Source organism: Scyliorhinus canicula, chromosome 18 (genome assembly GCF_902713615.1).
Source record: "Scyliorhinus canicula chromosome 18, sScyCan1.1, whole genome shotgun sequence".
Lineage (NCBI taxonomy): Eukaryota > Metazoa > Chordata > Chondrichthyes > Carcharhiniformes > Scyliorhinidae > Scyliorhinus > Scyliorhinus canicula.
In genome coordinates, this window is record NC_052163.1 from 99,339,321 (window position 1) to 99,483,499 (window position 144,179).

A 144,179-nucleotide genomic window follows, 5' to 3' on the forward strand; every position below is an offset into this window, starting at 1 on the left:
CCGCGCAACCTCAAACAAACTATGGTTTGCAGCAAATCATCCAGCCTTTAGCTCCATTAGTTTGTCTAATACTACTTCTCTAATGATGTTTTATTTCAAAATTCCATTGCAACTTATCTTCTAACCTTTCATCACCCTAAAGATCACTATTCCCATGGGGGAAAACCCCAACTTTAGTACTACTGTGGTCATGCCAACTTGTTTGTACAGTATTATTCAGATACATCTATGAGCTCTTCCCTCTGCTCATATCTTCTCTGTGCTAAAAGCAAACCTGGTCCTTGCATTTTCCACTCTGATTAATGCTTTTCCATGACCTGGGATTTATTGCTGTGCACTTTTCCTCACCTGCTCATGCAGAACTTTCAAATTCTAACTGTTTTACACGACAACCAGTAGCACAAACCACAAACAATGGCAGTAACCTAAAGAGGACCCAATTTTTACAATAATATTTATTTAATTTTTATTTATTAATTTTTTCCAACTCAGGGTCAATTTAGCGTGGCCAATCCACCTGCCCTGCACATCTTTGGGTCGTGGGGGTGAGACTCAAGCAGACACAGGGAGAATGTGCAAACTCTACATGGACAGTGACCCAGAGCCGGGATCGAACCTGGGACCTTGGTGCCGCGAGGCAGCAGTGAACCTTTACAATAATATTGGGAAACTGTTAGTGAGGGATTGCATGTTTCATGATGAGGGCTTGGATTCTCCGGTCCCCCAGCCGGGTGTTTCTCAGCGGTGCACCATTCACTGTTGGCAGGACTGTCAGGGCAGCACAGTGGTTAGCACTACTGCCTCACCCTCCAGGGTCCCAGGTTCAATTCCAGCCTCTGGTGACTTTGTGGCGTTTGTACATTCTCCCCGTATCTGCGTGGGTTTCCTCCCACAGTCCAAAGATGTGCAGGTTACATGGATTGGCCATGCTAAATTGCCCGTTAGTGTCCAAAATGATTAGGCGGGGTTAAGGGGATAGGATGGGTGCTTGGGCCTGGGTAGGATACGCCTTCGGAGGGTCGGTGCAGACTCAATGGGTCGAATCGCCTCCTTCTGCACTGTAGGGATATTATGATTCTATCTTCCCGCCGCTTGTCAATGGGATTCCCCATTAAGGCCATCTCACACTGTCAGGAACCCCACAAGCAGGGATGCGCTGCCAGCAGGAAAAGAGAATTCCCGAAGGGCAGAGAATTCTGGCCTAAATGTCATACAATCAACCCTCTAGGTCAGGAGTTCTCAACCATTTTTAACCCATGGACCCCTATTCCTCTTAATTTTTTTGTGGACCGCCATAGCCATTCCACAGAAAAAAAAGCTTCTGATATGCGTGGTAAACTAATCCTAAAGTCTATCTACCTTACCGTGAGGGTTGGAAACGGATTAGCGGTATTTTCGTATATGAAAAGTAATGAAAAAACTTTTTACTGACTAAATTGAATTAAATTACTCTAAAAATAACCAATTCATATCAAATATACACAGTTTCTAGTGATTACTGTGTTAAATCATTCATTAAACTTGTCAAGGAGAAACGTGGCATAAGCGTCAGGTCAACCATGGGTATTTAATAAGCTGCTTCTGTCATTAAAGGTCCCCCGGGCTGTTCCTAGGGGACAATAGCCCGGGCAATCTTCAACAACAACTGTCATTAAAGCACAATAAACCCATTTGTCATCAACCGGTATGGATTTTTTTTTCTCAGAATACAGTACCACAAAAATAAACACAGCAAATGCACCTTTTTGGTTCTGAGCCCCTTCAGCCCTCAAGGTAAATTAGATAGATTATAATCTCTCTTTGACCTTTGTCAGTGCGAGAGAGAGAGAGAGAGAGAGAAAGGTGAATATTCATCATGAAAACAAACATTTTTTTCTTCTACTTGATTCTCAGTAATAACAATTGTTCTGAAGTAGAATTGCTCTCTGGACCACTAAAATATCACCGTGGGCCCCCAATTCGGTATTTTTTGTGTGTGGACCCCCAGTAATGTTACATGGACCCCGGTTGAGAACCACTGCTCTAGGTAGACGTCGTAGCAATGCTCTATGGTCCCTGCTTTTAATAATCCCCAGTAAAGGTAAATAATCCATTTTAAGTTAATAATTTCTCATAAAATTCTATCTTGGATAAATTATTTTCAATCATTAGTCAATTAGATTGCATCGTTCTTAGTACTCTATTTTTAAACTTAGATTTATTAATATTTTAGAATAGTTTCCAGAGATTCACTGTTTCCTTTGTGTTGAATTTGTGCTCTGTGAAATATCCTGGTCCAGTAAAACCATTCACTGAAACCCAGGCTTAGCAGCCAATGGAAACACGCACATGCCTTTCCGAAGACAGTCCGCGGATAGTAATCACATGCGAAACCTTGGCTTCTTTTCCATTCTCCAAACCACAAGCACTGAGGCCTAATGTGGCACCTCTACTGCTGCCTTGACTGACAGCAAAGACCATTGATTGAACCCGGGGCCTCCCTGGATGGTCAGGCCCTGCTTTTCACTAGATAAAATGCAGGAGCCAACTTATCTTTGTGTCTGTCCCTCTGTTTATGATAACAAACAGCCAAAAGCCAAAAGCAACGTTTATCACTGCCTCTTCAATGCTCCTGAGGCAGTTTGTGCAGTAATTTAGGGAGTGGGCAGGTCAGCTGGAGGTACAGTCCAGGTAAATCAAGTACTGTTGGCTGTTCAGCAGTACTACAACACAATAATTTACTTGCATTGTCTTTTGAAGTCCTTTGAGAATTCTCTGAGTGCTTACCGGGTGCTGACAAAATGTAATTTAGACTAATTAGAACTTTGTAAAAATGTCCCAGCACAGTAGAAGTGTCCACAACACTAAATTTATTCCTGGTAAATAGGTGTTGCTGACCTGCCCAGTATTTATTGCCCATCCCAATTGCCCTTGGGGAGATGATGATGGACAACCTTCTTTTGGAGGTGTCCAGATAGCAAATACCTTTTGGGAGCGAATTGTTTACCTCTGTTTTGTTTGCATGAAGTTTGAGAGGCAGTTTAAAGATCAGTTTGTTCTTACATTTCCCCCAGCAATGGTTTGAATTTCCCCCCCCCCCCCCCCCCCCAGTTCTCTGACCTATTCCTCACCACCTCCCCCATCCCCTGTTCTGGAATACTGGCACAGGATCAGGAGGAATGGGTCAAACCTGAGTTACAGTTCATAGAAACATGGAAAATAGAAGCAGGAAGAGGCCATTTGGCCCTTTGAACCTGCTCCGCCGTTCATCACGATCACGGCTGATCATCCAACTCAATAGCCTAATCCCGTTTTCCCCCCATATCCTTTGACCCCCTTCGCCCTAAGTCCTATATCCAACTGCTTCTTGAAAATGTGCAACGTTTTGGCGTCAACTACTTTCTGTGGTAACGAATTCCGCAGGCCGACCATTTCTCCTCCTCTCTGTCCTAAATAGGGCGACATGATAGTGCAGTGGTTAACACTGGTGCCTCATGGCGCCGAGGACCCGGGTTCTAACCTAGCCCCAGGCCACTGTCCGTGTGGAGTTTGCACATTCTCTCCATGTTTGCGTGGGTCTCACCTCCACATACCAAAGATGTGCAGGGTAGATGGATTGGCCATGCTAAATTGCCATTTAATTGGAAAAAAAATCTCTGTACTAAATTGTCTACCCTGTGACCTCGGACTGTGACCCCTGGTTATGGACACACTCACCATCGGGAACATCCTTCCTGCATCTACCCTATCCAGTTCTGTTAGAATTTTATAGGTTTCTATGAGATCCCCCCTTCATTCTCCTGAGCTCCAGCGAATACAATCCTAACTGATTCAATCTCTCCTCATATGTCAGTCCTGCCATCCCAGGAATCAGTCTGGTTCAATCCAATCGTGACTAACAGACAAGTAACCAGATTTACCCTGAGGTCAGCCCATATGGTGCTATTCAGTGAGGTTTAAATAACTTTTTTTAATGCTCATTTTATTTCAAATAAATATTTACATCTTAAGTGATGTGGCTCCATTTTCATCTGCCAGGAACGCAATAAAAGGCATTTTTTGCAAACTCTCCTTTCCTCGGAATGTTGTCTTGATCGGAGGTACCATTCCTTGGTGATCACCTTCACTGGCGTACACTCTGACTCTCTCTAGGTCAGTCATTTTCTAAGTTGGAGTCACGACCCGTGGGTGGGTCTCGGGTAGGAATCAAGATAGTCCTGGAGCCATCCACCGCGGTTTTCCCGATCGTGGGAATTAATGCACAACGGCCGCAGCAGCTGTGGCTTTTAAAAATGGCGGCTGCGACCTGCTTTAAAAATTATGGGTTTTGGAATGCTTGCGCATGCGTGCCCGCTCAACAGTGCGCACGCCCGGACTCCAGCAAGAAACACCGTCTCCTCCTGACGTCAGCGCCCTGCCCAGAAGATTTTATAAAATTCAATGCAGCCTGAGGCAACAGCAGAGAACAGGTCATGCACCTCGAACACTGACGTCACATGCTCTGGGCGCGATTGCAATTCCTCCATTTTGTCAGCAGCAAGCATGCAATCGGACTGTAAAATTGAAAATGGATCATTTTGTAATAAGGAAGAGTGGGCCAGAGACACAAACAGGCCAGAATCTCACAACTAAACCTGCTGGAGAGAGTGGCTCAGGAGAATACACAGCAGGACAAAGCAGTGGTGGTGTGAGCTCCAGGACCTCTGACGAACAGCCCACTTAATGTACATCCACCATCCAACCCTTAATGATCTGATTGAGCTGCTCGCAGAAAAATACTTCTCACTGTACCTCGGTACATGTGACAATAAACAAAATCCACTCCAACCCATACAGAAATGTGACATTGAATGAAAATGCAAGTGAGATCATGAGGACCGAGCAGGTTCATCTGTTGCATTAAAGGTGAACGAAAATGGTGGGTCGTGATGTTCAGCCGGTGTGGGTCCCGATGGATGGCCAGTTGGTAAAATGAGTCCCCGGAAAAAAAGCTTGAAAAACACTGCTCAAGCTGATACTTCCCTGCATTGACTCTTGCTCAGATACATTTCCCAGGTGCTGACGCTTGCTGCGATACAGTTCCACTTAGATTATCTGTACTATTTAATGTTGAGGTGGTATTGACTTGAATCCCTCTCAGAAATAGAATAAAAGCAGAAAGTGCTGGAAATGCTCAGAAGATCTGGCAGCATCAGTGGTGAGGAAAACATTTAGCAGACTGGATTCACGGTAGCGGAGACTGCTATCAATGGGATTTCACTTCTATCCTCCCCCCCCCCCCCCCCCCCCCCCACCGCCTGGTCATTGGGAAACCAGCGAGGTTACACCGTTGGCGGGACTGGAAGATAGTGCCGGTGAGAGAGGCCAGAAAAGTCAATCCAGTGTTTCAGGTCAATAGCTTTCCCCCAGAACTGGAGATTTCCAGCATCTGCTGTATTGTGCTTTTGTGTGAGTAATGAAGCCAGTTTGCACTGGAATTAACAGCACACAAGTCTGGGTGCAGGAGAGCTGGTGGAAGCAGTCATATTAAATGATCCAAACTTGTTAGGCAGTTACTGGAAGGGCAACATTGTCAGCGCGGGAGCAGAGAATCCCACTGCCAGCGAATGGCACGCCGCTTCCCGCTGGTGAGAAACATGCGTCTGGGAGGCCAGAGAAGCCTGACCGACATCTTATGATCACTGTTGCATCAAGTGGACAGTCAACCAATAGGCAGCAGCAGGACTTTGCAAACCTACCCTGCCAAATATCTAGGTTCAGGGATACAACTGGCTGCTCATATGTACACATGGTAAGGGCGGCATGCCGCACAGTGGTTAGCATTGCTGCCTACGACGCTGAGGACAGGGGTTCGAATCCCGGCCCTGGGTCACTGTCCGTATGGAGTTTGCACATTCTCCCCCATGTCTGCGTGGGTCTCACCCCCACAACCCAAAGATGTGCAGGTTAGGTGGATTGGCCATGCTAAATTGCCCCTTAATTGGGAAAAAAAAAAAATTGGCTACTCTAAATTTAAAAAAATGTACCCATGGTCTATTCTAATGGAGTATCAGTGGGAGAATGTGTAACGGACCCCAGATTTTTGTGGGAGGCATTGGTCCTGGCAACGTTTCCAGCAGTTGAACTTTGATATGTTCTTTTGGGCGTTTGGAGGTGTTTCAGTCATTTTCTTGGCTCCCTTGCTGCCTTTTTAATCTGTTGGGCAGAATCTTGGAACTGTTGAGCAAGATGAGGATGGGCAGCGACTAAAATATGCTATTAATATTTCATCTTTCATGTCAGTTTCCCTTCCTAGCAACAAGATAGGAAGAAATCAAAACAAAAACATGCTGGAAATACTCGGCAATCTCAACAGCATCCCTGGTAAGAAACGTCGAGCGAACAAGTCAGGTTGATGACCTTCCATCGGCATACTTCCTCAGCCTGAAATGTTAATGCTGTGTTTCTCTCTCCTCAGACGCTGCCAGCCCTGTCGAGGTTTCCGGCATTTTCTGTTATTATTTCAGCAATCCGCAGTGTTTTGCTTCTAGTCAGGAATGATCCTTAGGCTGGATAGGAAAGATAAGATTTGGGCCTAAGTACTTGGACCTGGATTTAAAGCCTGCCTCTGCCAGAGAAAGGCATAGTCCTCTTAGAGTTTTTGATTTAAAAAAAGCAGAGAAGAAAGTAATTCCATTGGATTGCTGAGTTAATGTCCAGAGGGCATTGATTTAAAATCGTCGTCAAAAGAATGAGGGGGCGAGATAGAGTAATTATTTACACATTGAGTGGACAACAGAAAAAAAAACCAGAATCTGGCACAGTTTAAAAAGAAATTTGGAGTACTGTTTGAAATCGGCAAAGTTGAAAACATGTAAGTACAGGGCAAGGGGAATGGGATGGTGCATGAGGGTAGCTCCTTCTTAAATTCGACATGGGGGGGCGGGGTCAGATGATCTCCTTCTGTGTTGTAATAGAGGGAAGATGGGGGATTTGTCTGAAAGACAAAGAGAAGTTTATGTCTGGAGGAAGCGTCAATGAGGAAGTACTGCAAATACTGGATTAAAGTGAAATGTTATTGAGTAGGGAATTGGAGCACGTTAAGGGTCACGAACCCTTGTGTGATGGGCCCCAGCTCAGGGGTGGTGCAAACCTGTAAGGGCAGATTGTTGAAAACTATCCGCTTTCCCCTCACCCCATTGTTGAAGGAAGTTCCTTCATGAATGTACAGTTTGTGAGACACAATACTGCAGAGTGTCTTGAAGGAATGTTTGGATAAATGCAGATTAGATAGTGACAGTGTGAGACCAGTTGTGTTAGTATCAATAAATCATAGGATCACTGACAGTATTGGGTTAGTATCTTTGTACGAGTTGTAGTGAAACGTTAGTAATATTGTCAGGCTCTTGACGTTTCACCTATTTAACATTCGTGTTGCTGCTAATGAAGAGTCTGTTGCTGCAGATTTCCCTGGAAAAGGTTTAAATGCAGGGGCTTTCATTATTTCTTAAGCCCATTAGTTGATTGTAGCGAATAATTACTGCAGTTTCGGAATAAAAGCGGAAAGTGCTGGAAATATCCAGCAGCTCCTGTGGAGAGAGAAACAGAGTTTTTTTTTGTTTTTTTTATAAATTTAGAGTGCCCAATTATTTTTTCCAATTAAGGGGCAATTTAGCGTGGCCAATCCACCTACTCTGCACATTTTTGGGTTGTGGGGGCGAAACCCACGCAGACACGGGGAGAATGTGCAAACTCCACACAGACAGTGACCCAGAGCCGGGATCGAACCTGGGACCTCAGCGCCGTGAGGTGGTTGTGCTAACCACTAGGCCACCGTACTGCCCAAGAGAAACAGAGTTAACGTTTCGAGTCAAACAAAACGCTCCTTTCAGAAGAGTTTTCTGGAGTAGAATGACATCCGACTTGAAACGTTCACGCTGTTTCTCTCTCCACAGATGCTGCCAGACATGCTGAGTATTTCCAGCATTTTCTGTTTTCATTTCGCATCGCCACCGTCCACCCTGTTTCGCTTTGAATTTACCACAGTTTTGGTTTGTTCAATGTAAAAATGAACAATGTGCCCGGATTGCTGGAATGTTGTGCCCAGAAATCAGTAACTGAGGCTGGGATTCTCCATTCCGAACCACCCCGCGACCACTACCAGGGAGAACGGAGAATTCGATGCTCAATCAAAACTCCGCTCACTGCAACGATAGCGGAGAACACCGCTGGCGTGATCGGACAGAGAATCCCGCCCTTGGTGTCCTTTTTCTGCATGTGGGGTAGCTGAGAATGACCTGCTTTCTGTCATGAGGCACGTGACAATGGAATTCTATTTAATCACATCTTCAAGTCCAGTTTACGGTTGAGAAATTCTGATCTGTCACTGATTCATAACAAAATGAATGAAGTGTATCAAGGCCGGGATCCGTGCCGCTGGCCAGGGGAGCTTCAGCGAGGGTTGGGGATACTGGTGGGGGGGGGGCGCCAGTGGGTGGGCTGTGGGATCGTGGATGGTGGGTCGGGTCCGTGCACCATGTTGTACAGCGCGACCGGTTGCAGGTTGTCAGCTGTGTGCATGCTCGGCGCGGTCCTGGCCATTCTCCGGCCTAAACAGGGGGCTGTTTAGCACAAGGCTAAATCGCTGGCTTTGAAAGCAGACCAAGCAGCACGGTTCGATTCCCGTAACAGCCTCCCCGAACAGGCGCCGGAATGTGGCGACTAGGGGCTTTTCACAGTAACTTCATTTGAAGCCTACTCGTGACAATAAGCGATTTTCATTTCTTTTAAGGGGCTGATTTAGCTCACAAGGCTAAATCGCTGGCTTTTAAAGCAGACCAAGCAGGCCAGCAGCACGGTTCGATTCCCATACCAGCCTCCCTGGACAGGCGCCGGAATGTGGCGACTAGGGGCTTTTCACAGTAACTTCATTGAAGCCTACTCGTGACAATAAGCGATTTTCATTTCATTTCATTTTTCGTTTCCCGCACGGTGTGGGGGGGGGGGGGGGGGCGGGGGGGGGGGGGGGGGGGGGGGGGTTTCACCCGTGTCGCTGCCAGCCCCTCACCAGTCCTGGAATTGGTGAAGGTTTCACACAGATTTTTTGGTTGTAAAAGACTACATGCTCCACTGGCACTGGCACTTAGCCGCTGAAATGGAGAATCCAGCCCCATTACTGCTCAATTATAAAGACCGCCAACTTCCACCTCGGTAATTTACCTCCAACCCTCCCTTGGTCCTTCTGTTTCTGAACCCTCTTTCATTCCTTTGTCACTTCGAGACTTTATCATTCCGATGCTCTCCTGACTGGTGTCCTGGGTTTTATCCTCAAAGAAACTTTGTTGCTTTAATCACGGATTTTGAAGTAGAATCAGACAATTTAATCACTTTGGGATAGTTTGAGAAATAATCAATGACTAGGATATAATTGCGACCATGAAGTGAAAAAGATCTGTGCCAACCTTCGACCATGGAGTCTTCTCACGATCATGAGGTCTAAGTGTTTCTTTACTCTGAGTCGATTGATTACTGTGGCAGGCTTCACAATCTAGAATTAGATTGGTTATATCATTATATATACGTGGCCGATATACTGACTGTCCCGCTCTACGTTTGCATTTCTCTATACCTAGGTGACCTTCATGTATTTTTTGTAGTATCATAGTGTCGTAGGAATAACAATATGATCGAGACAAAGTAGAAAACCATCTACAACAGTGAAGTCAGATTGAATGTTTCTGAATTTTGAACAGTGTCCTTTCGGCCAACCATTTTTTATATGGCTGATGACTTGTTGCAACATTTCGTCTTTTGTTGTCTCCTCTCTGATGTGTTTGAGTTTTCATCAGAGACAGGAAGAGTTTCTGCTAGAAGCTGAACTTGAGCTTCAATTTGTTGAACAATCTCTGGTTATTGTTGTTCTGTGTTGATAGAACGAGATAATGCAGCTGCAATTATCAGGGGCGGGATTCTCCCTTTTGGGGACTAAGTCCACAGGCCCGTTGGAAAATGGGCGAGAATCACTCCGGGCTTTTTCCTTGAAAGTCCAAGGTGATTCTCCATTTTCCAGGGGACTAGCAGGGCCCCGGCGTGCATCCCGTAGCTCAGGCTGCCGACGGGGCCCTGCTGTCCAGACCACGCATCCACGCATGCACATGGTGGCCACAAGTGGGTCTCCGACATGGCGGACCCACACTGCGGGCCGGCGCGGAGTAAGGTTGGTTCTCCCCCCCCGATCGCGATGGCCCGCCGATCGGTGGGCCTGGCCACTGCTGAGGCCCCCCCCCCGAGTCAGATTCCCCCTGTACCCCACCAGGACCGCCACCACGGCCGCGGGTCCGAGCTCCCGCCGGGTGGTACCAGATGTAAACCACGTCAGCGGGAGTTCTGCCGGTCAACCGTGGAGAATCGCCGTGGGGTCCTCTTTCAACGCCCCTCGACCGGCGCCACGTCGACCGCGCACATGGGCCTGGCGGGTGCGCACAGAATCGCCGAAGTGCCATCGCGCCAGATTTCTGGTGTGAACGGCTATTCTCTGCCCCCGCGCTGTCTGTGATTACGGCGCGGAGGGTCAGAGAATCCTGCCCAAGATCTTTACCTGGAGTTTAGATAAGTTGAAAATCATACCGTCTTAACTTCATGAGGATACGTTGAAGTCTTGGAGTCATTTATTAAAATCTTTGTGAATGATGTGTACTAATGGTCGGTGATCTGTTTCGACCGTGAACATTGGTAGTCCATAGACATAGTCATGGAATTTTTGTATTCCAGCCAGCGAGCCAAGACACTCTTTTACGATCTGTGCGTACCTTTGATCGGTGGTAGTTTTCGATCTTGAAGCATAGGTGTCTAACCGGAGTCATCATTTATTTGAGGTATGACTGCCCAAATTCCATTCTGACTGGCATCTGTGGGAATCTTCATTTCTCATGCAGGGTCAAAGAATAAAAGGACAGGTGTAATAGTCAAATCTGACTTGAGGTTTAGCCATCCTGTGTTGTGTTCTTCAGTCCATGAAAATGATGTGGTTTTCTTGATAAGGTTACGCAAGCTGGTGTTCTTGAAGCTAGGTTGGGTATTAAATTTCCAAGGAAATTCACAATGCTTAGGAATCTCAACACTGATTTCTTGTCCTCTGGGACTGTCCTCTTCTGAATCACATCCATCTTATCATCTTGTCAGCACACCATGTTCTGTGATTTGATGACCCATAAATATTAAAGTTGAGATACCAAAGTTGCATTCAGATCGATTTAGCTTCAACCCAAATTTGTGTATTCTCTGGAAGACTTGCAGTAGTCTCGCATTCTGTTCTTCACGTGAAGAGGACCATATGATGATGTCATCAACATACACTCTGACTCCATCTGTGACTTCTCCGTGGCACGATGAAAGATCTCAGATGCTGAAGTATTGCCAAATGGCATTCTGTCAAAACATTAACGACTAGATGGTGTGTTGAACGTACACAATTTCTTACTTGTGACATCCAGCTGCATTTGCCAAAAAACCTCTTGCAGCGTCCAGTTTAGAGAAAATCTTGGCATTTGCCATCTCATTCATAATCTCTTCACGTTTCGGTATTGGATAGTGTTCACGTTTGATGTTCATGTTCAAATCCTTCGGATCAATACAAATTCTTAATTATCCATTTGGTTTCTTGATGCACACCATCAAGCTGACCCAATCTGTCGGTTCTGTTATCTTGGAGATGATTCCAAGGTGTTGCGTGCGTTCCAGATTTTGCTTCAGACGATCACATGACGGAGCAGGAACCCTTCTCGGAGGGTGTACCACTGCTTTAGCATTTGCTTTTAGTTGAATCTTGTACGAAAAAGGAAGAGTACCCATACCTTCAAATACCTGGGGAAATTGAGTGAGGAATCTTTCAATAACTTCCTGCACGCGTGGAAGAGGTTTGCTGGTGTAGCAGATTCTTCTCACAAGGTGTAAATCCTGACAGGCTTGTGCACCTAGTAGCGAAGATCTATTGGATTCAATAATCTTGAACAGTAAGGATATCACAGTGTCGTGATTTGTCACTGAGAGATCGCATGACCCCTAGGAGGTAATCATGTTCCCATTGTAGTCACACAATTGGCAATCAGTTTTCTGAATCATGAGTGTTTATCAAATTTGCGGAAGCTCCAGTGTCCAGCTTGAAGACAATCTCGGAACCATTAACTTGTAACGGTGTGTTCCATTCAGATTCCGTGTTAATCAGTTGTACTATTTGTGGATTATAAGTGTCCTTAACATTTGTGTGGAACCTCTCAATACTTCCCACAAGGAAGCAATCTTCTAAGTTATAAGCATCTATATCATTATCAGTGTTGTTAATTTTGGAGGTATCAGCACTTGTGTTAACACTTCGTATACTCATGTGTGTCTTCAATAAGTTTGAAGATTTAAAGTGGGTTCCTTTTAGTGCAGTTCTGCACTGAACAGCAAAGTGATTAAGTTTGCAACATTTTCAGAGAGTTTCAGAGAATTTACAGTGCAGAAGGAGGCCATTCGGCCCATCGAGTCTGCACCGGCTCCTGGAAAGAGCACCCTACCCAAGGTTAACACCTCCACCCTATCCCCATAACCCAGTAACCCCATCCAACAATAAGGGCAATTTTGGACACTAAGGGCAATTTATCATGTCCAATCCACCTAACCTGCACATCTTTGGACTGTGGGAGGAAACCGGAGCACCCGGAAGAAACCCACGCAAGTCATGCAAATTTTGAGAAAGTCCTTCCAAGTGCTGGGCATTTTTTGTGTGGGTGGGCGTGTCCACAGCATCCACACATCATGATGTTGCTTTCGTCACGTGCAAATTATTTTCGCGCAGAATTGTCTTCATCCAAATCACGTCATTTGTTGAAGTGCGCATGTGCGGGTTGGGTATGCGTATGCGCAATATGGTTGCCGTCTGAAATGCGCATTTTTCTGAACTGCGCCACAGTTCCAACGCAGTCAGCCTCGAGGTGCGTTTTCCCGCCCTTTTCTTTTATCAGAATTTCAGAGTACTGATGTTTAGATAATTCCGTCGCTCGACACATTTTAGTAGCATCTTCTAATTTCAAATCTTTTTACCTTAATAAACGTTCTCTAAGTTTCTCATCTGTGATGCCAAAAATGATTTGATCTCTGATCATAGAGTCTGACAATATAGAGAAGATACAGGTTTGTGATTTGAGCCTTAAGTCTGTTACGAAGCAATCAACAGATTCCCCATCTTTTTGCACCTTCTTCTTAAAGATAAATCTTTCGTATGTCTCATTAATTAGAGTTCTACAATGCAGATCAAATTTTTCAATTACAATATTATATTTCTTTTTATCTTCTTCTGTGGAGAATTGAAAAGAGTTATACAGTTCAATACCCTGTGGTCCAGCCATTATTAAAAATAATGCGAGTTTTCTGGCATTGCACTTTCTCCATTAGCGCAGGACTTGTCTGTGTATTGAAGTTGCAGGTCTGGAAGCAGTGTTGCCGTTGAAGTCTGAGTCACATGCTAGTTTTCTTTTCTTTAGAGTCTGACTATTTTCTATCTGAATAACTCCAGCAATATCCTGGTACCATGTTATATTCCTGGTCTTGCTCTCCAAGGTAGCCAAGTATGTCGTGTTTTTTTTAAATGTCTTTTTATTCTTCTCCTTTTTCACATTTTCTCCCAAATTTACACTCAACAATAAACAATAATCAGCAACAAATGTAATGTCAATCAGCAATTTCAATAACAACAATCCCATCTTCCCACCAAACCCCAAACATTAGCCTGCATGTTGACATAAACAAATGACAAAAAGGAATCAGGAATCACTCATTGTCGCCATTAACACATACAGTCCCCATCCCCCCAACCTTCCCCAACCCCCCTAATGTTCGATGTGATCCAATTCTCAAAAGTGCATAATGAATAACGCCCATGAATTGTAGAACCCCTCCATCCTTTCCCTCAGTTCAAATTTAAAAAAAATATAAATTTAGGGTACCCAATATTTTTTTCCAATTAAGGGGCAATTTAGCATTGCCAATCCACCTAGCCTGCACATCTTTGGGTTGTGGGGGTGAAACCCACGCAGACACGGGGAGAATGGGCAAACTCCACACGGACAATGACCCAGGGCCAGGATTCAACCCAGGTCCTCAGCGCTGCAGTTCTACCCATCCCTCAGTTCAAATTTGACCTTTTCACACGTTAAGAATTCCCGCAGGTCCCCCTGCCACGCTAGGGCACAGGGTGGAGAGGTTGATCTCCACCCTAACAGGATCCTCCTTCGGGTGATCAACGAGGCAAAGGCTACAACATCTGCCTCCGCGCTCGTTTCCAACCCCGGCTGGTCCGACACCCCGAATATGGCCTCCTGAGGGCCTGGGTCCAGTTTCACATGCACCACTTTAGAGATTATCCTAAACACCTCCTTCCAGTAATCCTCCAGCTTTAGACAGGACCAAAACATATGAACATGGTTTGCGGAGCCTCCCCCGCAACATTCACACACATCTTCTACCTCCTCAAAGAGCCGGCTCATCCTCGCCCTTGTAAGGTGCCCTCTATACACCACCTTCAGCTGTATCAGGCCCAACCTCGCACACGAGGTGGAGGCATTCACCCTCCGGAGCACCTCACACCAGAAACCCTCCTCCATTCCCTCTCCCAACTCTTCCTCCCACTTTGCCTTGATCCCTTCTAGTGGCGCTTTCTCCTCCTCCAAAATAGTCCCGTAAACCGCCAATACTACCCTCTTCTCCAGTCCCCCTGTTGTCAGTATCTCCTGCAGCAATGTGGAAGCCGGCTCCACTGGGAAGCCAGATATGTAGTGTTGACAAAGAATATAAGACTAAGAAGTTTAAATCAAAACTAATTTATTTTACACTACTTAACTTGATTAGGTTGGCAAACTTTACTGAGTAACAGATAATAAAATAATAGTACTGAATCTGCGATACAGTAATCAATAATCTCTCTCATTTATATAAACTACACTGTAACTCAACCTCACACTATCCTTATACATTGAAATCCCCATTAGCTTCTCCCAACATGCCTAGAGATGCAGCCTTTTATATGATCACTCAGTAATGCCATCTAATGTTGATATACATGTAATCTCTCGTGTTAACCCTTTACTATACTTATACTATACACATCATTACAAATGTTTTTTTGCTCAGGCAAAACAGGATTGTCATACCACAATCTCGAAGATCCATGATTCTACAGAAGATTCATGAGGGGCGCTTAGGCATACAAAAATGCAGACAAAGAGCTGGAGACAGGGTATATTGGCCAGACATCAATGATTGAAAACTGTGAACTTGTCAGCAATTTCAGTACAAACAACGAAAAGAACCAACGCAAATGGTCGAAATAATAACGATTCCATGGCAGAAAGTGAGAATGGATCTCTTCTATCTGGCAGAAAAAGAATACCTTTCAGGATAGACTATTTCTCTAACTTTCCGGGAGTCTTACAACTCGCCAATTCATCAACTTGGTGCGCCATCAAATATACCAAGGACATATTTGCTTTTCATGGAATACCATAAGTAGTCATGAGCGACAATGGTCCATGTTTTAGCAGTCATGAATGGACAGAGTTCGCACAGAGCTATGATTTTCGACATATTATTTCTAGAACTCTTTATCCACAATCCAATGGGAGGGCTGAAAAATGTGTTCACATTGTGAAGCAGCTACTCAAAAAAGCAATGGACAGTCGGGAAGATCTATTTCTTGCGTTACTTAGCTATAGTTATAGAGCAGCACCATTGATTAATGGGATATCACCTTCACAATAGTTAATGAATCGACACCTTAGAACTACCTTACCATCTATCTCACTGGAATCAACCAACGGTAAACTTGTGAAGAAGCTCACATTTCAGAAAAGGAGGCAGAACTGGTATTATGATAAATCTCCAAGATGTCTGCCGCCGTTAGCACAAAATGACACATTCAGGGTACAAGATCCTGATGGACATGGATGGTTGACATGTGCAAAGGTAACAAAGAGATGGAATCATGGGCTTGGCAATAGTGCAGATATATGACTGGAGGTTAACCTCTTAAATACAACACCAAGATTGTGAGGAAATTCCAGCACTTCGGGCGCAGGCAACTGAAAATATGGCTGTTAATGGCGAGGTGATTAAAAATAGGGATCCACAAGAGACCAAAATTGGAGAATGTCAGAGAGATCTCAGAGGGTTGTAGAGCTGGAGAAGCTTGCAGAGATAGTGTGAGGTGAGAGATTTGAATAGAAGGATAAATATCTTAAAATTGAGGTTTTGCTAAGTCTGGGTGTCAATGTAGGCCAGTGAGCATGCTGTTGATGGTAAGTGGATATGGTGCAAGTTAAGATACAGGGTGCAGAGTTTTGGATCCGCTATTGGAAGGTGGAAGGTGTTATGTGAGAGGCTGGCCAGGAGAGTGTTGGAATGGTTAAACCTCGAGGTAACAAAGACATGGAATCATGGCCTTGGCAATAGTGTAGATATATGATTGGAGGTTCATCTCTTAAATGCAACACCAAAGTTCCAAGTGGTCTAAATGAGTCTCAGATAGCTGCCAGGGAGAGAGATGGAGTCGGTGTGTCGGAAACAGAGTTGAAGGTGGGAACTGAAGTCAATGGCTTCCATCTTCCCAATGTTTAATTTTTGCTCATCCACTACTGGACGTTGGAAAAATTACAATCCCCGCAAATTCTTTGTGCCTCCAAACTTGCATTTTGCATATTTCCCCTCATATCCTCACCTCATGCTTCAACTATGTAGACTTTAAGTTCTGGAATTCCTTCCCTAAATCCCTCTGTCTCTGCACCATCCTCTTGTCCTTTGAGATTTCTCTTTAAAACCCATCTGTTGGATTTAGCTATTTATTATACTCCTAAACGCTGGCTTGTAAAGCAGAATAAGACCAGCAGCACGGTTCAATTCCCGTACCGGCCTCCCCGAACAGGCGCCAGAATGTGGCGACTAGGGGCTTTTCTCAGTAACTTAATTGAAGCCTACTTGTGACAATAAGCGAGGTTTTTTTCTTGGCTTGTCGTTCATTGCTCCCTGATAATACTTCCACATGACTAAAGCAGTGAAATGTCAGTGAATGCTATTTAAATAAGTGTCCAGAAGTCATTTGATAAAGTCATTCATGGTTAAAGTTAAAACTTGTGGAATTTAAAATTACCATTTGGTAGTACAGAACTTGAACGTTGTTGAAAAAAGACAAGTTGTCTCAACTTTTCATCTTTGGTGGTCTTGCAAATTGTCCTATTGAGTACAAAATGAAAAGCTTCAACAACATGTCCTTTTTCAGCAGTACTGAATGCAAGACCAGGTTAGGGAATTGACTGAACAGGAGAAGGTGGAGAGGAAGGATGATGAGCAGGTTCTCTAAATGGCAGAATGTGATGGTGATATCCTTCAAGGATCTGTGCTGGGTCTTCAACTCTTCACTGTATTCATGAACAACATAAACACCAGGAAGGCCTCTGATCCAAATCTGCCAATGACTCAAAGTTATGTAATCGGTACAGATAGAGGCATAACATTTCAAGAGGGTTGACAGATTAAGTGATTGAGGGAATTTGTGGCAAATGGATTTCAATGTAGAAAAGTGTGAGGACATCCACTTTGGACCTAAATAGAGTAGAACAGGACACTTTCTATATAGGGGAAAACTGGAAACAGTGGAAGTCTAACGAGACTTGGGGTACAGGTACAAAGATTATTAAAATATCAATAATAGGCACAGAAAACAGTCAAAAAAGCCAATGGAATGTTGGCCTTTATACCTTGAGGACCAGAAGTCATATGTCAGCTATGCTAACCCCAGGTTAGACCACACCTGAAGCACTGTGAGCAATTCTTGGCAGCACACCTTAGGATGGATATATTGACTTTGGAGGGCGTGCAGTGTAGATTTACCAGAAAGATAAATGGACTTCATGGGATATGCTTTGAGGCGAGTTTGAACAAATTCTGGCTGTGTTCTCTGGAGTTTGGAATGTTAATGAGTGATGCTGAGGAGCCCAAAACCCGAGGGCATAGGCAAATAAATCCGAGAGGCATTTAGAGTGTGGAAGAGGGAACTTAAAAAGGGAATTAGGAGAGCAAAATGGGGTGAAAGGACACCGGTAGGTAAAATAAAGGAAAATCCTAAATGGTTTTACAAGTTCATTAAGAGTAAAATGATAACTGGGGAAAGAGTAGGGCCCATTAAGGACCACAGTGGTAATTTGTGTGGGGGGGTTGGAGGATGTCAGTACGGTTCTAAATGAATACTTTGTGTCAATGTTCACTTGTGAGAGGGATAGTGTATGTATAGAAATCAGGAAGAAGTACTGTAATAAAACTAAAGAGATTAACATTGACAGAGAGGATGATCTGAATGGCAGGCTTAAATGTAAACAAAAGTCCTGTGCCAGATGAAATATATCCCAGGCTGTTGAGTGAGGGAAGGGAGGAAATAGCAGGGGCATTGGCAAGAATTTGCGATTCCTCTCTGGCCACAGGCGAGGTGCCTGAGGACTGGAGGATAGCCAATGTGGTACCATTATTCAAGAAGGGAGGAGGGGAGAAACCAGGAAACTGAGGCTAGTCAGTCACACCTCAGTGGTGGGGAAATTATTAGAATCTATTCTGAGGGACAGAATTAATCTGCATTGGGAGAGGCGGGGATTAATCAAGAACAGTCCGCAAGGTTTAGTTACGGGAGGTCATGGCTGACCAACAGGATTACATTTTTCAAAGAAGTGAACGGGTGTGCAGATAAGGGAAATGCATTTGACATAGCCTGCTTGGACTTCAGTAAGGCTTTTGATAAGGTCCCACATGGGAGACTGACGGCGAAGGTAAGAGCCCGTGGGATCCAAGGAAATTTGGCAAATTGGATGCAAAATTGGCTGAGTGGCGGGAAGCAGAGGGTGATGGTCGAGGAGTGTTTTACTGACTGGAAGCCTGTGTCCAGTGGGGTCCCACAGGGATCAGTGTTGGGGCTCTTGTTGTTTGTGGTTTATACAAATGATTTAGACATGAATGTAGGAGGGTCAGGAAGTTTGCAGATGATATGAAAACTGGAGGGGTGGTAAATCATGAGGAGGATAACCTTCAATTACAGGAGGATATAGATGGGCTGGTCAGATCGGCTGATCAGTGGCAAATGGAATTCAATGCAGAGAAGTATAAGGTGATGCACTTGGGCAGCACAAAGACAGCAAGGGAATACATGATAAACGGCAAGACCATGGGAAGCACCGAGGATCAGAGGGATCTTGCTGTGCACGTACACTGGTACCATAAGGTAGCAGAGCAGATGGATAAAGTAGTTAAGAATGCACCTGATATACTTGCCTTTATTAGCTGAGGCATGGAGTTTAAGAGCAGGGAGGTTATACTGGAACTGTATAAAATGGTGGTTAGGCCACAGCTAGAGTATTTTGTGCAGTTCTGAAATCCACATTATAGGATTGGTGTGATCGCACTGGAGAGGGTGCGGAGGAGATTTTCCAGCATGTTTCCTGGGCTGAAGAGTTTTAGTTATGAAGAGAGATTGGATAGACTTGGAATATTTTCTTTGGAGCAGAGGAGACTGAGGGGGTCATGGTTGAGATGTATAAAATTATGAGGGGCATAAATTGAGTAGACAGGAAGAAACTTTTCCCCTTGGTGAAGGGAACAATGACTAGGGGGCATAGAATTAAGGTAAGGGGCAGGAAGTTTAGACGGGATGTGAGGAAAAACCTTTCTACCCAGAGGGTGATGAGACAGAGACCCTCATAACATTTAAGAAGTACTGAGATGTGCACTTGCAATCCCAAGGCATACAAGACTATGGGCCAAGTGCTGGGAAATGGAATTAGAGTAGTTAGGTGATTGTTTTGGACTGGTGCAGACTCGATGGGCCGAAGAGCCTTTTCTGTGCTGTATGACTGTATGACTCTATGATCTCATCCCCATAATGCCTCTTACTGTTACCTGATTAAAACAATTGGAGAGGGTTCTCTGCACATGGAGAAGTGCAACAAAGTGACCTTTTCCATTTTGGAAACTGGGCGCAGTACACAACCCCTCTGAGGCAGGCAATCCAAAGCTCTCACCCGGCTGTTCCCTGAATTGGTCCTTGACTCCTCTTCCAGCAGCAATTGATCCATCTGAAACTGGTTGCCATTTAAATTCTCCACTGGAGGCTCTACATAAAGACCAGAACAAGAAACCTTTCCTGCTTTCAACAGGTGCGAGGAACTACTAGATAAAAGACAGGTGAGCAGGACACAGAACTCCTGGGATATTCCAGGATTGTCCCACACTGCTGAACTGCTGCCTGGTGATAAGGGAGGGGCCAGAAAATAGGCCAGAAAAAGCGCCTATTCCCGGAGTTAGAATTTGCTAACCCAACATAAATGAGGGGTAAATACAGCGGATGTCCACCCCTCCTCAGTCCGCAGAGCCCCACACCCCCTTCCCTACCCCTGGTCATTCTATGGGGGCCAGAATCCTTGTGTTCAGAAATCAGATATCCCCACACTTTATCAAGGGATCAGGTTGCAATAATGTGGCGCCTTAGCCCATCAGAGAAAGTGTGATGGCGGAAGGTAAAGGAGAGTTTGCTTATTCTGTGTGTAATGGCCAATCATTTATACTGGGCCGTCACTAATATGATCTGATTCAGAGAGGGAGGGGGGTTTTCTTCATGTTTATTGGTTTAAACAAAGATTAACTGTTTCCGTGGCACCTGGCAGAATTTCAATGACACTCAGCTCCACCCCCAGGGGTTTTAAAAGGATGAATTCCTGGGACTGGAGTCTGGGGTGAACTCATGTCAGTGAGTTAATGAATGTGTATGTTAGTGAGCGAGTAACAGAGAGTCAAAACTGAATGTTAGCCAGTTTTTTAAACCAATTTTAGTGAATTAATTAGTTAGGGTGGCACTGTGCAGTTTTATCAACTTCACATTCTGGTTCCTGTTGCTGAAGCTTCTGTTGCACCTGATACCCACGGAACAGGTTTGAATACTGGCGCTTTCATTGTTTCTAACTTTTTTAATCAGTAAATTAATTGGGGGTGATAATTATTACTGCATGGGGACCTTTAAGCTATAAAGGCAAGTGCCCATGAACTGTCAGTGTTCAGACCAAGCTGTTAAAAGAAGTTACCTTATAGTTTTGTGAATGAAAAGTTATTTTAGGATTTGACTTGACTTGAGAAGGTTAATCAAGAGTAAATATTCCGCGTGGCAGAGGGTATGACATACTAAATGAGTTATTAATCAAAACAAGCAATTGAGTTGAAGGAGCTGAAGTCCTGGTAATCCAGAATCAAATGGCATAGCAGTTCAGTTGGACTGCCATGAATTTTAGACATTAAGGGATTTTCAATCTACTCCACAGAGCAGTTTGTAATTTAGTATGGTAAGAGCGGAGAGTCTCATGGTGAGGGAGGTGAGCACTGTGGTCAGAAGGGAAGAGGGAAAGGGGGGGGGGGGGAAGAAAAGGGGCAATAAATATAAATGTTGCCACAATCCCGGGGTGACCATAGGCTACTCCCCACTTAGAGAGCTGACTTGTGGTAGATTTAACCTGAGGGTCACCATATCTCAGGCAAGGGGAGAAGGCTTCATGAATAACCTCAGTCAGTATGGGCATTGAACCCACACTGTTGGCATCTCCGCATCACCAGCTATCCAGCCAACTGACCTCATTGGAGAGACAATAATAAGGGAAGGGAAAGGAGAAGGTGGTTAAGATGGGTGGTAAATAAGAGAAACTGAAGGTTAACTTAATTTTGCGATTAAACAAAAGTTTAAACATTTGCAAATAAAAACTCCGCAAAAAGGAAGTAAAGATTGTAACATGGAAGGGACCTGGTTTGACAACTCCTGTCATTGCATTAATGGGCCATTCTTATTCCTTTTGTGTTCCTTCAGCTTTAATTCCCTTCTGACTAAACTTTACAATTGGAAACCCTTTTTTTTGTGCTTTGTGCAGTGGAAGCATCTGTGGCAGCCTGACTAACATGTCAATCAATATTTAATTTGTTTTTTTAACCAATGTCAAAATTGAAGCATATTCCATTTCAGTGCAGAATGAACTGAGCAGCTGCTCACCGAATGGAGATTGTTCTTGTCTAGCTCTGTCTCTTCTATTGGTGAACAGTACAAAATGCTTCTGGCAAGCAAAGATAAACTGTCGGCTGTGAATCACAACACCCGGCTAGCTGAGAGCTCTGTGAATCTGTGCCTACGTCTAACGTTAGGCCAATGAGGAAGTTTCATTACGTTACAAAGCCGGCATTACACTGAGCTTGATGTACACACAACAGGACGTTTTAAAAAATAAATTTAGAGTACCCAATTAAATTTTTCCAATTAAGGGGCAACTGAGTGTGGCTAATCCACCTAGCCTGCATATCTTTGGGTTGTGGGCACAAACCCCACACAACCACGGAGAGAATGTGCAAACTCCACACGGACAGTGACCCAGAGCCGGGATTGAACCTGGGACCTCGGAGGTGGAGGCACCAGGGCTAACCCACCGGGCCACCGTCTGCTCGGGCACACAACAGGATGTTGAGGTTAGGTGATGCAACAAAGGTCCTAGGATCTCACACTGGGGAGCAGCCTGACTCCACTTTGGCTCAATATTGATGAGACACACATTCTCATTGGTATTGAGCCTAAATGGAGGCACATTATTCCCCAGGATTTCACACTGACTTATTACAATCCCAGCGGTATCAAGCACTCAAATACTGTTCAAAACAATGATGCTGAAGATTACTGCCAGCAATGTCTTCCTTGTTATATGAAGTTCCAAGTAACCATGTTGCATTTAATTACAAGTATTTTGTCACAAGATTAAATTCTGGATCTTAGCTGAAAGAGAAGAACCATTCTAAATGCATTTAAGAATGATTTAAACATATCCCCTTTCAGTGTAAAATAATTTTATCAGCTGCTCACTTGGCACCAAACGTAGAATATTTCTGTCCAGCTTTGCCTATATTGCATTATTGGCCTGAGAATGCAAAATATATCTGGGCTCAGTATCAATGGGAGTGTAAGTCTGGGTCTGTGCAAAATACTAGGCTCCATATCTCATCACTTGGGCTCAACGTCCTGTTCTGCATGTATCAAGGTCAGTTTAACGTTGGCTTCATAATGTAATGAAACTCCCCCGTTGGCCTGACATAGACACAGATTCAGAGCTCTCAACTCGCTGTCTGTGATTCGCAGCCCACAGTATAACTCTGCCTTTGGCATTCTTAACCAATGGTGCTGTACTGACAGAGCTGGACAAGAACATTCTTCAGATGCCAAATGAGATAAGTTATCTTACACTGAAAGGGAATGGGCTTCTTGGGCCATTTTCCGAGAAAGTCCGGGGTGATTCTCCATCTTCAAAGGGGCTACTGATCGCGGGCCTGGTCACAGTGGAGCCCCCCCCCCCCCCCTCCGGAGTTGGATCCCCTGCCCTCCCCCCCCCCCCCTCCCCCCACCCCCCCCACCAGACGTCCCCCGCAGCCAGAATGCCGAGGTTCCGCTGGGTGGGATCACATATGAACCACTCCGCCGGCACACGGCCTGCCGAGTGCGGAGAATCGGCGTGGGGGCCGCTTTCAAAGGCCCCCAACCGGCGCTGCGTCGATCGCGCGCGACTGGCGGCGATTCTCCGGTCGCCGGAGATCACGTGCCAGCGTGGGAGCCTATTTTGGGTAATTCTCCGCCCCCCCGCTGAGCGTGATTTTGGCGAGGATGGTCGGAGAATATGTTTCAATCACACTTAAAGGCATTCGGAATGACTTTACTCTCTCTGCCACTGAAATCGCTTGCAGGTTGTGATCTCGTGACCAAAATACTTGCAACCAAATTGTTCTTCGGAGCCTCATTTGACAACCAACTTCAGGCCATTTGGAATTTCAATTGGGATAATTTAACATCAGGGGATCATAAACTGAAGATAAAGCTTGAGTAGTTCAGTGATGGTATCTCAGCCCTGTCTCTCACTCACACCCTGCCATTATTTATAATAAACCTGATCTCAAATTAAATCAACATTCCTTACAATCAGAACAGTTAAAAAAAAAGCACAGAAATTACCCTGGACTGTGAGGCTATTGTGGAATCTGTAGCACCAAATAATGCTCTCAGCCGATTCACTGGAGGGTGTAATGAGGAGAATCTTTTTAGTCAGCAGCAAATTATAGGGCAGTATATGTTAACAGGGCAACAATTTGCTGCAAAGTGAACTTTACCTCATTTGTTTTTGTTACCACAGCTTCAGTGCAGCTTTTGAAAAGAAACATTAAATCAAGTTATCCTAGCTGCTAACAAGAGAACATTGTTTTGGATTTTGGTTAGGGGTCTCTCCGGGAAGCTTGGCAACTTAATCAGGGATATTCAAATGAGCAAGTTATGGGAGAGCTGAGCACAGGATGCAATATGTTCAAGGAGTTTGGAAAGGAAAGTTTGGAGTTGGGGCAGTAGTTTACAAGGACTGTGGGGCACACAGAAGGATCACTGCCAGTACAGTACATGGGCACGACATTGCCAATAAGGTAGGAAGGGGGCCATCTCCCAGGGCCTGTGCTCTTGATTCATTATTCTGCTAAAATCAACACGTTTCCTACTCTTCCATCCTAATTCATTGTTTTGCTAGATCTCAACGCTATCAAACTCCTACTTTCATCTTGCCTTTCCGAGAAGAAAAAATGCATTTATATAAAATCCTTACTGTAATAAAGTATCCCGAAGCACTTTATTGGAGCATCACCAAATAAAATTGAACGAAGTTTGTTCAAACTCACAGTTTTTAAGGAGGTCCCCCAAGGAAAGAGAGGTGGTGGAGAGACAAGAGAGGATTTGGGGGAACTTCAGTGTGTATGGCTTAGGCAGCTGAAGGAGTGGCTTTCAATGGTGGAATGAGGAAAATTGGGATGTGTGAGTGGACAGAAGTTGGTGGAGTGCAGAGACCTCAGAGAGTTGTGAGACTGGAGGAGGCTAGTCCATTGGGGGGAAACGTGCCTGTCGGTTCCAGCAATCAATAATCAATCTGAGGTGCACCTAATGGAGGACAAGGGACCTGCTGTGGCCTCCTGTTCCTCTATTTTGTTCCTAAAAATGTACATTTTATTTTTAGGTTTTCCAATTTAGGGGCAATTTAGCGTGGCCAATCTACCTACTCTGCGCATCTTTGGATTGTGGGGGAGAGACCCATGCAGATACGGGGAGAATGTGCAAACTCCACGCAGACAGTGACCCGAGGCTGGAATTGAACCCGAGTCCTCGGCGCCGTGAGACAGCAGTGATAACCACTGCGCCACCGTGCCGCCTCCCAAAAAATCTGTAAAAATAAATCACATAACAGTAGACATTTGACATACATAAAGTGCCAGTTTCCTTCCTTCACCACATTTGCCATTACAGGTTATATTTACAGTTATGGGGCGGCACGGTGGCGCAGTGGTTAGCACTGCTGCCTCTCGACGCCGAGGGCCCACGTTCGATCCTGGCCCCGGGTCACTGTCCGTGTGGAGTTTGCACCTCCTCCCCATGTCTGCATGGGTCTCACTCCTACAACCCAGAAATGTGCAGGGAAGATGATTTGGCCACAGTAAATTGGCCCTTAATTGGAAATTTTAAAAAAAATATTTACAGTGTATATTTATTTAACGTGAAACGTTCTCTGGTGCATGCATAATAATAATCTTTATTAGTGTCACAAGTAGGCTTATATTAACACTGTAATGAAGTTACTGTGAAAAGCCCCTCGTCACCACACTCCAGCACCTGTTCAGGTACACAGAGGGAGCATTCAGAATGTCCAATTCACCTAATAAACATGTCCTTTGGGACTTGCGGGAAGAAACTGGAGCACCCGAAGGAAACCCATGCAGACACGGGGAGAACGTGCAGACTCCGCATGGACAGTGACCCAAACTGCGAATTGAACCCATCCCAACCCCTCAGTAATTAATACCAGAGGGACAGTGGACTTTCCCCATTGAGCTTTTGCCATGGCTACCCCCAGCTTTAGTGCATTCCTCAGTTTGGAATCCTGAACCTTGGAATGTACCAGTCTGCAGCTCTCCCCATTCCACTGTCAATACTTAAAGGTTGACGGTCCACTGAGGCCTTCAATGGGGCATCTCCTCTAATCATCAGGGTATGTTTATCTCTTTAACACTGCTGTTACAGTGCCATGCATACATAATGAGTCTTGACCTTGGCAAATAGATCAAGGTGGGCCAGATACACCCTGGCTGCACTCCACCATGAAGAGGAGAATTTCCCACCCTGAAGGATCTTTGCTTTTATCCCACTTTCTCATCTTGTATTTAATGGCATATCAGTTTAATTACAACAGACATTCAGGGAAATGATGTAATAGTCAAGGAGGAGTCCAGAAAGAAGAATCAAAAATGATTTATTGTCAACTCTTGTTTTAGGAAAAGTATATACAAGCAACAGTCCAAGTCCCAGTTGGGACTATTCTGGAACCCCGGCTCCTACCTGGGCCGGGTTTTAAGCTGTGGAATTAACAAGGCCGCAGCTGGGCCTCTACCCCTCAGCGGGGGAACTCATACTCCAAGAGGTTGCGGTGTTAATTGGGTAGCCTCCATTGGTCTTGTGGAGGTTATAACGTCCCTCCCCCCGCGAAAGTCCATAAGTCCCTTTGAAGTAGGGAGGGTCGGAGGTTATCTTCTCTTTGCCTGTGGCTTCCCTTCCTGTGGCTGCAGGGCTGGTTTGCGGGGGTGTATCGTGTCGGGCAATGACACTTCCCCGATGACCGTCTGGGGCATACCACTGGCGACTGATTCCCGGCAAGGTTGCCATCGGAAACCTCGGATACCTGGGTCTCCACCTCAAAATCCAAGTCCTCAACCTCTCGCATCTTGTTGTCTGGGCCCCTGAAGGGCGACAGCCCCCAGTTCCCCATATGCCAGGCTGACATGGCTGGGAGACGGTTCTTCAGATGGGGCATGTCCGAACACTGGCCCCCCCGCTCCTGAGGTAATCAAAATGCTTCCGCACTGTCCGTCCGGGAGACTTTATTTGATGCGAGACTGGTCCGGTCTGTTGTACAACAGTCCCTGGAATCCAATGGGCTTCGCCCCTGATGTTTCGAACGTACACCCCCGGTCAGAAACCCCTGCTCAGTGTCCGCTTGCCTTGCCTTGACCATGGCTCTGCCGCACCTGACTGCGTTGAATTCTCCCACCGATATCGGGGAACGTGAGACTGAGGCGGGTCCTGAGCCTCCAGCCCATCAATAGTTCAGTTGGTTGGGCAGCACGGTGGCCTAGTGGTTAGCACAACCGCCTCACGGCGCTGAGGTCCCAGGTTCGATCCCGGCTCTGGGTCACTGTCTGTGTGGAGTTTGCACATTCTCCCTGTGTCTGCGTGGGTTTCGCCCCCACAACCCAAAAATGTGCAGAGTAGGTGGATTGGCCATGCTAAATTGCCCCTTAATTGGAAAAAATAATTGGGTAATCTAAATTTATAAAAAAAAAAATAGTTCAGTTGGTGCTACGCTGGTCGTGGCGTGTGGCATGGTCCTGTAACTGAATAAAAACCGTGCTAATCTCATTTCCACGGATCCCGGGTCCATATTTACCCCCCCATAAAAAGTGGTCCCGTAGCATTTCAAGAATGGCACAGTCGCACTATTCTGGAAGTTTGCGCAATCGTACCAGAAATTTGGTAATGGACTCCCCTGAGATTCTCTCGGCCATGTTAAACTGGTACCTTTGCAATGATTGATGGCTTGGGTCACAAGCGCCAATAGTTCTTTGAACGTCTTGGAGTCTGGGGCAGTGGGATATATTAGACTCTTTATGATGCTGAAGTAGGGGGGCCCTCACAGGCAGTCAGAAGAATTATCGTCTGGCAATCATCCCCAAGGATTGCATTGGCCTTTATAAAAATAAAGCGTTCTGAGACCAGTCCTTTACCCATTGAATGCATCGAGTCTTCCAAAATGGTGCAAACCATACTCCTTTGCAAAGAGAGGTGGCTGTACTCCAAATGGCTAGTAGTGCCGACTGCAGTTCCACTTTACCCTCGTCGCCAATATAGTAGTCAAGGAGGAATCCGGAAAGGAGAGTCAAAAATGATTTCTTTTCAACCCTTGGGTTAGAAAAGTATATAGAAGCAACAATCCAAGCCCCAGTCGGCACTATTCAGGAACCCCGCTCCTACTTGGGTCAGGGTTTATGGAATTACCGAGCACGCTGTTTAGCCTCCATCCCCTCAGCGGGGAACTCATACTGCACGAGGCTCACAGACACCATGAGTACAGTTGAATGTTCTGAATTGAATGACACTGAATAGAAGCTCATTATTCTTCTGATGTACATCATTCCTGAGGATGGAGAATATGCACTGTCAGTCCTTGAAAAGATATTTAGTTCCTCAACATTGGAAAATTCAGGCCGTGTGTGGGGTCCGTTGTTCCTGATCTTCAACAGGATATACTTCATGTGCAGTCTGTGTACCCTCTGCAGAAACTGCTCTGCTCAGTGGGTGTCAGCACCCAGGGAACTGTACTCCTAGCGAATGTCAAATCCCAGGAGCTGTGTCCCAATGAGAGTCAGCTCCTTCACCAGGTCAAGAGAGAAAAATACAACAAAAAGTTAAACCTTTGCAATAAGCGGCAAAAAAGATTGTGGAACTTGACAGTCGCTTTTGAAAGTTTAGCTGCCCCTTTCCGACATGTCCTTGAACCCCTCTAATTATATCGAATTGTGATTTAAACTTAATAATATCGACCTTAATGATCATCACCGTATTTCACAACCTACTTAACTTTAGGGTGTAAGAATTCTCCCTGAGACTTCCGGTGGCGGTATCTAGTGGGAAGACCTGACTGAAGGTATAAGATGCCCTCATAAGGGAAATGCCCAGAAGGACCAGGGCAACGAAAGTTGAACAAAGAATAGTCGACAGAATCGGAGGTTTCTTGAGGCTCTTCGATGGAGAAAAGGGCAGAGGCTGCTCCGACCCCGTCCATTCCACTGACAGCTAAGCCGATTACCGGCACCGGTGCCAACTTAATTGGTGTCTATTTTTCTGGTCTGCTGTGATTCCCGCCCTGTGACCTGGGTCCCCTTTGGCAGCCATTTTCTGGGGTGACCGGGCTTGTATGTGCTGCTGCCCGGGTGTCCCAGGTGGCGTGGTGCCAATGTGATGCTCCAGGGAGGGGGGTGTCCAAGGTGCAGCGGTGTTCCGACACCTCCTCCGCGGGAGTCACCGGGAGGGGCCTCGTCACCTCCTCCCTCGGTGTGCCCGATGGCCCCCGAGCTATTCCACGAGCGGGGCTAACCCCGGAGGCTCTCCTGACACTTGGCGTTGCCAGTCCTGGAGGCCCGCTGTCACATCGGCCGGAGTCTGCGTACTGGTGGCCATGGACAGCGCCGGCCCTAGGGTTGCTGGCGCCCCGGGCAAGCTGAACTTCGGCGCCCTTGGGGGGGGGGGGGGCCTGGGGGGGGGGGGGGGCCTGGGGGGGGGGGCCGAGGGGGGGGGGCGAGGGGGGGGGCCGAGGGGGGGGGCCGAGGGGGGGTGCGGGGGGGGGGGCGGACCCGAGGTGGGGGGCGGGGGGGGGCGGACCCGAGAGGGGGGGGCGGACCGAGGGGAGGGCGGCCACCGCGAGGGAGGGCGGCCACCGCGCATGCGCTGGTTGGCACCGGCCCAACTGCGCATGCGCGGGACCCGAGTCTCTGGCGCCCCCTAGCACATGGCGCCCCGGGCGACTGCCCGAGTTGCCGGTGCCTTGAGCCGGCCCTGGCCATGGAGCACAGGCAGTGGACCACCTCCATCTGGGACTGTGCCACATCAGCCAGCAAATGCGCCATCTCCCTCTGGGACTGGGCCACCTCCCTCTGTTTCTTTGCCACATCGGCCAGAGCCTGGGCAATGCCGCCAACACTCTCAGCCACGACCCCCTGTGACTGTGCCACACTCAGGTGCACCGCGGCAATGTCCAGGTGGTCCATGGCACATGGCTGCCTGTGAGAGGGCAGCCCTCTCCTGGGCCTTAGTCATTGCCTGTACAGAGTGCCCCAGACTTTGTTTATGCTGATCAATGGCTGAAACCCTTGCCACCAAGGTCTCCACTTCAGACTCCACGCATGTGGTGTTGGCCTGAGTGGCACGCATGGCAGGCACCCCCTCCTGCTCCTGCATGCGCTTGGACTCCTCAACCTGCTCCTGAAGGTGCTGGATACTCACCGGCAACCCCTCATGCAGTCCCTGGCTCTGCGACTTCATCTCCACAATCGATGGGACTGTCCGTTCCAGAACCCCGAAAACCATCTGGATGGCAGTTTGTCCCTGGCTTCAACCCGCCCTCCGACCGTCTGCCCCCTCGGGTGTTCCTACCTCCACCTGATGTACCGGATCAGCTGTGTGGTGAGCACCAGATAGTGCCCCAGGAGCCTTTTCACTAACATGCCCAACCAAGGTGAGTGTCTCTGGGATGGTGGAGATTGTTGGAGACAGCTGTGACAGGAAATCTGTGTCGTCCACGAACTTGAGCTCCAAGGTGTCCTGGGAACCAGGTTGGCCCCCATCCGTGCCATCTGGTGTCGTCCTCGTCACTGATCGGCACCTGGGGTTTTGGCTGTGGCTGTGGCTGGGGCCAGTAGCGGAGGTCACCAGAAGGACCCGCCCCATCACCAGCACCTACTGCAAGACACAAGACATCACGCATGATTAGACCTCGGTCCGGGGGGGTAGTGCGGGTGGTGGAGGTGTGTTGGGGAGGGGGGCAGTAGGGGTGGTGATAGTGGTAGAGCGGGTGTGTGGGGGTGTTGTGGGTGTGCGGGCGGGTGTGTGGTTGATGTGGGCGTGGGGGTGGTGGTGGGGGTGAGGGTGGGTGTGTCGTGGTGGTGGGTGTGAGGGTGGGTGTGTGGTGGGGGTGGTGGTCGGTGTGGGGGTGGTGGTGGGTGTGAGGGTGGGTATGTGGTGGGGTGGTGGTGGGCGTGAGGGTTGTGTGGGGGTGGTGGTTGGTGTGGGGGTGTGAGAATACTGTGAGGGTGGTGTTGGGGGAGCTGTGTCACGGGGAACCGCAACTCAGCGGGGTCTCACTTCCTTGCCTGATGCCGACCTCCACCCCGGCAACTGCCCGTTCTTCGGGCCCGTCGACCATGTCCGGCATTCTCTGCTCTGTTGCCGTGAGGGGCCGCAGGTTCGCCGGTCCCCTTCCAGTTGTCTCCCGCCGGTTATGGGCGGCTTCCTCCTGGGTCGGAGTTGGGCCGGGTGGAATACAAAACGCACAGTGTTAGACAGTCCGACGCATGCAGCCCAGAGGGTGGTTGGCTGGTGGCTTCAGTGGCCAGGCCATCCAGCCATGGCGGCCGGTATGGGTGCCGACGTGTTGTAGAGTGGGGGTTCGGGTGCCCTCCTTGTTGGGGGTGGGGGTGTGGTTATAGGTGTGTGGGATGGGAGGTTGATGCAAGGGGCGCATTGCAGCCTACTCACCCTGGCAAACCTGAGGAGGTTTTGCAGTTTCGTCCTGCACTGCATGGTCCGGATGGTGTAGCTCATGGCGCTGACCACCTCTGTCACCTGCATCCATAGAATCATAGAATTTACAGTGCAGAAGGAGGCTATTCGGCCCATCGAGTCCACACCGGCCCTTACAAAGAGCACGCTACTCAAGCCCACGTATCTACCCTATCACCCGAACCCAGTAACTACCACTTAACCTTTTTGGACACTAAGGGCAATTTAGCAGACCCGGCAGACCAAACCCTGCGAACAGCGGCGGCTGGCAGCCTCCTTCCCAGACCAGAGTACAGGGTGGGCCACCTCTCCTCCATGGTGTTCAGCAGGGTCTATGTGTCGCTCTCATCGCTGCCACTTGTTGGCTGGGATGGTGTCTCTGGGGAGTGAAGCGTGTATATGCGGCTGCATCTTGTCAACCTGTTGAGTGTCAATTGGAAACGGGCGAATCCAGCATCGTTTCCCATTGGAATCAATTGTGTTCCACGTGGCGTTGTTGAATCAGTCCAAGTGCAGCGCCAGTTCGGCTATTGTAGAAGTCCACTAATCCTGCCTCCGTGTCAAATTCTCAGGATCGGAGAATCCGGCTGATGATTTTTGCAGAAGACTGTTCCTTCTTTTCCCCGGTACCACCACCTTCCCTGTTGAAGACGGTTTTATCTTTGGCTGGGTCTGGTGAGGGGAGTTTTTCAGGTATTTATGGTCAGATTATATCAGCAGAGTCAGCTCAGTTGGACGAGGTGAAGATAAAATGGGAGGGTGAGTTGGGTCTTATTCTGGATGAGGAGGTGTGGAAGGAGGCTCTTCATAGGGTCCACTCTACATCCTCCTGTGCTCAGCTTTATTTGATCCAGTTCAAGGTGCTACACAGGGCTCATCTGACCAAGGTAAGGATGCGTGTTCTCGGGGGCCGGCGAATCATACTCGTATGTTCTGGTCGTGTCCAAAGTTGTTAAGCTTTCTTTAACACCATGTCAGATATTCTTTTTTTTTTTAAATTTAGATTAGCCAATTAGTTTTTCCAATTAAGGGGCAATTTAGCATGGCCAATCCACCTACTCTGCACATTTATGGGTTGTGGGGGTGAAACCCACGCAGACACGGGGAGAATGTGCAAACTCCACACGGACAGTGACCCAGAGCCGGCATCGAACCTGGGACCTCAGCGCCGTGAGGCGGTTGTGCTAACCACTAGGCCGCCGTGCTGCCTTGTCAGATATTCTTAATGTCGAGGGCAGCACGGTGGCCTAGTGGTTAGCACAACCGCCTCACGGCGCTGAGGTCCCAGGTTCGATCCCGGCTCTGGGTCACTGTCTGTGTGGAGTTTGCACATTCTCCCCGTGTCTGCGTGGGTTTCGCCCCCACAACCCAAAAATGTGCAGAGTAGGTGGATTGGCCAGGCTAAATTGCCCCTTAATTGGAAAAAATAATTGGCTAATCTAAATTAAAAAAAAAAAAAGATATTCTTAATGTCGAACTGGAACCTTATCCACTGGTGGCCATTTTCAGGGCCTTGGACTCGCCGGTGCTGCAGGCAGGGGTGACGGCGGATGTCCTCACCTTTGACTCGTTGATAGCCCGGAGGCGAGTTCTGATCGGGTGGAGGTCTCCCACTCCGCCCAGTGCCTCGGCCTGGCTGGGTGACTTCATGGAATTAGATGTGTTCCTGATGGTTCCGTAAGGCAGCAGTGCTAACCACTGCGCCACTGTGCCGCCCTGTTAATCCCCTGTCCAATCTTGCCTTACAAAGATGGTTTATTTTACAGAGTAACTATTGGCACTATCATGGAACTGAACTGCAAAGATTTGGACAAACTGCCAATCACAGAGCCGAAGACAGAATTCAGGAACACACTTCGCTTTAAGCTGTTCTTTGCCGTATTGTTCTTGTGTCTCATCATAGCTGCCATTATCCTGGGCGTTTATTTTGGTGAGTATAACAAAATGATTGTGAATTCAGTTCATTGTTTTCTCATCCCTCCCTCTCCATTTAGTTTTATGTTCCTGATCCATCCAATGTTTCTTCTTTAGTTTTCTGCCTTCTTCTGAAGAAGGCTTTATAAAAGCTCAGGAGGGCCAGGAAGGTAAATTAAAGAGTATTTAATAAACCAACACAAAGTAAAGGTTGCAACGTGGCTTACAGTCCAAAGGTGCCAAATGGGACTACCGATCACGCCGATCCCAGTCCGGGCTGACTTTTATAAGGTGGATTTACAATCCCCAGCTGGGCAGGTCTCTGCCCACTAGTGGGGAGCTTGTGTTCCACAGGTCCCAAGGGGAGATAAATTGAGGTGTCCCTGTGGGGTCTTGTGAGAGGTAGTGTAGGCAATCAGGTAGTTAATTCACCCAAGGGCCTGTTCGTCTTTGTGTCCAGCTGGGGAATATCAGAGGGTCATCCATCATTAGGAACATCAGGACCTACCGTGTCCTCACCCAACATCTGCAATGAATGCATGGTCCAGCAGGAGACAATGGATAACAAAGGAGGAACCCCTCTTGGCCTCCCCTGAACCCGGTACACTGAGGTCTGTTTTAGTGCTGTTGTTCTGACTGAAATCAGCACAAACTGGGAATTGAATGTAGAACCTTGTACTGCAAACTACCAAAGTGGGCAGCATAATTAGTCATTGTGCCGTCTAGGAAGGCCATTCATGGTCAGTTTTGTTCTGCTTCCAATGCAAACTCTCACTGTGTTCATCTTCTGTTCCTAAAAACAGGGATGCGTGGAGCTCAAAAAGAATTGTCTCAACAACACCTGGCCATGAAAGCTGGTACGTATAATTTATTTTACGTTGTATTGCATCAATTGTTTTGCAATTATTCTTCCAGGTTACTCCTGTAATAACCCACACGAGGCCCACGGGATACACCAATTGATCTCGTAGGGCTCATGGAATATGAGCTTCCCTGCTAGTAGCCGAAGGCCTACCCAGCTGGGGCTCATAATTATCGTGTATAAAGGCCGACCCAGACAGGGACCGGCATGTTGGTTGTCCCAAATGGGACCAATACTGTGTGTGTATTTACCGTCTTAGGGTCGATTCTTTAGGCCGTGAGTAAGCCAGCATTCAGCAGACCACTTGGCCTCCTGAGTCTTTAGAACTCCTACAAGCATTTGCTCAGCACCTTCACGCTGAAGAACTGCTTTTACACTGAATTGGCCAGTCTTTGTAGATGGGACTTTCGAATTTCAGATGCTGATATTGGCGAGTTAGCTGAATGTGCTGGTGGCACATCTGTTGAAATCCCATTTTAATACCATGTTATTGCGATCCCAGACCAAACCCCAACAGTGGCTAGGATACTGGACAGAAACCCCAATATTTTAGTTTATTTTGTAATACTGTGCAGAAAGAATACTTCGCTCCAGGAGTGATTGCATGAAGAAATAGGGATTTGGTATTTTTAAACACAAAACTTTATTATGAATACAATATTTTTTCAAAACTTTTTTTTCCAATTAAGGGGCAATTTAGCGTGGTCAATCCACCTACCCTGCACATTTTTGGGTTGTGAGGGTGAGGACATAGGGAGAATGTGGAAACTCCACATGGACAGTGACCTGGGGCCAGGGTCAAATGCGGTTTCTCGGTGCTGTGAGGCATCAGTGCTAACCACTACAACACCCATGAATACAATATAAAATTCTAATTTCACAACCAACAAGAATAGCTTACATTTACCCCTTAAACAATCCTACTCAATTTCCCATTAAACAACTAGAAAATAAACATAACCTCTTAAAAGTCAGCATGGCATAGAGTAATACTCGCTTTACAGAACAGACTTTTGGCTCCTGTTAGAACACTTTCAGATTGGCTGAATGTTTTCATGTCATGTGAGAGTGCCTTTAAGAAATGTGTGTTTAAGAAATGTACCTTTAAGAAATGGGTGTTTTTCAGTGATGTCAGAGTGTGGGTGGAGCTGGGTTGTCTGTCAGCTTTTTACTTTTGTTTTAGGCTGTTTGCTGCAGGGTGTGTTTTAGTTTCGTTTTCAGTGGTTGGAGCTGAAGCCAGACCAAGCGGGTGTACTGCTGTTCTCTCTGCCATCAAAAGACTATCTCTTGATCATTTGGTGAATTCAGAATTATAAATGTTTTCAGTGGTGAATTTAACCTGATGTGCTTCTGTTAAAGGTTTTGTTTTTAAGTCGTGTGGATGTTAAAAGGAAAGCTTAAAGGACTATTTAGTGTTGTAGTCTTTGGGGGTTGTATTTTCATTAATGGTTGCTAAGATGTTCACTGTATGTTTTAAAAAGGTTAACTTGAGTTCATAGAATAAACATTGTTTTGCTTTAAAAAATACTTTTTCATTTCTGCTGTACCACTCCTGTAGAGTGGGCCGTGTGCTCCCCATACCACAATCTATTAAAAGTTGTGGGTCAGGTGAATTCCATGATACACTTTGGGGTTCTCTAAACCCTGGCCCATAACATTCAAAAAGCTGGTTCACCTGGCGTGATCAGCTTCTTCCTGGTCCTCAGATAAGACTGATCTGCTTTTAAATATTATTAATCTTTTAATAATAATAATCTTTATTGTCACAAGTAGGCTTACATTAACACTGCAATGAAGTTACTGTGAAAAGCCCCTAGTCGCCACATTCCGGCACCTGTTCGGGTACAAGGAGGGAGAATTCAGAATGTCCAAATTACTAATTCAATCCTGTTGGGAGAGAAAACTGCCTTTGCTTGTGGTCAAAACAAGGGTTACCAGGTCACTCTTCAACTCTTCTCCAAAAGCTTTCTCAGAGAATGTCTCTCTCTAAAACCCTCAGCTCCACCCGGTACTGACATCATCTCCCCACACCGGAAAAACAAAATAACTTTCAAGGCTGAAAGTACATTAACTCCCCAGGGACTTTCCCCCAGTCAAACCACACTGCATTAGCCCAGACTGAAAAATACATTCCTCTGGTCAATTTTACTTTCTGGCTCCTGAAAGCTCCCAGGCTCTGCAGAACAGGATTTTTTTTTTTAAATGACGACTGCTGCTAAACACACGCTAACCCCAGGCGTTTAACCCTTAAATTACCCAATATTTAGAATCCATTATTCGTAAAATCTTCCGGTTGTCGCAATGACTACAGTTGTAAATTGCACGCTGTGAGTGTAGATTAGGGAGCACTCAGCTGGCACTCCATTAAACCTGCTGAGTTTCTTTCCAATTATAACAATGATATATTTTATTATGTCCAGTTTTCTCCACTTAAAACGTCCACATTTAAAATAATAACCACTTGCATTAAGTTGATTTAAAGGTTGCCGGTTACAGCATGTAAGGATTTCTGGTTGCCTCAGGCAGCAACAGCTGAGCTCCCTCACTGGGAGGCAGTTCACAGTCTTCAATCTTCAACACATGGGTAGATCTCCTCCATTGGGTATTCCCATGCCAGAGCCAGGTATTGCAGGGCGCTGCATGCCACGACAATAAGGGAAACACTCCCTGGAGGATATTGCAATGCTCCTCCTGATCATTCCAGCCACCACTGGGATTCTCCTTTCGCGGGACTAAGCCCCCCACGCTGGCAGGAAAACCGGCGCGACCCACTCTGCGTCAACAGCCCCCAAAAGTGTGGAATTCTCTGCACTTCCATGGGCTAGATGGACGCCGGCATGGAAGGGAGGAGTGCCCCCATGGCACAGGCCCGCCCGCAGATCGGTTGGTCCCGATTGCAGGCCAGGTCACCATGCCCCCCCCCCCCCTTCCGAGGACTGCATCAGCCGACATCCCTGCCAGGCCCCGCCGTGGGAGACCATGTCTAATACATGCCCAGTGGGACTGGCCAGAAACTGACGGCCGCTCGGCCCATCGGGGCCCAGAGAATTGCCGTGAGGGCCACTGCCAACGGGCCCCAACTGGCGTGGCGTGAACCCCACCCCCGCCCGAAACCCGGCGCCGGAGAATACGGCAGCTGGCGTCGGGGCAGGATTCTCGGCACCCCCCCCCCCCCAGGGATTCTCCGACCCGGCGGGGGTTCGGAGAATCCCGCTGCTGCTGAAACGCATCTTGAACAGCCCGATGGTCGTCTCCACCACAACACTTGGCGAGGCAGAACTCCTGATGTATCCCTCCTTGGCCTCAGTTCTTGGGCGACGGAATGAAGTCATCAGCTACCTCTTCAAGGGATAACCCTCGTCACCCAGGAACCATCCATCCAATCAACAAGCAGCCTTGGTATCTATGAGTGCTGCATGTTAGAAGCATTGTGTGAGCTCCCAGGGTAACGGGCACATACTTGGAGCATCTGTGTCCTGCGGTTACAGATGATTTGAACATTCATTGAGTGGAACCCCTTTCTATTAAAAAACCCTCCCAGTTCACCTGCTGGCACTTTGATGGCCACATGCATGCAATCTATTACACCCTGGATGCGGGCAAGCCAGTTGTCATTGCAAAGCCTTGTGCTCTCTCTCCGCCTGGCTGCCCTCGTCTGTCCGGTAGTGGTTGAACGGGCGGACCTTTATAAAGATAGTAACAGTCGGCAGCTGGTCGCAATTGTGTGCAGCTTATTAAGGCACACCGCACAGATTCCCCACTGAGTCCTGAAAGGAATTGGAAGCATAGGTGTTGAGGGCTAATAGGGTGTCCTTCCACACAGTTGGAGGTGATTTCTTGACGTATCATGCCACTGTGTCCCTGGAGAGGTGGAGCCTCCTGCGGTTCTGGACCTTGGACATTTGGAGGTAGTTGGAGTGTTGCCTGTACACTCTAGCCGCTGGGTAATGGCATCTTTGGTGAACCCTCCCATCTTGGCTTTCCTGCTGGCCCTACACCGACTGAACTGCTGCCTTTTCTCTTGAAGATCTCTCCCTGGGATGCTGCCCACGCTCATCTGGCCTACTCTCCCTCCTGCTCCTCTCTTCCTCTTCAGAGGAGGTCCCACCAGCAGCATACACGATTCCCATTAGTTCAGATGCAGCGGACAGGTGCCTTGTGTTACAAACCCAGCTGATGTTCAATACGAGGAGCATCCCAAATCCCAGAAGGGAAATTTGGAATGGCGGTTCTTAACTATTTATTCTTTGCGATTTTGAAAACATTTGAGAAAAGAGATGAAACCCTCTGAGGAAAGGGGTCAGTCTTGTTCAAATAACAAAATGTTTATTAAACTTTAAAACAAACAACAAGAAAGGCAACAGTAAATAACAACATTTACAATTAGCTGTAATAATGGTAGGGCGGCATTTGGTGCAGTGGTTAGCACTGGGACTACGGTGCTGAGGACCCAGGTTCGAATCCCTACCCTGGGTCACTGTCCGTGTGGAGTTTGCACAATCTCCCCATGTCTGTGTGGGTTTCACCCCCACAGTCCAAAGATGTGCAGGTTAGGTGGATTGGCCATGCTAAATTGCCCCTTAATTGGGAAAAAAATAATTGGGTACTCTAAATTTATTTAAAAATAATATAACAATGGTTATCCAGATAATATGCTTAAATTAACCCCAATCCAAATCTACCTACTTTCCTAAACTCCAAGAATACACCTTCCCCAAAACAGCTTGCATAGATTTTAACACAATGAGCCAAATTCAGCAAATAATTACCAGGCAGGACCTGTCGCTTTCTTTTAGAAGCATAGAACAGTACAGCGCAGAACAGGCCCTTCGGCCCTCGATGTTGTGCCGAGCCATGATCACCCTACTCAAACCCACATATCCACCCTATACCTGTAACCCAACAACCCCCCCTTAACCTTACTTTTTAGGACACTACGGGCAATTTAGAATGGCCAATCCACCTAACCCGCACATCTTTGGACTGTGGGAGGAAACCGGGGCACCCGGAGGAAACCCACGCACACACGTGGAGGACGTGCAGACTCCGCACAGACAGTGACCCAGCCGGGAATCGAACCTGGGACCCTGGAGCTGTGAAGCATTTATGCTAACCACCATGCTACCGTGCTACCCTTTTGGGAGCTTTTTTTGCTAGGCTTTTGGGAGCCTTTCTTCTAATAAGAAGAATAAGAACCTTTTATTGGCACAAGTATGAAGTTCTTGTGAAAACCCCTAGACGCCACATTCCAGCGCCTGTTCGGGTAAGCTGGTACAGGAATTGAACCCGCGCTGCTAGCCTGGTTCTGCATCACAAACTAGCTATCTAGCCCATTGAGCTAAACCCACCCTCTAAAATAGAACATCCGGGGTCTGACACAGACAGACTTACTCTGCTTTTCTACTGCACAACATCTTGATTCTGGGTGTGGCTATGATCTAGGTCCTAGACTGCTAATCTCCATGTTGCTTAACAAAGTATCTGCTACTAGGCTAATCTGCAACTTGCACGTCCTCAGTGCAGCTAAATCCCTATCAGATTCTTTCTGGTTTAGCTCACCAAGCTAAATCGCTGGCTTTTAAAGCAGACCAAGCAGGCCAGCAGCACGGTTCGATTCCCGTACCAGCCTCCCCGGACAGGCGCCGGAATGTGGCGACTAGGGGCTTTTCACAGTAACTTCATTGAAGCCTACTCGTGACAATAAGCAATTTTCATTTCATTATTCAATTCTTTACTTTTCATTTAGAGCCTGTTCCTGTGCTGTATTGTTATTTGTTGTTTAGGGTTTTGGCCAAGGGTGGTATCATGACCGGTACATGCTTGGAGGGCCGAAGGGCCAGTTCCTGTACTGTATTGTTCTTTGTTCTATTTCAATCCAGCTTCCTAACAGTTACAAATGAGGGATCACTGTGCTTCAATCCTCAGAAAAATCTTCCAGGGTTGATATGGTCCTAATGTACAGGCTTGAAAATCTAAACAAATGCTAAGGAACCCAAGGACAACTCTATACACACAGTAACAAACCTGCAATGACAGAAAGTGCTGGTGCACCAGGGTCCCTTTATCCTGCGCTTGTATGAGGAAATGATTAAAAGCATGATTAATGCCCACCAGTTTTGCCTATGTGATGAGCTGAAAATCGCACAGGCAGTGTAACATCACACCTTATTGCCTTGTTAATGGTCTTAATTGGCCCTTTAATCGTTGGTGGGCCCGCATCCGATTTGTGCACACGCCTGCTGACCTTGAAATAGCGCATGTGCGCAATGGCGTCAGAGAGCACGCACAATACACCTCTCATGCACATCTTTGGGTTGTGGGGGTGAGGCCCACACAGACAATGGGAGAATGTGCAAACTCAACATGGGCAGTGACCCGGGGCTGGGATCAAACCCGGATCCTCAGCGCCGTGAGGCAGCAGTGCTAACCACAATGCCACCGTGCCGCCCATGTGCCAACGTAATTTGACAAAATTTTACGTTCAGTGGGGTTGACCCCAATGAAGTTTGGGACTCCTCTACTTTGATTGCCCAGATGTGGAGATGCCGGCGTTGGACTGGGATGAGCACAGTAAGAAGTCTTACAACACCAGGTTAAAGTCCAACAGGTTTGTTTCAAACACGAGCTTTCGGAGCACGGCTCCTTCTTCAGGTGAATGGAAAGGCTTGTTCCAGAAATGTTTAACCTGGAGTTACCTCTCTCTCTGCATCTTTGATGATTTGATTGCCTGCAGGTGCTCGCATTCCGGGGCATCTCTGACTGTGTCTATATAAACATTTCTGGAACAAGCCTTTCCATTCACCTGAAGAAGGAGCCGTGCTCCGAAAGCTCGTGTTTGAAACAAACCTGTTGGACTTTAACCTGGTGTTGTAAGACTTCTTACTGTGCTCACCCCAGTCCAACGCCGGCATCTCCACATCATATATAGACACAGTCAGAGATGCCCCGGAATGCGAGCACCTGCAGGCAATCAAATCATCAAAGATGCAGAGAGAGAGGTAACTCCAGGTTAAAGAGGTGTGAATTGTCCCAAGCCAGTTCAGTCGGTAGGCCTCTGCAAGTCCAGGCTTGTTGGTGGGGGCCGAATGTAATGCGACATGAATCCCAGATCCCGGTTGAGTCCGCATTCATGCGTGCGGAACTTAGCTATAAGTTTTTGCTCAGCAATTTTGCGTTGTCGCGTCTCCTGAAGGCCTCCTTGTAGAATGCTGACCCGGAGATCAGAGGCTGAATGTCCTTGACTGCTGAAGTGTTCCCCAACTGGAAGGGAACAGTCCTGCCTGTTGATAGTCGCACGATGCCCGTTTATTCGTTGTCGCAGTGTCTGCATGGTCTCGCCAATGTACCACGCTTCGGGACATCCTTTCCTGCAGCGTATGAGGTAGACTACATTGGTCGAGTCGCACGAGTATGCGCCGCGTACCTGGTGGGTGGTGTTTCCACGTGTAATGGTGGTGTCCATGTCGATGATCTGGCATGTCTTGCAGAGATTACCCTGGCAGGGTTTTGTGGTGTTGTGGTTGCTGTTCTGAAGGCTGGGTAATTTGCTGCAAACAATGGTTTGTTTGAGGTTGCGCGGTTGTTTGAAGGCCAGTAGTGGGGGTGTGGGGATGACCTTGGCAAGATGTCCATCCTCGCTGATGATGTGTTGGAGGCTGCGAAGAAGATGGTGTTGTAAGACTTCTTACTTTTTTTTTTTTTTTTTTTTTTTTTTTTTTTTTTTAAATTTTTTTATTGGAATTTTTTGCAGAAAATATAACAAAAAGTATAGCAAAAAGCAGTAATATGCAACTAACAGCCCCATAACACCCACAATTCCCCCCATACCGTAACATCACATGTATCACATTCCCCCACCCCCCCCCCCAAACAAGAGAACTTAACCATAAATTAAAATTAGATGAAATCAAATTTAAATAAAATAAGCTAACATAATCAACGCCCCCCCCCCCCCCCACCCACCCACCCCCCCCCCCCCCGGGTTGCTGCTGCTACTGTCCCAGTACCCTATCGTTGAGCCAGAAAGTCGAGGAAAGGTTGCCACCGTTTAAAGAACCCTTGCACCGATCCTCTCAGGGCGAATTTAACCTTCTCAAGCTTAATAAAGCCCGCCATGTCATTGATCCAGGTCTCCACGCTTGGGGGCCTCGCGTCCTTCCACTGTAGCAAAATCCTTCGCCGGGCTACTAGGGACGCAAAGGCCAGCACACCGGCCTCTTTCGCCTCCTGCACTCCCGGCTCTACCCCAACCCCAAAGATCGCGAGTCCCCATCCTGGCTTGACCCTGGATCCCACCACCCTTGACACCGTCCTCGCCACCCCCTTCCAGAACTCCTCCAATGCCGGGCATGCCCAGAACATATGGGCATGGTTCGCTGGACTCCCCGAGCACCTGGCACACCTATCTTCACCCCCAAAGAACCTATTCATCCTCGTCCCAGTCATGTGGGCCCTATGCAGCACCTTGAATTGGATGAGGCTAAGCTGCGCACACGAGGAGGAAGAATTTACCCTCTCCAGGGCATCAGCCCATGTACCGTCTTCGATCTGTTCCCCCAGTTCCCCCTCCCACTTCGTTTTCAGCTCCTCTACTGACGCCTCTTCCTTCTCCTGCATAAGCTTGTAGATATCGGATATCTTCCCCTCCCCGACCCAGACCCCCGAGAGCACCCTGTCACTCACCCCCTTCGCGGGGAGCGCAGGGAATCCCTCCACCTGCCGTCTAGCAAATGCCTTTACCTGCAGATATCTAAACATGTTTCCCGGCGGGAGCCCAAATTTCTCTTCCAACTCCCCCAGGCTCGCAAACCTTCCGTCGATAAACAGGTCCTTCAGCTGTCTAATGCCCGCTCTATACCATCCCCGAAATCCCCCATCCATGTTCCCCGGGACGAACCTATGGTTCCCCCTTAACGGAGCCTCCATCGAGCCCCCCACTTCTCCCCTATGTCGCCTCCACTGCCCCCAAATCTTGAGGGTAGCCGCCACCACCGGACTCGTGGTATACCTCGTGGGTAAGACTTCTTACTTGATTGCCCAGGTAATTGTGACAGTATCAGAAACTTCAGCCCAAGCCAGAACGTTATCCAGGTGTTTCTGTATATGGGCACTGGTGAAACTGGCCGCTTCAGTATCTGTTGCGAATGGTACTGCACATCCTACAATCATGACAAACATCCCCACTTCTGACCTCATGATGGAGGAGGGTCATTAATTAGGTAGCTGAAGATGGTTGGGTCTATGACCTCTACAATTTTACAGTGATGCCCTAGAGCTGAGATGATTGGCCTCCAACAACCACAGCTATCTTCCTTTTTACGAGGTCCCCGACCCAGAGTTCATTCTGTGCCCCTGCCACCCTGAGTACTTCTTCCAAGTGATGTTCGTCATGGAGGAGTACTGATTCATCAGCTAAGGTGAGGAGGTAGGTGCTAATCAGCAGCAAGTTTCCATGTTTGGCCTGATGCCATGAGACTTAATTGGGTCAGCAGTCAATGTTGAGGATGCCCAAGGGCAATTACCTCCTGACTGTATACCACTCTGGCATCACCTGTGATGGTCTGCCCTTCCAGTGAGACAAGACATACCCAGGGATGGTGATGGTGGTGTCTGCCACATTGTCTATATGGTACAATTTGATGTGTATGACTATGTCAGCCTATTGTTTGACTAGTCTGCGGGATAGATTTGGTACATGCCCCCGGATGTTAGTAAGCAGGACCTTGCAGGGTTGATAGCGGGGCTGGGGGGGGGGGGGGGGGGGGGGTACCACTACGCCCATCATCTCCTCCATGTGACTGTTGCTTTTTATTTCCTATTCTGTTTTTCCTTCCAGTTTCTGCTGCCTCAAAAAGATCTTCGAAGGCCTGTTCCTATATGCATCTCAGCCCTGTAACGTTTAAGGGGACTAATGCTTTGTTCTTTGTAACACAGCAGGTTGCTCAGCTGGGAATTACGTCTGCAGCAATGGCCAATGCCTTACAAAATCCAACCCGGAGTGTGACAGCACAAATGACTGCTTGGACCAGTCGGATGAGACGGACTGCAGTAAGTTTTAATTGAAGGTCAGGTTTCCATGGAGACCATACGCGACAGGTGTTTATAGCCTAAAAATGTGAATGTAATAAAGGGCATTCTGTTGCTTGGAAATTAGAGGATTATTTATTAGTTCTCACCTGTACAATCCGCCAACAAGATGCAGTAGGGCAGGCTAGATCAGTCCTAGGCTTGAATGGAGGCTAAGACACTTTCCTTCAATCCTTTAACATGACATTTTGTCTGAGGAATTTTGTTTTGACTCCCGACTGCACATTGGCACTATCTTTCTTTTTCAAAAACGGCATGCTTTGGTTGCATGTTGTGTAGTATGTTAAGAATGAGTAGATACGCATTCCTTAGGGCCCTTTGTCCGACTGTTATCTAATTAAGTGAAGTGTAAGGCGGCCAGATTCAGGTTCTAGCATGAAAATCCCCTACTGCTGTTACCTTAACCACAATTCCATTTAGCCAGCAGCTCCCTCCACTCATTTTAAAAAATAAATTTAGAGTATCCAATTATTTTTTTCCAATTAAGGGGCAATTTAATGTGGCCAATCCACCTAACCTGCACATCTTTGGGTTGCAGGGGTGAAACTTACGCAAACACGGGGTGAATGTGCAAACTCCACACGGACAGGAACCCAGGGCCGGGATTCGAACCCGGGTCCTCAGCGCCACAGTCCTAGTGCTAACCACTGTGCCATACGCCGCCCTAGCTCCCTCCTCTCATGACCAGTATCAAATATGTCCTGGTCCTGTGCAGCATAACTTGGATGTGGAACAAAGTTCTCTCTCCACTATCCTGTCGAACATTCCCAGGACAGGTATATCACAGAGTTAGGTGGACATTGAAGACCATGGGCTGGATTCTCCGTTTTAGCGGCTAAGTGCCGGCTCAAACGGAGAATTTGCGGGCATTTTACGACCGATTCTGGGACCAGTGAGGGACTAGCAGCGGCGCCGGATGAAACTCCCGGCTCCTGTGCCGAAAACGGCTGGAGAATGGCCGGGTCCGTGGCCGCGCATGCGCACAGCGATGACCTGCAGTGGTCGCGCTGTACAACATAGCGCCGGCTGTGCGTGGACTCGACCCACCATCTGTGGCCCCGCAGGCTACCCCCTGGCCACCCCCCACCAGTCCCCCCAGTTCTCGTGAAGGCCCCCCCCCCCGGCCAGCGGCACGGATCCCATCCGGGCCTGGCGGCGCTGAACACAATCCGCAGCCGCCACGCCGGGTTCCTGATCACTGAGACCACACATGTCCTATGCGGTTGGGAACGGGCCATCGGGGGCAGAACATCGCGGGAGGGCTTGCCGATGACACGCCAACACCGTTGCCACAGCGCGTGACGCGATGACGCCATTTCGGAGGGGGCGGGGCATGGCTGGCCGGCATCAAACCGGGGACAGCCCCGATTTGGCCGTGAGAGTGGATTCTCCGACCGTCGTCAATTATTATATCGGCATCAAGCAACAGAGAATCCAGCCCCATGTATGCGTATATCTGTCATGATTCTGTCAGGAAAGATCTGGAAGGGGTGGACCAAAACAAATTGGCTCCTGATGCATTCCCTGCCCAAGAACATACCGGCAATGCTAGGAATCCATGTGATGTCCCTGGGACATCCTTACTCGCTGAGTCTGTCACTATCTGTATTTAAAAGAGCTCTCAGGATGTAGCCTTCTTCTAATTAAACTGTAGACAGTGGGGCAGCACGGTGACACAGTGGTTCGCACTGCTGCCTCACGGCGCCGAGGTCCCAGGTTCGATCCCGGCTCTGGGTCACTATCCGTGTGGAGTTTGCACATTCTCCCCATGTTTGCATGGGCTTCGCCCCCACAACCCAAAGATGTGCAGGGTAGGTTGATTGGCCATGCTAAATTACCCCTTAATTGGAAAAAATTAATGGGGTACTCTAAATTTATTTTTTTTAAACTGTGGACAGTTAGATGTTTGGTTTTGAACATCTTTTGTGTGCTTCTTTTCTAGGCTGTGGTACCCCCTTGATATCTAACAGAATTGTGGGAGGCACGGCAGCGACCATTGGGGAGTATCCATGGCAAGCCAGTCTAAGTATAACTGGCATTGGTCATGATTGTGGGGCTACAGTTGTGGCGAGCACATGGCTGATTTCAGCAGCTCATTGTTTTCTGAGGTAAGTCATTCTTTGGGCTAATCAGCTTTTGTTGATTTAAAACACCAATATATAGCTCAGACCATTTTAACTGACATTTCACACATTATTTTTGATGCATCAACCAATGGTTCAGCTGGTAAAGTTGGCAGGCAACAACCATGTTACAAGATAATTCTGAGATCCAGCCCTTCTGTGTACAATTCTGAGCCACAGAGTAGAGAGTCCCAGAGGTCCCTAATACTCTCAGCCAGCCTTAGGAGTAGAACATTACCCAAGGTTCTTGTTCCAGATCACAATTCACTGACTCTTGCTGGAGGTGTTGAGGTCAGGATTGAACTTGGCCCACTCGATTTGAATATTTACCTGACTCACATCATCTAGGCTCACAATAAAAATAGCCACATGATGAGGTACCAGAGTTTAGAAGGATGAGGGGGATCTTAATGAAACTTACAGGATACTGCGAGGCCTGGATAGAGTGGATGTGGAGACGATGTTTCCACTTGTTGGAAAAACTAGAACCAGAGGTCACCATCTCAAACGAAAGGGATGATCCTTTAAAACAGAGATGAGGAGGAATTTCTTCAGCCAGAGGGTGGTGAATCTGTGGAACTCTTTGCCGCAGAAGGCTGTGGAGGCCAAATCACTGAGTGTCTTTAAGACAGAGATAGATAGGTTCTTGATTAATAAGGGGATCAGGGGTTATGGGGACAAGGCAGGAGAATGGGGATGAGAAAATATCAGCCATGATTGAATGGCAGAGCAGACTCGATGGGCCGAGTGGCCTAATTCTACTCCTCTGTCTTATGGTCTTATGGCAGGTGTGTCTGCAGAACCCTTATCTCAGAGAACGGGAACAGATAGGCAACTGCACCCCAATGGAATTTGATGCCTGTGAAACATTACCCTGGTGGACACTACTACCCGGAATCTAAATCCGAACATTTATATGTTGACTGTTCTCGACCCCAACAGCGTCGCCAATACTGTTGCTAATATTAATGATGTTGGTGAACCACAAGCCTTCCCTTATATCGATCAAATGATCACACAACCAGTTAGTTAGTTCAAAAGATGGTTTATTTACGTACACAAGAGTTACCTCGACATGCAAACACAATATCTACTACGAGTTAAACTACACCTATCATCTACAATAACCTATACTTAACTTCAGGGCGACCGGCACTGTGCAAATGGATAAAGCCTTTATCTGGATTTCACTTGGATGGTTCGAAGAAAGCGGCTCTGTCTCTGCTGGGCTCATCCATCAGATAGCGATCGTTGGTCTTGAACTTGGCTGGCTGTTCCTGCTATGATTGGGTTGGCACAGGCCAGATCCAAAAGAGACAGAATACATGGCGGCGTCCTCTTTTATCCCTCTGGGATTTTGCGCTCTTTGGGGCGGTCCTTAACCTTGGACCCAATAGTTCGACAGGGCTGTGATCACTGTCTTCGATTGTGGCCAATAAAGGGGCGGGTGCCTTGGTAGCTGGATGGGTCCTTAGCGGTCATTGACCTTGGCAGTTGGGCTTTCTGAGTAAAGGGAGTGGCGCCGATCAGTCTGTGGCTGTACCGGTTGCTTGAAAGGAGTTCTATTGTCCTGGGAAAATGGGCCATTGAAATACAAACAAGCGGGGGTTTCGATCAGGCCTGGCTACCTGTGTTTCAGATACACATCAGCTCTGTATCTATCTGAGTCCTGGGTTGGCCATAATTCCCATGGTCCTTTGCAGGTGGCCATCTTAGATGGCTATATATACAAGCATATAAATTAGGAGCAGGATTAGGCCATTCAGGCCTTGAGCTTGCTCCACCATTCAATAAGATCATGGCTGATCTGATCAGGGCCTGAACTCGACTCTCCTTCCCATCCCCGATACACTTTGACTGCCTTGCCAATCAAGAATCTACCTAATTTAGCCTTAAAAATATTTAATGGCCCAGCCTCCACCCCTCTCTGGGGAAGAGAGTTCCACAGACCCACAACCCTCTGAGAGAAAACATTTCCCATTATCTCCATATTAAATGCGTGACCCCTTATTTTTAAACTGTGTCGCCTAGTTCTAGGGCGCGATCTATCGGCTGTTCACGCCGACAGGATATTCCGTCGAGCCACCGGGAAATCCCATTGACAATGGCGGGGTCAGTAAATCCCGCCACCGGAAAGCACGCAGATTGGTCAGTAAATCCCGCCTCTAGTCCCTCCCACAAGGTGGAACATCCTTTCAGCATCCACCCTGTTAAGTCTCCTCAGGATCTTACAGATTTCAATAAGATCACCTCTTATCTTCCAGTCTGTACCTTAGTGGGAATTATTAGGAAATTGTACCCCAGTGGAAATTTACTCCCTAGGAAACTGCACCCCAGTGGTGATCAACATTAATACAAGAGATGAGACAAGAGATGAAATCGCCGGGCCTCAACAGAAATGTTTGTTTCCACATTGGCCACAGGTGAGGTTCCAAAGGATTGGAGGGCAGCCAATGTTGGCTCGTTATTTAAGAAGGGTAGCAAGGATAACTTGGGAAATTATGGGCCACTGAGCTTGACGTCAGTGATAGTGAAATTATTGGGAAAGATTCTCAGAGATAGGGGGCGGGATTCTCTGTTTCTGAGACAAAGTGTTGACGCCAACGGAGAATCCGTGGACTTTTATGACAGCAAAACCGGCACCGCACCTGGACCGATTCTGCTACCGTTGAGGGGCTAGCAGCAGTGCCGCATGGAGAACACTCGATTCCACTTAAAAATGGTGCGGGATACGCCAGGTCTGTGATCAACTCTCGGGAGGCTGACAAGCTGCAGCCGCACACACACGTTACACTCCCCCCACACACGTATTGCAGCCAAAAGGATGGCACTGGTTGTGCTGGAGCGTGCCCATACAGCTGATGGGTCGTCTGGGGTGCCCTGGAACACCTATATGACCGGTGGCACCAGGTTCACAGTGGGCTGTTAGCGGTGTGCACAGCTGCATGGCTGCCTTGCCGGCTGCGGCAATGGTGCTCCGCGTCCGTCCACCCTGACTCTACAGCCCACCTCCTGGATAACCGCCACTACTCCCTCCAGCCCTGGCAGAAGCCTCCACAGCCAACAGTACAACTGTCAGCACACTATGGCCATGTTGGGCACTTTCCGTACCCCCTCTCTATCCCTCAGCAACTGCCACGCTGGTTTCACGATTTTTTAAAGCACACGTGAACCGTGCCTTCGGGAACTCGGCCCATCGGAGGTGGAGGATCGCGGACGCCCTGGAGAGTACCGGGTCAGGCCCACTAATGATATGCAATTGGTGCTGTTGGTCGTTCTGGGTGAGTGTGCTTAACACTCAATTTGGCTTTGTTTCTTTACTTAGCTCTGGAGTCGCCAGGTATCGTTAAGATACCGCCACAAATTCAAGGTGAAGTTCAAAGCAATAAAATCATACACCAATTAGTAAGTTCAAACAACTGAGTTTATTATAATACAATTATAATAACCACCCATGCACACGCTAAAAGGATTAAGCTATTCCTACCGCTAAATAAACTAATACCTATCTCGAAGGAACTGCCGGGTCAGGGAACAAGGCCTCTTGCTCTGCTCTGGTCTGCAGACTTCAGGTTGGTATAAGTTAAAAGGGGTCAGGAGTGTCTATCTCTGGTAGCGATCGTTGTGAGACACTTACTTGCTGGCGGCTGCTGTCCGAACCTCTCTCTCTCTCCTTCAGGGCCTTCTTGGCAAAAGCTGGTCGAGGTGCTGGTCCACGGAGGAGTGCTGGTCAAAGAGAGAGGAGGGCTGGAGAAGAAGACTGAACCATGTGTGGGACCTGTCTTTTATAGGTCCCAGGGATCCGCGCCCCTTTGGGCGGACTCCCTTACCTGCTTGGAATCGATTGGGTCTCTTCCCAATCGATATGTTTGAATCCTCCCAATACTGAGGCTGTTCCTTAGCTACTGGGCGGGCTCTCAGGCTCTTTGTTTTCGAACCCTGTTGGTGCCTGAGTGTCTGGTATCCTTTACAATGTTGCAGTTGCTTCCCCATTTGTGTCCACTGTATGTGAAATCATTCCATTAACATGCCAATTATCCCGGTGATTGCCTCATTAGTATGCGGAATGTTTGTTTCGGTGCTGTCTGCTTTCTTAGCAGACAGAATCCATACCTGCTAGGTGCAGCCTGCTGGCACTGCAAACATTGTCCATTTAATCCTATATGCTTTGCGTTCCTCCATTTTGTATTCAGGGAAATGGCCAACTTCGGTGGCTACAACACATGAACAGATGGGGTATAGAAGGATACACGCAGTTAGACACATGGTCAGCACAGTCTTGGAGGGTCGAAGAGTCTGTTCCTGTGCTGTACTATTCTTTGTTCTTGTTTTGTCTAACCATGTGCAATTGAGAGTCACTGACCTCAGGTGAAAAAAGGAGAAAATTGAAAACCTTTAAGAACTACAGAATGGAGGCCCAAGAATAATCTTTCTGCTTTGGTTCTTTGCAGCTTTCGAGACCCAGTGAACTGGGAGGCAGTCCTCGGAACCATCTATAGAGATGATCAAAGTTCTACAGCAGTGAAACAGAAAATAAAGAGGATCATTATTCATCCTTCATTTGAACCGTCTACACTTGACTACGATGTGGCCCTGCTGGAGTTAGCCAGTCCCGTAACATTCTCCAGGACTATCCAGCCCGTGTGTCTGCCATCGCCTACCCATGTCTTCCACACAGGAAAAAACTGCACCATTACAGGCTGGGGAGCCCTGAGTGAAGGAAACGGTGTGGGGCTAATTTATTTTTAAAGCAGCTAATTTCTGTGTTTTTAAAAAAAGGAACTCAAAAAACTGCGAGGGATCCTCACCTCGTACATCCCCGTCAGGAATTGTTTCCTGAGCGAGAGATAGGAACTGCAATATTTTTTGGTTGGTCTGCAAGGTAGATTAGTGATCAAATTGTTCCACACATGGAACTACCTTTCCTCCTTTTTTTCGCCAACAACTTGGCATATGGTGGAACTATGGCAATAAGTCCACTATGTGCAGTGAGTGGGTTCTCTCCCTCTGTAGTGCTACCCTCTGGAATTTTTGCATTTGCTGCCCTTCCTCTGTTTAATATTGATACACATACTGTAGACACTTTGCAACCATGGGAACTCCCCATGTAACATTGTGCCATTTAAATCATGGCGCTCAGCAACATGTTAAATTGATGACGTGCTACTCATTGACAGAAACAGTACCACATGATGAGGTGCTGCACTGTAATGACAGTATCCGATCCCGGGTGCTGATATGTTGGGCTCTATGTTGCCCAGGGCTCTAGCCCAGATTCGGAAGTTGTGCGTTAGACTGAGGAGTGGCACTGACTCCCTTTCAGCACAATCTGCCCATTCTCCTTTGTATTGCTTGCCTGCTCTCATTCCTTCCTCTCACAACTGAAATAATCTTCTCAGTGACTGAACAGGGTAGATCTTCATGGAATTCTGCTGGCCACTGCATTGACTGACCTCACCCATTTGGCAGCCCGACACAACTTGCTTGAAAAAGATCAAGTTCATGTTTTATCTTCGTGAAAGGTAAAATAGTAGTTTTCGGAACAGGAGTAGGCCATTTCACCCCGTGAACCTGTACTGCCCTCCAATGAGATTGTGGCTGACCTGCGTCATTAACTCCATACACCTGCCATTGCCACCTATCCGTTAATCCCTTCGTTCAACAGAAATCACTGTCAGATTTGGAATTAGCCATTGCCGTTTGTTGAAGGGAATTCCAAATTTCTACCAACCTTTTTTTTTCCAAATATTTTTATTTGATTTTTAACATTTTAAAATTTTAAATCTACCACACAACAAAGTAAAACAAAAAAAAAATCCCAAACACCCCCTTCCATCCTTCAACACCCTAGTAACTCAGAACAAAGGTCTCCCCCTACCCCACCCCCTCAGCTTTAACTCCCTCCAACAATGCCATATTCTCCTCCAAAATCCTCCCATAGATCGCTGAGGTGACTTCCCCCCGCCAGCACCCGTTCCAACAACGAGGAGGGCGTTCTAGAAATAAGTCCTTCATTTCCATCAACCCCCGCTCCGCCCATCCCCGAAACCTAGCATCCACCCTCGCCTGCTGAAACCCATGATTCCCTCGGATCGGCATCAGCTTCGACTCCGCCCCTAAACTAAAATAATAATAATAATAATCTCTTATCATCACAAGTAGGCTTCAATGAAGTTACTGTGAAAAGTCCCTTGCTGCCGAAATTGCTTCCATATATTCACCGTGACCACCGCCACCAGACTCACTGAATACTTCCCTGGGGAAAACGGGAGTGGCACTGTGGCCAGCACCTGCATCCCCGACCCAATACAGGAGCCTGCTTCCATCTTCACCCACAAAGCCTCTGGCTCCCTACTCCTACCCGACACCTTCTCAGCGTATGCCACCCTATAATAGTACATCAGATTTGGAAGGGCCAGGCCTTCTGACTGCTATCTTCGCTGACGCACTGTCATCCTTGCGACCTTACCTGCCCAGACAATCAACATAATCAACCGTTCGGTGCAGGGCAGCACGGTGGCCTAGTGGTTAGCACAGCTGCCTCACGGCGCTGAGGTCCCAGGTTCGATCCCGGCTCTGGGTCACTGTCCGTGTGGAGTTTGCACATTTTCCCTGTGTCTGCGTGGGTTTTACCCCCACAACCCAAAAATGTGCAGAGTAGGTGGATTGGCCATGCTAAATTGTCCCCTTAATTGGAAAAAATAATTTGATAATCTAAATTTATTTAAAAAAACATAATCAACCGTTCCAACCCATAAAAAACGTTTAGGGTGTAAAAGACCGGTAGGCACAGAAATAAAAATAAAAACCGTATTCACCTTTATCACCTGCACCCAGCCTGCCAATGATAGGGCAAGGCTGTCCCATCTCAACAAATCTCCCTTGACCCTACCCCCAGGCTTGTGAAATTCAATTTACAGAACCGAGCACAGTCTTGAGCCAGCTGCACCCCACATACCTAAAGTGGGTAGTCGCCACCCAAAATGGCAATCCCCCCAAACCAGTTCCTGCCACCAGAGAAGACATCAAAAAAGACTCATTCTTTTCCAGATTCATCTTATAACCTGAAAAAGCCCCCAATCTCTTGAGCAGCCTCATTATATCCCCCACTGTGGAACCCGGGTGGGAGATGTAAAACAACAAATCATTGGCATACAAAGGCACACTATTCTCCACACGCCCATTCATTATACCCTTCCCCTTATCCGAACACCTCAGTGTAATGGCCAAGAGCTCTATCGCCAGCACAAACAGGAAGAGGGACATGAGACACACCTGCCTCGTTCCCCTATTTAACCAAAAGTACCTCGAATTCACCTTTGGTTACCTATATAACAATTTGACCCATGACAGAAACTTAGGCCCAATCCCAAACGTCTCCACCGCTGCAAATAAATTACTCCACTCTACATGGTCAAATGGCTTCTCCGTGTCCAACGCCACCACCACCTCTGGTTCCTTCCCTTAAGTTGGAGAGAGCATCACAATTAACAACCGCTGCACATTCAAAGACACCTGCCTATCCTTTACAAACCCTGTCTGACCGTCCCAATCACCCGCGGAATGTACTCTCCCACCCTAAGCATCAATACCTTGGCAAGAATCTTGGCATCCACATTTAGCAGAGATGGCCAATGTGACCCACACTCCACTGAATCCTTATCTTTGTTTAATAATAGCGAAATGGATGTCTGTCCCATCGTCTCCGTGAGCGCCCCCTTAGCCACAACATCTTCAAACATCTCCACCAACAGCGTCGCCGCCTATCCAAAAACATTTTATAAAACTCCACTGGGAACCCTCCGACTCCGATGCCTTGCCCCTTTGCAATTTTCCTATCGCCGCCCGAACCTCCTGAATCCCAGAACCAACCTCTATGTACAGAAATATTTCCCAATTTCCCTCCTGAAAGGCCTGCCTCTAGCATTTAGACCATGTTCCCTTGTCCAAGACACGAAGCAACAGAAATAGGGTGGATGAAGAAACTATCAACTCCCTTTCATACCTTGAAATCTTCGATCAAATCACCAGGGATTGCAACACTGTTTGTCTAATGGAAACCAAATTGACCCAAAAGGCTAATTCTGTTTCTCTCTCCACAGATATCCGACCCGTTAAGTATTTCCAGCATTTTCTGCTTCTATATCAGATCTCCAGCATCTGCAATATATTTATTTAGTTTAATTGTAGTTTAGCCTTTGGCATCCAGTTATCATTCTCGTAAATCTGCATTCCTTCCAAGGCCAGTATATCCTTTCTAAGTTGTGGTGTTCTGAACTGATCACAGTATTCCAGATGTCATTTACCTGGCATGGTGTAGAGCCGTAGCATGACTTCTATCCCCTTTATTCTAACCTTCCAAACACAATGGCCAACATTCCAGTAACCTTTTTAATTGCTTCTTATACCTGTCCATGACATTTTACGTACATAGACCATTCATTCGCTTCAGACTGGCACTGCTTTCAATGTTTCACCATTTAGAAAATATTCTGTTCTATCCTTTTTTTTAGGTCAAAAGTGGATAATCTCACACTTGTTTACAATATAATCCATTTGTCACAGTTTTGTGCATTAACTTAATTTATGAATATCCTTTTAAATGTTCTGCTTCCACCCTGGGCGGTATGGTGGCGCACTGCTGCCTCAGGGCGCTGAGGTCCCGGGTTCGATCCCGGCCCCGGGACACTGTCCGTGTGGAATTTGCACATTCTCCCCATGTCTGCGTGGGTCTCACCCTCACAATCCAAAAAGATGAGCAAGGTAGGTGGAATGGGCATGCTAAATTACCCCTTAATTGAATGGGCACTCTAATTTTTTTTAAAAAATGCTTCCACCTACACTGCTCACAAGGCTGCCTATCTTTGTTTCATTGGCAAACCTGGATTTCTGGCTTTCTATGCCACTTAAGTTAGTAAATATGGTGAATAGCTGACGATCTGACAAAGTTCCCCATGGGAAGTCACTTGTCACATCCTGCCAATTAGATACCTGCCCCCTTATCCCTACTCTCTGCCTCTTGCCAGACAGCCAACCTCCTAACTAAGTCAATAATTTGCTCTCAATTCAACTTTAGCTTACAGTTTCTTATGAGGGATTCATCAAATATCATAAGTTAATCCATATAACTCGCATTAATAGACATTCCCCTGTCCACTACTTCGGTCATCTCTTCAAAAACATTCCATGAGGTTCAAGCACCTTTTAAAAATCCATGCCGATAATTTTCACGGTGTTGAGTCATTCCATCCTTATTTATGGTAATAAGGATATTACTAATTATTACTAATTTAGGGTATTATTATTCATTATTAATAATAATTTTCCAATAACCAAAGCAGTTTATAATGTCTGTTTTCTCTCTCTCACCTTTCATCTCAATCATGAGAACGTTAGAAGATTATAATTAGGTACTGGTAATGTTCCTTTAAAACCCTGGGATGAAAACCATCTGGACCTGGAGATTTATCTCTCTTTAATGCAATTATTTTCTTCATTGCTGTTAATTTATTTATGTTAATTTTAGTGAGTTCCTGTCCCTAATTCAGTATTAGTCCCTTGGCGTGTCTGACATGCTGTACCTTGCTCTACTTTACAAATTGATGCACGGCAGCACGGTAGTGCAGTGGTTAGCACTGCAGTCTCACGGCGCCAAGGTCCCAGCTTCGATCCCAGCTCTGGGTCACTGTCCGTGTGGAGTTTGCACACTCTCCCCGTGTTTGCGTGGGTTTCATACCCACAACACAAAGATGTGCAGGGTAAGTGGATTAGCCACGCTAAATTGCCCCTTAATTGGAAAAAATGAATTGGGTACTCTAAATTTATAAAAAGAAAAATTGTTGTAAAGTAATTATTTAATATTTAGGTTATTCCCTTATTTTCCAATGTGGTATGAGTTTTAAGAGGACCACATTGCTTTTAACTGCCCACTTTTTCCTAATCTAATTGTAAAAGTTAATTTGTGGACACAGGCAGGTCACCATGACATACTCCTACCCAGAATGCACTGAAGAAATGAAGTGTGGCCAATCCATGGTGTCGAACGGTACAGTTTGGAATCTGTGGAAAGCAGTGAACAGTTTAGAGCACATGATGCAGAACAGTTTGTAAATGAACCGTACTGACCTTGTAAATTCTAATAATAAGAATCTTTATTGTCACAATTCGGCTTACATTAACACTGTAATGTTACTGTGAAAATCCCCGAGTCGCCACATTCCGGCACCTGTTCGGGTACACTGAGGGAGAATTCAGAATGCCCAATTCACCTAACAGCACGTCTTTCAGGACTTGTCGGAGGAAACCGGAGCACCTGGAGGAAACCCACACAAATACTCCGCACAGCCAGTGATCCAAGCAGGAATCAAACCTGGGACCTGCCGCTGTGAAACAACAATGCTAACCACTGTGCTACCATGCTGCCCACTGGGGCAGACGTCAAATTTTGTACTGTACACCAGCGGTATGATGGTTTCTGCTTCAGTTAAATTGGTGATGTCTCATAGTTACACGCTTTTCTTTATTTTTCTATTTCTGTCACAGCCTCTTTACCCATCATTCTACAGAGAGCCACCGTTCAGATATTCAATCAAAGTGAATGTGTCAAGCTCTACAGTGGACCTATGACTTCACAAATGATGTGTGCTGGATTCATAGCTGGCAAAGTGGATTCCTGTCAGGTTAGTAATGTGGCCCAGTTCAAGAAAATGTCTCCTCAGTTCTCCAATGTACTTCAATGTGTTTGCCACTGGGGTTATTTATTCTCTGAATATTTGGATTTGTTAATCCATACTAGAGCCCCTGGATGACCAGGATCAAACATTGCCTTCCACCTTTGGGAGCAGGAACTGCTGAGTTCTGATGAGATGAACACTTCTCTCTGCTTGCAATAGTCTTGAATGTGATGAGCTTGAGTGTTCATATTGTCACTTGCAATACCTGTGTATCTAGCCAACTAAATCTGATTTATATAGACTACAACCAATTCAATTACTTATACTTCGATAACATTACCGTCAATTATTTTGGCAAGTATTGAAATATGCCCCCCCACTATCTGCTTCCTTCTATCATCCTGTATCTGTTCTCCCTCCCACTATCGCACCCCTACCCCATCTGCCACCTCTTAATCATGCCCCCTCTCAACACCTGTCCTCTCGCATCACCTGTCCCCTCTCATCAACCGTGCTTTCCCCCTATCCATTTAGTCCCAGTGTCCGCTGTGGTTTAGTGGGTAGCACCTCAGAGTCAAGAGGTAGTGCACAAAAACAAACAAAGCCAACACTCCAGTGCTGTGCTGAGGCAGTGCGACCCTGTCAGAGGTGCCATCTTCCGGGTATGGCGTTAAGGCCCTGCCTGCCCTCTCAGATGGATACAAAAGATCCCGTGGCACTAATTTGAAGAAGAGTTTTCCATGGCGCCTTGGGTAATATTTCTCCCTCAAATCAACATCACAACCCCCCCGCCCCAATTATCTGGTCATTATCACATTGCTGTTGTGGGAGCTTGCTGTGCCCATCAACGGTGACTACCCTTGAATAGTACTTAATTGGCTGTAAAGTGCTTTGGAACGTTCTGGGATTGGAAAGGTGCATTGGAAAAGCAAGTATTTCTTTTCCTGTTCCGGCTCCTCACCCCATCCTTTCCCTCCCACTGACCAGAACCTGAACTTACAGGGTAGCTTAAATGGAGACTGATAGTGTGAAATGACTCAGCTGCCTGAGGTACATCACCCACTTCACTCCCCCCACTCCCCATCCCCCAAACGACCGTGATGTTCAAATTTCACATGATTGCCCGAATTCAGAATTATTCTCATCAGAGAAAAAGGTCAATTTGACTGATCTTGATTTGCCAGAAAGACTCTATAGGTTTCCATTGCCACATCTGATTGTCTCTTGTGAGAAGTATTTCCCAACCATTTTCTGACTTGAGCTCTCTTTGTTTGAAGAATAGGGTGTGATAGCTCAGCCCAAGCCATTTATCACACCAGAGGGAAGGGGAAGGAAGATGCGTTCATAATGTGGCCAACAGGTTGACGATCAACCTGCAAACTCATTGCAGCCTGCCAATGACAGGCAGTAAGCCTGGGAGAGACTCCTGGTCAGCTAAGCTCGGTGCGGAGTGGCGCCCCTCTAGATATAAGCCTCTGGTGACAGGCTAGAAACCTGTTGCAGGTAAAAACTCACTATGGAGGCAGATGAAAGTCTGCGGAAAGAGAAGCAACGGCAAACAAAAGGGAAGGGAGAGGGAAAACGGGAGAGGATGGATAGGATAGAAAGGGGAAGGGGAAATGCTAGAGGAGGAATGAGATGAGGATGCAAGGGGGAGGGTTTGAGAAGGAGAGGGAAGGGAGGGATGAGGGAAATGAAAGGGGAAAGCAGAGAAGAGCCCAATGGGCTTGCAGACGTCACATTTGAGGAGACGGGCTGCCTCCTCTCCAAGCAGCAGTGGTGATCATGGGGAGGACATAACCCAGTCCAGTGACCCTGGTGGGATGGAACTGGCTCCACTGGATCGATCCCATATCAAACAGCACAGGCTGCTCGGCGAGCTCAAAGCGCTCTTTAACTTCAGAAAACACTTCAGCAGCAGGTTTGAGTGAGCCAGGGATGTTTATGCATTGATTTTGTGGAGCTAAAGACAGGGAAGAGTAACTCAGTCACTAGGGCAAGTGAGGGGAAAACCGGGATTTCATTACTGAGCTCAGAAGGCTTGCTGCAACGTCAAACCTTGCTCTGCTTCTGCTCCAGTTTGGGAAGCCCTGAATGTTTTAGGATGGGTATTAATTCCTGGTCTGTGCCCTTTTCTCCCAGGGCGATTCCGGTGGGCCGATGGTTTGTGAGGAGTCGCCAGGCAAATGGTTCCTGGCCGGTATCGTGAGCTGGGGAGAAGGCTGTGCCCAACCAAACAAACCTGGTATCTACACAAGAGTAACCGCAATCCGGGACTGGGTCCAGCTTATAATGTCACAGACCGACACAAGTATTCTTCCCACAGAGACCAGTGCGGAACAGACACCTTCAGTAAATAAAAGCACTGATGTCCCTAAATCACAATTAGGTGGGTGTTCACACTGATCATTGGCTGTGAGAGTGAGTGGGGGGGGGGGGGGGGGGGGGATCAGATTAATCACTATGCCTGACTTGAAGGCTCATGTACACTGTGTATGTGTGCTTTACAGATTGTCTGTTTTGTGTATGAAAGGACCAGGTTATTGATCCAGCTAGTGCCACTAATGCTTGACATTCCTTGCATCCCAATTTCCTGATTTCCTCTTTCAACGCTTCTCTGTCAATGGAGGGAAATCATTACCCCCATCACTATCAGAGAGTGGGCTATTGGTGGCTGAGGTATGGGCGGCATGGTAGCGCAGTGGTTAGCACTGTTGCTTCAAAGCACCAGGGTCCCAGGTCCGATTCCGGCTTGGGTCACTGTCTATGCGGAGTCTGCACATTCTCCCTATGTCTGCATGGGTTTCCTCCGGGAGCTCTGGTTTCCTCCCACACGTCCTGAAAGACGTGCTTGTTAGGTGAATTCTGAATTCTCCCTCAATGTACTCAAACAGGCCCGGAGTGTGGCGACTAGGGGATTTTCACAGTAACTTCATTGCAGTGTTAATGTAAGCCTACTTGTGACTATTAATAAAGAATATTATTATTATTGTATCGGGTGCATCGTGGGAGAGGCCCAAAACAGGTTTCACATCAGGCGCCGAGTTGATTGTGAGTTACCAGACTCGCTACACCTGGCACAATCTAAATCGCTGGACGTGATCCAGAAAACCAATAGGCTCATCTAAATATGCAAGGCCATATGAGGCCGCATTCTCCCAGCTCCCGGGTGTCGCCAGCCGCACCGCTGATGCCTCACTCGGGCGTGCTTTAGTATTGGTCTCCACTGGCCACTGGTCAGGGGGTTCAGAGGCCTTTGGAGCCCCCCCCAGGGGGTGGATGACAGGGCAAGGTAATGCCTCCTGCCACCCTTTGTGATAAGTTTGCATTGCCAATGTGCTTGGGTGCCAAGGGCAGGGCCTGAGGGAGGCCATGCCAATGGAAGGGGGGTGAACGAGTATGAAGGGTGGGAGGTTAAGGGGGGTCATGAAGAGTGGAGGGAGAGCCTGAAAGTGGGGGTGACTGAAAGGAGGTCTCAAAGTGAGAGGGGCCCTCAGCAACCCCATAACGGGGTATGCTCAGTCGCCGCGGGTGGGGGGGGCCTATGCCCACAAGGAAATATGGGTTGGGGCAGGGTCACCCTCATGCTTGGGTGGTAGGTGGAGGCTCACGCTAACTTTTAGTGAAAGAGGGGGGAAGTTGCCCCTCCGGGGTTGAGAGTTGAAGGTGTTGCCCATGCCTGCGAGGTGGAAGTTGCATTGTCCGTGGGTGGGAGTGAGCGGGACCCGCAACCTCACTTTCAGACCGGCGCACCCTTTCAAATGGGCGCACCGATCTTTAGTTGACTTTAGTTCCCCACTACAGGAAAAGATTCTAAATGTGGGGTTTACTGGTGAGAAACTCTCCAAGCTCCAAAAAAATGTCTTAAGTGTGGCTGAATACAGATCTGGGCCTCACCAAAAAGCGGACGGGAATCAACCTGCCAAAACTGCTCAAAAAGAGACAGTAATTTTTGGGGTAAATTTCGCCCTAAGTCACACGACCCCTTGTTCCCCATTGATCCACCAGTGGAAACAATCTTTCACTATTTTACCACCATGTCGCCAGGTTTCACTCATTCCTATACTAACTGTTTTTGCTCTGCACTGCTCACACTCACCATATTGCTGCTGATTCTCTCGATCAGCTGGGCCTCCTGTGCACCATCCTCCATCTTATTCCTTAATTGCTCTACCCACTCCTCCACCCCAAACAAAGAATAAAGAGAGTCTGCTGTAATTCTTCCCTCAATTTCCCATAACTCCTCCAAGTTTAAGTGGTGGTGGTGGGCTGGACTGGGGGTTTCTTGGACACAATGGTGCACATCAAAGGAAGTGATTAGGGGATGCGTAAAATCTCAAATTCATGTTCCTCTTCCATCTTTTAGAAGTTCACTGTACAGCCTCTACTTTCAAGTGTTCTAGCAACAGTTGTATTGATAAACACAACGCAGAATGCGACGGCATCATAGACTGTGTCACAAGGTCTGATGAGGAAAACTGCAGTGAGTACAATTATTTCATCTCTCTAAGGGGGCTAGAAAATGTAATTTAGGGACAGAAATCCGTTCCCTGATAACAGAGGCCCATCATTAAACACCCTCCACTCCTGGATCTTTGAAGGATTTTCTCCATTGTTAATCTAACAAAGCTCGAGAGTAACATCAAACTCTTCTGAAACCTCATAGGAACATCCAGGAACAGGTGTAGGCCCGTCAGTGCCTCGAGCCTGATCCGTCTCATTGTTCAACCTTCCCAACTTGGTTTGTAGCTCTCCTGGCCTAACGAAAATCTGTCAGCAGCAATTGATCCCAGTCTCAGCGGCTTTTTGGGAGGGTTAAAGCCAGGTTTCCACCACTCTTTGTGAAAGAAAGATTATCAAGATGCATCCTTCTCCCTACCGCCCAGCGATAGTGACATTATTGGAAACTCAATCAGTTCTTCAACAATAAACGAGGACATCTGATAAAGTAAGTTGTTAGCACTTCAATAGAGGACAGATGAATGTTCTTCAAAAACTCACCACCATGATGCGTGCTTATGATCTAATACAGTGTTATTCAAACTTTTTTTCCGGGGACCCATTTTTACCAACCGGCCAACCTTCGGGACCCAACCCAGCCGACCTTCGCGACGCATGTTGGCCGACCGTTGCGACCCACGCCGGCCGACCTTCACGACCCACGCCAGCCGACCTGCGCGACCCACGCTGCCGGTCCCACGCTCCTCCAATGGAACCTGTTGGATGAGGGTGAAGCCTTCTGGTGTCGGAAAGATGGGAGTCTCCATCTGTCCAAAGTTCTGAATTTTTTTCCTGTAAAATTTTATCAAATAAACCCCCTCCCTGAACCTGTAAAAAAAATGAAGAAAATAGATGAAAAAAAATGAATAAAACCCCCCCGAACTTGTGTAAAAAAATGAATAAAATAAATGAAAAAAATAAAAATTAAATGAATAAAATAAATGAATAAATAAATAAAAACCACTACAGAACTTGTAAAACAAAAAGCTGCAACCGTTTAAAAAAATAGCGGCAGCACTGCGCATGTGTGCCCGATTATGAGCGTGCATGTACGCCAATCATCGTGCGCGCATGCGCAATGCGGCCAAATTTTTTTTTTTAACATGTTCGCGGCCGCTTGCAGCCGGCATTATGAAAAGCCGGCTGTGCGCGGGGATTTGTGCGACCGGGAGTGCCACGGACAAAGGCTCCGCAACCCTCTCGACACCCGTCCCCGACTTTGAAGAACACTGATCTAATATGATTGCATTCCCTCTATCACAATTCCTGGGTTTCTATCTCTGTCTTAACACACACTCAGTTACTTGGCCTTCACAGCCTTCTGTAGCAATAAGTTCCACAGATTCACCACCCTCTGGCTGAAGAAATTCCTCCGCATCTCAATGGTGATACCACTATCACCATTCCTGGGTATGTCCTGAATCACCGGCAGGACAGACCCAGCAGAGGTGGTGGCACAATGGTATACAGTCAGGAGGGAGTTGCTCTGGAAGTTCTTAATATCGACCCTGGGCCCCATGAAATCTCATAGCTTCAGGTTAAACATGGGCAAAAAAACCTCCTACTGATTATTACGTGCTGGCCACCATAAGCTGATAAATCAGTATTCCTCCATGTTGAACACCACTTGGATGAAGCACTGAGGGTGGCAAGAGTACAGAATATGCTCTGGGTGGGGGAACTTCAATGTGCATCACTAAGAGTGGCTCAGTAGTATCACCACAGACCGAGCTGGCTGGGTCCTAAAGGACATAGCTCATAGACTGGGACTGCAGCAGGTGGTGAGGGAACCAACAAGAGGGAAAAACATACTTGACCACATCCTCAACAATCTGCCTGCTGCAGATGCATCTGTCCATGATAGCATCAGTAGAGGTGACCACCACACCTTCCTTGTGGAGACAAAGTCCTGTCTTCACATTGAGGATACCCTCCAATGTGTTGTGTGGCACCGTGCTAAATGGGATTCGGACAGCTCTAGCAACTCAAGACTTGGCATCCATGAGGTGCTGTGGGCCATCAGCAGCAGCAGAATTGTATTCAACCACACTCTGTAACCTCATGACCCGGAATATCCCCTACTCTACCATTACTACCAAGCCAGGTGATCAACCCTGGTTCAATGAAGATTGCAGGAGAGCATGCCAGGAACAACACCAGGCATACCGAAAAATGAGGTGTCAACCTGTGAAACTGCAACACAGGACTACCTGTGTGCCAAACAGAATAAGCAGCAAGTAATAGACAGAGCTAAGTGATTCCACAATGAACGCATTAGATCTAATCTCTGTAGTCCAGCCATGAATGGTGGGTTGGCGGACAATTCAACAACTCACTGGAGGAGGAGGCTCCACAAAATTCTCATCCTCATTGATGGAGGAGCCCAGTGTATTTGTGAAAAGACAAGGCTGAGGCATTCGCAACAGTCTTCAGCCAGAAGGGCCGAGTGGATAATCCATCTTGACCTCCTCCGGAGGTCCCCAGCATCACAGATGTCAGTCTTCAGCCAATACGGTTCACTCCACGTGGTATCGAGAAATGGCTGAGAGCACTGGTTACTGCAAAGGCTATGGGCCCTGACAATATCCCGGCAATAGTACTGAAAACTTGTGCTCCAGAACTTGCGACACCCTAGCCAAGCTGTTCCAGTACAACTACAACACTGGCATCTACCCAGCAATGTGGAAAATTGCGGCCTGTACACAAGAAACAGAATAAATCTAACCCAGCCAATTATCGCCCATGCTGCCCTATCAGTCTACTCTCCATCATCAGCAAAGTGATGGAAGGAGTCATCAACAGTCCTATCAAGTGGCACTTACTCAGCAATAACCTGATCACGGATTAGAGTTAAGGGTAATGTGCGGGTTCAGTCGGCAGTTAAGAAGGCAAATGCAATGTTAACATTCATGTCAAGAGTGCTAGAATATAAGCCCAAGGATGTACTTCTGAGGCTGCATAAGGCCCAGGTCAGACCCCATTTGGAGTATTGTGAGCAGTTTTGGGCCCCATATCTAAGGAAGGATGTGCTGGCCTTGGAAAGGGTCCAGAGGAGGTTCACAAGAATGATCCCTGGAATGAAGAATTTGTCGTATGAGGAACGTTTGAGGACTCTGGGTCTGTACCGGTTGGAGTTTAGAAGGATGAGAGGGGATTTTATTGAAACTTACAAGATACTGCGAGACCTGGATAAAGTGGATGTGGAGAGGATGTTTCCACTTGTAGGAAAAACTAGAACCAGAGGACACCATCTCAGACTAAAGGGACAATCCTTTAAAACAGAGATGAGGAGGAATTTCTTCAGCCAGAGGGTGGTGAATCTGTGGAACTCTTTGGCGCAAAAGGATGTGGAGGTCAATTTACTGGTTCCTGATTAATAAGGGGATCAGGGGTAATGGGGAGAAGGCAGGTGAATGGGGATGAGAAAATATCAGCCATGATTGAATGGCGGAGCAGACTCGATGGGCCAAGTGGCCTAATTCTGCTCCTATGTCTTATGGTCTAATGGATGCTCAGTTTGGGTTCTGCCAGTGTCACTCAGCTCCTAACCTCATTACAGCCTTGGTTCAAACATGGACAAAATAGCTGAGCTCCAGAGGTGAGATTAATGCCAGAGGTGAGATGAGGGTGACTGCCCTTGACATCAAGACAGCATTTGACCGAGTATGGCATCAAGGAAATGAGGAAAACTCTCCGCTGTTAATACCCGGCACAAAGGAAGATGGTTGTGGTGGTTGGAGGTCAATCATCTCAGCTCCAGGACACCATTGCAGGAGTTCCTCAGGGTAGTGTCCTCGGCCCAACCAAGTTCAGCTGCTTCATCAATGACCTTCCTTCTATCATGAGGTCAGAAGTGGGATATTCGCAGATGACTGCACAATGTTCAGCACCATTTGTGACTCCTCAGATAATGAAGCTGTTCATTTCCAAATGCAACAAGACCTGGACAACATCCAGGCTTGGGCTGACAATTGGCAAGTTACATTTTGCCAGGTAATGACTCTCTCCTACAAGAAAGGATCTAACCATCATCTCTTGACATTCAATGACATTGCCATTGCTGAATCCCCCCCCCGATCAACATCCTGGGGGTTACCATTGACCAGAAACTGAACTAGACTAGCTAAATTAATAATGTGGCTACCAAAGCAGGTGAGTAACTCATCTCCTGACCCCGAAAGCCTGTCCATCATCTACAAAGCACAAGTCAGGAGTGTAATGGAATACTCTCCACTTGCCTGGGTGAGTGCAGCTCCAACAACACTCAAGAACCTCATCCAAGACAAAACAGCCCGCTTGATTGCTCTCCTTCCACATTCAAACCTTCCACCACTGACAAACAGCGGCAGCTGTGTGTACCATCTACAAGATTCACTGCAGTAACTCACCAAGGTTCCTTAGATCAGTGTTCTTCAAACCTTTTTTCCGGGGACTCATTTTTACCAACTGGCCAACCTTCGAGACCCAACCCGGCCGACCTTCGGGACCCAACCCGGCCGACCTTCGCGACCCACACTGGCTGACCTTCGTGACCCACGCCGGCCGACATGAGCGACCCACCATTTTCTCTTCCCTTGTTTGCTGCTGATAAAAATGGAGGAAATGGTTTTGGGTCCCTTTGGCCCTCGTACACACTCCTCCAATGGAACCTGTTGGATGAAGGTGAAGCCTTCCGGTGTTGGAAAGTATGGAGTCTCCATCTGTCCAAAGTTCTGCATTTCTTCCGTAAAATTTTATTAAATAAAACCCCCCCCCCGTGAACTTGCAAAAAAAATTAAATGAATAAAATAAATGAATAAATAATGGTTCCAGAGGAACAGTACACAGATGAGCATGGAAATACCATTGTGAAAAAGGTAATGCAAGAATGAGTATGACTAATCATGATTTGCATTCCTTTTATTCTCATATAGATGGAGACAGGAACATTACACACATAAACTACTTACTTCATTGCACCTTTTAAAATTACTCCAGGTAATCAAGGAACAATGAAGTGAAATGATAAATTGTGCATGCACAAGTAGGGGATTAAGCTGAGACCGTTTAAAAAAATAACGGCCGCACTGCGCATGCGCATAGTTTTGCGCCTGCGTGCCGATGATGGTGCGCGCATATGCAATGGGGATGAATTTTTTCTATATCCACGGCCATTTTAAAGGCCGCTTGCAGCCGGCGTTACTAAAAGCCGGCTGCTGCGTGGGGATGTGTGCGATCGGGAGCGCCGCAGACAAAGGTTCCGCGACCCTCCCGACACCCGCCCCGACCCACCGAGTTTGAAGAACACTGTCTTAGATAGCACCTTCCAAACCCACGACCACTACTATCTAGAAGGACAAGAGCAGCAGACATAAGGGAACCCCACCACCTGCAGGTTCCCCTCCAAGTCACTCACCGTCCTGACTTGGAAATATATCGCCGTTCCTTTACTGTCACTTGGGCAAAATGTTGGAACTCCTTCCCTAACAGCATTGTGGGTGCACCTACAGCTCAGGGACTGCAGTGGTCAAAGAAGGCAACTGACCACCACCGTATGAAGAGCAATTAGGGATGGGCAATAAATGATGGCCTAGCCAGCAAAGCCCACATCCCGCAAATGAACTTATAAAAAATATTGGGCTCCATCTCACCGGTGTTCAATGTTGCTGTCAAGTTTTCCAGTGCTGAGTGTTGAGGAAGTGGGTTGGCTACAGAAGGACTTGGACAGGCTAGGAAAATGGACAAAATAGTGGCAATTGGAATACAATGTGGAAAAGTGTGAGGTTATGCACTTTGGTAGAAAGAATAGATGCGTAGACTATTTTCTAAATGGGGAAAGGCTTCAGAAATCTGAAGCACAAAGGGACTTGGGAGTCCTAGTTCAGGATTCTCTCAAGGTTAACATGCAGGTTCAGTTGGCAGTTAGGAAGGCAAATTTATTTTGAGAGGGCTAGAATACAAGAGCAAGGATGTATTGCTGAGGCTGTATAAGGCCCAGGTCAGACCCCATGTGGAATATTGTGAGCAGTTTTGGGCCCCATATCGAAGGAAGGATGTGCAGGCCTTGGAGGGGGTCCAGAAGAGGTTCACAAGAATGATCCCAGGAATTAAGGACTTGTCATATGAGGAGTGGTTGAGAACTTGGAGTCTGTACTCGATGGAGTTTAGAAGGATGAGTGGGATCTCATTGAAATTTATAGAATACTGAGAGGCCTAGTGAGAATGAACATGGAGAGGATGTTTCCACTGAAGGAGAGACTAGAGCCCAAGGGCACAGCCTCAGACTGAAGGGACGAACCTTAAAAATTGAGAGGAGGAGGAATTTCTTCAGCCTGAGGGTGGTGAATCTGTGGAACACATTGTTGCAGAAGACTGTGGAGGCCAAGTGATTTAGTGACTTTAAGACAGAGATAGATAGGTTCTTGATTAATAAAGGGATCAGGGGTTACGGGGAGAAGCAGGAGAATGGGGATGAGAAACATATCAGGCATGATCGAATGGTGCAGCAGACGCAATGGGCTGAGTGGCCTAATTCTGCCCTTACATCTTGTGGTCATAGGGTCTTATGCACGGAACACAGTAACTGAGTCCAGTTTTCTTTGTAGACTGTGGAACTGCACCTCTGATGGTTGGTACGAGGATTGTGGGTGGAGTGAGCAGTGCTCCTGGAGAATTTCCTTGGCAACTCAGTCTGCAGATTTTGTACAGTGGACATATGTGTGGTGGCACATTAATAGCGCCAAACTGGGTGGTCACTGCAGCTCATTGCTTCTTCAAGTAAGTGAACAGCTCACAGGCAGCAAAATGGATCCGCTTACCGTATGAACTAATTCAGAATAGGTGACATCACTCTTTAAAAACAACAGGACGTATATAAACTAATTCATAACCATCAACAAAGTGGGCACAGACCACAGCAGATAACACACTGACCCACAGCAGTGAACACACTGACCCACAGCCGTGAACACAGTGACCCACAGTAGTGAACACACTGACCCACAGCAGTGAACACACTGACCCACAGCAGTGAACACACTGACCCACAGCCGTGAACACAGTGACCCACAGTAGTGAACACACTGACCCACAGCAGTGAACACACTGACCCACAGCAGTGAACACAGTGTCCCACAGTAGTGAACACAGTGTCCCACAGTAGTGAACACACTGACCCACAGCAGTTGTTTTTGAAAACTCACCACTATTCTTAGAATTCCCGCTATACCAAAAAGGGCCAATATTCTAAATGGTGAACAGGGATTCTCACTGCCTGACTCCAATGCAGGCTTCGGTGGGTGCTATTCAGGTCAAACTATATTTTCAAGTTATCCCCCAGTATAACCCATACCTTCACCGAAGATTTTATCTACTTACCACTTAGTAGCATCGATGTCCTGGGTCCTGCATTGCTAAGTAAGTAAAGTAGACTTTAGGAAAAAAACACTTTTCCAGGTTAAGTTAAGTTATTTTATTATTATATTTTTTCTTTTAAAAGCTGCAAACATTTCTTTACAGAAAGGTAAAAAGATCTTGCTTCTGGATCCTGCTGGTTGGTTGTAGGGACCTTCAGGCCCACCTTGACACTCAATCTTCTTTAAATTCTGGTTATTTTGGGATGTATTCGCTGGTTAGCTCTGTTGCTGTGTCTTGTTGATCCATGTACTGAGCTATAAGAGCTAACTCTGCTAGCTATCTCTAAGCTGACTCTGACTCCTGTTTAAATTCTAGTCTTCCTTAGATGTATAACTGTTTAAACTCGGCTGCTTGCCTTGTCTTTCCCATGACCGAGCTCTGTCTCTCTCTCTCTCTCTCTCTGAGTTCTCCTCCCCTTCTCTCCTGTTGCTGTTGCCTTTCTTCTGGTTTATATTCTCTTTCAAAGAGTTATTAAGTTTTAACGACTTTATTGTAAATGAGCTTGTTTCACTTTGATTGTTAAAAAGTATCTTTGATGTAAACATTTGGGCAGAACGTCACCTCTCAGATCTGATTAAAAAATGCTTTGGTTTCAATAGGTGTTACTTTTATTTCTGTGATTTTGAATCGTTTAATTTTCCAATTGTCCCCAGCTCATAACTTTGCCTTTGATTTTGACTTTAAATTATGTCTCTCGTAGACAGGTTGTCTCCAATTTTCTTTTAATTGACTTGATGTTCGTAGAATTTTACACTTAGAATTGACACCAAATTCGACAGAGCATCATCCATCCTTTCCAGCTGTTTACTCAGAGAGTTTATTTCAATTAAGGTGTGAAACTTTGCTTTTAGCTGTATGCTAAATTTAACTTGGTTATGACTTGAAAGACCTGCCGGTTTAAACATTTGTCACTTAATTCAATTGAAACTCTCATCCATGCTTTTCCAGATGCTTCCTGAGATAGTTACTTTCAATGAAGGTGTGAGCCATTGCTTTAGCTTACCACAAGGATCCTGTGTGTTTGATAAGCCTGCTTGTGAGAAAGAATCTGCATTTTATAATCCTGCTCTTTGCAGCCGCTATTAACCTTTTGTGGGATCGTTCCCTGTATCCTCGCAGACCAGATATTGCCAGATTTCCATGATTCAAATGACACATTTTTCTGTATTTTCAAGAACACAGTGAACACACTGACCCACAGTAGTGAACACACTAACCCATAGCCGTGAACACACTGACCCACAGCTGTGAACACACTGACCCACAGCAGTGAACACACTGACCCACAGTAGTGAACACACTGACCTACAGTAGTGAACACACTGACCCACAGCAGTGAACATACTGACCCACAGTAGTGAACACACTGACCCACAGCCGTGAACACACTGACCCACAGCAGTGAACACACTGACCCACAGTAGTGAACACACTGACCCACAGTAGTGAACACATTGACCCACAGCCGTGAACACATTGACCCACAGCAGTGAACATACTGTCCCACAGCAGTGAACACACTGACCCACAGCAGTGAACACACTGACCCACAGCAGTGAACACACTGACCCACAGTAGTGAACATATTGACCCACAGCAGTGAACATACTGTCCCACAGCAGTGAACACACTGACCCACAGTAGTGAACACATTGACCCACAGCAGTGAACATACTGACCCACAGTAGTGAACATACTGACCTACAGCAGTGAACACAGTGACCCACAGCAGTGAACACAGTGACCTACAGCAGTGAACACAGTGACCTACAGTAGTGAACACACTGACCCACAGTAGTGAACATACTGACCCACAGTAGTGAACACAGTGACCCACAGCAGTGAACACAGTGACCCACAGTATGGAACACACTGACCCACAGCAGTGAACACATTGACCCACAGCAGTGAACATACTGACCCACAGCAGTGAACATACTGACCCACAGCAGTGAACATACTGACCCACAGTAGTGAACATACTGTCCTACAGCAGTGAACACAGTGACCCACAGCAGTGAACACAGTGACCTACAGCAGTGAACACAGTGACCTACAGTAGTGAACACACTGACCCACAGTAGTGAACATACTGACCCACAGTAGTGAACACAGTGACCCACAGCAGTGAACACAGTGACCCACAGCAGTGAACACAGTGACCCACAGTATGGAACACACTGACCCACAGCAGTGAACACATTGACCCACAGCAGTGAACATACTGACCCACAGCAGTGAACATACTGACCCACAGCAGTGAACACAGTGTCCCACAGCAGGGAACACATTGTCCCACAGCAGTGAACACACTGACCCACAGCAGTGAACACACTGACCCACAGCAGTGAACACACTGACCCACAGCAGTGAACACATTGACCCACAGCAGTGAACATACTGACCCACAGTAGTGAACACAGTGACCCACAGCAGTGAACACAGTGACCCACAGCAGTGAACACAGTGACCCACAGCAGTGAACATACTGACCCACAGCAGTGAACACATTGACCCACAGCAGTGAACATACTGACCCACAGTAGTGAACACAGTGACCCACAGCAGTGAACACAGTGACCCACAGCAGTGAACATACTGACCCACAGCAGTGAACATACTGACCCACAGCAGTGAACACAGTGACCCACAGCAGGGAACACAGTGACCCACAGCAGTGAACACAGTGACCCACAGCAGTGAACATACTGACCCACAGCAGTGAACATACTGTCCCACAGCAGTGAACACACTGACCCACAGCAGTGAACACACTGACCCACAGCAGTGAACACACTGACCCACAGTAGTGAACATATTGACCCACAGCAGTGAACATACTGTCCCACAGCAGTGAACACACTGACCCACAGTAGTGAACACATTGACCCACAGCAGTGAACATACTGACCCACAGTAGTGAACATACTGACCTACAGCAGTGAACACAGTGACCCACAGCAGTGAACACAGTGACCTACAGCAGTGAACACAGTGACCTACAGTAGTGAACACACTGACCCACAGTAGTGAACATACTGACCCACAGTAGTGAACACAGTGACCCACAGCAGTGAACACAGTGACCCACAGTATGGAACACACTGACCCACAGCAGTGAACACATTGACCCACAGCAGTGAACATACTGACCCACAGCAGTGAACATACTGACCCACAGCAGTGAACATACTGACCCACAGTAGTGAACATACTGTCCTACAGCAGTGAACACAGTGACCCACAGCAGTGAACACAGTGACCTACAGCAGTGAACACAGTGACCTACAGTAGTGAACACACTGACCCACAGTAGTGAACATACTGACCCACAGTAGTGAACACAGTGACCCACAGCAGTGAACACAGTGACCCACAGCAGTGAACACAGTGACCCACAGTATGGAACACACTGACCCACAGCAGTGAACACATTGACCCACAGCAGTGAACATACTGACCCACAGCAGTGAACATACTGACCCACAGCAGTGAACACAGTGTCCCACAGCAGGGAACACATTGTCCCACAGCAGTGAACACACTGACCCACAGCAGTGAACACACTGACCCACAGCAGTGAACACACTGACCCACAGCAGTGAACACATTGACCCACAGCAGTGAACATACTGACCCACAGTAGTGAACACAGTGACCCACAGCAGTGAACACAGTGACCCACAGCAGTGAACACAGTGACCCACAGCAGTGAACATACTGACCCACAGCAGTGAACACATTGACCCACAGCAGTGAACATACTGACCCACAGTAGTGAACACAGTGACCCACAGCAGTGAACACAGTGACCCACAGCAGTGAACATACTGACCCACAGCAGTGAACATACTGACCCACAGCAGTGAACACAGTGACCCACAGCAGGGAACACAGTGACCCACAGCAGTGAACACAGTGACCCACAGTATGGAAAACACTGACCCAAGGTGGTGAGCCATTGATTGCAGTATGTATCACCCAAATTACACACATTCGGAGCAGTGTTCACAGCCATTCCTTTTGGCGTACACAATGTCAGAGCAGTATGCACAGCCACTCTTAACCATCTGCCCATAGTCAGAGCAGTATACACAGTTACCACTCATTGCATGTACACACAATGGAAGGAGCAATATACACACAGCCTCTCCTTACAGTTGGCACTCATCGCATGCACATAAACGTCTATGGTTACTGTATATGGTTACAAAACGTCATTGCATTGGTGTTTAAGTAGTTTGTTTAAACTGTTAGAAAAAGTCATGCTTTATAGTTTCAATATTGGAGGGAGAAACTCCAATCAGCAGGACTGTCCACATGGTCACATGACTCTTCGGTGCTCTGCACATTTTTCCAGTGAGGGAGGTGGAAGTGTCTACTCTCGCCCTCTGCTGGTTGAGCCAATCTGAATTAGAACTGCAATTACACTCAGTGATCCCGCACCAGGGTGTGGAAATCAGCCACCACTCTAATCGAGTGACTCCTGCTGTAAGCATCATGTATGTGGGCAGTAATTGTCGGTGCAGGTGAGGCTGCCTTTATATCCTGGTGGGATATCACCATCTGGGCTCACTCAAAAGAAGGATCACCCGAGTCCAGTACTGCACTGCCCCGGCAGCTGGTCTGAGTGGAACATTATTAGCGCTGAAATAACCCACACCTTCTGGTCAACAATATGAAATAGTAATGTTTATTAACAGATAGTCTAGGTAGGGCACTGAGGAGGGGAGAGGTTTGGGAGAGAGTGAAAATTACGCAAGTATAATGGAAGTGGAATCTAGAGAGGCACGGTGGCACAGCGGTTAGCACTACTGCCTCACAGTGCCAGGGACCTCTATACGGTGCTCTTTCGGAGGGTCAGTGCCAACCCAATGGGCTGAATGGCCTCCTTCTAACCTACACTGTAGGGAATCTATGACTCTATTTAAAATAAGGACATTTGCCGAGCAGTGAATGCTCACAAAGCCACAAGATGTTTGATTGAATTTTTCTTCCAAAGTCAGAAGGATTCGAGTCGTTGGCTGGGTTACCTGGGAACCCTCCAGCGTTCGGGATTCCGTGGCACCAAAGTAACCTTCAAACGCATCATCATCCACCCCTCCTTCAATACCTTCAATCTGGACTCTGATATTGCCTTAATGGAACTGTCCAAGCCTGTCACATTCTCCAAAGTCATCCAACCTGCCTGTGTACCCTCGTCTTCTCACAGATTCTCAGAGGGAATGAAATGTTATATAACAGGCTGGGGCATCACATCGGAAGCGGGTAAGTAGCAATATTACAATATATTCTGTCTATCTGAGCATTATAATGTGTGTGTGTGTGTGTGTGATTATACCTTTAGTTGGTCTCCAAAGGGAGACTGAGAGATTAAAACACAAAACCAGTGCAACTCAAAGCTGAGAGAAACGGGGCGAAATTCTCCGACCCCCCGCCCGGGGCCGCCGAAAATCCCGCCCCCGCCGTGGCAGAAATTCTCCGCCACCCGGGAATTGACGGGGGCAGGAAACACCACCCGCCGATCGGCAAGCCCCCTGCGGCGATTCTCCGGCCTGCGATGGGCCGAAGTCCCGCCGTTGGGAGGCCTCTCCCGCCGCCAAGGTTTGAACCACCTCTGGTGGCGGCGGGATCGGCAGCGCGAGCGGGCCCCCGGGGTCCTGGGGGGGCGCGGGGTGATCGGACCCCGGGGGGGTGCCCCCACGGTGGCCAGGCCCGTGATCGGGGCCCACCGATCGGCGGGTGGGCCAGTGCTGTGGGGGCACTCTTTTTCTTCCGCCGCCGCCACGGCCTCCACCATGGCGGAGGTGAAATAGAATCCCCCAGCGCGCATGCGCCGGTGGTGACGTCAGCGGCAGCTGACGCACCAGTGCATGCGCGAACGGGCGTAGGCCTTTCGGCCAGCCCCGGCACTGGGCGGTGGGCGTCAAAGGCCGCTGGAGCCGATTTGGGCGGCAGTCGGCGTGGTGCCAACCGCTCCGGCATGGGCCTAGCCCCTCAATGTGAGGCCCGGAGTGGTTGGCGCCACTCCGCTACGCCGGGACCCCCGCCCCGCCGGTTAGGGGAGAATCCCACCACAGGTGAGAGAGAAAATCAGAGTAAGAAGTCTTACAACACCAGGTTAAAGTCCAACATGTTTGTTTCAAACACTAGCTTTCGGAGCACAGCTCCTTCCACAGGTGATTCACAACGGCTGCAGGTAGGTTTTGAGGAATGTCTTAAATGAGGGAGGGAGATGGAAAGATATGGAAGAGGGCACGGGGGTTGCTTTGCAGAATTTAGGGTTGAGGCAACTGCAAGGCTCGGCCACCAATAGTGGATCAATTAAAACTGGGGATTCACAAGAAGCCAGAATTTGTGGCAATATCTCAGAGGGCTACCGGGCTTCTGGAGATTGCAGGGATAGTTAGGGATGAGACCATGGAGAGATGTGAATACAAGAATGAGAATTTTAAAATCAAGATATTAATTGTAGCCAATGTAAGCCAGTGAGCAACGGAACTGATGTGGTAGTGGGACTTGATGCGAGTAAGGAGACTGGCAGCAGTGGTTTGGATGACCTTAGGTTTATGGAGGTTAGAACATGGGAATCCAGCCAGGTTGGAATAATTGGAAATCAATCCCCTGGAAATGGTGAAAATAGCCAGACAGGAGGGTTTGTATCTCAGGAGCTCTGTGGACAGGAGCTGTATTGGCTGTACCAAGACAGGACCTGCTGTACACATTGAATGGAACATTCATGAACGGATATGACCATTACATGCTGAGAAGTGTTGCAATAAATCTTCCACTTGTCCTTCCTACTCTAGAATATAAACGTGGTGAGGTTCTGAAGAAGGAGCCTTTATTTATTTTATAGAATTAACCATTAACTATCTCTGCACCATGCAGGTTATCTGTCTTATCTGCTGAAGAAAGCTCAAGTAAATCTGATCAGTGACTATTTGTGTCAGAAACTGTATGGCAGCCAGATCACTCCCAGAATGTTTTGTGCTGGGAGACTGAATGGAGGAGTGGACACATGCCAGGTAAGCGTTCAAAGATCAGCCAGCAGAGCTTGGGAAGCATGTAGCAGCATAAGTTAATGACGGAGTTTTCAGAGAGTTGGACAAAATAGCACTCTAGAGACAGTTTCACTTGCTTCCCAATCCTGTTAGTGATGAATTTTGTTCACCTTGCAGTTTCTTGAACAGTGCATATTTGAGGATTTTTTCAATACTGAGGTTTGCCCTGTGCCTGTGAAATGTGGCCCCTGACACTTCAGTCCCGCTATGCTTTTATTTTATTCAGTCAAGGGATGTTGGCTTCGCTAGCTGGGCCAGCATTCATTGCCCATCCCTAAATGCCCTTGAGAAGGTGTGGGTGAGTTGCCTTCTTAAACTGCTGCGGTCCATGTGGTGTAGATGCACCCACAGTGCTGTTGGGTGGGGGGGGTTCCTGGATTTTGACCCAGCAGCAGTGAAGGAACGGCCATATATTTCCAAGTCAGGATTGTAAGTGGTTCGGAGGAGAACCTCCAGGTGGTGGTGTCCCCATGTATCTGCCGCCGTTGTAGTGGTCGTGGGTTTGGAGGGTGTTGCCTAAGGAGCCTTGATGAGTTCCTGCAGTAGATGGTACACACTGCTGTTACTATGTGTCGATGGAAAGTGGAGAGTATTCCATCACACTCTTGATGTGCTTTGTAGATGGTGGACAGGCATTTGGAGTCAGCAGGAGAATTACCCCTCATCAGGATTCCTAGCTTCTGACCTGCTCTTGTAGCCACAGTATTTATATGGCAAGTCCAGTTGAATTTCTGGTCAATGGTAACCCCTAGGGTGTTGATTGTGGGGGATTTAGTGATGGTAATGCCATTGAATGTTAGAATCTCTCTTGTTGGAGATGGTCATTGTCTGGCACTAGTGTGGTACTAGTGTAGTTAGCCACTTATCAGCCCAAATCTTGATATTGTCCAGGTCATGTTGCATTTGCACATGGACTGCTTCAGTATCTGAAGAGTCTTGAATGGTGCTTTACATTGTGGAATTAGCTTTAAGTGTCAGCATACAGAGGTGGCATTTCCCTCGCTGCGTGAAGAATGTAAGGAGATAACTGTGCAACAAGGGTTTTGTTTTGGTGGAAACCTATACCAATGGAGCATAACATTTCCGGGAGATCGATAACTCAAACCAGCCATGTTCCCGCTGGCAGATTAGATCCATAGCTCACTGGGCTAAATTGCCAGCTTTTAAAGCAGACCAAGCAGGCCAGCAGCACGGTTCGATTCCCGTACCAGCCTCCCCGAACAGGCGCTGGAATGTGGCGACTAGGGGCTTTTCACAGTAACTTCATTGAAGCCTACTTGTGACAATAAGCGATTTTCATTTTATTTTCATTTTCATATTGAGGATTAAGTATCCCAGAGGACCAAATTAAAAATGAGAATGTTAGGAGCAAGAATAGAAAAAAAATTAACTTATATTTACATACATTTATGTAAACCTCTCAAAGCACTTCACCAAAGCAAATGAATATCATTTTGAAACATAATTACTGTATTATGTAACAATAATAATCTTTATTAGTGTCACGAGTAGGCTTACATTAACACTGCAATGAAGTTACTCTGAAATTCCCCAGTTCTCCACACTCCTGTTCGGGTACAGTGAGGGAGAATTCAGATTGTCCCATTCACCTAACAAGCACGTCTGTTCGGGACTTGTGGGAGGAAACCGGAGCACCCGGACGAAACCCACGCAGACGCGGGGAGAACGTGCAGACACCGCACAGACAGTGACCCAAGCCGGGAATTGAACTCAGGTCCCTGGCACTGTGAAACAACAGTGCTAACCACTGTGGTACGGTGCTGCCTCTGTAGGCAAATGTGGCAACAATTTTTGCCTAGCAAGCTCCAGCATTTGGCAAATGGAAGAATAACCAGATACTTTGTGTCTGATTTTATTGGTTAAGTGATAATGAACACCAGAAGAACTTTCCTGTACGCCTTTCAGTAACACCATGGGATTTTTTTTTTAACTGTAAATCTGAACAAGCAGTCAGGACCTCCAGTTATCTTCTCTGAAGTCTACGTGTTTTCGCCCAAAAGGTCGTTATGGAGTTATGGAATCAGTTACTGGAGAACAACGTTGAAAAGCAAAACTGTAGCAATGGGAGAGACAGAGAGAGACAGAGAGAGTGAGAGAGAGCATTAAATGCAATCATGGCTGATCTCCTCTCGGCTTCATCTCCACCTTCCTGCCCACTCTACATAACCCTTCATCCTGCGACTAATTAAAAACCTATCTATCTCCTCCTTAAATTTGTTTAGTGTTCTGATGTCCACTGCAATGTGGGGTACAGAATTCCACAGATTCATGACCCTTTGACTGAAGTAATTTGCTTAAATCTGCCACCCCTGTGGGAAGGGAATGATGGATATGATATTGCGATATACAAGTAGGCAGTGAAAAGATGGAAAGGTTAAGAAGAGGAACACGGGGTGGGATTCTCCAATAACATAGAACATACAGTGCAGAAGGAGGCCAGTTGGCCCATCGAGCCTGCACCGACCCACTTAAGCCCTCACTTCCACCCTATCCCTAACTCAATAACCTCTCCTCACCTTTTTGGTTACTAAGGGCAATTTATCTTGGCCAATCCACCTAACCTGCACGTCTTTGGATTGTGGGAGGAAACCGGAGCACCCGGAGGAAACCCACGCAGACACGGGTAGAACGTGCAGACTCCGCACAGAAAGTGACCCAGCGGAGAATCCAACCTGGGACCCTGGCGCTGTGAAGCCACAGTGCTATCCACTTGTGCTACCGTGCTGCCCTTAATGGGACTATGTTCCCACACCTGCCAAGAAACACGCGCGAATCACTCTGGACTTACCTGGAGAAAGTCCAGAGTGAGTCTCCAAACTGGAGGGGGCTAGCAGGGCCCCGGAGTAGTCCTTGCAGCACTGGCTTCTGATACGGGGCCCTGCACCTCCAGTCGGGGGTCCGCACATGCGCACGGCGGCGCCCTGTGTCGGCCGCCCCACGTGACATGGCCGACCCACACCACGGACCAGCACCAAGAAAATAGGCCCCCCCAGATCGCGCTCGCCCGTGGATCGGTGGCCCCCAATCGATAGCCTGGCCGTCCTGGAGGCCTCCCCCTGTGAATGACCCCCCCGCCCCCCGCCAACCAGGGTGGCCGCGGGGAACTCGGCCGGCTGCACTTGGAGAATCGCCGGGGGGCACCTCTTTCAATCGCCCCGACCAGCGTCGCGTCGACTGTGCGTGCCCGATTGGCGGCGATTCTCTGGGGACCAGAGAATCGTGGGAGCGGCGTCGGACCCGATTTCGGGTTTCACGCCCATTCTCCGCCGCTGCACTGACCGTGATTTCGGCGTCGAGGCTCGAAAAATCCCGCCCATGGTGAGTGGCCATAAGCATGGAGTCAAGGGATTTGGTGACAATGTGGATAATGGGATTGAGTGATATGGTGAGCGATGAATTAATTGAGACGATCAAAAGATGGGTAGGTGAGGTTAATGGGTAGGACGGGAACCTGTGTCAATGCAGTTGACAAGGTGGATAGGTGGGGTTCACTGGATGTTGTGAGAATGTGGGATAATGGACATGGTGATAAGGTGGGCTCGAGGGATATGGTAAGTAAACAGCATTAACGAATATGATGACAAGGTGGGTGGGTGTGGCTGAACTATGAAAAGGAATTCTTTTTATTGGGTCCGATTAGCCTTTCTGTGTAAAAATGTTACATTGCAGGCAGGGGATGTGGTAGTGTAAGTCGATTTAAAGATGTGCTTGTTAGGTGAATTGGACATTCTGAATTCTCCCCCTGCACCTGAACCAGCGCTGTAGTGTGGCAACTCATGGATTTTCACAGTAACTTCATTGCAGTGTTAATGTAAGCCTACTGGTGACACTAATAAAGATTATTATTATTATTATTGGTGTCCTTAGACTAGCACAAAGTGCTAATCGTACTAGGTCATGGAGAGTTAATGGAACTACCCTGTCAATTATCAGATTCCAGACCTTATTTGAGTCCTTGTCAGTCAAACTAGAACTTTGATATTTAATGGGCGCGATTCTCCGAGCCCCGTGCCGGGCCGGAGAATCGCCGCAACCACGCCACGCCGCCCCGATGCTGATGCGCGGTTCTCCAGGGTGCGGAGAATCAACGCCATTTGCGCCGGCGCGTTTGGCACAGTGCAGGTCGCGGACCGCTTTCAATGGCTGGGCCGTCGATTCTCTGACCTGGATGGGCCGAGCGGCTGCGCCGAAATGGCAGAGTCCCGCCAGCGCCGTTCATCCCTGGTTGCTGCCGGCAGGAAATCTGCGCGAAGGGTCGGGGGGCGGCCTGTGGGGGGGAGGGGGGGGCTCCGTCCCTAGGGGGGGCCTCCGATGGGGTCTGGCCCACGATCAGGGCCCACCGATCGCCGGGCCGGCCTCTTCCCCCCCCCCTACTTTTTTGCGTGGCCGGCCCCTGAACCCCCATGCCATGTTGCGTAGGGGCCGGCGCGCTGAAGAAGGTCCCCGTGCATGCGCGGGTTGGCGTGAACCGCTCCAGCGCCGTGCTGGCCCTCTGTGGGGGCCAGAGTCGGTTGTCCCCGCACCCGTTTCGTGCCGTCGTGAAACGCGACGACGTTCACGACGGCGCGAACACTTAGTCTCCGTTTTGGAGAATCGGCCCTGTATCTGCACCCATCAGGATCAGGTGACCAGGATAAGCATCCTGAGTGGGTATTTTCACCGAATGTCACATGATTAGTGTATTCTGCAGCAACATAACACCAGATTTTAACATTCAGAGCCTGAAGAAGATGTCATATTCAGTGAGTGATCACAAACTGTGTGCATGTTATTGCGGAGTATTCCACATATCTCCAAATCACTGTCTAATGCCTCTCAGTGACTTGGTCACCCTCACAAATGTTCAAGATGTCCTCTCTGGTATCAAAGGTATTAAAATGAGCTAACAGCACAGGAGTAGTGATCAACAGATCTGTCTGAGACAAGAACTTAATCCTATCCACTGTGTGTGGAGTAATGGTGGGTTTGTTTTCACAGGGTGATTCTGGCGGCCCACTGGTTTGCAGGGAGTCCTCTGGAAAGTGGTTCCTTGTTGGAATTACGAGCTGGGGAGTCGGCTGTGCAAGAGCTAACGCACCTGGTGTCTACAGCAGAGTTACAGCACTTCGCAGTTTCATTGCACAATATGTTTACTGAAGGCGAAAAAGATCTGAAATTATTTTGGATTTAATCAAACATTGTTCCACACACAATGGGACTCAACTCTGTGTGTGCGTCTTTCACTGGGGCTATGGGACCCCATCAATTCTCTTCATTTCAGACACCCTGTGACCTGTTCTCAGCCTTCAGTACAATTTCTACAACTATTTCATTTGTGCAGGAGTAACGATTTTAATGAAATGAGATGTACTTGAATCTGATTCGTTGAAATATTTTTGAACTGATCCTGATTTTATGCTTTTTGGTTCTAACAGATCATTTGAAATGTTGGATATCATTCTTTTTGTCACGGCACGTAATTGTCAATGTCTGACCTACCTATCTGCAGCAGTTTGCAGAAGATATATGATAGGGGAATTTATATTTAATCTATTCTCTGACTTAAAGGAGTTTAAAGATCACCTTAACATTGCTTTTCCAAATCTCTGAATCCAGTTATGTCAGGCTGAGAGAATCATAGAATCCCTACACTGCAGAAGGAGGCCATTTGGCCCGTCGGGTCTGCACCGACCTTCTGCAAGAGCGCCCTAACCTAGGCCCACTCCCCCACCCTATCCCCTAACTCCACCTAACCTTTGGACACTCAGGGCACATTTAGCATGGCCAGTCCACCTAACCTGCATATCTTTGGCTGTGGGAGGAAACCGGAGCTCCCGGAGGAAACCCACGCACACAGGGTGGGAAAGTGCAAACTCCACACAGACACTAGAAAGTAACAATTACTCTTGGTGATGCTATTGGTTGAACTTTTAATGTGTTCAAGCAAGTTCTCAAACCTACAACAATGCAGAGGAGTTTGCACCTGTTCAGCATGTCACTCACAGTATTTTCAGGCTTATAAGATCTTCAGAATCACCAAATAGAATGATGGTTATAGAACATAGAACATATGATCCCTGCTGATGTTAATACTGGGCAAGTCAGGTCCCAAAGTGAAACCTGGCTTGATAGATCTATCTTTGTTTTTTTTTAAAGAAAAATGTTGAGGTCAGTTACAGAACATATTCGTAAGAGTCTTTAACACAAAGAATAAAATGTTTATTAAACAAGGGGAACTATATCACACTAGACAAAGGGGTTGGAAAGATTTTGATACAAACACCAGAAAATGATTCAAACTCACATTACTCCTTTTATCCCAGAAATAACTTTACAGACAAAAAACCTCAGCCAGTGAAGATCTACCTCTAACTTAACACCAAGGCTTCTTGCTTGGGCTGGCTCAGTTGCAAACAGCGGATTTCTGAGCATTCACTAGATGCTTTCCCCCCAACTGGTATCCCCCGCTGAGACACCCAAAAACCACAATCCAAAAATTATAATACTTCAACTTCAGGGCAAACACATGAGTTCCATAAACTCAGCTCCTTAATCTTGCAGGATTTCTTACCAGAGAACTTAGAATGTCTGTCTCAACACTCTAGCTTACAGACACTGACTAACTGTCCTCCTGTCTTTCCCTGTGTCCCCGGACTCCTGTCGCTGGGCAACAGCAGTTTTTTCTACTTAATTTTTTCACTCTAAATTCACAGAACTACTAACCCCTTTGTAACTCATCTCTTCACTTCAAAGGTGCCTCCAGACTTCCCGGCACACAGCTCAGAAACAACTCTAAATATCATAGAATCATAGAATCTACAGTGTAGAAGGAGGCCATTCGGCCCATTGAGTCTGCACCAGCCATAGGAAAGAGCACCCTGCACCTCCACCCTATCCCCAAAACCCACCTAACCTTTTCTTTGGACACTAAGGGCAATTTAGCATGGCCAATCCACCTAATTTGCACATCTTGGACTATGGGAGGAAACCAGAGCACCCGGAGGTAACTCACACAGACACGAGGAGAACGTGCAGACTCCACACAGACAGTGACCCAAGCCGTGAATTGAACCTGGGACCATGGAGCTGTGAAGCAAAAGTGCTAACCACAAGGCCACCGTGCCGCCCGTTGTGCTACCGTGCCATGTTTCATGTTTTATCTTCCTGAACATACAAATACAAATTAAACTTAAAGTTATGCATTGTTCCCAACATAATACATTATGGGTAGCATGGGAGCACAGTTGTTAGCACTGTTGCTTCACAACGCCAGGGACCCAGGTTCGATTCCCGGCTTGGGTCACTGTCTGTGCGGAGTCTGCACGTTCTCCCTGTGTCTGCGTGGGTTTCCTCCAGGTGCACCGATTTCCTCCCATAAGTTCCAAAAGACGTGCCGTTAGGTGAATTGGGCATTCTGAATTCTCCCGCCGTGTACCCGAACAGGTGCCGGAATGTGGTGATGAGGGGCTTTTCACAGTAACTTCATTGTAACGTTAATGTAAGCCTACTTGTGACAATAAAGATTATTATTATACTGAGGGTTTCGGCAAGTATAGAGTGGTGCATTATCTTGTAAATTTAGGATACACATTGGGAAATGATAATGGTAATTTGCCGATAAATAAGATGAATCGCTTTGAAGTAATGATTTATCTGAATTGAAACAAGTATCTTTTTCTATTCTGTAAATTTCCGTATGATCAACAGAAACTAAGTGTTTGTATTTTCCAGAATGTTTTGCAATGTATTTGTATTACAACTCCAGTATTGCTCATTGTGTGCATGACAAATATTGTCGAGTGTGTCTGGAAACCACTACTTCGAAGGATTAACAGCAGTGTTGCTTTTTACACCACGAGATTAAAAGCTGGAGTTTGAAACAGGACAAGAATTCTGACAAATTCTACGATTTGGCCAGACAAAGAATCAGTTTACAGTTTAGTCGGGTGTACTCCGACTTTCTGAAGGAGGACCCTACCTAGGCCCACTTGCCAAAAACACCACCTAATCTTTGGACACCAAAGGGCAATCTAGCATGGCCAATCCATGTAATCTACACATCTTTGAACCGCTGCTGTTCATGTGGCGTACGTACACCACAGCGCTTTGAGGAAGGGAAGTCCAGGATATTGATCCTGCAACAGTGATGGAACGGTGATATAGTTCCTAATCAGGATGATGTGTGGCTCAGAGCCGGGTAACAGGTGGTGTTCCTGTGCATATACTGCTCTTGTCCTAGATGGTCAGGGTCATGGGTTTAGAAGGTGTTTTCAAGGAACTTTGGTGAGTTACTGCAGTGCATCCTATATATGGTAAACACTACTACTACTGTGCACCAATGATGGGGAAAGTAATTGTTTAAGTTAGTGAACAGAAATGTGATCAAGTGGGACCTTTGTCCTGGGTTTTTTTAAACAAAAACTTAAACACCAGGCCAAAAACTACAAATTTGTTTATCGAAAGATCATGGAATGATGAAGTAAAGCAAGATGGTTAAATAGCAGAAGAGCAATCACTGAGGAAAGTAGCCAACTTTTGGAGGCAACCTTATACCAATAGTAGGAATATTACAAGTAAAATGAAGGGAAAAAACACCAGGGTGAGGTTGATTTGTTAGCAATTGGAGATTTGACTGCAGCTTGGGTTAGAATGAGACAGAATTATAAATCAAGCTATGGGATTCATAGAACGTCTTGAGGCACTGTTGGTAGCATCCCTGCCTCTCAGTCAGAAGCTCTGGGTTCAGATGTCACTCTAAGACTTGATGGTCAAGGATGGCACATTCATAACATGGTCAAACAGATCGATTATCACCCTGACAATCCTTCCAAAATGTGCCAATAGCAGGTGGTGAAGCATGGGAGAGATTCCTGCCCATGTGATGGAAAGAATGTTGGTGCTTCCACCATCAATGTCCACAGCTCCAGACTACAATATACATGTAAAAATGCATTGTCGCAGCAATCACGGCACACAGTTAGTATGTGCATGTGCAGATCAGGCACGGTAGCATTGTGGATAGCACAATCGCTTCACAGCTACAGGGTCCCAGGTTCGATTCCGGCTTGGGTCACTGTCTGTGCGGAGTCTGTACATCCTCCCCGTGTGTGCGTGGGTTTCCTCTGGGTGCTCCGGTTTCCTCCCACAGTCCAAAGATGTGCAGGTTAGGTGGATTGGCCATGATAAATTGCCCTTAGTGTCCACAATTGCCCTTAGTGTTGGGTGTGGTTACTGGGTTATGGGGATAGGGTGGAGTTGTTGACCTTGGGTAGGGTGCTCTTTCCAAGAGCCAGTGCAGACTCGATGGGCTGAATGACCTCCTTCTGCACTGTAAATTCTATGATATCTATGATAACCCCCTTGAATAAGAGAGAATTAAACTATTTCCCCTTGACATTCAATGGCATTACCATCACTGAATCCCCCACTATCCTGGGGTGAGGATTACTACCAACCAAAAACTGAACTGGACTGGCCATATGAATACCAGGCAGAATTCTCCATCCAGAAACACTGGAATCGCAAATCGTGATCGGGCAGAGAATCGGGCATCAGCCGAAAATCAAGATTGGGGTCAGACATGCAACAGACCGCCGTACTCTGTTGCCTTGATGGCGGCGTGAATACGTTCCACGTCTCGCGCTAGTGTGGATGTGCAAAATGTACATTAGGATTTGTTAACATATCATTAATGGACCCGACCCAGTAGTCTCCGGCCTCCTGCATGCTCCGCCTCCGCCAGGCAGAAGTGACATTGGTGCGGTTCACTTGCAGTATTTATAAACAGGGAGCGGGCGGCATGGCTGCTGAGGGAGAGAGAGCAGGTACGAGAAGTTTCCAAAGGTGGGCTGCCATTTGTGCCGCTAGCTGGGGGTGTCTGCCAGGGCTGGGTGGAGTAGTGAGGGCGAGGGCGACCAGGAGATGGGCCGTGAGTTTGGGGTGTTCCCCGGGACTGGGTTGTCAAGGCATGGACCACCATTGCCATAGCCTGCAAGGTTGGCTGCGCACTCTGTTCCATAAATGTGCTGAGCCACCGGCCATATGGATGCCCCTTCCCCCCCAGGCCACACCCCTAGAATCCTTCAATGGGATGGGTGTGGTCCAGTGCAGCCAGAGTCCCACCAGGTGCTGGCACTCCTCAGTGCATCCATCCGAGGCACTGCCCCACTGCAGGGGGAGTCCAGAGTGCAGATGTATGCACTGTGGCCTTTGGCACTCACCCTGACACTGTCTCTCCCAGGGCGGATGCCCCACAATGGCACTATCAGCTAGCCCATCGCGTAGGACCAGCGGCGGTTACTAAATCCCGCATGTCCATTGCGCCTTTGCTCCCATCCACCCTGCCCCAAGACAGGTAGGCACAACCCATGCAATGCAGAGAGGACACACTGCACATCACAGCTATGGTTCCAACAAGTGCCCACCGCTCTTGCCCAGCCCCATTCATGGGCCCTGCCTGCAAGCTTGCCACTGGCGCATGAGGGGATGGCATTCATCAACTGGAAGGGCTGCCACTTGATGAATGTGCAGTTGGTGTGTGACTACCAGATGCACATCATACCCGTCTGCGCCCAGCAACCAGGCAGCGTGCATGATGCTTTCATCCTGCTACACTCGTAGGTGGCTGACACCATCGAGGCGCTCTCCTGGTGAGGGGCTGGCTCTTGGGACGATCGTGGCTAATGACGCCTATCCAGCATTGCCGGCCTAACACACCCCACCACTTCCCCCCCACCCTCTACACCCAGCTCAGCCCAGCCCATCACTCACACACTTCAGATTGAGGACCGAGGCGGTTCGGAACGACAGTGAACTCGTGTTGATTTGTGAGTGCTGTACAATATGCAAAATAACTGTGTCCTAGCCCCCTAATGCTATGCTGTATGACGGCACGGTGGCAGTGGTTAGCACTGCTGTCTCATAGCGTCAGGGACCTGGGTTTAATTACAGCCTCAGGTTATTGTCTGTGTGAAGTTCGTATGTTCTCCGTGTCTGCGTGGGTTTCCTCTGGGTGCTCCGGTTTCCTTCCACAGTAAAGGTGCGCAGATTCAGTGGATTGGTCATACTAAATTGTCCATAGCGCGCAAAAGGTTATGGGGGTCACAGGGATAGGATGAGGGACTGTGTCTTTGTAGGGTGCTCGTTCAGAGGGTCAATGGAGACTCGATGAGCTGAATGGTCCCCCTTCTGCACTGTAGGGATTTTATTATTCTATGTGCTGCATTTGTGGAAACTTAATTAGTGTCTACCTTTCTAATCTTACATGTCCAAACGCTCAGTCGAGGTTGGTTCCTGGGCTGTGCATCAGAAGTGGAGGCGGCCAGCTGTTTCTCTCACCCTGCGACCTGGGTCCCCTTTGACGGCTATCCTCTGGAGTGACTGGGCCTGGATAGTGCCACTGTGTTCTGCTACTGTCCATCAGAGCGCCAGGGACAGATGAGGGGGATTCAGAGGTGCTCCCCTGTGGCAGTCATCGGCACGGGCCCCATTACCTCCTCCTCCTTTAGGGTGCCCGATGGCCCCAGGGCTACTCCTTGGGATAGGCGTGCACCGGAGTGAGCTCCGGGGGCTCTGCCGTCACCTGGTGCTGCCAGTCCTGGAGGTCTGCTCTCATCTCTAACAGGTCTCAATGCTCTAGGCTATGGAGCACAGGGACTGTGCTCAGCACTTGACGTCTGCAGCCTTGGCCCATTGTGACTGGGTCGCGCCCTGGAGCACCGCAGCAATGTTCATGTGGCCCTGGTACAGGGCTGCCTGTGACATGGCTGCTCTGTCCTGCGCATCAGCCACCACCCACAGGCCTGGACATCCTGATCCCATGGCTGTGACCCCCGCACCAAAGGCCTCCATTGCAGACGCCATCCATGTGGTGTTGGCCTGGGTGACATACATTGTCGGCAGCGCCTGCTGCTCCTGCAATGGTTGGACTTCTCCAACTGAAACTGCAGGTGCTTGACGTTTGCTGACACCCCCTTCTGTTGTCCCCAGCTCTGCACCTGCATCTCCAACATTGATGGGACTGCCCTTTCTGGAAGCGTTAGACATGTCGGCAGCTAGTCCCTGCAGGTTGAGCCACAACCCTCCCCTGACCATCCCCTCACTTGAGGGTTCCTACCTCTACTTGCTGCACTGCTGCATGTGTGTTGTGCGCACCAGATAGTGCCCCAGGAGCCTCTTCACCAACGTGCTCAATCGAGAGGAGTATCTCTGGGACAGTGGAGGGCGTTGGTGACATCATTGATGAGAGGTCAGTGTCAATGTACTCCAGGTGTTGCAGTTGGGGGTGAGAGACCCCAGACGATCTTGCCTCATCGCCAGGTGAGTTGCGGTGTTGCAGCTGGTGTGAGGGACCCCGGAAGGGCCTGCCCAGCCGGGAGGTGACAAGACAAGATGCACAGTGAGATCGCGGTAGGCATGGTGTTGCATCTAAGATGGCTACCTAAAAAGAACCATGGGAATTATGGCCAACCCAGGACTCAGACAGATACACAGCCTATGTATATCTAAAACACAGGTAACCAGACTTGACCACAACCCCTGCTTGTTTACATTTCAATGGCCCATTTTCCCAGGACAATAGAACTCCAATCAAGCAACCCGTACAGCCACAGACTGATCGGCTTCACTCCCTTTACTCAGAAAGCTCAACTGCCAAGGTCAATGACCGCTAAGGACCCATCCAGCTACCAAGGCACCCGCCCCTTAATTGGCCGAAATCGAAGAGAGTGATCAGAGCCCGATCGAACTATTGGTCCAAGGTTAAGGACCGCATCAAAGAGTGCGAAATCCCAGGGGGATAAAAGAGAGCACAGCCATGTGTTCTGTCTCTCTTGGATCCTGCCTGTGCCACCCAATTGCAACAGGAACAGCCAGTTAAGTTCAAGACCAACGATCGCTACCTGACGGATGAGCCCAGCAGAGACAGAGCCACTTTCTTCGAACCAGCCAAGTGAAATCCTGATAAAGGCCTTTATCCATTTGCACAGTGCCAGTCACCCTGAAGTTAAGTATAGGTTATTGTAACTGACAGATGTAGTTTAACTCGTAGTAGATATTGTGTTTGCATGTTGTGATAACTCTTGTGTATGTAAATAAACCAACTTTTGAACTAGCTAACTGGTTGTGTGGTCATTTGATCGATATAAGGGAAAGGCTTGTGGTTCACCGAGATAAATAAATAGAGCAACAGTGTGGTGGGGGAGGGGTGACCCACATGCCCTAGGGACATGGCAACGCATTGGGGGTTCACTTGGTTGTCCCATATCGACATCCACCTTGGCGACTGCCCACTCTCCCACCCTGCCAAGTAAGTCCATCGCCCTCTGCTCAGTGACGGTAAGGGGCTGCAGGTCCGTCAGGCCCTCTCTCACCTTTAGTTTTAGATTAGATTTAGATTTATTTTCACGTGTACCGAGGTACAGTATTGTTCTGCATAGAATCCAGGTAAATTGTTCCATACATGAAAAGCATACGACATATGATGAATAAATAATGTAAATACATAGACATTGTGTGAAGCATACAGAGTACAGTGCTACACAGTAGAGAAGATGTGTAGAGAGATCAGTTCTGTCCATAAGAGGGTCATTCAGGAGTCTGGTAACAGTGGGGAAGCAGCTCTTTTGAATCTGTTAGTGTGTGTCTCAGACTTTTGTATCTTCTGCCCGATGGAAGAGGTCGGAAGAGAGAATAACCCGGGTGAGAGGGGGTTTTTCATTATGCTGCCCACTTTCCCCAGGCAACAGGAGGTGTAGACAGAGTCAATGGATGAGAGGTGGGTTTGTGTGATGGACTGGGCTGTGTTCACGACTCTCTGTAGTTTCTTACAGTCTTGGACTGAGCAGTTGCCATACCAGGCTATGATGCAGCCAGAAAGGATGCTTTCTATGGTGTATCGGCAAAAATTGGTAAGAGTCAATGTGAACATGTCGAATTTCCTTAGTTTCCTGCATAAGTATTGGCGCTGTTGTGCTTTCTTGATCGTAAAGTCAACATGGGTGGGCCAGGACATATTCTTGGTGTGCACGCCTAGGAATTTGAAGCCGTCAACCATTTCCACCACAGCATCATTGATGCAGACAGGGGTGTGGACGACACTTCGCTCCCTGAAGTTGATGATCATCTCCTTAGTTTTGCTGACATTGAGGGCTCACTTTGGGGCTGACAGATAATGTATAGTGTGAGACAGTTGGACTCAGGCAGAACAGGGTGTCCCACCTCTTCTCCATGGCATTCAACAGTATCTCAAGCTCTTGTGTCCACGAACCTCAGAGCCGCTCTCTGTGGTGCTAGCCTCTTGGTTGGAATGAGAGTGTGTGGTGAGTGGAGCGCTTATATGTGGCTGCAGTTTGTCAGGCTCTTGGGTGCCATTCCAGACCTGAAGGGGTGTGCAAATCAAATGCTGGCGTGCGTTGGAGTTGCACCAGTTCCACGAGGCTTGAGTGCTCCCCCATTAGCGTATCCTGAATGGGTCCGCTAGTCACATCCCTATTGGGACCGTGAAACATGTGCCATTCAATCCTGGCGTCAGCACTTAGTCTCTCAAATGGAGAGTTCTACCCATTGTGTCTACCAGAGCAGGTCAGAAACTAGGAATCCAAGTAACAAGTAACTCACCTCCTGACTACCCAAAGCTTATCTACCACCTACAGGGATAAGTCAGGAGTGTGATGGAATACACTTCACTTGCCTGGATAAGTGCAGGTCCAACAACATTCAAGAAGCTTGACATCATCCAGGATATAGCAGCCAATTGATTGGCACCCCTTACACAAACATTCACTCCCTCCACCACTGATGCACAGTCACAGCCCTGTTTACCATCTACAAGATGCACTACCGGAACTCGCGCCAAGGCTCCTTAGGCAGCATCTTCACAACCCACGACCATTACCATCTAGGACAAGGGCAGCAGGTACATGGAACCCAACATCTGGAAATTCCCCTCCAAATCACCCTCCATCCTGACTTGGAAATATATCGCTATTCCTTCACAGTCGCTACATCAAAATCCTGGAACAGCCGCCTTAATAGCACAGTGTGTGTACCTACACGTCTTGGACTGCAGAGGTTCAAGAAGGCGGCTCACCACCATTTTCTAAAGGGCACTTGCTCATCGCAGTAAGGTGGTTAGCACTGCTGCTTCACAGCTCCAAGGGCCCGGGTTCAATTCCGGCATCGGGTGACTGTCTATGTGTCCGCACTTTCTCCCCGTGTCTGTGTGGTTTTCTCCGGGTGCTCCGGTTTCCTCTCACAGTCCAAAGATGTGCAGGTTAGGTGGATTGGCTGTTATAAATTGCCCCTTAGTGTCCAAAAAGGTTAGATGGGGTTTCTGGGATCGGGTGGAGGCTTGGGATTAACTGGGATGCTATTTCCAAGGGCCGATGAGACTCGATGGGCTGAATGGCCTCCTTCGGCACTGTAAATTCTATAATTCTATAATTAGGGATGGGCACCAAATGCGAAACCTACATACCACATACCATTAAAATGAATTTTTAAAAAACCGAAGATCAAAATAACCCAGACACAGTAGGCCCAGGATCTACTGGGATGGCGATTCCGTGGCAGCCATTAGCACGACTGCTTCACAGCGCCAGGGATCTGGGTTTGATTCCAGGCTTCGATGACTGCATGGAGTTTGCACGTTCTCCCTGTGTCTGCGTGGGTTTCCTTCAGGTGCTTCTAGGGTTGATGCAGACCCAATGGGTTGAATAGACTCCTTCTGCACTGTAGGGATTCTAAGTGATGATGCCAATGAAACCTAATTAATCAGAGGGTGAAACTAGGATGGACTGCCAGGGTGACCCCTTGGTCTTCAAAGCATGTGCTGGTTACCCATGGTCAGGAGCTGAAACAGGTGACCGAGGAGCGGTGCACGACGGGAGCCGTAGTTCCCGAGCGCGGCTGGCCTCCGGCGCGCATGCGCATGCGCAGGCCCCGCCCCCCTGCGCACGCTCGCGCGCGGCCCGTTCCTGCAGCAAGGTTGACGACGCCTCGGCGGGATGGACGACTTCTCGGGAGGACCAACAGGAGGGAAGGTGGACTCGGGGATGATCATGGAGCAAGTGAAACTGCAAATCGCCGTAGCAAACGCCCAGGAACTCTTACAGGTTGGTGGCTGGCGAATGTAATCCAGAAGCAGTTCCCGGGGAAGGCAGGTCCCTGGTACTCCTCCCCCATACCGCCGTTCCCGAGGGCCAAGAAACTTGGTTGGGCAATGACAGGTCCTCGGGTGTGATTGACCAGGGGGTCGACCAATGATAATGAAAGGATTCCGATTTGAACCAATCGACGTGTGCCGGGAGGGTGGCACCTGGAGGGAGCGTCTGACGTCACGCGTGAGCTGGTTCACGGGCAAAGGTCACTGGTGCACAGGGTGATCCCACGTGGGGGGCACAAGGACACATTGATCATTGCAGCAGAAGGTGGCAACCGATAGGTGGGCCGGGCGGCTGACAAAAATCATTTTGAAAGATGTAATATTTTAAAACAACAAAAAAAAAAATCAGTATCCCGAAAAAATGCACTTTGGTTTCTTTCATAGGTGATACGACTTAACAGAAGTGGGTATCAGAAAAAATTTGACCCATGTTAGGGCAAATGACAAAAAACTTTGTAAAGAGATAATTTTTAAGGACTGTATAAAGGAGGAAAGAGTGTTTTTTAGGGAGGGCTTCAGGCCTAGGCAGCTGAAGGCGTGACTGGTAATGTTTGCACAATTAGCACCAGAAGTTTAATTTGATTTCTTAAACGCATTTTTGTTTAAAGGAAACTTCAGTTACAGTTACTTGCTACCTTTTAATTGTGAATGGCATTATCTTTTTTTTAATATAATTTTAATTGGAATTTTTTACAGAAAATATAAGGTGAACCCCGGGAAATAGGGGCCTCACGGTAGCATGGTGGTTAGCATCAATGCTTCACAGCTCCAGGGTCCCAGGTTCGATTCCCGGCTGGGTCACTGTCTGTGTGGAGTCTGCATGTCCTCCCCGTGTGTGCGTGGGTTTCCTCCGGGTGCTCCGGTTTCCTCCCACAGTCCAAAAATGTGCGGATTAGGTGGATTGGCCATGCTAAATTGCCCGTAGTGTAAGGTTAATGGGGGGATTGTTGGGTTACGGGTTACGTGGGTTTAAGTAGGGTGATCATTGCTCGGCACAACATCGAGGGCCGAAGGGCCTGTTCTGTGCTGTACTGTTCTATGTTCTATGTTCTATAACGACAAACAATGAAATGCAACAAAATAACCCATAATAACTGTAACACCCCCAGACTGTATCGACGCATGTATCCCATCCCCCACCCCCCCAACCCCAATGAACAACAAAAGAACTTAAAAATAAATTTAAATTAAATAAACATCATAGTCATCGTCTGCCCCCCCTAACCTTCCCCCCCCCCCCCCCCCCCCCCCCCCCCCCCCGGTTGCTGCTGCTACTGTCCCCGTACCCCATCGTTGAGCCAGAAAGTCGAGAAAAGGTTGCCACCGCCTAAAGAACCCTTGTACCGACCCTCACAGGGCGAATTTGACCTTCTCTAGCTTAATGAAACCCGCCATGTCATTGATCCAGGTCTCCACGCTTGGGGGCCTCGCATCCTTCCATTGTAGCAAGATCCTTCGACGGGCTACTAGGGACGCAAAGGCCAGCACACCGGCCTCTTTCGCCTCCTGCACTCCCGGCTCCACCCCAACCCCAAAAATCGCGAGTCCCCATCCTGGCTTGACCCTGGATCCCACCACCCTCGACACCGTCCTCGCCACCCCCTTCCAGAACTCCTCCAGTGCCGGGCATGCCCAGAACATATGGGCATGGTTCGCTGGACTCCCCGAGCACCTGACACACCTGTCTTCACCCCCAAAGAACCTACTCATCCTCGTCCCAGTCATGTGGGCCCGGTGCAGCACCTTGAATTGGATGAGGCTAAGCCGCGCACACGAGGAGGAAGAATTAACCCTCTCCAGGGCATCAGCCCATGTTCCGTCTTCGATCTGTTCCCCCAGTTCCCCCTCCCACTTAGCTTTCAGCTCCTCTACTGAAGCTCCTCCGCCTCCTGCATAATCTTGTAGATATCAGATATCTTCCCCTCTCCGACCCAGAACCCCGAAAGCACCCTGTCACTCACCCCCCTCATGGGAAGCGAAGGGAATCCCTCCACCTGCCGCCTAGCAAATGCCTTTACCTGCAGATACCTGAACATGTTCCCCGGGGGGAGCCCAAATTTCTCCTCCAACTCCCCCAGGCTCGCAAACCTCCCATCAATAAACAGGTCCCTCAGCTGTCTGATGCCCGCTCTGTGCCAACCCTCAAATCCCCCATCAATGTTCCCCGGGACGAACCTATGGTTCCCCCTTAACGGAGCCTCCATTGAGCCCCCCATTTCTCCCCTATGTCGCCTCCACTGCCCCCAAATCTTGAGGGTAGCCGCCACCACTGGACTCGTGGTATACCTCGTAGGAGGGAGCGGCCACGGCGCCGTTACCAGGGCCCCCAGGCTTGTATCTCCACAGGACGCCCTCTCCATCCGTTTCCATGCTGCCCCCTCCCCCTCTATTACCCACTTGCGCACCATCGACACATTGGCCGCCCAATAATACCCCGCGAGATTGGGTAACGCCAGCCCCCCCCCCCCATCTCTACCCCGCTCCAAGAAGACCCTCTTCACCCTCGGGGTCCCATGCGCCCAAACAAAGCTCATGATGCTGCTAGTCACCCTTCTAAAAAAGGCCCTAGGGATAAAGATGGGCAAACACTGAAAAGGAACAAGAACCTCGGGAGAACTGTCATTTTGGCGGACTGCACTCTACCCCTCTACCCGCCAACGATAGCGGCACCATGTCCCACCTTTTAAATTCCTCCTCCATCTGTTCCACCAGCCTGGTAAAATTAAGCTTATGGAGAGTCCCCCAACTCCTGGCCACCTGCACCCCCAGGTATCTGAAACTCTTCACTGCCCTCTTAAATGGGAGTCTCCCAATTCCCTCCTCCTGATCACCCGGGTGTACTACAAATACCTCACTCTTGCCTAAATTTAACTTTTAGCCCGAGAAGCCCCCAAATTCCGCTAACAGCTCCATCACCCCCGGCATTCCCCCTTCTGGATCCGCCACATACAACAGCAGGTCGTCCGCATACAGCGATACACGATGTTCCTCCCCACCCCTCACCAGACCCCTCCATCTCCCTGACTCCCTCAACGCCATAGCCAAAGGTTCAATCGCCAGTGCAAAGAGCAAGGGGGGCAGGGGGCACCCCTGCCTGGTCCCACGGTAGAGCCTAAAGTACTCCGATCTCCTTCCATTGGTAACTACACTTGCCATCGGAGCCGCGTAGAGCAGCCTCACCCATTTGATGAATCCCTCCCCGAATCCAAACCGCTCCAGCACCTCCCACAGGTACCCCCACTCAACTCTATCAAACGCTTTCTCCGCATCCGGCGCCACCACTATCTCCGCCTCCCCCTCCACTGCCGGCATCATAATAACATTTAGCAGTCTCCGCACATTCGTGTTGAGCTGCCGTCCCTTGACAAATCCTGTCTGATCCTCGTGTATCACCCCTGGCACACAGTCCTCTATCCTGGTGGCCAGGATCTTCGCCAGCAACTTAGCGTCAACATTGAGGAGCGAGATAGGCCTGTACGATCCACACTGCAAGGGGTCCTTATCCCGCTTCAGGATCAGAGAGATCAGTGCCCGCGACATCGTCGGGGGCAAAGCACCCCCCCCCCCCCCCCCCCCCCCCCCCCCCCCCCCCCATGCCTCATTGAAGGCTCGCACCAACAGGGGGCCCACCAGATCCGCATACTTTTTATAAAATTCCACCGGGAACCCGTCCGGCCCCGGCGCCTCACCTGACTGCATTTGTCCAATCCCCCTGACTAGCTCCTCCAACTCTATCGGCGCCCCCAGCCCCTCTACCAGCTCCTCTTGAACCCTTGGGAACCATAGCCTGTTCATGAAGCTCTCCATTCCCCCTCTCCCCATCGGAGGTTCTGACCGGTACAGTTCCTCGTAGAAGTCCCTAAAGACCCCATTTACTTGTGTCCCCTTCTGCACTACATTCCCACCCCTATCCGTCACTCCACCAATTTCCCTAGCCGCATCTCGCCTGCGGAGCTGATGCGCCAACATCCTGCTCGCCTTCTCCCCATACTCATATACCGTGCCCTGCGACCTCCTCCACTGTGTCTCCGCCGTTCTGGTGGTCAACAAGTCAAATTTGGCCTGCAAACTACGCCGTTCCACCAGCAACCCCTCCTCCGGTGCCTCCACGTATCTCCTGTCCACATCCAGGAGTTCCCCCACCAGTCTCTCCCCCTCCTTCCTCTCCCTCCTTTCCCTATGGGCCCGGATGGAGATCAGCTCCCCCCGGATCACTGCTTTCAGAGCCTCCCAGACCATCCCCACCCGGACCTCCCCCGTGTCGTTGGTATCAAGATACCCCTCAATACTTCCCCGGACCCTCCTACCCACCTCCTCATCAGCCAGCAGCCCCACATCCAGGCGCCAGAGCGGGCGCTGGTCCCGCGCCTCCCCCATCTCCAGATCAACCCAGTGCGGAGCATGGTCTGAAATCGCTATGGCCGAATACTCTGCATCCTGCACCTTCGGGATCAATCCCCTGCTCAGGATGAAAAAATCTATTCGGGAATAGCCCCTATGGACATGGGAGAAAAAGGAATACTCCCGCGCTCTCGGCCTCCCAAACCTCCAAGGATCCACCCCTCCCATCTGGTCCATGAACCCCCTCAGCACTTTGGCCGCCGCTGGTCTCCTACCCGTCCTTGAACTGGACCAGTCCAGTGGGGGATCCAGCACTGTGTTAAAGTCTCCCCCCCATGATCAGGCCCCCTGCCTCCAGGTCCGGAATGCGGCCCAACAAGGGCCTCATGAAGCCGGCATCATCCCAATTCGGGGCATATACATTAACCAGCACCACCTTCTCTCCCTGCAGCCTACCCTTCACCATAATATATCTGCCCTCCTTGTCAGACACCACCTCAGCCGCCTCAAACGCCACCCTCTTCCCCACCAGAATCGCCACCCCCCGGTTCTTCGTGTCCAATCCTGAGTGAAAAACCTGCCCCACCCACCCCTTCCTCAGACGAACCTGGTCCGCCACCTTCAAGTGGGTCTCGTGGAGCATAGCCACGTCCGCCTTCAGCCCCTTCAGATGAGAAAATACCCTAGTTCTCTTAACCGGCCCATTCAGCCCCCTCACGTTCCAGGTAATCAGCCGGATCAGAGGGCAACCTGCCCCTCTCCCCCGCCGGCTAGCCATAGCTTATCAACTGCTCGCCCCAGGCCAGCTCGCCCCTCTGACCCGTTCCCCATGGCGATAACGCCTCTCCTCTACCCCCCCCGGCCCACACCAGCTCCTTCCTGGCCATTCCAGCAGCAACCCGGTATCCCCCCCCCCCCACCCACCCCCAGGCTAGGACCCCTCCTAGCCGCGACGCACCCTCCGTGGTACTTCCTGAGTCAGCTGACTTCTGCTGACCCGGCAGCTCCTGCAAAAACTCATCTCCTCCCGGCATGGGGTCATCCCCCTCTTGCCACACCTCCTTGGCACCGCTTTAGCGCGGGAAAGAAAACCAGTAGAAGCCATGCCCCCACCTCGAGCTCCGCCCCCCCGTCCCGCAGCGCGGACATCCAGAGGAAAGCCCGCGCTTTCACACTGCCACACCCCACCCTTCTGATGCAGCTCCTCAAAATCCAGTTTCACCCCAACCCCCAGCCCCGTACAGAAGAGAACATATAAAGCACATACCCCCAACGTTCCCCACATACCCCACACCCATACCCAACAGACAAACCCACCCGGAAACAGAGCAAAAAGAAAAGCAGCATAAAAAAAACACGTGTCAAAATTGAAGAACAGCAACAGCGAATTCTCCCACTTGCTGCTCCTCTCTTTCTTGGCCCAACGCAGCACACACTCCCGGTCACTAAATCGATGGAACCGCACCAGCACCGCCCGCGGGGGTTCATTTGCCTTAGGCCTCCTGCCCAGCACTCTGTGAACTCCCTCAAGCTCCAGGGGAATGGAAGGACCCCGCTCCCATCAACGAGCTCAACATCGTGGTCACGTACGACGGGAGATCCGACCCCTCCAGCCCCTCCGCCAGGCCCAGGATCCTCAAATTCTTTCGCCTCGTGCGAACGTCCAGTTCCTCCAAGCGGTCGTGCCACTTTTTGTGAAGTGCCTCGTGTAACTCCACTTTCCCCACGAGGACCACGGCCTCCTCCTCCCGCTCAGCGGCCTGCTGCTGCAACTCCCTAATGGACACCTCCTGGGCCGCCTGAGCCCCAAGCAGCTTGTTGGTAGTCGCATTCAGGGAGTCCAGCAACTCAGCCTTCAACTCCGCAAAACAGTACAGAAGAGAGGCCTGCTGCTCCTGCGCCCACTTCCACCAGTCCTCGGGCGTTCCGCCGGCCGCCATTTTGTCCTTCTTCCCCCGCTTTTCTTGGGGAGCTGCTGCAGCTTTTTCCTTTGCCCCACTCCAGGTGAGCACCATAAATTATGGGGAATGCTCCTCTAGACACCTTCCCCCACCGGGATCCGTCGAGCCAGCGCCGTTTGGGGCCCTCAAATCGGCCCAAAAGTCCTTAAGTAGCGGGAGCTGCGGTGCGACTTAGCCGCAACTGCAAAGCCGATTTTCTGACCGCTCCACTCCTAGTCCAGGCCATCCACCGGTGGAGAATCTGAGAAGGAGTGTTCCCACACGGGGAAAAGTCCAAACAGCACCACTACAAGCCCTTAAAAGAGCCCCAAAGTCCGAAAATAGTGGGAGCCACTGAACGTGCGGCTTAGCTCCGCATCACCGCTACCGGAAGTCCGTCTCCGCTTCTTCAATGGCCTTGGTGAGATCTTTTCACCGTTCTTCCCTCTGCTGCTAGAATTCAGCTTTCATAAAGGCCCTCAGGTCAGCTTGAGACCTATAAGCTGGCCCTTCCCCCGCTTGCATGCTTGCAGAGGCTTTTGTTTGCTGCTGCTTCAGACAAATCTTGCACTGTTTCTGAGGGTCTGATAACCAAGAAACATCCTATTCCTGAGAGAAAATACTCCTTGAACATTCACCCACGCCTTTTCATCGAAATTCCAACCCGTGCTGCCCAAAAAAGAGCTCTTTTCTGCAACCTTAGGCAGGAGCTGCCTCTGTATGATCACTCACTCCATGATGCACACCGGAAGTCCCCTCCGTGAATGGCATTATCACGATTACTTAACACAAAGAGGTAGAATGAGGAGTCTGTGTGGAGTCTGCACGTTCTCCTCGTGTGTGCGTGGGTTTCCTCCGGGTGCTCCGGTTTCCTCCCACAATCCAAAGATGTGCAGGTTAGGTGAATTGGCCAGGCTAAATTGCCCTCAGGGTCCAAATTGCCCTTAGTGTTAGGTGGGGTTACTGGGTTATGGGGATAGGGTGGAGGTATGGGCTTGGGTAGGGTGCTCTTTCCAAGAGCCGGTGTAGACTCGATGGGCCGAATGGCCTCCTTCTGCACTGTAAATTCTATGAAATTCTATGAGGGAGAACAGCCAGGACTGTGCTGGAATAGTCAAGTCTAGAGGTTACAAAGGTTGAGATGAGGAGTTCAGCTGAGCTGAGGCAGGGATGTAGTGTGAGAATAACAACAGGAGCTTTTGGAAAAAATCAGCAGGTCTGGCAGCATCTGTGGAGAGCGAGAAACTTGAGTTAACATCTTAAAAGTTCTGAAGAATCATGAAGGTTGCAAATAGTTACAAAGAAACAAATTAAAGTTTGGTGCTGGTGACAGTCATACATAAGTTACACACCGTAGAGTGAGAGGGATGAGAAACTAGCGCAGGTGATTCTCTCATGTGAGTAGATGGATAAGAGTGGAACCAGGTATATGCAGTGCCACAGCTGGATAATAGTGGATGAGAGGCCTTGGAGGAGGGTGGGTGTGGTCAGCTGTGTCAAAGTCTAGAGACTGGTCAAGAAGGACAAGGAGGTCATGGCGCTGCGACCCGGGTATGATCCCGGCCTTGGATCACCGTCCGTGTGGAGTTTGCACATTCCCCCCTGTCTGCATGTGTTTCACCCTCACAACCCAAAGATGTGTAGGTGGGTGGATTAGCCACACTAAGTTACCCCTAAATTGGAAAACATTTTAAAAAAAGGACAAGGAGGGATAATTCAACTTTATCACAGTCACATGGGATGTTTTCAGTGAGTTTGAAAACAGCCATCTCCGTATTGTGGCAGCACATAAACTTAGAGTTCTGGGGAAATGGGTATAGGTGGCAATAGCATAAGAACTAGGAGCAGGAGTAGGCCATCTGGCCCATCGAGCCTACTCCTCCATTCAATTAGATAATGGCTGATCTTTGTGGACTCAGCTCCACTTTCTGGCTCGAACACCATAACCCTTAATCCCTTTACTCTTTAAAAAACTATCTATCTTTATCTTAAAAACAAGGTCTTAGAGAGATTGGATTTGTAAGGACGGAACTGTCATGGGCTACTATTTGAGGAGAGAGGTTATAATAGCAGATTTGAAAAAGAGGGGTACATGACCTAAAGGAAGAGGACCATTAACAATACCAGCGAACAAACATGGCAGCAGGGTAGCACAGTGGGTAGCACTGTTGCTTTACAGCTCCAGCGTCCCAGGTTTGATTCCGGGCTTGGGTCACTGTCTGTGTGGAGTCTGCACGTCTCCCCGTGTCTGCGTGGGTTTCCTCTGGGTGCTCCGGTTTCCTCCCACAAGTCCTGAAAGACGTGCTGTTAGGTAATTTGCACATTCTGAATTCTCCCTCAGTGTACCCGAACAGGCTACCGGAATGTGGAGGCTAGGGGCTTCATTGCGGTGTTAATGTAAGCCTACTTGTGACAATAAAGATTATTATTATTACATGGGGGAGTGAGAGGGCAGGAAATGATGTTGGGTAGTCAGCTGTTCAATGGGAATGGTGTCAAGAGGTGGCCTCTCATGGACAAAATGAATTTGGAAAAGGCACATGGGCAAATAGAAGAAAAATGAAAAGATGCAAGCTGGGGCTAGAGCATGGTAAATATTTTCATACATGAATGATGGCTACATTTTGGGCAGAATTTTACCCTGCCCGGGCAGGTGCTCGCCTGAACTGTGCATCCCCGATGTCACCATGCGCTTGTACAAGTGTGGACCAGAAATGCGCCCGTTGACAATTAGGGAGCACTTTGGACGATTAGAAGTGCGATTGAGCTGAATGATAAGAGTAAACTTTATATGATACATGAAAAATTAAAATATATACTTGCTGTTGTGTATTGTTGGTGAAGGCAGCTGCAAAAATCCTGCATAAGATGGTTCCCATGGGTTGAAAGCAGAATGTAGTTAACACAGTTCAGAATACTTCCACCTGTTAACTGGATTGGCAGCGGGTTAGACATTAGGCTTACAGCTTTTAAAAAATAAATTTAGAGTACCCAATAATTTTTTCTCCAATTAAGGGGCAATTTAGCGCGGCCAATCCACCTAACCTGTACATCATTGGGTCGTGGGGGTGAAACCAATGCAGACATGCGGAGAATGTGCAAACTCCGCACGGACAGTGACCCAGGGCAGGGATTTAAACCGGGTCCTCAGCGCTGCAGTTCTAGTGCTAACCACTGTGCCACATGCCGCCCTAGCCTTGCAGCTTTGAACTCAGATTTTCCCCAGACTGATGAAATGTAACGCCCACCTACCTGTGTTGACTGCAAAAAGCATTGTGCAGTGCAAGTGGCCTTCCCTGTTTTAATCCAATTCATAGAGGTAAGGATCAACAACACACATATGTCCTCACTGATTTGCATTCATATTAAAAATAAAAGACAGCCTGGATCCATAGAATAAGTACCAACTGAATATTACACAGCATTAAACCGTTGCTATTTGGGGTACAGAAGCCAATGCTATATCACAGGATTTGTAATCCATAGGTCTGAATTAATGATCTGGGGGACAAAAGGTTAAATCCCAACATGCAGCTGTTCAATGAATTAACCTGGTTAAAGTTCTGGAACCAGTGGCCATAAAAGTGCCAGATTATTGTAAAAACCCGTCTACTTTACTAACGCCCTTTAGGGGAGGAAATCTTGCAAAATGTGTGCAAGGGTGTTCTCGGTGCATTTTTCTTTTTATCCATAGACAGGCAGTATAAGGCCGATGTAGTGCAAAATGTTTGAATGTCCCTTTGGGGAGGGTAGGATGCATGTAGAAAAAGTAGAATCTCAAGTCACTAAAGTCTGAGCACCCCTGAGTTCCAGAGTGGAGAAGCTGAAAGGGCTTGCAGCTTTTTGCTATGCCTCCAGACACATCCAGCCCTGGTAGTTTGTGCATGCAGGGCCGGCTCAAGGCACCGGCAACTCGGGCTGTCGCCCGGGGCGCCATGTGCTAGGGGGCGCCAGACTCGGGTCCCGCGCATGCGCAGTTGGGCCGGCGCCAACCAGCGCATGCGCGGTGGCCGCACTCCCCCAGTGTGGCCGCACTCCCCCAGGGCGGCCCCCCCCCCCCCCCCGCTCGGTCCGCTCCCCCCCCCCCCCCCCCCCCCCCCCCCGCCCTCGGGTCCGTCCCCCCGCCCCCCCTCGGGTCCGCTCCGCCCCCCCTCGGGTCCGCTCCGCCCCCCCTCGGGTCCGCTCCGCCCCCCCTCGGGTCCGCTCCCCCCGCCCTCCCTCGGGTCTCCCCCCCCCGCCACCGGGTCCGCCCCCCCTCGGCCCCCCCCCCCCCCCCCCCCCCCTCGGCCCCCCCCCAAGGGCGCCGAAGTTCAGCTTGCCCGGGGCGCCAGCAACCCTAGGGCCGGCGCTGTGTGCATGGTCCAGCTACTGATCCTATTCTCTCAGGTCTTGAGCGTGGCATGATGCTAACACGAATTCTAACAGGTTTGTATTTCAGAACCCAATCTGGGGGCTGCACCTTGACTGAACATTAAAAGTACATCAACATTTACTTTGCTCTGGAATTGGCGTATCGAGTAAGAATATTATGTTTTGTGTTATTTCAGAGAATGACTGATAAATGTTTCAGGAAGTGTATTGGGAAACCAGGAAGTTCACTGGACAACTCTGAACAGGTAACAGCTTCTGCTTTATGTCAAGAAATGTTCTACAGTAGACAATCTCTTGAGTTCGAAATCTTTCAGTTACATTTAAAGATGGAATATGGAAATGAAAGTAAGATCTGATGCTATACTGATAACCACATGTACTGGGAAGATTAACAGAACTAAAGAGGACAAATTACCTGAACCAAATGCCCACAGCCTAGGGTCCTAAAAGACAACTGCAGAGATAGTAAATGCACTGGTTTTGTTCTTCAAAATTCCATAACTTCTGGAACTGTCGTAGTGGATTGGATAGTGGTAAATGTAACACCACTATTCAAGGAAAGAGGGATAGGGAAAATGAGGCACTACAGTCAGTCATTGAGGAAATGCTAAAATTCATTATTAAGGAAGTGATAACAGGGCACTTAGATATTCATAATATGAATAGGCAGAATTAACATGGATGTATGAAAAAGAGGGGGCGGTCCTGGACTTAATTCTAAGTAACAAAGCCGGGGAAGTGATTGAAGTATCAGTGGGCAAACATTTTGCAGACAGTGATCATAACTCCATTAAATTCAAGATTGTTATAGAAAAGGACAAGGATCGGCCTGAAATCAAAGCTCTAAGCTGGGGGAAGGCCGATAAGATCAAATATGGTTTGACCAGATTGGATTGGGAGTGGGAGCAGACACTTTTAGGTAAATCTGTGATAGCACAGTGGGACACATTCAAGAAGGAAATAGGGAGAGTACAGGGCCAATATGTTCCAATCAAGAAAGAGGATGGGACCAACAAATCCAGTGAACTCTGGATATCAAGGGAAAAATAGCATTGGACCAGGAGTAAAAGGGAGGCTTATGGCAGATATCAAGGGCTCAAAAGAGCAGAGGCCTTAGAGGCTTATATAATGTGCAAGAGGGAACTTAAATCGGAGATCAAAAAGGGACAAGAAAGGATACTGGCAGGTAAAATAAAGGAAAATCCTTAAGTTTTCTTTACAAGTTTGGGTTAGCACTGCGGCCTCACGGCGCTGAGGTCCCAGGTTCGACCCCGGCTCTGGGTCACTGTCCATGTGGAGTTTGCACATTCTCCCCGTTTTTGCGTGGGTTTCGCCCCCACAACCCAAAAATGTGCAAGCTAGGTGGATTGGCCACTCTAAATTGCCCCTTAATTGGAAAAATTATTGGGTACACTAAATTTAAAAAAAAAGTTTTCTTGACAAGTTTATTAATGGTAAAAGGATAACTAGGGAAAGAGTAGGTCCCATTAGAACCACAGTGGTAATTTGTGTGTGGAGCTGGAAGATGTAGATAGGGTTGTAAATGAATACTTTGTGTCGGTTTTCAGTATAGGGGCTGGTTTGGGAATACAGCTTAGGGAGAAGGACTGTGATAAAATTAAAGAAATTAAGATAGACAGAGAGGAGATTCTGAGTGGTCTAGCAGGCTTAAAAGTTAACAACTCTCCAGGGCCAGATGAAATGTATCCCAAGCTGTTGAATGAGGCAAGGGAGGAAATAGCAGGGGCGCTGTCATTAATTTTCAATTCCTCCCTGGCCACAGGAGAGGTGCCGGAGCACTGGAGGATAGCCAATGTGGTACCATTATTCAAGAAGGGATAAACCAGGCCAGTCAGTCTAAGCTCAGAGGTGGGGAAACTATTGGAACTAATCCTGAGAGACAGAATTAATCTTCATTTGGAGAGGCAGGGATTAATCAAGAACAGTCAGCATGGTTTAGTTAAGGCGCGGTCATATCTGACCAACTTGATTGAATTTCCTGGTGAGGTGACAAGGTATGTAGATGAGGGCAGTGCATTTGACGTAGTCTGCCTGGACTTCAGCAAGGCTTTCGATCGATAAGGCCCCACATGAGGACTTCCAGTGGCGCCCTCGAGGACGCAGGTCGGATCGCTCCCGCCCGCGATGGGCAAACGGACCTTTTTCGACGGACTTTTTCGGGACCGGGCAACCTGAATCGTTGGAGGAGATGATAGGGAAGAGGCTTCCTCTCCGGGGTATGGGCAGCTGGACTAGAAGTGGTCGAGTGGAGTGGCAAGGATCGAAGCGGGAGCAGCGGGGACCCCAAACCGGGCAGCCAAGCATGGCGGACGGCAGGGACCGGGGAGCAGAGGCTCACTTGCCAAGGGAGCAACAGATGGAATTCTTCAGGAACTGCTTCGCTGAACTGAGGAGGGACACGCTGGACCCGATGAGAGCGGTGATGGACCGAATGGTCGAGACACAGGCGGCCCAAGGGAAGGCGCTCAGGGAGGTCGAGGTGAAGCTCTCCAGCCAGGTGGGCACGGTAATGGAGCTGGAGCACGAAGTGGAGGAGCTGAACGCCCGACAGAGGAGGCTGCAGGAGCAGCTTGAAGAGCTGGGGAACAGAGCCAGGAGGCAGAATTTGAGGATCGTTGGCCTCCCCGAGGGCTGCGAGAGGTCGGATGTGGGCGCATACGTGACGGGTATGCTCGAGGCGCTGATGGGACCGGAGGCCTTCCCTCAACCCCTGGAGTTGGATGGGGCACATAAAGCCCCCGCCAGGAAGCCCAGGACGGGGAACCGACCGAGGCCCTTGGTGGTCTGCTTTCACCGGCTTGCTGACAGGGAATGTGTGCTGCGATGGGCCAAGGCGGAGAGGAGCAGCAGATGGGAGAACTGCGAGGTGCGCATTTACCAGGACTTGAGAATGGAGCTGGCCAAGAGGCGTGCAGGATTCATCAAGGTAAAGGCAGCCCTCTACAAAAAGGTGAGGTTTGGAATGCTGTATCCTGCAAAGCTCTGGGTTACGTTTGAGGAACTCCACTACTACTTTGAGACACCAGAACAGGTTTGGGATTTTATTGAAGATAAGAAACTGGACTTGAACTAATGGGCACTCAGTTCTTTCAGTGCTGTACAGTGGCGGCGGTCTGTTAACCTAATTTGCTCTGATTAGGTGTGGAATTTTATTAAAAGAAGAAGCTGGACTTGACTGAAGGACTCTGGGCTCTCAGAGCTTTTGTGTGGCGGTGGTTTGTTAAATTATCCTGTACTGTAATGTTTTATCCAAGATTGTTTTCAGCCTGGACAGAGAGTGGGGGCTCACTTGGTTCCTTTTGGCGGGAGATCGGGGCCTCTGATAGGGTGATGGGCAAGGGGCTGGTTAAGGGACTTGAAAGGGCATGGTGGGATACAATCAGGTTAATGGGTCCCTGGTGTGTGGGGGGTGGGCCCGAGCGCTCGGACGGGAGACAGGCAGGCGCCAAGGGCAGGGGTCAGCGTAGCTAGCGTAGGTCAGGGGGCACCAGGGAGAGTAGGAGGAGGGGCAGGGCGGGCTAGGGCCAAGCGCAGGGCTGACCTGGCAGGTCAGGTCTCGGGGGGCAGGGGAGGGTGGGGGGGGGGGGGGGGGGGGGGGGAGAAAGAGGGTTAGGGCCACGTTAGTTTAGTTGAACACGTGTGGCATGGGCAAACAGAGCTGGCAGGGAAAGTGCCTTATTAACATGTTTATTCTTCCCCACTATTCATTTTCACTATGCATAGGGCTCTTTGCATAGGGCCTTTTTTCTCTCTGTAAATGTTACAAATTTGTGTTAAATAAAAAAAATTTAACAAGAAAAAAAAATGCCCCACACGAGAGAGTGATAGTGAAGGTAAGAACACATGGAATCCAAGGAAATTTGGAAAATTGGATCCAGAATTAGCTGAGTGGCAGGGAGCAGAGGGTGATGGTCGTGGGTTCTTTTCTGACTGGAAGCCTGTGTCCAGTGGGGTCCCACAGGGGCCCTTGCTGTTTGTGGTTTATATAAATGATTTAGACATGAATGTAGGATGGTTGATCAGTAAGGTTATGGATAATACGAAAATTGGTGGGGTGGTAAATAGTGAGGAGGATAGCCTTGGATTATAGGACAAAGATGGGTTGGTCAGATGGGCTGATCAGTGGCAAATTGAATTCAATCTGGGCAAGTGTGAGGTGATGCACTTGGGCAGGACAAATACAGCAAGGAAATACATGATAAACGGCAAGAACCTGGGAAGCACTAAGGATCGGAGGAACCTTTTGTTTGCATGTACACTGATCCCTTAAGATAGCAGGACGGGTAAATACAGTGGTTAAGAAGGCATATGGAATACTTGCCTTTGTTAGCCGAGGCATAGAGTTTAAGAGCAGGGAGGTTATGCTGGAACTGCATAAAATGTAGATTAGGCTATAGCTAGTGTGTTGTGTGCAGTTCTGGAATCCACGTTATGGGAGGGATGTGATAGCACTGGAAATGGTGCAGAGGAGATTTACCAGGATGTTGCCTGGGCTGCGGAATTTTAGCTATGAAAAGAGTTTGGATAGACCGGGGTTGTTTTCCTTGGAGCAGAGGAGACTGAGGGGGGATATGATTGAGATGTATAACACTATGAGGCTGTAGATAGAGTGAACAGGAAGAAACATTTCCCTTTGGTGCTGGGATCAATGACCAACGGACATAGTTTTAAGGCATGGGGCAGAAGATATAGAGGGGGTGTGAGGGAAAACCTTCTTCATCCAGATGGTGGTGGGAGTCTGGAACTCACTGCCTGAAAGGGTAGTACAGGCAGAGACCCTCATAACAAGAAATATTTAGGTATGCACTTGCAATGCCAAGGCTATGGGGCAAATGCTGGAAAATAGGATTAGAATATTTAGGTGGTTGTTTTTGACTGGAGCAGACGTGATGAGGCGAAAGGCCTTTTCTGTGCTGCAGAACTCTTTGACTCTAAAGGGAAATGATAACAAATCGATTGGGGAGTTTTTTGAGGGTGTAACTAATGAGGAACCAGTGGATGTATAGTATCTTTGGATTTTCAAAAGATATCTGAAAAGGTCCAAGAAAAGTTGTTGCACAAAAAAGGGCTCAGGGGGTTGGGATAACATCAGCATGGATAATGGATTGATTAAAGGGCAGAAAACAGACTGGGAATAAACAGGTCATTTTTAAATTGGTAGACTAATGGCATGCTGCAAAGATCAGTGCTGGCCTCAGCTATTTACAATCTATATCAATAAATTAGATGAATGGACTAATTGTAATAAATCCAAGTTTGCTAATGGTACAAATATGGTGGGCAAGTCAATGAAAACAGAAAATGCTGAAATTACTCAGCAGACCTGGCAGCATATGTGGTGTGATAAACAGAGTTAATATTTCAGGAATGTGACCTTGAATCAGAACTGGGAAAAGTCAAAAGTGCAATTGATTCTGAGGAAGTGAAAAAGAAAGGGGGGAACTAAAGGGAAAGGTCTATGCTAGGGTGGAGGGTGGGAGAGTTTCAATGATAAAAGTGTTCATGACGCAAAGCCGAAGGGATGTGAGTGGGACACATAAATAGACTGGGGCTGGTTTAGCACAGTTGGCTAAACAATTGACTTGTAATGCAGAACAAGGCCAGCAGCGCGGGTTCAATTCCCGTACAGGCGTCGGAATGTGGTGACTCGGGGCTTTTCACAGTAACTTCATTGAAGTCTACTTGTGACAATTAGCTATTATTATTATTATGTTTAGAGGAGGTGTGAATGGCAGTATTATGGATAGTTGCTGTCCAAAAGCCAAAATAAGGAAAAGAGAAATGAGAGATAAAAAATAAACCAGCAAAGAAAAAGGAACTAAAATTGGCAGAAATATTATGATCTGCTATGAGGATGACACAAAGTCTGCTAAGGAATAGAGTGTGGCAGATAGAGTACAATGCGGGAAAATTAGGTTATTCACTTTGGTATGGAGAATAGAACATCCTTGGCGGGATTCTCCATTTCTGAGACTAGCATCGGTGCCACGTGGAACAAAATCGATTCCTATGAAAATCTATGCGGGGTCTGTGATTGACACTCAGGAGACTGACAAGCTGCAGCTGCATATACACATTACATGGGTCAGTTGGAGCCAGAGGGAACCTCGGGGTGCCCAGGGATACACCTATACGACCCGTGGCCCTAAATTCACAGTGGGCTGTCAGCGGTGTGCGCAGCTGCATGGCTGCCTTGCCAACTGCGGCAATAGTGTTCCGTGCCTGTCCACCCTGAACCCACAGCCCACCTCCTGGCCATCCCTCGCTATTCTCCCCGGCCCTGGCAGAAGCCTCCTCGGCCAGCAGCACACTGTCAGCAAGTTATGGCGATATAGGACACTTTCCGTACCTCCTCTCCCTCAGCAGCCACGATGCCAGTTTCACGATTTTATAAAGCACAAGTGAATTACGCCGTTGGGAACTCGGCCCATCAGAGGAGGAGAATCACGGAGGCTGCGGAGAATACCGGGTCAGGCCCACTAATGATATACAAACGGTGACACTGTACATGCGTTCCGGTACGCACTGACACTGCTGTCGAGTTAATGGAGAACTGCGATTTGGCACCAAATCGGCACCCGCCACAATTTTGGTGTCGGGACCTATTCTCTGCTCAATCGTGTTTCGTGATTTCAGCATCGGCAGACGGAGAATCCCACCCCCTATTTTTTAAATTGTGAGGAACTGTATATTTGGTGTTTGGGTGGCAGCAAAACACAAAACGTTAACGTGCATTTACAGCATGCTATTGGGAAGTCAAATGGTATTTTGGCCTTTCTTGCCAAGAGTTTGGAGTGTACAAGAGTAAGGAGGTATTGCAGGCTCGAGGTGCCATATAACCTACTCCTTCCCCTATCTCTTATATTCTGTTCACTGTGCCTGTCCACCCCCATCTCTCATCTCCCAACACCCCTTTCCAATAGCCTTGCAATTTTCTCTGCTTCACGTATTTATCCAGTTCCCTTTTGAAAGTTATTATTGAATTTACTTCCATCAACCTTTCATGAAGTGCATTGCAGATCATAACAATCAAAACTATTCTCCTTGGGCGCGATCTAATGGAAAAGTTGTGAAGTGTCATTTCAGGTGGATTTTGCTGGGAGTTTCTCCCTGGCTCTGTCGGCGAGCTCCCCGCCGCTATCAAACCACACTTACTCACATTTCCGGGGCCTGGGGACTTTTTTCCGGGCTAGCCCTCACTTAGAATTTCTTTTGTCACTGGGGAACTGAATCTGTTGGCCAGACAGAGATTGGACCCCCATTTTGAAAGAGTACCCCGATCTCTAAGTGAGCTTGAGGGTCCCCCACAAGCCCACCCACGGGCAATGTCACCCCACATACATGGGCATTACCCCACATCCCCCCAAGTGAAGCCACCCCGCTAAGGGGTTGCTGAGGGCCCCCCATTTTCAGGCCACCTCACCCCCCGTTTTGCCCCCCATTCTTCATCCCCCCGAATCTTTTGGAGGCCCCTTCATATCCGCCCTTCACCCCCCACCCTTCATACCCCCCTCATCCCTCCTTTCTACTCCTCAGACCCTGAAACTTTGCAGTGCCACACAGGCACCTTGGCAGTGCCACGGTAGTAGCCTGGCAGTGTCAATGTATCCGGGTGCAAAGGGGAACAGCCAGGATGTCACCCTGCCCTGTCCCTATCCAGGGGCCTCCAAAGACCCTCCCCCCAGGTCCCCCATGTGCCATGACGTCTGGTCCACGTTTGTGTGGATCAGTACTAATCGGCACCTGCGTGACTTCTGTTGCCAATTTGCACGGAGACGCCAATAATGTTGCTCCTTTTAACTGGATACTAATTTTTTTTTAAATAATTTTTATTGAAAAATTTTGAATTTACACAACATCAAACCACACTAAAATACCAACGATAACAGTAATAACAACAATCATAAACCTTCGCCCCTCCTCAATGAACAACCCAACATATTAACAACAACTTAAGTTAACCCAGTGTTAAGTTACATGACCGTAGTGAAAAAAATATATAGAAACTATAGTTAGGAACACCCCCCCCCCCCCCCCCCCCCCGGGTGCTGCTGCTATTGACCAAGATACCTATCTTTGAGCCAGGAAGTCCAGAAAAGGCTCCCACCGTTTATAGAACCCTTGTACTGATCCTCTCAGGGCAAATTTAACCCTTTCCAACTTTATAAATCCCGCCATGTCATTGACCCAGGTCTCCACACATGGGGGCCTCGCATCCTTCCACTGTAGCAAGATCCTCCGCCGGGCTACTAGGGACGCAAAGGCCAGAACACCGGCCTCTTTCGCCTCCTGCACTCCCGGCTCCACCGCAACTCTGAAAATCGCGAGTCCCCACCCTGGTTTGACCCTGGATCCAACCACCCTCAACACCGTCACCCCCACCCCCTTCCAGAATTCTTCCAGTGCCGGGCATGCCCAGAACATATGGGCATGATTCGCTGGACTCCCGGAACACCTGGTGCACCTGTCCTCACCCCCAAAGAACCTACTCATCCTCGTCCCGGACATGTGGGCCCGGTGCAGCACCTTAAATTGGATGAGGCTAAGCCTTGCACATGAAGAGGAAGAGTTGACGCTCTCCAAGACATCCGCCCAAGTCCCGTCCTCTATCTGCTCCCCAAGTTCCCCCTCCCATTTAGCCTTCAGCTCCTCCACTGACGACTCCTCCACCTCCTGCACTACCTTATAGATGTCAGACACCTTCCCCTCTCCGACCCACACCCCCGAAAGCACTCTGTCCATCGTCCCCCACGAGGGCAGCAAAGGGAATCCCTCTCCCTGTCGCCTAGCAAACGTCTTTACCTGCAAGTATCTGAACATGTTCCCTTGGGGAGGCCCAAATTTATCTTCCAGTTCCCCCAGGCCCGCAAACCTCCCGCCAATAAACAGGTCCCTCAATTTACTGATGCCCACCCTTTGCCACCCCCTAAATCCCCCATCCTTGTTCCCTGGGATGAACCGATGATTGCCACCCAATGAAGCCTCCATCGAGCCCCCTTTTACGCACCATTGACACATTGGCCGCCCAATAGTACCCCAAAAGGTTGGGCAGCGCCAGCCCACCTCTATCCCTCCCTCGCTCCAGGAAAACCCTCTTCACTCTCGGGGTCCCATGTGCCCACACAAAGCTCAAGATACTGCTAGTCACTCTCCTAAAGAAGGCCCTGGGGATAAAGGTGGGCAGGCACTGAAAGAGGAACAAGAACCTCGGAAGCACCGTCATTTTGACGGACTGCACCCTCCCCGCCAATGACAATGGCAGCATGTCCCACCTCTTGAACTCCTCCTCCATTTGATCTACAAGTCTGGTGAAATTATGTTTGTGAAGAGTCCCCCAGTCCCTGGCCACCTGCACCCCCAGGTACCTAAAACTCTCCCCTGCCCGCCTAAGCGGGGGCCTACCAATTCCTTCCTCCTGGTCTCCAGGATGCACCACAAACACCTCACTCTTGCCTAAATTTAGTTTATAACCTGAAAAGGTCCCAAACTCAGCTAGCAGCTCCATCACCCCCGGCATCCCTCCCACCGGGTCCGCCACATACAGTAACAGGTCATCGGCATACAACGACACCCTATGTTCCTCCCCACCTCGCACTAAACCTCTCCACCTCTCTGAATCCCTCAATACCATCGCCAGCGGCTCGATTGCCAATGCAACCAACAAGGGGGACAGGGGGCAACCCTGCCTGGTCCCTCGGTAAAGCCGGAAGTACTCCGACCTCCTCCCATTCGTGGGCACACACGCCATCGGGGCCTCGTATAGCGGCCTCACCCATCTAATAAACCCTGCACCAAATCCAAACCTCCCCAACACCTCCCATAAGTACCCCCACTCCACTCTATCGAAGGCCTTCTCCGCATCCAGCGCCACCACTATCTCTGCCTCCCCCTCTATCGCCGGCATCATGATGACATTCAACAATCTCCGCACATTCGTGTTCAGCTGCCTTCCCTTCACAAACCCTGTCTGGTCCTCGTGTACAACCCCTGGCACACAGTCCTCTATCCTGGTGGCCAGGATTTTTGCCAGCACTTGGCATCCACATTGAGGAGAGATATGGGCCTGTATGAACCACACTGCTGGGGGTCCTTGTCCCTCTTTAAAATTAACGAGATCAGCGCCCGCGACATCGTCGGGGGCAATGTCCCCCCTTCCCACGCTTCATTAAGTGTCCGCACCAGCAAGGGGCCCACTAGGTCCACAAACTGTTTATAAAATTCCACCGGGAACCCATCCGGCCCCGGTGCCTTCCCTGACTGCATCTGCCCGATCCCCTTAACTATCTCCTCCAGCTCAATCGGCGCACCCAACCCCTCCACCTGCTCCTCCTGCATCTTCGGGAAAGAAAGCCTGTCGAGGAACCTCTTCATTCCCCTCCTCTCCCCCCTTGGCTCCGACCGGTTCAGTTCCCCGTAAAAGTCCTTGAAGACCTCATTCACCTCTACCCCCTTCCGCACCACATTCCCACTCTAGTCTCTCACTCCAGCAATTTCCTTTGCCGCATCCCGCTTGCGGAGCTGATGAGCCAGCATCCTACTCGCCTTTTCACCATGTTCGTACACTGCCCCTTGTGCCTTCCTCCACTGTGCCTCCGCCTTTCAGGTGGTCAGCAAATCAAATTTAGCCTGCAGGCTGCACCTCTCCCCCAGCAGTCCCTCCTCTGGTGCCTCTGCGTACCTCCTGTCTACCTCCAGCATCCTTCCCACCAGTCTATCCCTCTCACTCCTCTCCCTGTGTGCCCGGATGGATATCAGCTCCCCACGAATCACTGCTTTCAGGGCTTCCCAGACCACCCCCACCTGACCCCCGTATCATTCACCTCGAGGTACCCCTCAATACTTGCCCAGACCCTCCTACACACCTCCTCCTCCGCCAACATTCAACTGCCACAACGGGCGCTGGTCCCGCACCTCCCCCATCTCCAACTCCATCCAATGCGGAGCGTGGTCGGAGATTGCAATGGCCGAATACTCGGCCTCCTCCACTCGGAATCAGTCCCCTACTCACCACAAAGAAGTCTATCCGAGAGTAGACCCTATGAACTGGATACTAATATGACCATTATTAATGATGATATTGCTTTTCAGAGTCGCCAGGTATCAAATGATACCACCATAAGGTTTAGCCGGATATCGATCAAAGACCCAACAACCAGTTAGTTAGTTCAAGTTCAAGGATAGTTTATTTACACACAAGAATTACTTCGACATGCAACATAAAACACAACAAACAAAATTACACCTAACACTACAACAACCTGTACTTAACGTCAGGCACCCGGCTTTATACAGAGGAACAAGGCCTTTTTACGGATCTGGCATGGCTGTGTCTGAAGAAGTGACTTCGTTTCTGCTGGGCTCATCCATCTGGGAGAGATAGTTGGTCTTGAACTTGCTTCTGGTCGTGGTGCTGCAATTGGTTTTGGGCACAAGCCGGGGCCAAGAGAGTGCTGGTGCGCCGTGGCCAAAAGAGACTGAACACATGGCAGTGTCTCTTTTTATCCTTTGGGGGTTTCACACTCTTTTGGGTGGTCCTTAGCTTTGGACCAATAATGTGGCAGGCTTCAGTTACTATCTTTGATTTTAGCCAATAAAGGGGCGGGTGCCTTGATGGCTGGCCGTGTCCTGAGCGGTCATTGACTGTGGCTGTTTGGGGTTCCTGAAGGAATTGGCGGCGATGAGTCTGGGTCTGTATCTGATATCTGAATTCAAGTCTTTTGTTCTGGGGCAATGGGCCATTAGAATGCAAATCGGCTGGGGTTTCGATAGTGTCTGGTTATCTAGTGGCAAATATATACTTAAGCTCTGAGTTTGTCTGGATCCTGCATTGGCCATATTTCCCATAATTCTTTGCAAGTGGCCATACTTCCCTCTGTAAGTGTCCATCCCAGGTGGCTACACTTCTTGCTGGGGAGCCAGTTGGATTGCAGGAGGCAGTTAAATTGGGCGACCACCTCATTAATGAGATGGAAATTTACCTTAGTGTGGATTATTGGTTTCTTGACTTTTGGGTGGAATCCGGATCCTGCCAACAGGAGCAGGCCTACGGGATTCCTGATTTGGGATTCTCCGTGATCTAACCGGTCCGTACAGATCCTCACTGTGTGCAATCCGCCCGTTAAAACCCATCCTTTATTTCATCTTTGGCTCTTTTCCAATTATCTTCAATCTGTGTCCTCTACTTCCTGGAAGTACTGCCACTGAAATCTTGTAGCTGAGCTGCCTCCACTGTGGAGTAATAGACACATCTAACAGTTCGCAAATATATTCATCACATCTAACCGTTCACAAACACATTCATCACATCTAACCATTCACAAACACATTCATCACATCTAACTGTTCACAAACACATTCATCACGTCTAACTGTTCACAAACACATTCATCACATCTACCCATTCACAAACACATTCATCACATCTAATCGTTCACAAACACATTCATCACTTAAACTTGTGCATATATTTGAAAGTATGTTGAACTTTCACGCTTTTAGCATTATGAATATGATAACTATCTGTTGCTGCATGTTTGAAAACACTTCAAGTCCCTGTTGCATAGATATAGAATTTACAGTGCAGAAGGAGGCCATTCGGCCCATCGAGTCTGCACCGGCTCTTGGAAAGAGCACCCTACCCAAGGTCAACACCTCCACCCTATCCCCATAACCCAGTAACCCCACCTAACACTAAGGGCAATTTTGGACACTAAGGGCAATTTATCATGGCCAATGCACCTAACCTGCACATCTTTGGACTGTGGGAGGAAACCGGAGCACCCGGAGGAAACCCACGCACACACTGGGGGATGTGCAGACTCCGCACAGACAGTGACCCAAGCCGGAATCGAACCTGGGACCCTGGAGCTGTGAAGCGATTGTGCTATCCACAATGCTACCGTGCTGCCCTCTTACATCGATCAATGGCAGAGCTTCTTCATGTTGCAATATTCATGTTGCTATTGGATGTTGTGGTGGAACTGTTGTCTCCGCATCTCTGATTGGAATCCATAGACTACTCTGTAATGCTCAAAGTACACAAATGACAGCACCATGTGAGTAATTCACTCAGTCATATATTCACCTCAAATCTGGAAATATTTACTGAGACCTATTCATTTGGCACCTTTTGCTTCCTAACCTCAGGAATGAAAATATGGCAACTCCTACAATTTTCATACCTGTGCTCAGCTTATAATGACATCACTTTACTGTTACCTCAGATTACAACATATTTTATTTAAGTGGAATCGAAGTCTGGAAGAATATCTTTTATTCTAAAACCTTCTGCTTTTCATATAAAAGAACGATAAGCAATCATCAACTTTACAGGACAGACCTTTTTTTTTGAAAATGTAATTTTCCTGCCATATAAAATGATAGTATAGGGTTAGGTGATTGTGCTTTGCATGTTTCAGTTTGCAGTGCAATCCTTCTGGTACATTCCATTTCCCTAACAGCATCGAAGTGGACTAGCAGGAAATGGGATCCAGTGTGTGGAATGATAGCCTCATGTCCCTGCAAGTAAAATCAGTGCTGCTCACCAACCCCTGTGTATTGAATCAGGTTCACACCCTACTCTCTTTTAATCATGTCTTTCAGAAATGTATAGCTATGTGCATGGATCGATACATGGATGCCTGGAACACAGTATCTCGAACATACAACTCCCGACTACAGCGAGAGCGAGCACAAATGTAACTGCACAGCAAACGAACAAGTCTTGTACTGCGCTTGTACCGATCTGAGAGAGAGAAGAACTCAAGCAAAGGAAGGATGTATAATATAAAACACAGTGTACGTTTCAGGAAAGTTGCTAACTTGTCTATGTTATAAAACAATTGTGTCAGCCTGTATTCTGTGGATTTAATTATGGCTATAATAAAAGTGCGTGATATTGAATATTATTATTTTTTATGCTTCACTCCTACCTGAACAACCTGATTATGTTAAGAAAATGTTTTGGCTGTACGTGGCAACTTTCTGCAAACAGAAAATCCCGGCCTGCTTTATAATTGTATTCTTTCTGAGAAATATCTCAGATGTTTCGATGGCTAAATGCGCTACCACGTGTTGCTCTGAGGCATGCAGAATAGAAGGTCCCATTTGGTGAGTTGTTAATACCAGTAGCAGTTGCATTGTTGACCTCAGCACATCTGCATGAAGGAACGGAAGAATGTGCCAAGCTCCCTGTTTACATTCTCTATCCAGTAACTTTTGCGGACACCATTAAGGGCAGGAATCAGGCTCTGCTGTCATATTCTTGCAGTCAGTTATCTTGCCCACCCCAGTTCAACGCCGGCATCTCAACATCATAGTTATCTTGCCAACATTTATTGCCTGATCTTATTAAAAAATGGACAATTGGTTGAAGTAATGGGGCAGCTGGAACCTGTACTTAGTGAGTCCGCATCTTCAAGCAAATTGGGCAGCAAATTGCAAAGGAATTGAAACAAGAATGCGGGTTTTAGAAGAATGACTTTGAATTAAAAGCAAAATAATGCAGATGTTGGAAATCTTTAAAAAAAAACAGGAAATGCTGGAAAAACCCAGCAGGTCTGGTAGCATCTGTGGAGAGAGAAACAGAGTTAACATTTTGGCTCTTTCGTGTCATTATGTATTTTGTATCTGCAATATTATTAAATGCAAGGATTATAAAGTTCCTCAAAATGTCATTTATATTATCACTTTAAAGGATTTAATATCAGCAGATTACAATAGAAAGACAGTCTAAATATTTAACCAATCTATTTTGATCATAGCTTATTTGGTGAGCTGTAATAAATTTAGATCTTTTCCAATTAAGGCGCAATTTAGCATGGCCAATCCACCTAGCCTGCACATTTTTTGGGTTGTGGGGACGAAACCCACGCAAACACTGGGAGAATGTGAAAACTCCAAATGGACAGTGACCCAGAGCCGGGATCGAACCTAGGACCTTGGCGGCTTGAGGCAGCAGTGCTAACCACTGGGCCATCGTGCTACCGATGAGCTGCAATGAATGAACAACTTTTAAAATAAATCATTGTCAGACTAACATATCAAAACATTTTGTCTTAACTTCTGCAATATCTTTTAAGTTAATTTAAAAAAAAGTTCAGTTGACGTGTTGGAAAATTAAATCCACAAAGAGATGTTCTATTACTTACATCTGTAGATAGCTTCTCTGCAGTCTTGATCATACGCCTTCTCAAACAGCTCTTGTGCACACAGCAGTAATGTCTGCAGCCAATATTTGCATTTTTAGTAGTCATACCTACTGTGCCAGGAATAATGTTTTGGGATGCTTTTGCCTTTTACTCTGTGTTCCTCGTCAATCATCCCGAACCAAGTAGGAACATCCTGAATACCAATTGTGAGGAGAAATCTTGAACTAGTATGTGCATTAAGATCCGAGTCCCATCAACCTGGACCCCAATTCTGAGAATTATTCCCTCTTCAAGAGGCCCTCACGGTTTCTGAAGGATGAATGGTACCAGATTTCTATGGGGGTGGTGGTAATATACTCTGGATTCTAATACTGTGAACTTCGAGTATGCAATTTCATGATTATGAGTAAGTAAACTGTTGTGTAATTGCATAACCTTTTCTGTTAATGTGGCAGATTTTATTTTGGAAGAATGCATGCTTTGTGCTGTTAGTGTGGCTGTATGAACATTTGTAGTGTGTGTGGTAAGCTGTGTGTAAACGTTTGCAAGGTTTGTGCAACAGATTTCACTGACCAATCATAGAATAATATTCCAGGAATAGGGGGACCATGGGAATAAATTGGGCATTGATGTGTTGGGTATTCTGGATCCGTGGAGACTGCGTTTACCTCAGCAGTAACACATACAGGCTACCAACACTTGAAATAGTACAACACTATTTGATTAAGCTAGAAACTGTTGAACATACTTTCACTGTGGGTCAACACTATGTTAGATTAAACTAAAGACCTATGCCTATCCTAACCAGTCTATACTATCAGCACATGGTGAAGATCTGTGCTACAAGCTGTGAGCTCTGTCCTTCTGAGAGGCTGCATCCCGAATGAGCGGGAAAACTGATGCCCTCTGTCTTTATAGTGAGTGTGCTCTAACTGGTGATTGGCTGCGGTGTGTGTGTTGATTGGTCTTGCTGTGTGTCAATCAGTGTGTGTCTGCACCATGATATACTGATGTGTATATTATGACAGGCATTATTTTCCAGAATCATTTTATCTGATACTTTCTGCAATCTTATAATCATAGAATTTACAGTGCAGAAGGAGGCCATTCGGCCCATTGAGTCTGCACCAGCTCTTGGAAAGAGCACCCTCCCCAAGGTCAACATCTCCACCCTATCCCCATAACCCAGTAACCCCACCCAACACTAAGGGCAATTTATCATGGCCAATGCACCTAACCTGCACATCGTTGGACTGTGGGAGGAAACCGGAACACCCGGAGGAAACCCACGCACACACGGGAGGATGAAATAAAGTGTGTGCCTGACATAAAAACACCAAATGTGTACCAAAAAACAATGAAACAGGAAAACCAGATAATCCTGACACTGCCATTTCAAACATGGGGCCTGAATTTCCCTCTTATACAAATTGCCCCAAATTTGATATTAAAATGATCAATATGTCAGGAGTGGGAAATAGAAAAATATCAGGTGCAGCCCAACTGGACGGAGAGAGGGTGAAAGTTGCCATAGTCCCCAAGGACCATAGGCTGCTGTCCCCTTTTTGAGAGAGAGCTGACGGGTGGTGATTTAACCTGAGGGTCGCCACATCTCAGGCGAGGGGTAAGGTTGAGATTGTTACTCATGGATAACCTCAGCTGGCACAGGAATTGAACCTGTGCTGTTGGCGTCTCTGCATCATGAACCAGCCGTCCAGCCAACTGAGCTGAACCGGCCCCATACCCTGTGTTGTGCCTGACCTAGCAATTTTGAATGGGGTAGTAAGAAAAGCTTTATTCTGCATCTGGCCCACGCTACAACTGACCACACAAGTGATGTAAGCTGATGCACAATGCCTGAAGATGAAAATCTTTTTTCCCTCACAGAAGAAGAAAAAGAAGCAGCAGCTCAGATTGTCCAGGGTGCTTCAGATGGTGAGAAGTTTGTACAGAGACTGGCATATGGATAATAAGTTATTTGCGGGAAGAACAATGTCCCTCCACAATTGAGATGTGCTGCAGCCCCAGTACAATATTGAGGGAGTATTGCACTGTCAGTGATATCTTTCCAATCAGACATTGAACCGAGGCCCCTACTGCCTGTTGATGGGTGTGAAACATCCCATGGCATTATTTTGGAGGAAGAGCCAGGGGTTAGCGCAGTATCCCAGCCAATATCTATCCCACAATATCTGATCACACTGCTGTTTGTGGAAGCTTGCTGCATGGGATTTCCCCCAATGAGAAAGTATTTAATTGGCCGCAAAACGCTTTGAGAGGACTGTTGGCTGTGCTATGGGTGCTGTGTAAAATGGAAGTATGATTATTGCAGCTGACTAGAGGGAAATTGCACATACAAGACAGCAAATTTTGTCTGTTCAATCCGCAGAGGTGGGTGGCACAGTGGTTTGCACTGCTGCCTCACAGCGCCAGGGACCCGGGTTCAATTCCCGGTTTGGGTCATTGCCTGTGTGGAGTTTGCGCGTTCTCCCCGTGTCTGCGTGAGTTTCCTCCAGGTGCTCCGGTTTCCTCCCACAATTCAAAGATGTGGTTAGGTGGATTGGCCATGCTAAATTGCACCTTAGTGTCCAAAGGTGCAATTTAGCATAGTCAATCCACGTAACCTGCACATCTTTGGACTGTGGGTGGAAACCGGAGCACCAAAGATTAGATTAAGGGTTTATTGGGGTAGGGCAGGGGAGTGAGTTTGGGTGGAGTACTCTTTCAGGGGGTCGGTGCAGTCACGATGGGCCAAATGGCCTCCCTCTGCACTGTAGGGATTCCATGATTCTATGATGTAAAAGAATTAGGTAATATTGTGTCATCTTTAATTGAACTCAACACGCCCATGTTTAAAATGTTCAGTGCTCTGTGGTGTCTACCTTCCACCTTGGGGCCAGCTACTGCTGGGGTTGGGAGAGAGGCTGGCAAGACATCAGTGATCCCTCTTCCCCAGAGAGGCTGAGAAAGTGCTGGGACGTGAGGCGTCTTCTCGAATCACTGGTGGTGCAACCTGGAATGGTTATGAAGGGAAGAGGTACGTGTTCGTTTAGGGGGTCAGTTCGGTTAGAATGATGTTAGTTTTGGTTGAGATTAGGGTGACATTTATATTAGGATGCAGTTAGGCTGGGGTGGCAGTTTGACCATTTTAGGGTTAGTGGCGAGATTAGATCAAGTGAAATATTTCCTGAGGAAGTTGCATCGTTCTTTTACTCTATGTAGCTGCCGAGATGTCGAATGTGGTTGGGGAGATACGGGCGTTAGTCCTTATCTCGGTGCAGTGTTTAGATAGTGGGGCAGGTATGTGAGCAATGGGAAATGAAAGGAATCTGGTTCTGCGTGTTTCATGCTGGTTAGACTTGCTCTGGTGAAGGTTAAGGCTCCCCACATAGGGAGGTCCTCATAGCCACCCCCTCTTCGAAAGCCGAGACCACAGAGGCTCCCCTGCCCACCCTCACACCCACCGGTAGCCACCCCTCTCTCACCCACAGTCACGCCTCTCCCTCTAGTGGCTCCTCCTTCACCTGCTCCCAAGGGGTTGACAGGGCAAACGGCGAAGGATCCTGGACCATGGCTTCATTCACCTTCGGGGACAGACACCAGTACCTGCAGCTGGTGAGCAGGTGAGATGGGCAGTGCCCAGGAGAGGGGCTGGGAGACTGATCAATGCCCCCAGATAATGGGGATCTGCTTCTCACTCCCGATCAGAAAGAATATTCCCCGAGTGGCAGCCAGAATTCGATTCTGTTTCTTCTTCCTCATTTGCTGCTCACTGCACACACACCCAACTCAGAAATCGGATAAAAGGGGTGAAAAATCAGCGGGAGAGAGATTGTTGTCCTCTCATTCGGTAGCGGTTACCTTGTAACAGTTTTGAGTGGAGTTTCAAGATAAAATGTGTCTGTGATTGAAGTGATGCAGCAACTCCAGCAAATGTCACTGGAACATGTTGCAAACTGATTCCACAACTGGAGCTCCGCTTTAACCAGCACCTGATATTAAAGGGGCTCCGCTTTCATTATTAAACATGAAGCAATGCCAAACATTATCTTGAGACGCGTGATCTCGATAAAAGCATGGGGCGGGGTTACCTAGCAAATCAGTCAAGATACGAAACAGAAAACTGGTTAGCATTTTGGGTTACTACAGCCTTCGCTAAGATTACTGAGGTCTGTGGCACAGTTTAAACGGACACTCCCAATAATCACTGTGCGAAATGTACATTCAGGTTTATTAAAGGAGGGAGGTGAAATGGTGCACTGGTTACACACTGACACATCATTCATAAATGCAAGTCTAGCCCAGAGCCATGGGAATGCAAAGGGGCCCCTCAGACTAAAATGCCGATATAATTCAGGAATATTGCAGTGCAGCTGGAGTGGGGAACGCAAATTCAGACATCGGTGCTGTCTCTGAGGTTGGGGGTGAGGCACATTATTGGAGTTTGTTTAGGGAGCTGTGCAAGTCACCCGTGCTGTATCTCACTGAGGAGTTCTTGGTGGCACGTTGTGGAGGGAGGTTTACTCTGTAACCCATGTTGTGTGTGACTTTGAATGTATGGCACAATATGGGGGTGGGGGGGGGGGGGGGAAGAGGGGGGGGGTGGGACTTTACTTCTAATGTGTGGTGTACCTGATGTGAGAGTGTTTTAGGAGATGGAGTGATACGCTATCAATTGCACATAAAGACTCAAATCGGTACAAGAGAGGCTTTATTACCGTGAGATGTTTATCCTTCGACTGCAGCTGGTAGAATGACAGCTCAGGAGAACTCATGAATATTTATACTGCTCCCTGTGGGCAGAGCTAGCTGGCAGGGGCTACCGACAAACCTGTAATACAGGTACTGCTGTACATCCCCTAATACAGGCACACATATATTTACACAGTGGTGGATTACCACATGGAGGACCCTGTATCTAGGTCTGGCCTAAGCTGTGCCTGATCAGCTAGTACTTTGCTTTGGATCCTCTCCAGCCATAAGATTCACAAAACTTGCCTTCCTTCAAACTCTGGCCTCTTACATTTCTCTATTCCATTTGCACTACCATTGGCCGCTGTGCCTGCCGTTATCCTCAGCTTTGGAATACCCTCCATTCCCCCTGCCTTTCCATCTCCCCCTCCTCCTTTACAAACTCCTTAACAGTCTCCTTTTTGACTAAGGTTTTGATTACTTGTCCTAATTCTTCTTTTCTTAGCTCAGTGTCAGTCTTTGTCTAATTTCACTCCAGTGAAGCATCATGGAACATTTCCATTGCATTAGATAAATGCAGGTTGTTGTTGTTGACATTGGACACCTAAAATGGCAGGTGCTGGTAACCTTCAACCTCAAAAGAAAACCTTAACTTTTTTTAAAAAGGAAATACATTATGAAAATGAAAATCGCTTATTGTCATGAGTAGGCTTCAATGAAGTTACTGTGAAAAGCCCCTAGTCGCCACATTCCGGCGCCTGTCCGGGGAGGCTGGTATGGGAATCGAACCGTGCTGCTGGCCTACTTGGTCTGCTTTCAAAACCAGCGATTTAGCTCAGTGAGCTAAACCAGCCCCTTAGCATCATCGAAGTGAGTAGCTCCCGACTAGGTGACAGTGTATGGACGGGCAGATGACTGCTTTAGCATTTTGGTGGAGTGGATCTAATATGATTTTTCTGTGTTGGTTATATACTTGAACATTAAATTGGCTGTGCTACTTGCTGCTCTGCATTAGCTGGAGGTGCAAGTGTGGAATATTTGCAGACTTGGGTTTTTTTCAATTTCACTTTTAACTATTGTAACCCTATTTATGGAGATGGCTATTTTCCCTTACATGTGCAATATCTTACATTTGTCTCTATTACATTTCATTTACTATTGTTCTACTCATATAATGAACAACACTTTCCATTTCTATAGTGCCATTTAATTCAAAGAAACTCCAAAATGCTTCAAAGATGGGTAGTCAAAGCAAAAGAAGAAACTTGTTTATATAAATAAATAAATAACAAAGTTTGACAATAAAAGTAATGCAAAATAGAATGGTGGTAACAGTAATAACTATGAAAACAGGAGCACCAGTAAAATAGGTCATCCTCTTGCAGACTGAAAACCCCGCCAAAGCTGCCACATGCTCAGGACCCTCAACAGATGTCAGTCAAACAATGACATAGGAGAAAGGCTTATAAGAACACTCTACTCAAAATGACACTCTGGAACAATACCAAATGGCTTCTAAAAGTCTTTGTACAGCATGCAAAGGGCTTCTTATGGATATCATTTGGCCACTTTTGTGAGATCTTCCCTTTCTAAATTCTGTGACTGTTGTTCACATAGTTATCAGAGTAAGTAAATCACTGTAGTCCCAGATGACCATAGACTGCTTTCCCCTTTGAGGGGGAGAGCTGACTGGTGGTGATTTAACCTGAGCATCATCACACCTTCATTAATAAACTCAGTCAGTATGGGAATTGAACCCACGCTGTTGGTCTTGCTCTGCATCACAAACCAACTGAGCTAAACTGACCCCTCATGTTATTATTGGACAACTGATGCCTGCTAATTCTATGATATTGTGCAAAATCAAAGGCTTCATATCTGTAGTTGCCCGTGTCTGTTATTCCTCCCTCTCTGAATTGCTTGTTTTCAATTTTTTGGTGCCTCCCCAAGGTCATTCTCTCCCTCATGACAATTGTCAATACCTCATAATTCTCCTCCATAGTCTTAAAACTCTGGAATAAAAACCAAGCTGCTCCGCAATATTTATTTGTTTTGATCCCTTTTAGTCTATCTAGTATTTATAACTTATTTACATTGATGACTTTGATGCTGCTTGGGTTATATCTTTTTTGTAAAAAGCATGTTGTCCTTGGAGGAAGTAATCATTAAGAACACTTAGTCATTTGTACTCATCCTCTGTTTCAAGCCAGCTCTCTGCCTGCCCTGTTATAGTACTGAAACAGGTCCTTACTGTTATCTTGTGTTTGTACGCTTGCTTGCGTATATATAGGTCTCTTTTATCACTCTTTTAACCTGTTTAGTGTCTTCTGATATTTGTTCTAGTGAGCTTTTGTCTCATCCCTTTTCACCTGCAGGATGTATAGAGATCATTTTCCCTCTTCACTTTTGAATTTTATAATAAACCACGAGGGATATGCATGAGCTTGTGGTGTCTGCTATTTATTTATCCTGCATTATTTTTACTTGTCCATTACTGAAATGTTATTGAACAGCTCTCTGCGATCAGCAGATTGATCCCTTCTTTGTTTGGGCTAAGAACTTTTATATTCCTGGAGTTCATTAACTCTCCCTCCGTACTGTCCCTCTTTACCCACCCCATTCCATTCTGCAAACTACAGGCTCTCTGTGCTGTTCTAACTCTGTCAATGATACAGCAGTGTTAAATATTACTTTGGGCAACAAATTAGTTTATTCAAAATAAATGCAAATTCTGAGTCCGTTTGAATGAGTTGAGCTGTTCCTGTTGGCATGTCTACCTGTTGGCTTGTGCCTATCTGTCTGTCTGCATCTGCTTATCTGCCCTCAATTTATCATGGTTTGATCCTAAGTTTTATTTCACTGGGCACAGTGTGAACCTTGGCCTGAGAATCTAAATGCTGGCTTTCATTCCTCGATTCTCAAAGAATGCACCGACATGGGAACAATCCAATCTATTTTCATTACATGCTAAGCAAAACTTATTGTTCGGGATGTGCATGCAATAGCAGCTTCCATTTGTAAAGTGTCTTTAACAGAGGCTTCATAGGAGTGATTAACAAACAAAATCTGAAACCGAGTCATGTAAAAAGGCGTTAAGACAGTTGACCAAGAAGTTGGTCAAAGTGGTAGGCTTTGAAGAGAGCTTTAAAGGAGAAGAGTGAGATGGAGAGGTTTAGATCTCGAGAGCGTGATGCCTCAGCAGCAGAATGTACGACCAGCAAAACCAGGAAAGTGCAAGAGGCCAGAATTAGAGGTGCCCAGAAATCTCAATGTGAAGGGTGGATGGGTGGTGTGGGAGGAGTAGGGTAGGCATGTGGTAGAGGAGGTGAGGGAGATAAGGAGGGATCAGAGGATGGAACCTGAGGAACTCTGTCGGCCCCTGGACTCAGTTAAGCTGCGTAGCTTACCCCAACCTATTACTGCCATTAGATGGAAATACAGTGCTCAAGACAACTGACCCCTAGGGCACAGCTGTTCCATTTGGATTTTAAAAGTGAATGTTGCTTGGATACCAGGGAACCCGGGGCTCAGAATTAAACTTATGTTTGTTTGTCAGTGACCCCTGACCTGGCAGTGTTTGACGTTTGACATCCTGTTTGGGTGTAGCCAATGTTTCCGAGCTATGCCCCAACCCACCCCCAAGTACAAGACTAGTCTACACAGGCTAAGAATCAAACATGGATTAAATATTTTTACTGCTAAGTTAGTAAACAGATTTGGTGCAAGGACCTGACTAAAACTCCCAGTAACTTAGTCTGTGGTCAATAGGGCTGAAAGTTTGCTGCTGTTGTGTACAGCGTTCAGTTTGCTGTGAGTGTTTGCATTGGCTGTCTCTGCCTGTCTGTCCTCTCTGTCTGTCTCTGTCTCTGCCTGTCTGTCCTCTCTGTCTGTCGCTCTCACCACTTCTCTGTGATTCTCACTCTCAGCATATGTTTCACTCTGTCTGACTTTTTGTGTGACTATGTGTGTGTGTGTGTGTGTGTATGTCTGCCTGTCTGCCTCATAATTAGCAGTGAGTGTTTCCTGAGCAGTATCTGTGATCATAGAATTCCTACAGTGCAGAAGGAGGCCATTCAGCCCATCGAGTCTGCACCGGCCCTCTGAAAGAGCACCCTATCTCGGCCCAAACCCCACACTATTCCAGTAACCCTACCTAGGGCCAATTTAGCTTGGTCAATCCACCTAACCTGCACATCTTTGGACTGTGGGAGGAAATCGTAACACATGGAGGAAACACATGCAGACACAGGGAGAAAGTGCAAACTCCACACAGTCACCCGAGGTCGGAATCGGACCTGGGTCCTTGATGCTGTGAGGCAGCAGTGATAACCACTGTGTCACCATGCCACCACTGTGCAATGTGTGAGTTTTATGATCATTTACACCATGTGCATTGTTAATTCATGGAGAATGCTTGTTCACTCCTGACCTGGTTTCAAGTTTTAATGTCATGTCAATTACATTGTTAGGGTTAAGAGAAACAGGTGATGGTATTAATTGTCTTTGAGCATGTATAATTAGGGGATAGCTGGGATACTGTGCAGAATGGGAGGGGAGATGTGAGACTGAGTGAGTCAATAAACTTTCTCAAAAAAGGAACACTCTGTGTCTTGGTTTTGGCTTCACCAACAAGCTAGGATTTCATTAACACCAAGGAGTGTGATTGTTGCAGCGATGCTGTGTTACTTCCTTATAGAATAGTGTGGTTCATTTGGTTTAGAGTCTGTTGCAGGTTTCCTTGGAATTTCAGACTCTGTCCTGCAGCTTATGGTACCTATAATTGTCGCATAGATTCCATCGCCCTAAAGATATTTACCTTTTAAAAGGTGGTTACAAAAATGGGTGTGGACAAAAACAATTTATGCTTTTATTTACATTGCATTCTCAATCATATCCGGAATGTAAGTTGGATGGGTTTTCTCCTTAATAGTAGAACTTAAGCCATTGCTTTTTTAAACTCTTTTCCCAGAAGTCATTTTGTTTCTCCTGAATTTCCTGTATCTACTCCACCCTCTTCACTCGTGTGGCACTACCATTTTTTATCTATGGGCAACTTTATTTTTTGTACAAGATGAGTGATTGCACATGTTGGGAATGCGGAACGTTCAAGATACAGAAGAGATGCATCTGATCAGTCACAAGTGCCCATGATTACATTCTCCGCCAGATACTGATCTAAAATACAGACTCACCTGTCAAATCTGGCAGTTTTTTAACCCATGCCTGATGCAATAGGCGGGCAACCCAATAAAGAGGGGATTGTGCAGCCCATCTAAGAACAGAATTCTCGAGTCAGGGTAGTAATGTTACATAATTTTAAACAAAATATAAATCTCAGCTTTGACTGCCTCAGGCATATTTAACAGCGAGCTGTGCACCACATACCCACACACTCTTTGTACAGTCATTTTTCATGGGGAGGTTCTAACGGGTGGGGCTGTTAAAGTTTTGTATAGAGCTCTGGGGTGTCCTTGCTGGTGCAGCATATGTTAAATATTTTTTAAAAATAAGTAAAACACCAAGAGCACGTGGGGTAGAGTTAGTGAGGGGTGCCTGTATTGGTGGGTGCTAGTGATGTCAATGGTTACAGTATCAGGGATAGAGATAGGCACACTGGTACAGATGTTAATAGGCTTTGCTTGTTCTGTTTGATTAAATGAAGGACAAGTTTGTTCTGATTTAAATCAAATTTTACCCTGTTTTTATTTTGACACATAATTTGGACTGTAAGTGTTGTCTGTCCTTGTTTTCCCGTGATCAGATACAGATGCTGCTAGATTAAAATCCCGAGTTATTTTTGATTGCTTTACCCAACACTGAGGCATTTGGACAGGGTTGAATGGCAGTTGGTTCTCACAGGTTGGCATACACCATCTGCTCGCAGACTGGGACGTGCAGATCAGTGGGCTTGCCACTTGATGTTCATTGGCCACCCTCATTAGTGTTGACCGACTTGTTTTTGAGCTGACAGTTAACGGTTGGCATCGGTCACCTAATTGAGAATTTTGCAGATGGCACAAAATTGATCATGAAGAGGATAGATGTCGACTCCAAAATGATGGTTTTGTTGAGTTGGCAGAGAAGTGGCAAATGGAATTCAATACGGAAGAGTGTGAGGTAATGCATTTCGGGAGGGCAAAAAAAGCAAAGGAATACTCAATAAATAGGAAGACATTGAGAGGGGTTGAGGAAGTGAGACCTTGGAATGCATATCCACAGGTCCTTGAAGGTGGCAGGACAAGTGGTCAAGAGCACTTTATTGGGCGTGATATTGAATATAAAAGCAGGGATGTAATGATGGAACTGTATAAAATGCTGGTTAGGCCACAGCTGGAGTTTTGTGTACAGTTCTGGTCACCACATTACAGAAGGGACATAATTGCTCTGGAGGGAATGCAGAGAATGTTGCCTGGGCTTGAAAATTGTTGCGATGAGGAGAGACTGGATGGGCTCAGATTGTTTTCCTTAGAATAGAGGACGCTGAGGCGTGACCTAATTGAGGTGTCCAAAATTATGAGGGGTTTAGATAGGGTAGATAGGAAAGACTTATTTCCCCCTAGCTGAGGAGTCAATTACTAGAGGGCATAGATTTTATGTGATTGGAGGGGACATGAGGAAACACAGAGGGTGGTGGGTGTCTGGAATTCACTGCCTAAGTTGGTGGTTGAGGCTGAAATGCTCAACTCATTTAAAAGTTACCTGGATATGCATTTGAAGTGCACCTGCAAGGCAATGGGCCAGGTGCTGGAAAATGGGATTAAAATGAACGGCTAGAATCTTTGCTTCCCCTTTTGGGCCAGCAAATTTCATTAAAAAATTTTTTTTTTAGAGTACCCAATTCATTTTTTCCAATTAAAGGGCAATTTAGTGTGGTCAATCCACCTACCCTGCACATCTTTGGGTTGTGGGGGCGAAACCCACACAAACACGGGGAGAATGTGCAAGCTCCACACGGACAGTGACCCGGGGCGCGTATTCCCCCGTCAGTCCCTTTATTCAACGCGAGTTGCATTGAATAGCCATATATTTCTTGGTACTGCGAGTGCCTGGAAACACGTGGCTAAACGTGCTCGCTAGGGGACTTTGTTCCCTTTTGGGAGAATTGGGCCCTTGGAAATGTTTTGGTTGAATTGCACCCTAAGTGCTGATGTGTGCAATGCCTTTGCACTGTGCAGACTAATTCTGGACTGGAATGTTGTTGCTTTACTGCTGCATGTAGTCCCTTCACCCTTGTAAATCAGCAGAAGAGTGGATCTCCTGTTGAAGAGTAGAGATCCAGTCACGGGTTTTGATAAAGTTATGAACAAAGAGACTGATTTGTTCCTCTGTTTAGATATGGCCTGCAAACCTAATGGGGTTTGGTGTTACTTTCTTTTAAGATGAACAAAGCTTTTGCTGCTGTGGGTTAGTGCCTGTTCTGTGCTGTATTGTTCTATGTCTATGACAGGAATCAAGGTTATTGGTTAAATGTAACCAGTTCCCTGTGACAATGTACACTTCCCAATTACCCAAACCACTGTAAAGTAACTTGGATGCTGTCAGAATAGTATCCAGCCTTAGGCTGGTGGAGGGTTTACGACATTTCTTCCTCATTTATCTCCCTAATTTCCACCAGTGTCGAAGTTTTCTTCAGCAATTCTTCTTTGTTAAAAGAAAATGGTTTTGCTCTTCCCAGTTCCAATCCTTAAAGATTCACTCACAAGATGTAGAGCTGGGCTGAGAAGTGGCAGATGGAGTCCAACCTCGATAAATGTGAAGTCATTGATTTTGGAAGGTCGAATTTGAATGCTGTATACAGGGTTAAAGGCAGGATTCTTGGAAGTGTGGAGGAACAGAGGGATCTTGGGGTCCATGTACATAGACCCCTCAAAGTTGCCACGCAGGTTGATAGGGTTGTTAAGAAGGTGTATGGTGTGTTGGTTTTCATTAACAGGAGGATTGAGTTCAAGAGCCAAGAGGTTTTGCTGCAGCTTTATAAAAGCCTAGTTAGACCACACTTGGAATATTGTGCCCAGTTCTGGTCGCCTCATTATCGGAAAGATGTGGATGCTCTGGAGAGGGTACAGAGGAGATTTACCTGGATGCTGCCTGGAATGGAGGGCATAATGGATACATTTTCTCACTGGAGCAAAGAAGGAAGAGAGGTGACTTGATAGAGCTGTACAAGGTGATGAGAGGCATGGATAGAGTGGATAGCCAGAGACTTTTCCCCAGGGCGGAAATGGCTGTCATGAGGGGACATAGTTTTAAGGTGATTGGAGGAAAGTATGGGGAGATGTCAGAGGTAGGTTCTTTACACAGAGAGTGGTGGGTGCGTGGAATGCACTGCCAGCAGAGGTGGTGGAGTCTGAGTCATTAGGGACATTTAAGCGATTCCTGGACATGGACAGCAGCAATTGAAGGGGTGTAGGTTAGGTTGACCTTAGATTAGGATAAATGGTCGGCACAACATTGTGGGCCGAAGGGCCTGTACTGTGCTGTACTGTTCTATGTTCTATGTTCTACGTTCTATTTAAGATCTGATGCCACTCTGGCCATACTACTTATCAGAGGTCCCCTGTTTCCTGAAGCAAATGATATTCGCTAATCCTCAAACATGCCTTTTCATTTGTCTGTGTCGGTTTCTTCAGCTTGCCCTCTAAGGTCATAACACTTCCTTTAAGCTTGCGGGTTACACAGTTTTTGAGTCTCTTCATTCATATGTTTTCTTCTATTCTTTCTTGGGATGTGAATGTCTCTGGCTAAGTCAGCATTTACTGTGCGTCCTAATTGCCCTTGAGAAGGTGGTGGTGAGATGCCTTCTTGAACCGCCGCAGTCTATATGGTGTATGTACACGCACAGTGATGTTGGGGAGGGAGTGCCAGGATTTGTCCCACTGATGGGGTAGAATTGGCGATTATAATTTCAAGTCAGGATGGTGTATGGATTAGAATGGAACTTGGAGGTAGTGGTGTTCCAATCTGCCTGCTGCCTTTGTTCACCCAATTGGCAAAGATCACCAGTTTGGAAGGTGCTGTTGAAGGAACCTTGGTGAGTTACTGCAGCGTATCTCTCATATAGGACACACTGCTACCACTGTGCGTCAGTAATGAATGTTTTAGGTTGGTGCCTCAGGTGCCAATCAAGTGGACTGCTTGGATGTTGTCGAGCTTCTTGCATGTTCGCAATCCTCCAGGTAAGTGGTGAGTATTCTGTCACACTCCTGACTTGCGCCTTTTCGATGGTGGACAGACTTTGGGGGAGTCAGGAGGTGAGTTACCTTCTGCAGAATTCCCAGCCTCTGACCTGCTCTTGTAACCACAGTATTGATATGGCAATAGTTAGATTCACCCTTATTAGAGATTGTCATTGCTTTGTACTTGTGTGTCGTGAATGTTACTTGTCACTTATCAGCCCAAGTTGTATCTTGATTGTAGTTGATGTCCTTTGTTGGAATTTGTAGATGTCACAGGATGGAGATGGAATTGTGAGCTGCAGAGCCTTTTGGTGACTGGGACTGAGACATCCTTATGCTCCTCGACATCGCATTTACAACCATCAACTTCCAACAGCTTGTTCTCCAGTTGGGTGGAACTGCTCTCGTTTGGTTCCACTTACACCTCTTTGATCACACATCCAACAATGGCTTCTCTTCCTTCTCCCACTGAACTCCCTCAAGAATCAATCCATGGCCCTTGGTCTACATAATGTCCTGAGCTGACATCATTCAAAGTCAAGTGGCCAGCTTCCATGTATACACTGTTGACAGAAGAATATTCTCCATAACGTCTCTTCAGCATTCCATTGTGTTGTCGCAATGCTTGTTTGACAGCCAGTGTTGGGTCAGCTGCAATCTCCTGCTGTTAAAATTAAGATGATCAAAGTCACTCCTCATCGCTACCACAAACTGCCTGTGGTCAGCAGCAACAACCCCTGCAGCTGCTGTTATCTGAGGCTGAAGCAGATTGTGAAAAAACCCGGTGTCTTTTGACCCCAACTTGAGATTTATTTACACTGTAGTTAACACTGTAGCTAACCACTGCGCCACGGTGCCACTCTAATAGCAGCATTTAAAACAGAATTGGTGAAATCCTGGTGAAAAAGAATTATGGGACTGTGGAGAAGGAGCAGGGCATGGAACTAACTAAACAGTTCTTTCAAAGAACAAGCACCGACATGAAGTGTCAGATTCACCATTCTGTGCTGTATCATTCTATGATTCTATATTTGAACCCTTTCATCATTTCTCCCCTTCCTATTACCTCCGCCATCGCAAAAAACCATCACCACCTCCTCCTCCAAGTACCCCATCCCTCTGATTCTGGCCTCTTGTGCATCCAGCACTCTATTAGTTCCACCATTAATACTAAGCTCATGAATTGCAGCAGTTGTAGAGTGCAGCATGGTGGCGCAGTGGTAGCACTGCAGTCTCATGCTGCCGAGGTCCTAGGTTCGATCCCAGCTTTGGGTCACTGTCCCTGTGGAGTTTGCACATTCTCCCCGTGTTTGCGTGGGTTTCGCCCCCACAACCCAAAGATGTGCTAGGTAGGTGGATTGAACACACTAAATTGCCCCTTAATTGGAAAACATTAATTGGGTGCTCTAAATTTGTAAAAATAAATGAATTGCAGCAGTTCAAGAAGGCAACACACATGTCTCCTTATGAATGATTTTAAAAAAAAATTGCTTCCCTGGAACCCACTATTATCTGCTTCACTTTCCTCCTTTAAGATCTTCCTTAAAACCCAACCCTTTGACTGAACCTTTGTTCACCGTTCCTAATAGTTCCATCTCTGGCTCTGTATTCATTTATTTTTTTGAATTAAGTTTCTGCAAAGCACCTTGGATCATTTTCCTATGTGATATGAATGCAAAATGGTGGTGTTGACATTCACCATCGTGGCTAGTTGGTGAATATACACTGCTTGAAATGAGGTGTTGGAAGTGCCCAGAGGGAAGTAATCTATAAAAACTCAGACAAGTGAGGAGAAAAGGAAACCAGAGGAGGGGTACTGATCTCCAATCGGTGGGGCGTTAGCTTTGGTTCAATTGGTAACTGTCTTGTTTCAAGGTCAGAAGCTTATGGATTCAAGGCCTACTCCAGGACCTGAGCATGTGATCAATTGACACTTCACTGCTATACGGAGAGAGTGCTGCATATTTTAGTAAAATTGAGACTCTATCTACCTCTTTAGGTGGACATAAAATATCCCATTGGTTCATTGGCGGAATAGTAGAGATTTGTTCCCTGTTTTTTTCTGTTTGTTTCTTGGCAACATGCATCCCTCTAACACCAACACCTTAGTCATTAGTCATCACATGCTGCATTGAGGGATCTTACTGTGACTATTCTTAAAATCAAAGTTTAGGACTTTGAGGCCTCCCAAAAACCTGACAGGGGTTGTCTAACTGCGCGTTTTTTACTTGAATCTTTTCCGGTCTGGTTTGCAGCGAAGTGGTTACCGGTGAATTGAAACTGCTCGTACCGCGCTACAAAAGGACTTCATTGACTGACTGGAAACAGCCCAGCTCCCCCACGGCACTATCACAAAACATTGTGAGTATCACCAACAGCTGCTACCTGTGCTTGACATCTGTACAAAGTGTTCAGGACTTCACGATTAATGGCAGCAGTTTGGTCGCTGCATTTCCCTACATTACAAAAGTAGCCACATGGCTTTTGTAACGACATCCTGGGCTAGTGTGCGGTCAATTCCAGCCCCACGTGCCCCAGAGTCACAAAACAAGTGAATTAACCAATAATTTTAATAAAAATACCCCAAATCTTTGACCTTTGGCTGCCCAATAATTATAGTCATCAGATTTGTAAGTTTAAGCACAATTACTGTTTATTTATACCAAGAACTACAATGAAGTATACAGTAAATACAACTGGGTAACAACTAGCTAATACCTACTACCCACTTTAACTATCTCGCCCTCTACCCACATGCATGAGATGGACAAATACAGAGGGGGTGGAAAGGGGTAGAAACTGATAAGGGTGAAGGTCAAAAGATAACAGTCTTTACTTCGGATGGTGATAATTTGGCCCATTTTCCTCACCACAAGCTCACAGATTAGCGTCTTTGGTTTGCAGCCAGTAATGGACTTCTTTGTCAAGTCATTCATTGAAAGTCCCTGAGGTTGAGAAAAATGCAGTACTTTGAGCTCGAGGTTCCCATCAATCTGGGCCTTCAGCTCAAGGTTCACATTCAGTCCTCTACCTTTCTGGACTGAGAGTTGGCCAGTTCTGCCTTTGCCTTTCAGGAGGGGGAGTCAGTCGGTTCTGGTCTCGACATGTACATAGATTCATCCAGGCTCTTTGTCAGTTCAGAACACAGCCTTTCCGGATGTGATGAATGATATCGGTATAACTGCTGTAACTGTACCTTGCCTTTAATACATTGACCCTTTAAGACCGGGTTTGGAACCCTGGGGGACTCCGCCTCTGGCTCCGCCCCCAGGAAACTGTATATAAGATGATGCTTACTGGGCAGCATGCTGTGAGCACACTTCTCGGCAGCTGTCCGGTTCTCTGGTAATTAAAGAATTACCAATCTTCTCTCCTGAGTCGTAATTGAGGGTACCTCACCGGAGAAGGATAGAGAGGAGAGGATATGAGGTTGTTTCCAGGGCTGCCAAAATCAGAACTGAAACCGAACCCAGCCCTTGGAGCTTTGAAAAACATTTCAGTGGGATCAGATTTAATCACTAACAGTTACCGGGTGCTGCTGAAATCCTCTGCTTGAATTAAAGGCACAGGCCACTTGCTTCAGAGACACATGACAACTAATCATACATGAATTAAAAATGTAACGGCAAAAATCAAAGAAAGGGAAAATAAGGGAATAAATAGGGAGGACCCTTACACTTTGACTGTGTGATGCGTTGAAACAACCTGCAGCGCTATGTAAATTACCGTCTTTCTCCCTAACCACTTTTTCCTATGTGTTTTTGTTTTTTAGCCACTCAGATTTGATCCTGTGGAGCCCTCAGATTTTGAGGCCTATGTAGCCATTCAGATGGCGAATCCTGAGCTGGGATCATTGCAGAATCTGGTGGATTTCCCTGAGGATGATGTTGACGTTGTAATATCTTCGAGAGAATGCCGGACAATTAACCCCGCTGTCCCAGACAATTGGTAAAGTGGAACGATTCAGAATAAAATGCAACTTCCAATTGTACTGAGACTCGTTTCCTTCACTTTTTAATTTTTGGATTAAATGCAAATTCATGGGGAGGTACTGACATAGTGATATTGTCGCTGGGCCAGTAAAGCAGAGACCTAGAGCAATGCTCTGGGGACCCAGGTTCAACACCGCTACTGCAGATGGTGAAATTTGAAATCAATAAAAATCTGGAATTAAAAGTCTAATGATGCCCATGAAACCATTGTCCATTGTTGTAAAAGGCCATCTGGTTCACCAATGTCCTTTAGGGAAGGAAATCTGCTGCCCTTACCTGGTCTGGCCCACATGTGACTCCAGATCCACAGCAATGTGGTTGACACTTAACTGTCCCTCGAGGGAAATTAGGCATGGGCAATAAATGCTGGCCCAGCCAGCGAAGCCCATGTCCCATGATCGAATAAAAAAAAGAATGAAGGGTTGGAGTGGGCACAGACATGTACTTATCATCTGCTGGTTGCAGGCGAGTAGGTGCTGCAATCATTTATAATTCACTGTTGTGTGCATCAGTACTTTGTTATTATACATGTAGATAATTGACTTGTATGTATCTAAGTTGCCATATATTGTTTTATATTGTTCCTGTATGTGGCTTTAGCTCACATTTGTACATGGCAGTATCTCTCCCTGTACACTTTGCTGTTGAGTCTTAGGTTTGTGATCTGTACGTTAGCAAACCACCTCCTGGCTTAGCTGAGATTAATTGATTTCCACCATTCTTGCCTCTGGTAGAAGCATCACTTGAGCATTACTGGCAGCCTACCTTGTATTTCAAAGCTCAGACCTGATCTTCATCATAGCAGCACGGTAGCATAGTGGTTAGCACAGTTGCTTCACGTCTTCAGGGTCCCAGGTTCAATTCCCGGCTTGGGTCACTGTGCGGAGTCTGCACATTCTCCCTGTGTCTGCATGGGTTTCCTCCGGGTGCTCCAGTTTCCTCCCACAGTCCAAAGATGTGCAGGTTAGGTGGATTGGCCATGATAAATTGCCGTTAGTGTCCAAAAGCAGGGGTAGAGTGATGGTGTGGGCTTGGGTAAGGTACTCTTTCCAAGGGCTGGTGCAGACTTGATGGGCTGAATAGCCTCCTTCTGCACTGTAAATTCTATGATTCTATGATTTGAAGTTAAGTTAAAATGTAGATCCTTTGTAGTTTTTGTGTCAAATGGAGAAAGTGGAAATTGTGGCTTCCTAGTTTCCATTGACCTGGTTTCTCTTCCCTGTGCTATGTGAAAGTAGAGGTTAGTAATGAGGAGATACCACTTTATTTCCTGAGCTGTGACGAGGGACTTGACTGATTTGCTGGATTGTCCATTAAATTAAAATTTCTAACAATAAAAGATTATCATCAACTTGATAAATATGAATAATTAGGTTGATTTATTAATTACACGCTTAAATATTTCAACCATTATTTCTTGTGTCAGCCTTGTCTCAGTGGCAGCATTCGTGCCTCAGAGTCAGAAAGACTTGGGGTCGGGCAGCACGGTGGCGCAGTGGGTTAGCCCTGCTGCCTCACGGCGCCGAGATCCCAGGTTCGATCCCGGCTCTTGATCACTGTCCGTGTGGAGTTTGCACATTCTCCCTGTGTTTGCGTGGGTTTCACCCCCACAACCCAAAAGATGTGCAGGGTAGGTGGATTGGCCATGCTAAATTGCCCCTTAATTGGAAAAAAATGAATTGGGTACTCTAAATTTTAAAAAAAAGAAAGACTTGGGTTTAAGCCTGACTGCGATTTGGACACATGACCTCGCAGGACACTTCAGTGAGGCACTGGGGGTGTGCTGCATTGTCGAAGTTGTTGTTGTTCTACGAAACATTAAGTTGAGTACCCATCTGCCTGCTCATGTAGGAGAGCCCATGATAGAGCAGAGAGTTCTCCCGGTTTTCTTCAAGCGTTGGCAGCAAAAGCAGATTCATTGTTCATTAATCTCTTCATTGTTTGAAAGAACTTGCTGTGTACAAAATGGCTGCCTTGGCTGCCTTTAACAACAGCGAGTGTGCAATGCAATTCATTGGCTGTGAGGCATTTTAGTTGCCCTGGGGATATGCTTTGCACATTAGTTCTTCAATTTGTTTCCTTTCCTTCCTGCTGTACCTTTTTTAGGGCAAGGTGTAATCCTCTTCATGTTTTGCCTTGACAGGAATAACTTGACCCCACAGGTGAGGTCATGTGTCGAGACCTACACCAGGAACTGGCTGACAGTTACCAGGAGGTAAGTGAAATATTTTCACCTCGACCAGTGCAGCAAGGGGCAAGCTGAATGCTGCCTAGAGTATCTATACATTATTATATCTGACTATGTCACTAAAGGTTGGGATTCACTGAGTGCCCAACATATGCAAGCACCACAGAGGATACAGATTTTTTCAAATTCCACATTGGTGAGAAAACAACCAATTAAAGTGACAAAGATTTGTTGTGTTATCTCCCAAAGCAACCCCAATCACCTCTCTGAGAAAAAAGTGGGCATTTTTAGTTTTTCTTCCTCATCTACTTCACAATTTTAACATTAATTTTCCAATAAATAATGGAAAAATCCACCAACTCATGAAAAGCATTGATAAAACGTGCCATCTGCTCACCCATCACACCCACCGGCACCTCTACCAAAACCTGTTCCTCTCGGGTGGCCTTGGGTTCATCTTTTTGTGTTTCGGACCTCAGTCCGGCAGCAGAGTAGTGGATTCTGCTGTTTTCTAACTAGGTTTATATGGAGACTCTGAATCCTTCATTCAGTCTACCCGCACATGGCTGAACTGGGGCTTCCCTCGTTCCAGGTATCCACACACATCTGAGCTGATCTCCCTTCTTCAATGCATCCATGTACAGTTGAACTGTATGTGGTGATTTATATGCATCGTAATTCACACTGTATTCCCTTGCGTTGTATTGTGTCCTTGTGGGCTCTGTATGTGAGCCGTTGTGCGGCTCTGCCCAGAGGGGGAGATAAGGAGTTTGTACTGGGCTCCACCCTTGGCTCCGCCCATGGCTCCTCCCACTAACCGGAAGTATAAAGTACTGCAGCCGTAAGCCTGCTCTCAGTTCCTCTGGTCGCAGGCTGGCTTAGTTGTAAGACTATTAAAACCACAGTTTACTTCCAATCGTGTGTCTAGTGAATTGACGGTCACATCACTGCACTCCCCATGCTCCACACAGCTGAGCTGATCTGCTCACTCAGCAGAGTTTGAGACAGGGCTCGAGGAACAACTAGATGTTTTAGAAATCCAGCACCCCACAAGCCTAAACCAGGACAAGCTTCAGAGTGAGTTAAGAGCAGATGATGCCCATTGAAACTTGTACTCGAACTGGGATTTTCTCCCGGGGCCAGGATTGAACCCGGGTCCTCAGCACCGTGAAGCAGCAGTGCTAACCACTGCGCCACCATGCCGCCCGAAACAGTTGTGAATCTACCACCTTTTTGTCCAGCGAAGGAACCGAGATAGAGTTCTAGCTTGAATGGTGGTGTCCCCATGCATGCACTGCTCTTGTCCTTCTAGGCGATAGATGATAGGTTGAGGATGGTAGGTGATAGGTTTCGGAGGTGCTCCCAAAGAAGCTTTGGTGAATCGCTGCATTGCATCCTGCACAGACCACTGCCACTGTGCGCCAATGGTGGAAGGAGCAAATGTTTAAGGTGGTTCACTGAGTAACAATCAAGTGGGCTGTTGGGTTCAACATAACACATATTCATGATTTCTCTCCCAGGTATCATAAGTACAGCAATGGGAGTCGGAGGAAAGGACTGAATCTTCCTCATCAGGTTTTTGAATGCGATGAAAGCTTCAATGTGGAAATGCAAAGATTCCAGGTATGCTATGATGAGAGTCCTCATTGTGCAGCAAGGGAACAAACTAACAATACTATCATACAACAAAATACATGAAACAAAACTTTCCCAACATGAACAAACAGGCCTTTGTCCACTGCAGTTCAAACAATTAATTTGTTGGGTGTTGTGGTGGGTAGGGTGCAGGATTTATGTCAAGTGTAATGGGCAGAGGGTGCGGGGTGCGGGGAGCAGGGCAGGGTTTACCATGGTGGGCAGGGGGGTAATGGGTGTGGGGAGGAGGGCTGAGTTTACCATGGTGGGCAGGGGGTGATGGGTGTGGGGAGGAGGGCTGAGATTACCATGGTGGGCAGGGGGTGATGGGTGTGGGGAAGAGGGCTGGGTTTACCATGCTGGACAGGGGGGTGATGGGTGTGGGGAGGAGGGCTGGGTTTACCATGGTGGTCAGGGGGAGGGGTGATGGGTGTGGGGAGGAGGGCTGGGTTTACTATGGTGGGCAGAGGGGGTGATGGGTGTGGGGAGGAGGGCTGGGTTTACCATGGTGGGCAGAGGGGGTGATGGATGTGGGGAGGAGGGCTGGGTTTACCATGGTGGGCAGAGGGGGTGATGGGTGTGGGGAGGAGGGCTGGGTTTACCATGGTGGGCAGAGGGGGTGATGGGTGTGGGGAGGAGGGCAGGGTTTACCATGGTGGGCAGGGGGGTGATGGGTGTGGGGAGGAGGGCTGGGTTTACCATGGTGGGCAGAGGGGGTGATGGGTGCGGGGAGCAGGGCTGGGACCATGGTGGGCAGGGGGGTGATGGGTGTTGGGAGGAGGGCAGGGTTTACTGTGGTGGGCAGGGGGGTGATGGGTGTGGGGAGGAGGGCTGGGTTTACCATGGTGGGCAGAGGGGGTGATGGGTGCGGGGAGCAGGGCTGGGTTTACTGTGATGGGCAGGGGGTGAGGGGTGTGGGGAGGAGGGCTGGGTTTACCATGGTGGGCAGAGGGGGTGATGGGTGCGGGGAGCAGGGCTGGGACCATGGTGGGCAGGGGGGTGATGGGTGTGGGGAGGAGGGCAGGGTTTACTGTGGTGGGCAGAAGATGAGGAGTGTAGGGAGGAGGGCTGGGTTTACTGTGATGGGCAGGGGGTGAGGGGTGTGGGGAGGAGGGCTGGGTTTACTATGGTGGGCAGGGGGTGAGGGGTGTGGGGAGGAGGGCTGGGTTTACTATGGTGGGCAGGGGGTGAGGGGTGTGGGGAGGAGGGCTGGGTTTACTGTGGTGGGCAGGGGGTGAGGTGTGTGGGGAGGAGGGCTGGGTTTACTATGGTGGGCAGGGGGTGAGGGGTGTGGGGAGGAGGGCTGGGTTTACTGTGATGGGCAGGGGGTGAGGGGTGTGGGGAGGAGGGCTGGGTTTACTATGGTGGGCAGGGGGTGAGGGGTGTGGGGTGGAGGGCTGGGTTTACTATGGTGGGCAGGGGGGTGAGGGGTGCGGAGTGGAGGGCTGGGTTTACTGTTATGGACAGGGGGTGAGGGGTGTGGGGAGGAGGGCTGGGTTTACTATGGTGGGCAGAGGGGGTGGAGGGCTGGGTTTACCATGGTGGGCAGGGGGTGGAGGGCTGGGTTTACTATGGTGGGCTCGGGGTTGGTGAGGGGTGGGGTGGGGGACAGTTTTAGTATAGTGGGCTCGGGGTGGGGCTGTGTTTCATTGGTTTGTTTCTGACACATCTCAGCATCTCGATTAACCCTGTGCGTGTGTACTCAGAGCTGCACTGCTGTGCTGACAGTGCCTGTGTGTACACAGAGTTCCACCACTGTCCAGACTGTGCCTGTGTGTACACAGAGCTTCACTGCTGTACAGACTGTGCCTGTGTGTACACAGAGCTTCACTGCGTCCAGACTGTGTCTGTGTGTACACAGAGCTTCACTGCGTCCAGACTGTGTCTGTGTGCACACAGAGTTCCACTGCTGTCCTGACTGTGCCTGTGTGTACACAGAGCTCCACCGCTGTCCAGGCTGTGTCTGTGTGTACACAGAGCTCCACTGCTGTCTAGACTGTGCCTGTGTGTACACAGAGTTCCACCGCTGTCCAGACTGTGTCTGTGTGTACACAGAGTTCCACTGCTGTCCTGACTGTGTCTGTGTGTACACAGAGCTTCACTGCGTCCAAACTGTGTCTGTGTGTACACAGAGCTGCACTGCTGTCCTGACTGTGTCTGTGTGTACACAGAGTTCCACCGCTGTCTAGACTGTGTCTGTGTGTACACAGAGCTTCACTGCTGTCTAGACTGTGTCTGTGTGTACACAGAGCTTCACTGCGTCCAAACTGTGTCTGTGTGTACACAGAGCTTCATTGCGTCCAGACTGTGTCTGTGTGCACACAGAGCTCAACTGCTATCCAGACTGTGTCTGTGTGTACACAGAGCTGCACTGCTGTCTAGACTGTGTCTGTGTGCACACAGAGTTCCACTGCTGTCCAGACTGTGTCTGTGTGTACACAGAGCTCCACTGCTGTCCAGACTGTGTCTGTGTGTACACAGAGCTTCATTGCGTCCAGACTGTGTCTGTGTGTACACAGAGCTTCATTGCGTCCAGACTGTGTCTGTGTGCACACAGAGTTCCACCGCTGTCTAGACTGTGTCTGTGTGTACACAGAGCTCCACCGCTGTCCAGACTGTGTCTGTGTGTACACAGATCTCAACTGCTGTCTAGACTGTGCCTGTGTGTACACAGAGCTTCACTGCTGTCCAGACTGTGTCTGTGTGTACACAGAGCTTCACTGCGTCCAAACTGTGTCTGTGTGTACACAGAGCTTCACTGCTGTCCAGACTGTGTCTGTGTGTACACAGAGCTTCATTGCGTCCAGACTGTGTCTGTGTGTACACAGAGCTCCACAACTGTGCAGGCTGTGTCTGTGTGCACACAGATCTCCACCGCTATCCAGACTGTGTCTGTGTGTACACAGAGTTCCACCGCTGTCTAGACTGTGTCTGTGTGTACACAGAGCTTCACTGCGTCCAGATTGTGTCTGTGTGTACACAGAGCTTCACTGCTGTCCAGACTGTGTCTGTGTGTACACAGAGCTTCATTGCGTCCAGACTGTGTCTGTGTGTACACAGAGCTCCACAACTGTGCAGGCTGTGTCTGTGTGTACACAGAGCTGCACTGATATCTAGACTGTGTCTGTGTGTACACAGAGCTGCACTGCTGTCTAGACTGTGTCTGTGTGTACACAGAGCTCCACAACTGTGCAGGCTATGTCTGTGTGTACACAGAGCTTCACTGCGTCCAGACTGTGTCTGTGTGTACACAGAGCTTCACTGCGTCCAGACTGTGTCTGTGTGTACACAGAGCTCCACTGCGTCCAGACTGTGTCTGTGTGTACACAGAGCTTCACTGCGTCCAGACTGTGTCTGTGTGTACACAGAGCTTCACTGCTGTCTAGACTGTGCCTGTGTGTACACAGAGCTTCACTGCGTCCAGACTGTGTCTGTGTGTACACAGAGCTCCACTGATGTCTAGACTGTGTCTGTGTGTACACAGAGCTTCACTGCGTCCAGACTGTGTCTGTGTGTACACAGAGCTCCACTGCTGTCCAGACTGTGCCTGTGTGTACACAGAGCTTCACTGCTGTCTAGACTGTGTCTGTGTGTACACAGAGTTCCACCGCTGTCCAGACTGTGTCTGTGTGTACACAGAGCTGCACTGCGTCCAGACTGTGTCTGTGTGTACACAGAGCTTCACTGCGTCCAAACTGTGTCTGTGTGTACACAGAGCTCCACCACTGTCCAGGCTGTGCCTGTGTGTACACAGAGCTTTGCTGCTATCCTGACAGTGCCTATGTGTACACCGTGCTCCACTACTGTCTAGACTGTGTCTGTGTGCACGCAGAGCTGCACTGCTGTCCAGACTGTGTGTGTGTGTACACAGAGCTTCACTGCATCCAGACTGTGTCTGTGTGTACACAGAGCTGCCTTACAGTGCCTGTGTGTACACAGAGCTCCACTGCTGTCCTGACTGTGTCTGTGTGTACACAGAGATGCACTGCTGTCCTGACTGTGTCTGTGTGTACACAGAGCTGCACTGCTGTCCTGACTGTGTCTGTGTGTACACAGAGATGCACTGCTGTCCTGACAGTGCCTGTGTGTACACAGAGATGCACTGCTGTCCTGACTGTGTCTGTGTGTACACAGAGCTGCCTGACAGTGCCTGTGTGTACACAGAGCTCCACTGCTGTCCAGACTGTACCTCTGTGTACACAGAGCTGAACTACTGTCTAGAATGTGTCTGTGTGTACATAGAGCTGCACTGCTGCCTAGACTGTGTCTGTGTGTACACAGAGCTGCACTGCTGCCTAGACTGTGTCTGTGTGTACATAGAGCTCCACCACTGTCCAGGCTGTGCCTGTGTGTACACAGAGATGCACTGCTGTCTGGACTGTGTCTGTGTGCACGCAGAGCTGCACTGCTGTCTGGACTGTGTCTGTGTGCACGCAGAGCTGCAC

General features: G+C 47.9%; 3 protein-coding genes across 3 annotated transcripts in view; all 3 read left to right on the top strand.

Moving 5' to 3' along the window:
• The first annotated feature begins 24,378 nt into the window (after positions 1 to 24,378).
• Positions 24,379 to 81,766, top strand: tmprss9 (transmembrane serine protease 9). The gene is made up of 13 exons (XM_038778262.1): positions 24,379 to 24,504; positions 33,217 to 33,380; positions 34,168 to 34,221; positions 44,160 to 44,273; positions 46,255 to 46,420; positions 50,887 to 51,161; positions 56,978 to 57,114; positions 59,251 to 59,497; positions 61,475 to 61,591; positions 68,193 to 68,364; positions 74,006 to 74,271; positions 75,895 to 76,031; positions 81,066 to 81,766. Exons 1-13 carry the CDS (start codon positions 24,482 to 24,484, stop codon positions 81,222 to 81,224), a joined length of 2,031 nt encoding a protein of 676 aa, XP_038634190.1. The 5' UTR covers positions 24,379 to 24,481; the 3' UTR covers positions 81,225 to 81,766.
• A 10,236-nt stretch (positions 81,767 to 92,002) lies between these two features.
• timm13 (translocase of inner mitochondrial membrane 13 homolog (yeast)) lies at positions 92,003 to 116,809 on the top strand. The gene is made up of 3 exons (XM_038777800.1): positions 92,003 to 92,179; positions 103,058 to 103,126; positions 116,505 to 116,809. Exons 1-3 carry the CDS (start codon positions 92,072 to 92,074, stop codon positions 116,601 to 116,603), a joined length of 276 nt encoding a protein of 91 aa, XP_038633728.1. The 5' UTR covers positions 92,003 to 92,071; the 3' UTR covers positions 116,604 to 116,809.
• A 4,792-nt stretch (positions 116,810 to 121,601) lies between these two features.
• LOC119953774 (dedicator of cytokinesis protein 7-like) overlaps positions 121,602 to 144,179 on the top strand; it is a 328,309-nt gene continuing 305,731 nt past the window's right edge. The window contains 5 exon segments of the mRNA XM_038778389.1: positions 121,602 to 121,674; positions 134,175 to 134,280; positions 135,692 to 135,867; positions 138,055 to 138,126; positions 139,620 to 139,722. Coding sequence (XP_038634317.1) covers positions 121,622 to 121,674; positions 134,175 to 134,280; positions 135,692 to 135,867; positions 138,055 to 138,126; positions 139,620 to 139,722 — 510 coding nt within the window. The 5' untranslated portion in view covers positions 121,602 to 121,621.

Excerpts from the sequence above, each read along its gene's own strand:
- tmprss9 (XM_038778262.1), top strand. The coding sequence starts at position 24,482 with ATGGGCACGACATTGCCAATAAG. Across the intron at positions 59,498-61,474 it reads TGTCCCTAAATCACAATTAG|AAGTTCACTGTACAGCCTCT; the intron begins GTGGGTGTTCAC and ends TCCATCTTTTAG. Across the intron at positions 61,592-68,192 it reads GTCTGATGAGGAAAACTGCA|ACTGTGGAACTGCACCTCTG; the intron begins GTGAGTACAATT and ends TTTTCTTTGTAG.
- timm13 (XM_038777800.1), top strand. The coding sequence starts at position 92,072 with ATGGACGACTTCTCGGGAGGACCAACAGGAGGGAAGGTGGACTCGGGG. Across the intron at positions 92,180-103,057 it reads ACGCCCAGGAACTCTTACAG|AGAATGACTGATAAATGTTT; the intron begins GTTGGTGGCTGG and ends GTGTTATTTCAG. Across the intron at positions 103,127-116,504 it reads CACTGGACAACTCTGAACAG|AAATGTATAGCTATGTGCAT; the intron begins GTAACAGCTTCT and ends CATGTCTTTCAG.